This window comes from Schistocerca piceifrons, chromosome 11 (assembly GCF_021461385.2).
Source record: "Schistocerca piceifrons isolate TAMUIC-IGC-003096 chromosome 11, iqSchPice1.1, whole genome shotgun sequence".
NCBI classification, from domain to species: domain Eukaryota; kingdom Metazoa; phylum Arthropoda; class Insecta; order Orthoptera; family Acrididae; genus Schistocerca; species Schistocerca piceifrons.
The window spans coordinates 178,741,120-178,885,298 of NC_060148.1; the positions used below are offsets into that span (position 1 = coordinate 178,741,120).

The 144,179-nt window shown below is 43.9% G+C and overlaps 1 pseudogene; it reads right to left on the reverse strand.

Moving 5' to 3' along the window:
- Positions 1-8,709: 8,709 nt before the first annotated feature.
- LOC124720662 lies at positions 8,710-8,827 on the reverse strand (annotated as a pseudogene).
- Positions 8,828-144,179: the final 135,352 nt, after the last annotated feature.

The following is a 144,179-nucleotide window of genomic DNA, read 5'->3' on the forward strand; positions in this document are numbered from 1 at the left end:
CCGAATGAAAATTTGTACCGAGCCCCGATTCGAACCGGGTCTCCTACTCACTATGCAGATGGGCTGACCCTTCGCCACCCTGGTAAAGAGGCTTTGCACAACTGTGCAGACTATTCTAGCACGCCTCAATTCAAATTACCATTCACGCCAGAGCCCACGCGGTATTCCCACTAAACTCGAGCAGCACTACAGAGCATCTCCAACTGTGTGGGAATAGCACCTCGGCATCGAAGAAATCGGGGGTTCATGCCTGAAACTCGTGCATAGATGCCTTAATAAAATGAAACTATATGGTTCCAGAGAGCTTTTCGTGTCTCAAATATCTGTGATGTATATATGCTGACTGAAATGACAAATAAAAGTATGTATGAAGGCTGGGATTCGTATCCAGGTTCTGGCTCACGAGGTAGATGTGCTGACCACTGCAGCACCCTGGTACAGTGGCTTTGCACAACTGCACGGACTACCTAGCACACTTCCTTCCTCAGTCCTAATTCCCATTTGTGCCTTAGTCCACTTTTTATTCCCACTGAACTCGAATAGTATTGCAGAGGCTCTCCAACTGTTTGGGAATAGCATCTCAGCATCGATGCAGAGGTCAGTGGCCTGAATTCTCAGCAGTACGTAAGCTGCACAGGATGTGTGGTACTGTCTGCAAGCAGAATTCTTCAGCGCTGCAGTTCCTGCACTTGGAAGTAGGGGATTTTTTCTAAAAAGCTTGGTCCAAAGTACACCGACATGCCTATAGACCAGTGCTAAATAAATTATTTTACTATTAGGAATCTCTGCTCAATGAACATTATAGTGCTATATTTTAACTGACTGGCCTTCCAAAAAAATTGAGGGAAGTCATTGTTAAAGATTTTCTCCTTTCCTACTTGTGGAGGGGTATGGCAATATCTAGACACCACTCCACATGGGATGCAAATTTCTCTCATTTGCACCGTGGGAAGGCAGTTCACTAGTTGACTAAAAATATATCGGCTAGGTGGGAGTTTTGAACTACAGTTCTCTAAATTTCATGTGTGAGAATGCAGGTATCTGTTGGATGGAGTGTTGGAACACAGTGGAGAAAAAATCGTATTAGTTATTCATTGGCTTAGAGAAAGCTTTTGACAATGTTGACTGGAATATTCTCTTTCAAATTATGAAGGTGGCAAGGGTAAAATATAGGGGGCGAAAGGCTATTTACAATTTGTATAGAAACCAAATGGCAGTTATAAGAGTTGAGGGGCATGAAAGGGAAGCAGTGGTTGGGAAGGGAGTGAGACCGGGTTGCAGCCTCTTCCCGATGTTATTCAATCTGTATTTTGAGCAAGCAGTGGAGGAAACAAAAGAAAAATTCAGAGAAGGTATTAAAATCCATGGAGAAGAAATAAAAACTTTGAGGTTCGCCGATGACATTGTAATTCTGTCAGAGACAGCAAAGGACCTAGAAGAGCAGTTGAACTGAATGGACAGTGTCTTGAAAACACAACAAAAGCAAAACGAGGATAATGGAATGTAGTCCAATTAAGTCGGATGATACTGAGGGTATTAGATTAGGAAATGAGACACTTAAAGTAGTAAAGGAGTTTTGCTATTTGGGGAGCAAAATAACTGATGAAGGTCGAAGTAGAGAGGATATAAAATGTAGACTGGCAATGGCAAGGAAAGCGTTTCTGAAGAAGAGAAGTTTGTGAACACTGAGTATAGATTTAAGTGTCAGGAAGTTGTTTCTCAAAGTATTTGTATGGAGTGTAGCCATGTATGGAAGTGAAACATGGACGATAAATAGTTTGGACAAGAAGAGAATAGAAGCTTTCGAAATGTGGTGCTACAGAAGAATGCTGAACATTAGATGGGTAGATCTCATAACTAATGAGGAGGTGTTGAATAGGATTGGGGAGAAGAGAAATTTGTGGCACAACTTGACTAGAAAAAGGGATCGGTCGGTAGGACATGTTCTGAGGCGTCAAGGGATCACCAATTTAGTAATGGAGGGTAGCGTGGAGGGTAAAAATCGTAGAGGGAGACCAAGAGATGAATACACCAAGCAGATTTAGAAGGATGTAGGTTGCAGTAGGTACTGGGAGATGAAGAAGCTTGCACAGGATAGAGTAGCATGGAGCGCTGCATCAAACCAGTCTCAGGACTGAAAACCACAACAACAACATTCATTGGCTGTGCCACTCCCATTGGTGGAAACTCATTTGTGCAGATTTTGTGTGGAACAGAGAGGAAGTGTAGAATTATTAGGGCACTCTTTACAGGTACAGAGAAGATGGCACAGTACCTGGAGTCATGGAAGGACCGTGGGTGGAGATGGGCTCTCTATGTAGAGCCACAAATGAAGCTGCCACATGCTGTCCCCAGACTTGGCTCGTCACACCATCACTGAAGAACTGCTGTTGCCTGCAGCTGCAGCAGATGGAGATCTCATCTCATCTCGAGCTGCCGAGTCTGGTGAGAGCAGCCTGTCTCACAGGCTATCACAGGAGGATCATATTCCAATGCTTCCAATTCGTTTCATACTAAATGTGGTCACACATCACGATTCAACTGTTGTCTCGAACTCGAGGACTCGTCCATGACCAAGTGGGTCCCATGTAGACTCTACGCCTTGTTTCCTGGCGCAACTGGAGTCATCATTGTGATCCCAACCGCGAGTACACATTTTAGAATGCGATGAGAGTCACTTAGTGTCGTATGTACTCTTTGTGGGCCTTTTCAACCTGGTTTTGTACTGAGTTAAATTCTTTCAATGTTCGGTATCTGCATCTGTTTTGTTTATATTTTCTTTATCATTATTACCTTTTGATGTTTGTGCTCGCAAAGAGCACATGAAACTGCGATTGTTTTGAACCAAGACTTTCAATTCAGTAGATAGTTTACTCCTTATAATTATTAATCCTTAGCTATTTTGTGAGAATTGACACCAAAGACTCATTCATGAGGAGCCAATGTTTCTCACTATTTGATACACCAATGAGCCAAAACTTTATGACCACCTGATTAACTGCTTGTATGTCCGTCTTTGGAACGAAATACAACACTGATTCTGCGTATCAGGAATCCGACAGTTTGTTGGAAGGCGCTTCAGTCCGGAACAGCTCTGCTGCTACGGTCACAGGTCCGAATCCTGCCTCGGACGGATGTGTGTGATGTCCTAAGGTTAATTAGGTTTAAGCAGTTCTAAGTCTAGGGGACTGATGACCTCAGATGTTAAGTCCCATAGTGCTTAGAACCATTTGAACCATTTTGTTGGAAGGTTTGTGGAGGTATGTGGCATTGGATGTCTACGCCCAGATCATGTAATTGGCGTAAATAAAGGGCCGCTGATTTGCGTACGCGGTGATGACGACCGATAGCGACCCAGATGGGTTCCATAGGATTTGGATCAGGAGAGTTTGGTCACCGAGACGACGACGTGAATTCATTATAACTTTTCTCAAACCACTGTAGCGTGGCGCTGGCTCCGAGACACCGACAGTTAAACTGAAATATCACATCGCTGTTGGGGAGGACATCAAGCATGAATGAATGCATACGGTAGGCAGCAGTCAGAGTGTCTTCGACTTTTACCACAGGTCCCATGCAAGCGCAGGAGAATGTCTCCCATAGCATAATACAGCTGCCACCAGTCTGCGTCGGTGGCGCACTGCACGTTCCCAACCGGCTTTCACCGCGATGGTGGCGTTTGTGGAGATGACCAACGATACAGGGTAGTAAAAATGTGATTAACCCGAAGAGCAGAAACGTTTCCATTGGTCGACGGTCGAATCTGATAGTCCCATTCCCACTGCAGTCGTAATTGACGATGTCGTTGGGTCAACGTGTGGTATGGTGCTGAGTTCCATGTGCTACAATGTACGATGAACGGTGTGCCCTGAAACACTTGTGCGTTCACCAGCGGTGAGCTCTTCTGCCACAGATGCCGCAGATCGACACCTATCCTGCTTTACAGTGCAGATAAGCCTCCGAACCTCACGTTCTGTAAAGACTCGTGGACGTCCAACCATATAGCACCTAGTGGCACCTCCTACCTCGTTCCCTAAATGTTCACAATCGTAGCACGTGATCATTCCACCAGTTTCACTCTTTTCGAGACACTCGTTCACACGCCCTGCATAATAATTGTAGTGACGTAACAAGACTGTTACGCCACACGGTAGTAGCCAAAAGAAAGGCACGCTAACGCTGTGGCCGATAGTGCACGAACGGCAATAAGCAGACGGGCGTGAAGTCTGGAACATGAGAACTTATGAATGAATAAGAAGAAAAGTATGTAGATACTTTTTACTTATCTTTTATTTATTCCTTGGAATACATCTCTCTTGATTTCTCGTAAGCTATTGGCACTGATACAAATGGCTCCTTGCTAGTTCGTAGCCATTAACTTCTGATGGCTATTCTGTCTCTCGGCTAATGAGAGAGAAAGGCTTCGTACAACTGGGCGATAGCTAGGTTCGCGTACAACTGGGCGGTAGCTTGGTTCTCGTACAACTGGGCGGTAGCTTGGTTCTCGTACAACTGGGGCCGAGTCCACTCTCGTATCACGAGACCTGCCTTGGTGGTGGCGCTAGGTCTGCGATCACAGTGGCGACACGCGGGTCCGACATGTACTACATGGACCGCGGCCGATTTAAACTACCACCTAGCAAGTGTGGTGTCTGGCGGTGACACCACAATAATAATTTGCCCTTCGTCAAATTCACTTATGAGACGGGTGTTACGATTAATCAAGGTAAACCCCTAGTTGGGAAACGGGTCAAAAATTAGTTGATTACTGTCGAGTTGCAATATACAATTTTTTTATTGATTGCTTCAAACGTCAAAAGTCATTTCTGTATAACTTGACAAGGAACAACCTCAAAAAGCTAGCAGGTATGAGTGCCTTTTCAAACCAATTACTTTACAGTTAACGACCAAGCCAGTTTACTTAAAAACCGACTTCGATAAAACATTTGATAACAAATCAAAATTTTCCAAGTTATGAAATTAAAAACTTTACCTTGCCGTTAATAGCCAAGCCATTTTACTTAAAATAGACTTCGACAAAGCATTTAATAACAAAATTAAAACTTTCCAAGTAATGAAACAAAGAAACCACCAATTTGCATACAATTTCGCTACTGAACATGTACGGAGCCAACTTCTTATAACTTTGGCACAACAAGATATTAAATTACAAGGGCTCGTTAACAGGGACGCAGAACTAGCATTTTCAAAGGATGCCAAGTAGATTAAAACAATCAGAGTAAAGATACAGTCATTCACCTTTTACAATAACTAACAATTTTAAAGCCCCGTAATTTAAAAAACCCACCAATGAAAGGCAAATTTAACCTTTTTAAACAGTGGCGAAAAACAATCAGAGTAAAATACATCCATTTAACATTTTACGATAACTCACAACTTTAATACCATGTCCTGCCACCAAAATGTCCTGGGATAGAAATGATTAACCGACCGCGTGTTAGGGCGGCCACAATTGTGTCCCTGTGGATGCTCAGGCTAGAAGCGGACTAACAGACCCACAACGCCTCACGTTCAGCAATCACATCGGCCAGGGGAGGAGAAGGAATCAAATCAGGAACCATAATCCCTGCCCAAAAATACACTTCCTGCCAGGCAGTACTAATAAGAAGCCAAAAGATCACTGTCTATAATTACACCGGCGACAGGGACAGGAAACCCGAACGCAGGAGGCCACAAGGCAAAAAAGACGCTGGTTGCACAAACCAAAATTCTTGAATTAACATCTAAACCTTTAACCAACTTAACTTGCAGTTTATCAGAGAAACAGCAGGTGAACTCCGATGCAAAGGCTCCTCACACCCGACCGTGTCCACGTCGCCAGCGTACCCAACTGGGTGCAGTCACGCAGCCACGCGCTCTCTCACCGGAGCCCTCGTCTTCTCTGCACCCACGGCGGCGAAATACCGCTCCTCAGGTTAGGCGAATTACTAATCCATCATTCCCGCCTCCAGAGGGACAATTTAATGACGTGCGTTGCCGCTCCCACCAAGTAGTGACTCGGAACCACAGCCGTGGCCCCCGGGTGCTCACAGCAAGAGCTTACAGCCTTGTCCCGTCAGCTCGTCCCACTCGTCTCGCACCGCCAGGATAGACCACGCGGCTTCTCGGGACAACAGCCAGCTCTCCAGCGCCACGCCACACCGCGGTCTCCTTGTACGACATTCTGTCGTTCCCGATTTTAAAAACCGACCGACCGACTCGTCACCGCTAGGCAACCAACCGGCCATACCCCCCAAAGAACTTATTCCCTTACACAAGGCTAACAGGAAGCAACGACTCGAAGATCGATAAGACCAGACACGCCGCCGGAGGGGCATCTCAACAGAATCGTACGCAGCATAACGATAAATATGAACGAATCAATTAACGATGGGATGGAAGGTCTCAGGACAATTTTTACTGCGCGATATATGTTGAGAGCCGACACAAGGCTCAACTTATCTGAGTGGATTACACCATTTTCGTCCCACGTCTTCGCTAGCGTTATCCCCCATCCGTGTGTGCTCCTCTTACATACATTCGTTACGACATCACGTGGCCGCAAAGCCACCAGGCGGCATCCAACCTAGCGGTAGGCAGTGGTCATCATGTTTTGCGTATGTTACGCGACATCTTCATTTCCTTGTGTGAGATCGTGGGAAGAAAACGGTCTCTTGGTCCATCCAGTTGCAAAAGTTTGCTAAAACGGCCGAACGGTGGGTTATCTCGAGTCAGCAAACCCCCAGTGTTGCCAAAAGATGTTCCCCGGAGTTCTCTCATAACACTGTTGGACGTACCAAGAGAAATTACGCAATGTGAACATGCAACACAGGAAGAAAATCAAGCTTGTTAGGCGGCTCAAATGGCTCTGAGAACTATGGGACTTAACATCTATGGTCATCAGTCCCCTAGAACTTAGAACTACTTAAACCTAACTAACTTAAGGACAGCACACAACACCCAGCCATCACGAGGCAGAGAAAATCCCTGACCCCGCCGGGAATCGAACCCGGGAACCCGGGCGTGGGGAGCGAGAACGCTTGTTAGGCGGGCAAACTGTTGTCTTAATTCTCAGTTTGAGTGCTATTGTAATGGCGCTGCTGCAGTACAGCTGTAAAGGTACATTTCTAAGGTACAGTAGTTGCTTTCCCATTCCACGATCGATTACGTCAAAACGTGCCTTCCCGATTTTCGTAAGATGATTGAAAGATGAGACCGTGTTACAATCTACTGCGGTGAGACGACAGTACTTCACACCACGGTCTGTTATCTTCCGGTTCGGTGCCACTATGGTCACTGAGTGACCGAATAGATTCTTCCGAACCTCTTACTGATTCTGCGGAAGACGGAAACCATTTGGAATTTTTTGGCAGATCATTTGGCAAAATTTTACTTTCAGAGTCACTGAGCGCTTGTCTCATTGCTCTCCTCATACCCATTTTCGCTTCGCTCACCTTTTGTTTGTCTGCTAGGATTTGACTTCTCAAGCCGGCCGGGATGGGCGAGAGGTTCCAGGCGCTCCAGTCTGGAACCGCACGACCGCTACGGTCGCAGATTCGAATCCTGCCTCGGGCATGGATGTGTGTGATGTCCTTAGGTTAGTTAGGTTTAAGTAGTTCTAAGTTCTAGGGGACTGATCACCGTAGATGTTAAGTCCCATAGTGCTCAGAGCCATTTGAACCGACTTCTGTCCGCCCCGGTAGCTCAGTAGTCAGCGCGACAGACTGTCAATCATAAGGGCCCGGGTTCGATTCCCGGTTGGGTCGGAGATTTTCTCGGCTCAGGCACTGAGTGTTGTCCTAATCATCATCATTGCTTCCCCATCGCCGCGCAAGTCGCCGAAGTGGCGTCAAATCGAAAGACTTCCACCAGGCGAGGCCCTCGTCACACGCCATTGTTATCATTATTGAACCAACTTCTCTCGAATCTGTGATGTAGCTCTCCGTAGCAGATTTCTAACACGGCCACTAAATCACGGTTGGTCTTCCCCATCCCTTAAGACCTTGCTCGGAACATACCTACACTTCCCTAACGAACGAGGCTTTCCAATTTTTTACATTTGCATTTCTCATCTTCGTCCTCAGCACTAAGTATTTGATGTTGACTACTCAGATAATCTGCAACTTACATCCTCTCACTCTCGCTAAGCAAACATGTTTCCCCACCTTTCTTAACATTCCTCGTGATACTAAAATGTAGACTTTCACGGCCGGAAATATCATGTCCATTATAATTATCCGGGCTGTTATGCCGTGGTCGGTTGATGAATTCTGTGTCGATTCCCAACGTTTCGTCTCCGACTGCGGGAGACATCATCAAGGGGGTCCGTAGCTCGATGGAAGGTCCAACACACCCACTGGCTCGCATAACAGCCCGGATAATTGTAATGGACATTCCTCGTGATACCGGTTGTAGTAGCTCCAATACAGCGTTGTGGTCACAGATTCGATAATTTCGGATGTGTGTCTTGCGAGGAGGTCTAAAACGTCACCTTCACGAGTTGGTTCTCTAATTGTCTAAAATAAGCTAAACCTCGCACGAACAGGCCATGAAGGCCAAAGGTACCAATCGGCCGACGTGTCATGTTCAGCTCAAAGACGTCATTGGATGGGGATATGGAGGGGCATGTGGTCAGCACACAGCTCTCCCGGCCGTAGGAGCCGGTACTTCTCGATCAGTTTGCCTCACAAGGGCTGAGTGCGCCCCGCTCGCCAACAGCGCTCGGGAGACTGGATGATCACCTATCCAAGTGCTAGCCCAGCCCGACAGCGCTTAACTTCGGTGATCTGACGGGAACCGGTGTTACCACTGCGGCAAGGCCGCTGGCCTTCTCTAACTGTCTGCTCGAAGTAATTTGAAGTCACGGCACGGTCAGGGAGGTAATTAACGATGCCGTTACAGTTCCTGCTTCAGGTGGTCTATAAAAGCATTTCTCACCGTCCTTTGATACTTAACTTCACCCAGATTAATTCACATTCGGAATCCGCGTTAACCTTCCTAGATGCTATCGACCTCTTGAATGTAATAAATGCGCCGCCACCACTGGGACTATTCTATCCTTTCGATAAGCATTACGATCTGGACTTTGAATTCGATTGTTCCCCACTTCCGGTTTCAATCAACTTTTTAGTCGTATTAATATCTGGGCATTATAACCTTCAATAAGCGATACTAATTTTGGAAATTTCCCTTGGATGCTCCTACAGTTTACTAATATCAAATAAACCTTTTGTATTTCCGATCTACGGGGACGAGCATTCCCTGAGAATTCGTCTCACCCCAAAGGGCAGTTCCTGCAAACTAAAAAGAAAAAAAAAAAAAAACCTTCTTCTATGTCAGTCCATTAACGAGAAATATGTTATCCTGTGCTACTTCACATGCTCCTTCTCCCTCTCTCTGTCCATCTCTTCCACACCTTCTCTCTGTCCATATCTTCCTCCCCCATATCTCTGTCCACTTCTTACTCTTTCTCCTCTCTGTCCACTTCTTCTTCCCCCTCTACCTATCCTTCTCAACCTCTTCCCTTCCTGAGTTGATCTACTCCTACCCATCTCCCTGCCAATCTCCTCTTCCTGCCCCGTCTGCCTATCTTCCACATCCCCTCCCACTATCTATCTCCTCGTCTCCTCCTCTCTCTGTTCATATCTCTCCTTCCCTTCTTTCTGTCCATCTCTTCCTCTACCCCTCTCTGTCAATCTCTTACTCCTCTCTCTCTTTCTCTGTCCAGCTCTTCCTCCCCCATATCCTGTCTATCTGTTCCTCTTGCCTTTCTCTGTCCATTTCTTCTTCGCCTCTCCCTATCCACCTCATCCTCTTCCCTATCTCTCTATCCATCTCCTCTTCTCCCCTCTGTCTGTCTCCTGCATGTCCTATCACTGACCCAGTCCTCATCCCCTCCTCTCTCTGTCCCTATCTACCTCTTCCTTTTCTCTGTGTATTTATTCTACTGCCTCTCTCTTTCTCTCCATTTCCTCTTCCTCACATCCACGTCCATATCCTTCTTTCCTCTCTTTTTCTTCTCACCTCCCAGTTCTCTCTCCACACTAATGGCACCACCCCAATAGGAGGTTTTCTGTTTCTTACCACTCAGTATTCCTTTCCAGGTAGTAAGTAATATGTGCACCAAGTTTGGCTGAAATAGGTCCAGTGGTTTATGACGAAAAGTGAAACATACGTAATACATACATACGTACATACATACATACATGCATAGAAATGTACATAGTTTTCTTATAATATTTATGGATAAGAAGTAGATAATATAGGTGGTTCATTGTTTTTCTAAAATAGTCTCTTTTATAGCAAAATCTTTGTTATAATTTCCTCAGTAACAAAAAGCTCGTATACTGCATAATATGTTCTTTTTCTTCTGTGACAAGACACATCTTTACGTGTCAGTGGGAGACTGCAACCGCCTGAGCCTACGATGTCATCGAGGGACATCGAGTAATGCTGTGAAGGTCACCAACGATTTTGACTACTATTTAAACCAGAATTATAGCCAGTTTAAATTCATAATTTCACTTTGTACGATTTAATTCGCCCACGTTTCTCGATATTTCACGACGTTCTAAATTACTTTCTTTAGGTTTCGATTTATGGAAGGAATAGGAGAATCGAGCAGCTACTGTTTGTACTTCATGGCAACAGAGAAAAGGATGTATGATATTACATAGCGTTTTGCTGGGACGGGTAATTTCAAAAAAATGGTTCAAATGGCTCTGAGCACTATGGGACTCAACTGCTGAGGTCATAAGTCCCATAGAACTTAGAACTACTTAAACCTAACTAACCTAAGGACAACACACACATCCATGCCCGAAGCAGAATTCGAACCTGCGACCGTAGCGGTCGCGCGGTTCCAGACTGTAGCGCCAGAACCGCTTGGCCACCAGCGGCCGGCGGGCAATTTCATATCGTGTTAAGCAATTTTTCGTGTCAAGCCTTCTCTTCGAATTATCTATATTGCCACTGTTAATGTTAATATACAGCGAAGGAAGTTCTAACGATTCTCTGTTGTTGATTCGAATCGCGAGCACCCCTCGTTTCACTGAGTACAATTTTCAGTCCTGCTTTTAACGAACGTGGATGCTTCTGAGCACTTTGTTTATTGAAAACGCTACCAGTGTTTGGAGTAATAACACTGGGAGTTATGAATTATTTCATACGATGTGGGCGTTTGATGTGGGCGTTTGCCGTTTAGTAAACACGACACACATATCCGCCTAAAAAGCACCTGTATGTTCAATTTTATACTTTTCCTTTCTTTTACGCTGTGCACCGCTGCTGACGTCAATTCATTCTACCCGAAGCGAATAAAAATGTACTTTTCATTTTCATAAAAGCTTGTTTTCGTCCACAGAGATCAACGAAATTTCCACCCACCAGCCCGCAAGCGCGTATTGTGGTCCGGTGCAGACGGATCTCCATCCAGCCGTGCAACAACAATAAAAACGTGTGAATGTCTTTTTATCTGTGTGCACTCGCGCAGTCTGCATCTTACTGAGAAGACTTTGGCAGAAGGTTCTTTTTGACGGAACTGTACTTCCATAGGGTTTCTCAGCTTAGCGGAACTGCTCGACTGCTAAAATGATACCAACTTTCGAAACATTCAAATGTGTATGCCCTCAACACGTCGTGCATTCAATGTGTTGATCAGAACAAGAAGGATGGTGAAGAAAGTAGAGGCACTGCTGGATGACGATCAGAATGAGACAGATAATTCAGACCTGCTTGAAAATGGAAGCAACACTTTCGAGAATCAGGGAAATTTCGCAGGATTTGTCGATCGAGAGGAAGAGTTCGACAGCGTAAATGTTAAAAAATGTTTGAAATTTTCACAGAAATATAGGTGTATACTATAGGGACTGAAAGGGTGACACACCATATACGCAAGAACCAAGAGTGAACCGTAAGAATGGAAGTCAGAGAAGGAAGTGCCCGGGTTAGAAGAATATAAATACAATCTTTCTCTATGTTAATCTATACATCGTAGAACCAATGACAGAAATACATACGTACATATTACACTACTGGCCATTAAAATTGCTACACCAAGAAGAAATGCAGATGATAAACGGGTATTCATTGGACAAGTATATTATACTACAACTGAATTTCGATTACATATTCACGCAATTTGGGTGCATAGATCCACCGAAATCAGTACCCAGAACAACTATCTCTGGCCGTAATAACGGCCTTGATACGCCTAGGCATTGAGTCAAACAGAGCTTGGACGGCGTGTACAGGTACAGCTGACCAGGCAGCTTCAACACGATACCACAGTTTATCAAGAGTAGTGACTGGCGTATTGTGACGAGCCAGTTGCTCGGCCACCATTGACCGGACGTTTTCAATTGGTGAGAGATCTGGAGAATGTGCTGGCCAGGGCAGCAGTCGAACATTTTCTGTATCCAGAAAGGCCAGTACAGGACCTGCAACATGCGGTCGTTCATTATCCTGCTGAAAAGTAGGGTTTCGCAGGGATGGAATGAAAGGTAGAGCCAAGGGCCGTAAACACATCTGAAATGTAACGTTCACTGTTCAAAGTGCCGTCAATGCGAACAAGAGGTGACCGAGACGTGTAACCAATGGCGCCCCATACCATCACGCCGGGTGATACGCCAATATGGTGAGGACGAATACACGCTTCCAATGTGCGTTCACCACGATGTCGCAAAGACGGATGCGACCATCATGATGTTGTAAACAGAACATGGATTCATCCGAACAAGTGACGTTTTGCCATTCGTGAACCCCGGTTCGTCGTTGAAAACACCATCGCAGACGCTCCTGTCTGTGATGCAGCGTCAAGGGTAACCGCAGCCACGGTGTCCGAGCTGTTAGTCCATGCTGCTGCAAACGTCATCGAACTGCTCGTGTTGTGGGTTGGCAGGAGAGCCAACACCGTTTCTAGAGGAAGCCGAAAGGTACGCATTTTAGCTCACGCAGGCTGGCGTGAGGTCTGGAACAGGGCAAGGAAATTAGAATTTAGAAAAAACGGACGTAGCTGGTGGAATACTTAACTTTAATCCATAAATGGTGAACGTCGCTCTTGACGGTACATTATTCACAGTATCAACAGTGACTGGTAATGACGCCTTGCTAGGTCGTAGCAAATGTAGCTGAAGGCTATGCTAACTATCGTCTCGGCAAATGAGAGCGTATTTTGTCAGTGAACCACCCCTAGCAAAGTCGGCTGTACAACTGGGGCGAGTGCTAGGAAGTCTCTCTAGACCTGCCGTGTGGCGGCACTCGGTCTGCAATCATTGACAGTGGCGACACGCGGGTCCGACGTATACTAACGGACCGCGGCCGATTTAAAGGCTACCACCTAGCAAGTGTGGTGTCTGGCGGTGACACCACAGTTCGTGCAGATGGTTGTTGTCTTGCAAACGTACCCATATGTTGACTCAGGGATCGAGACGTGGCTGCACGATCCGTTACAGCCATGCGCATAAGATGCCTGTCATCTCGACTACTAGTGATACGAGGCCGTTGGGATCCAGCACGGCGTTCCGCATTACCCTCCTGCACCCACCGATTCCATTTTCTGCTAACAATCATTAGATCTCGACCAACTCGAGCAGCAATGTCGCGATACGATATACCGCAATCGCGATAGGTTACAATTAGAGCTTTATCGAAGTCGGAAACGTGATGGTACGCATTTTTCCTCCTTACAGGAATCATGACAAGAACGTTTCACCAGGCAACTCCGGTCAACTGCTGTTTGTGTATGAGAAATCGGTTGGAAACCTTCCTCATGTCAGCACGTTGTAGGTGTCGCCACCGGTGCCAACCATGTTAGAACGCTCTGAAAAGCTAATCATTTGCATATCACAGCATCTTCTTCCTGTCGGTTAAATTTCGCGCCTGTAGCACGTCATCTTCGTGGTGTAGCAATTTTAATGGACAGTAGTGTATAAAAGTGGATGTACGTCTGTATGTTCCGCCGGCCGGAGTGGCCGAGCGGTTTAGGCACTTCAGTCTCAAACCGCACGACCGCTACGGTCGCAGGTTCGAATCCTGACTCGGGCATGGATGTGTGTGATGTCCTTAGGTTAGTTAGGTTTAAGTAGTTCTAAGTTCTAGTGGACTGATGACCTGAAAAGTTAAGTCCCATAGTGCTCAGAGCCATTTGTCTGTGTTCCACATCTGCTCCTAAACCACCGAACCGGTTTCAACTTGCCGCAATACAAGTACCACTTACTGTCTGGAAGGAACCAGTGTGGGAGTGGAACCACTATCCTCTCAAAGGGCCGGGGTTGAGGAAGAAGCACCGAGAGGGGTGGTGCAGTGGTCAGCACACGGGACTCGCATTCGGGATGACGACGGTTCAAACCCATGTCCGCCCATCCGGATTTGGGTTTTCCGTGGTTTCCCTAAATCGCTCACGGCAAATGCCTCGATCGTTCCTCCGAAACAACACGGCAGTTTTCTTTCCTCATCCTTCCCAAATCCGAGCTTGTGCTCCCTCTCTAATGACCTCGTCGTCCACGGGACGTTAAACACTAAACTCTTCCTCCTCCTCCTCCATGAAAAAGAAGCATAGCTCACCACGCACAGATAGTCACACTATACTGGTTCTGTGTTTGAGAATGAAAGCCAAGTGACTTGCAACAAACCTTACACAAAATTTTAGACTTTTGTCCGATACTTTATCACTCGCACCAGCACAAAATAATGAAAGGAAAAAAGTTTAGCTCTACTACCTTTTCGCCGTTCATCCTGTCAAACTGCTATATCAGGAATGACTTTTCAGTTTTTTTGCTTCCTTAATTAAAACAGTACTCGCAAGATATTTCGCAGATAATTTGCACATGTACCACTGGATCTACCTGTAAAATTGTATCATGATACGATACATAATTCAGAAAATATGATGTCATTACATGCAAAAATGTATGTGAAATATGTTAAATATATGGGAAATATAATGATCCAGGACATTACGACCACTTACCTAACAGCCGATACGTCCACCTTTAGCACAGATAACAGCGGTGACCCAAGACGGCAAGTAGGAGTAATCCGCTGAATTACAGGCCTATATTACTAACGTTGATTTGCTGTACGGTTTTGGAACATATAATGTGTTCGAACTTTATGAAGAACCTCGAAAAAAACGATTTATTGACACATAGTCAGCACGGATTCAGAAAATATCGTTCTTGTGAAACACAACTAGCTCTTTATACTCATTAAGTAATAAGTGCTATCGACAGGGGATTTCAAATTGATTCCATATTTTTAGATTTCCAGAAGGCTTTCTACACAGTTCCCCACGAGCGTCTTCTAATCAAGCTGCGTGCCTACGGAGCATCGCCTCAGTTGTGCGACTGGATTCGTGATTTCCTGTCAGAAGGGTCATAGTTTGTAGTAACAGACGGAAAGTCTTCGAGTAAATCGGAAGTAATATACGGCGTTCGCCAAGGAAGTGTTATAGGCCCTCTACTGTTCCTGATCTATATTAACGACATAGGAGACAATATCAGTAGCTGTCTTAGATTGTTTCCAGATGATGCTGTCATTTACCGTCTTGTAAAGTCATCAGATGATCAAAACCACTTTCAAAATGATTTAAATAAGATATCTGTATCGTGCGAAAAGTGGCAACTGGCCATGGATAAAGAAATGTGCGAAGTTATTCACATGAGTACTAAAAGGAGTCAGCTAAATTTCGATTAAGACATAAGTCACACAAATCTGAAGACTGTAAATTCAACTAAATACTTACGGATTACAATTACAAATAACCTAAATTGGAACGATCACGTAGATAATACTGTGGGTAGAGCAAACAAAAACTGAGATTCATTGGTAGAACACTTAGAAGATGCAACAGGTCTACTATAGAGACTGCTTATACCACACTTGTCCACCCTGTTTTGGAGTATTGCTGTGCGGTGTGGGATCCGCATCAGGTGGGACTGACGGATGACATCGAAAAAGTACAGAGAAGGGCAGCTCGTTTTGTATTATCGTGAAATAGGGGAGATAGTGTCACAGACATGATACGTGAATTGGAGTGGCAATCATTAAAACAAAGGCTTCTTTCGTTGCGACGGGACCTTCTCATGAAATCTCAATCACCAGTTTTCTCCTCCCATTGCGAAAACATTCTGTTGCCACCCGTCTACATAGGGAGAAATTAACACCACGATAAAAATCAGAGAAATCAGGGCTCGCACAGAAAAATTTAAGAGCTCGTTTTCCCCGCCTGCCGTTCGAAAGTGGAACGGTAGGGAGAGAACTTGAAGGTGATTCATCGGACCTTCTGCCGGGCACTTTATTGTGAATAGCAGAGTAATCACGTAGATGAAGATGGCACCGAAGCAGTGGGGTATTCATAGATCGCTGGAGGGAAATGGCACCACGTCTACACGCAGAAGTCACTTAATTTGCGTAAATTCCGATGGGCTCTGAAGCCACGTTCTATCACATTCCAGATGTTTTCGATCCGGTTCAGATGTGGCGAGTTGGGTGGCAAGCACATCAATTGGAACTCGCCGCTGTGTCCATCGGACCACTCCACCACACTCCTGACCTTGTGACAGGGCTCATTATCTTGCTGAAAGATGCCACTACCATTGGGAAACACGACGTCATAAAGAGGTGAATGTGGTCTGCAACGAGTGTGCAATACTCCTTGCGTGTCGTGGTGCCTTGCACGAGCACCACGTGAGCCACAGATGCCCACGTGAATGTTCCACAGAGCATAATGGAGGCTCAGCTAGCTTGCATCCATCCGGCATGACCTGTGTCAAGGAGCCGTTATCCTGCAAGACGGCGGACTCGCGCACACTCGTCAGCATGATGAAGAAAGTGTCGGGATTCATCAACCGTGCAACGCTCTGCCACTGCACCAGCGTCCAGTGCCGATGGTGACGTCCCCATTTCAGTCACAGTTGCCGACGCCGTGGTGTCAACATTGGCACGTGCACGGACCCTCGACTGCTGAAGCCCATCATTAGGAGACCTCAGTGCCCTGTGTGTTCAGACACACTTGTCTTCTGCCTAGCGTTGACGTCTGATGTTGGTTCGGCCACAGCTGGCCCCCTGTCTGCCCAACCTACTACGTCTGAGGGGCGGCATCTGTGACGGGTCAAAAGTTTTTGGGTTCCGTCACGGATTTCGATTCGTTTCAACATATTAACCTAGCGGTTGGCAAGTATTAAACACGTGATATGTGGTTCCAGATCTATGGAAAGTTGTAGAGATCACAGCAAAATTCAGGGAAGGTAGTATGAGTAATGCACTTAATTTCAGGCCCATATCATTAACGTCCATATGCAGCAGGATTTTGAAACATAGAGTCAACATGGGTCTATTGACACACAGTCAACATGGGTTTAGAAAACATCGTTTTTGTGAAACGCACCTAGTTCTGTATTCCCATGAAGTGATGAGTGCTACTGACAAGGGATTTCATATCGATTGCGTACTTCTGTATTTCAGGAAGGCTTTCGACACTGTACCACGCAAGCGGCTTGTACTGAAATTGCGTTCTTATGATATATCGTCTCAGTTATGTGACTCGATTTGTCATTTCCTGTTACACAGGTGCCGGCCGGAGTGGCCAAGCGGTTCTAGGCGCTACAGTCCGGAACCGAGCGACCGCTACGGTCGCGGGTTCGAATCCTGCCTCGGGCATCGATGTGTGTGATGTCCTTACGTTAGTTAGGTTTAAGTAGTTCTGAGTTCTAGGGGACTTATGACCTCAGCAGTTGAGTCCCATAGTGCTCAGAGCCATTTGAACCATTTGTTACACAGGTCACAGTTGGTAGTAACTGCCGGAAAGTCATCGAGTAAAACAGAAGCGATTTCAGGCGTTCCCCAAGGTAGTGTTATAGGCCCTTTGCTGTTCTTTATGTACATAAACGATTTGGGAGACAATCTGAGTAGCCGTCTTAGTTTTTTTGCAGATAACGCCGTCGTTTTTCGACAAATAAAGTTATCAGAAGATCAAAACAAATTGCAAAACTATTTAGAAAAGATATCTGGATGGTGCGAAAATAGGCAGTTGACCCTAAATAACGAGAAGTGTGAGGTCTTCATTTAACTTCGGTTACACCATAAATCAGTCAAATCCCAAGGCCGTAAATTCAGCAAAATACCTAATACAATAACAAACAACTTAAATTGGAAGGAACACACAGAAAATGTTGTGGGGAAGGTTAACCAAAGACTGCGTTTTATTGGCAGGACACTTAGAAAATGTAACAGAGCAACTAAGGAGAATGCCTACACTATGCTTTTAGAATACTGCTGAGCGGTGTGGGATCCTTACCAAATGGGACTGACAGAGTACATCGAAAAAGTTCAAAGGAGGGCAGCTCGTTTTGTATTATCGCGAAATAGGTGGAGAGTGCCACTGAAAAGATACTGGATTTGGCCCGGAAATCATTAAAAGAATGGCGTTTTTCGTTGCGAAGCAATCGTCTCAAGACGTTCACCAATTTTCTCCTCCGAATGCGAAAATATTTTTTTGACACCGAGCTACATAGAGCGGAACGATCACCGCGATAAATTAAGGGAAATCAGGGGTCGTACGTAAAGATATAAGTGCTCGTTCTTTCAGCACGATATACGAGATTGGAATAATAGAGAACTGTGAAGGTGGTTCATCGATGAACCCTCTGCCAGACACTTAAATGTGATTTGCAGAGTATCCATGTAGGTGTATAGGTATGTCACTAAATTCTCTACGTGTGCAAATGTTGTAGAAAAGCGAGCTTTCGACCGCGCTTGGCAGAACGAGCAAGTTGCGGCAAAGACTCTCCTCGCGCCGGCAGCAGCGGACGTCAGCTGTCCGAGCCAGAGATATCATCACATCGAGCTGGCCGCTACTCAACGAGACGAAGGCCGCCGAAGATCTTACATTTAGTCGTTAAAAGCAATGAAATTGTGAAGTGATTGTCTAAATTGGTTCCCCCGTGGTTTTTGCGACTTAGAAGTTTAGTTCTGATTTGAGTCTGGCTAGGGAAGCCTACGCTAAAGGTGCAACCTCTAATTGTGTCTGACAGTCACTGGGAAAGGCGACAGATCGCGGGTCTGGGTGGGATCACGACTAATAAATTGTGTGAGAATGTCGTCAAGAGATTTTATTGAATCGCTGAGTTAGTATTCGGTCGCTGTTGTCGATCAGAATTTGTGTGACCGAGTTGTTAGACGTGTTTAGCAGTGGATCTGCTTCAATTTATATTGTTCCACGAAAGGGAGTCGGGTACGTTAAACTAGTGATTTGAGAACATTTTGCGTCATAGTGCTATTGAGAGAGCATTACTACGATCGAACATACAAAGGAATTGAAACTTCCTGGCAGATTAAAACTGTGTGCTGGACCGAGACTGTCTTGCGAACCTTGCAGAAGTAACACTCCTGAAAGAAAGGATATTGCAGAGACATGGCTTAGCCACAGCTTGGGGGATGTTTCCAGAATGAGATTTTCACTCTCCAGAGGAGTGTGCGCTGATATGAAACTTCCTGGCAGATTAAAACTGTGAGCCGGACCGAGACTCGAACTCGGGACCTCTGCCTTTCGCGGGCAAGTGCTCTACCAACTGAGCTACCCAAGCACGACTCACGCCCCGTCCTCACAGCTTTACTTCTGCCAGTACCTCGTCTTCTACCTTCCAGAAGCTCTCCTGCGAACCTTGCAGAACTAGCACTCCTGAAGGAAAGGATACTGCAGAGACATGGCTTAGCCACAGCTTGGAGGATGTTTCCAGAATGAGATTTTCACTCTGCAGCGGAGTGTGCGCTGATATGAAACTTCCTGGCAGATTAAAACTGTGTGCCGGACCGAGACTCGAACTCGGGACCTCTGCCTTTCGCGGGCAAGTGCTCTACCAACTGAGCTACCAAGCACTACTCACGCCCCGTCCTGACAGCTTTACTTCTGCCAATACCTCGCCTCCTACCCTCCAAACTTTACAGAAGCTCTCCTGCGAACATTTGAATCTGCCGGGAAGTTTCATATCAGCGCACACTCCGCTGCAGAGTGAAAATCTCATCCTGAATACAAAGGAATTGGCTAATTGACGCTGAAATAGCGTGGATAAAATTTATTAGTGGTCACGGGGTGTAGGAAGAAACTGTATAGCGCGCCGTTGTAAAGTTAGACTCAAATTTTGCTGAAACTGTGACCCATATTTGGACGTTGACGTTTGAAGGTGTTGGTCAGTCATTGAACTGCACTTAAGGCGCGATTTGTGGTGTTCCTGGTGCGCACAAGACTCTAGAAGTCGTTGTGCTTTAAGTGGTGGATGCTGTATCCACGCACGCTCCACGGTAATCGAGCGGTTGTGGTATTGTGTGGCTTTTGGCCGTCCACTCTAAGGCTGCCGAGTTTTGTGCGGTTTATGTTGGTGTATATATTTGAGTATGCACTACAGGGCCAGTGGCGTAATAATTGTGATTTTGTGTAGCATTGAGTTTCAGTCTGAACTGGTGTTTTATGAAGCCAGGCACCAGGATCGGTACGATCTATGTGAAAGAAGACACAGTCATTTTTAACCTTAAAACTCGTGACACTAATCTTTGAAAATAGACTTCGTGCACAAGTGGAACCAGTTAACGTTATTCGACGATATTCAATTCCATTACTCGGTAAGCTGACGAGTGGCAGATTTAACTTAAGGACTGTTAGAGGGAAAGCGATTTGTCAACACCTGAAGTGGAAGAGCCTTCAGCGTATTTAAGTTAGTACAAAAATGGTGGAAAACACTGAATCGCCATTGAAAGATACGCAAGTGGCCTAAATAATAAAGAGTTATTTTGATGCTAAGTAGCTACAAGGCAGTCTTGCAGAGATAAATAAAACTTTTAACATGGCTGCTAAGGTTCAGTGACCGTGTCAGAATTATATTGTAACAAATAAGCCCTCGGTCACAAATCGTAAGTCAAAATTGACTTGGTTTCGACGCTACTATGAGCGTCGTCTTCAGAATTAGACTTACTGTACTAGGTATATAGTACATTAATAAAATTATAGTTTGTACTGACTGGAAAAGATGCAGTACTTACGAGTCACATATTAAAAAAGATCTCAGCCGGAAAGGCGACGTTATGAACACTTGTGAGAGTTATTTCAGATCAAGGAGGTAGACTGAAAGGATCAATATAATACTGGGATTTTATTAAGATTTCAAATATCAGTAGTTACAGGGGAAAAAGAAAAGGCAGGCAAGAGTTTTAACTTCTTTATTCACTTCACGGTTATTTTAAGGATTAAAGAGAAAGAAATAAGGAAAAGAGCGAACAAGAAATAACATTCCCGAATAGTAAGGGAATTAATAGTATCGCAGAGATAGCTATCGCTATATCGCTGGTTTGCAATGAAATTACTACTTTGGTTGCTACGTTTGGAACTATCGTAGTGAGAAGGGGTTTATTACACGTAACTGAACAAGGCTGTAAGATATTGAGATTTACGATGAGTGAGTGAAACTCTGGCCACGTCACAGTAAATATTTATTACGCGTTTTTAAGTGATCCTGTTTTATAACAGTGAGTGAAAGATCTTCGTTTAGTAGACTCTACCGATCATTAGTGTGAATAACGTAAATAACCGGTGACAGTTATAGTTATTTCTGGTCGTAAAACTGATGTCGGTAAGAGGTATTAATCGTTTAGATAATAATAACGCCATAATCGGCGCAAGTTACGAATTACAAGGTACGCAATTGTACTGAGAGTTGTTGAACTGTTGTTGTCAATAGTGGCCCACGTTACGGGTCACTGAACGAGCGTGTTCAGGTTTTAGATAACGTGCAGAATGCACAAGATTTAATTACATCCTCGCTAAAAGAGTCCACAAGTGTACTGCGGTCCGTAGTGTCCAACGGGCACAATGTTTCGGCGATCAGACATGTCGCCACCGTCAGGTGCGCTGACGAACTGAGTCCCTGTGGGCGAGCCGGCGGCAGTCTTAAATCCCCTCCCTCGTGAGGCGTTCTCTCTGCGGTCGGCGGTCGCTGAGACGCTGGCGTCGGCGTCTGTGGTGGCGTCGGTGTAATTGCCTCGTCCGCCCTGGTCGCCCGTTAGTTTCCTTTGCTGAGCGTCTTTTTAATTATACTCAGTGCTGGTTCCCATGCCCTGCTGAGGTTGTAGCCGCAATCTCGATTGATGAGTGCGTCCCTGGTACGAATTTCGATAGCCTCTCTAACGACGCTGCCCCACTATTTAGATGTGTGTGCCAAGACCCTGGTACGTTGGTAGCCCATTTCGTGGTTTTCGGACAAACAGTGCTCTGCGAGTGCCGACTTGGTGCGGTACCCAAGTCTAGTGTGCCTCTGATGTTCTCGGCAACGATCTTCGATGGTGCGCACTGTCTGTTGTAATATTATTGGACTTCAGCTACTTTGCATGTGAGATATTTTCATTGAAGAAAACGACAGCTTACGATCTGTACTTCCTAAAGATGCGAAGCATCACAGCGGGAGAGTAAAGAGATGAAATATTTTTTTTAATGTGCTCCTATACAAAGACGCGCGTCCAGCGTTTAAATACTCTAAATAAACACCATGACCCGCTGGGCGCAGATATTTAAATCATTGCCGCAGCGCTTCATGGCAAGAAGCTGTGAAACAAAAGAAAGAGCAATCTATCTTTTGTTAAGAAATATTCTAGAGACTTCATTATCCCTTGTACTTGCGGTCGCCGACATGTTAAGACGTACTACATAGTATTGCTACAAGTTGTATTTTTAATTCCTGTAAAAACTATGTAAATGACGAACAAACATTTCGGTAACTCGGGTGTGGATACAATGTACTTATGCATACGCAAGGACATTTAATTTTAAGAAGGAGCAGACTGACAAAGTAGAGATTATTGGACTGCGCCATTTACAAGAGAAATATCGGATGTAAGTCATGCATTTATTGTGTATTTGTCAATGTCTAGAAGTTTAAAGCCAATTTGTTCAAATATATTAATATTTTACGATGCAGTAATTTTCTTCTTATTCTTTTCTTTCACTAACCAAAAATGATGTTCAAATTGTATGTGAGCTTTGTTACAGGTTCGCTCTTTATCGCGGTGTCTCGATTGTATTTAGGAGACCACTGATGTGTTCAACTTCCGATGTGGTAATCTTTCTCTTACGAAATTCCAATAATTTGCGTTCTTTTCCATTTTTATATTCAAATAGGTCCCTTAGGTATTTTCATCGAAGATTCTGATTGCGGGAAGGCAATCCGGGTCAGAAGGTCAATTATTCGCGTAATCAAACCGTACGTCTCCTGAACACAATCGAGAGCCGACGCATCGGTGATCAATTAATAATCTCTCTCTTTTAAAGTCGTACTAAGAAAAAAGAAAAAAAAACTGCCACACAGGATAGCAGCAAGTACACAATCTAGCGTAAGGTTGCATTATGTCAGTAAACATTAGCAACCAACAGTTATAGCATCACTATTATTAATAAGCAAGTTCCTAACGCCAGATGTGGCACCCAAACAGGGACTCGACTAAAAACTAATCTGTTCTTTTTATTGTTCTCGCAACCAACTGGGGGAGATTTGGATGCGAGTCGCATAAAAATCAGTAAAAAAAAAATCGCACAACGAAACCACAACAGCTGTAAATTGCAGCGCTCAAGACAACGAAAAGTGAGTACGACTTTTCATTACGTTTGAAATGGCTCAAATGGCTTTGAGCACTATGGGACTCAACATCTGAAGTCAGCAGTCCCCTAGACTTAGAACTATTTAAACCGACATCCATGCCCGAGGCAGGATTCGAACCTGCGACCGTAGCAGCAGCGCGATTCCGGGCTGCAGCGCCTAGAACCGCTTAGCCACCACGGCCGGCTTACGTTTGAAACTTTGCGTACCAAGTTTTCAGTCGGCTAATGAGAAATCCTTCTCTACGCTTTATTCCTTTTCCTTTCGCTGTCTAAATTCCAAATTTCCGTTTCTTTTTTCCAGTTCGAACAGTCTCTTTCACATCAATTCGCGTACAATATTTAGAAATAGTCAAAATTTCCATTGTTGTATATTTTAGTTCATCAAAATGGCCGCTATCTACATCAGTTTCAGTGGTGTATAAGTGTTTTTCATTTGTTTTATCTCTCCAGTTGCCATATTGGCGTCTTCGTGTCCTAGAGTTTCAATTGTTCATAACGCGCTGGCAACATCTGACAAATCCGGACGCGAAATCATTAGTGCGCCTGAAAAGTGAAAAGCATAATTATAAATTATCTTTTCTGGGTCGTGTGGTGTAACTACGCTAAATTTAAGATGGAAGATGAGCAACCCAGACAACTTAAACCGCGCGCAGGTGTAAACAACCTTGAATTTCGTAGTGAAGGAACAACAGACGACGAAGCGACACAGGAGATGTGGGCCTCACATTCCGCGTCGCAACCGCGTGAATGCTCGTTGTCAGATGTACTGAAATTGTTTGCTGATATGAAAACCAGTTTTGAAGCACACATGGGACACTTAACAAACAAAAGTGACTATATTGAAACGCAGATCAGTCAGTTAACAAACAAAGGCGACAATATTGAAATTCACATGGGTAATCTTAGAAGCCAAATGGCGGAAGTTGATGCCAGATTACAAAAACAGAACAGAGCTGTAGACAGCAGGTTCAACAGTTTAGAATTGAGGATAGAGGGCACTCAAGTTCGAATGACCAATATAAATTCTGTTATTACCGACATCCAAACACAAATCAAAAGTTCGAAGGAAAAAATTAAAGCCATTACCACTGCTTACGCAAGCGAGCTAAATCCAACCGTACATGCAGAAATAGACACTGTTCTTTCCATGGTGGATTCCGCCGATACCAACATTGGTAGAAAGTTTACAGATTTGCAGACCCAAATCTATGTGTGTAAATCAACAGCGAGTGACTCTTTGAAACATTAGAACGATGTTTGAAAAAGAGTAGACCACTTGACAGAAGGTGTCAGCCACATTCGCAACCGAGTAGAAAACCTTGCTCAGCGAATATCAATATTGTTCAAATGTGTGTGAAATCTTATGGGACTTAACTGCTAAGGTCAACAGTCCCTAAGCTTACACACTACTTAACCTAAACTATCCTTAGGACAAACACACACACCCATGCCCGAGGGAGGACTCGAACCTCTGCCGGGATCAGCCGCACAGTCCGCGACTGCAGCGCCTGAGACCGCTCGGCTAATCAAGGGCGGCGCGAATATCAATATTGCCAAAAGATCGAAGAAGTCACTGCAGGAATAAGCACCACACTTAATAGGGAATTTGAAAAGTGGATGCAATCTAAGGAACAATGCATTGAAAGGAAGGTACACTCTGATCTAAAAGGTGCAGTTAAATCCGCGACGGTAAAAATCTGAACCGCTCCCGGTACTTCTGGTACTTCATGCTTTAACCAGTGAATCAGGCGAAATCAGGCGACCCTTCAGCCACGGTCTTCCGGAATGGAAGCAAGGGCCGACCAATGACATAGATCAGCTGAAAAGGCAAGTTACGGAATTGCAAGGTGACAATCAAAGCGATTATTCACTACCGCCAGAACAAGATACTCGTCAATATCCCGAATATCAGGTACAATTCTCACCAACAGTAAATAATACTCGTGATAAAGCTTCAACGTCACGTAGTCATACCGATCAACCGACACTCGTTGAACTAATGCGAGATGAGAGTGTGCTGAAACACACTTTTCCAGCTTTTATACCTGAAAAACGGAATATACATCCCATGGTGTTTCTAAAATCATTCACAGGTGATTTTCCAGAATCATGGAACGACAGACAGCGAATATAGTTTATATTAGGATATGTACACAGCGAAGGATCAATTTGGGGTACTGAAATAAAAGACGAACGTTACACCTCTGCAGATCTTGAAAAGCATTTTTGGATTAAATTCTGCAGTTCTGGTATACAACAAAGACTCCGAAAGGAGGTCTACAACGACGAACCTTTCAACACCAAGGGAGGAGGTTTGAGGCGTTATTTCGAAAAATAACTACGTAAAATTCAGTATTGGGACACGCCCATTTCAAACGAAGATGTCATCACGATATTAAAGTCAAAACTTCCTATGCCAATAAGGGAGAAATTAGTTAATTTGAGTGAAGAGGATCAGTAAGCCTTTCTTTCCGTTCTTGACAATGTGGATATGATCTATTAGGATGTGCGTGCGAGTGCGCGGAATAATTACAATAATGGACAGCCCGCTTCGCAACAGCACGTAGCAAACTGTGTCAATGAAATGTCGTACCAACATAACACGGGACACCCAAACGCTCAGCCTTACAGCAATCATAATAATTTCAACGGCCGCAATGGAAAACCACATAGTAAATATCCAAACCAGAGTAGATACAACCCGATTTATCAAAACACGCAGCGACAATACGGTAACTCACCAATAAATCACAACGGTAATTACCAGCATCCGAACAACAGGAAATATAATGGAAACCGTCACAAGGGAAAGAAATGGAACATTTATAACGGGCCACAACAGTAAAGTCAGCCAAGTCACTTCTCTCCTTCACACGAAATGAATTCTTCACATCCTCAAAATGCGACATTTTCTCACCAACTCAACCAACAGTTTAGGAACAATAATCAGGACAATCCGTCGTATGCTTCTCTTAATACCGCCAGTCACAATAGCCAAGGAAACCCGAGCATTTTTTTAACACAGGCGAACCAGGCATCAAACGCGATGTCGAATGACACGCAATCAAGTGATGCGCAGTCCGTATGGGATACGAACGTAAGTTTTCAGCCTAGCGTGATACAAAATACTAATCAGGTAAAAATAACTGACATTTCAACTCCACCCAAGTCGGGCAACCGTTAGCAGCTTCTTTATGCCTCCACGGGGAAGCTGCGGAACGAAATTACAACAGCCTCAAGTAACCTTAGACGACAAGTTAAGACAAGCTCTCATATCTTCAACCACTCATACTAACCTAAGAAAAAAGGTGCATGACAAACACATTAGCAAAGTCTTATCGTATCGTATAAATGAACGAGTGCTATTAAAGACCCACTTCAAACCATCTTTGATTCAGCATAAGAATCGCAAGTGGCAACACTGTATGAAAGGCCATTTATTATACTAAGAAATCCCCACATTGGTTGCTGTCTATTAGCTGACCCTGTATCTGGGGGAATACAAGGATTGTTTCATCACGCAGACTTGAAGAAATACCGAGTCAACCATTGAAAATATCTGTTAAGTTGCTAAAATAAAATATACACACACTATAAGTTGTCATACTATGTGTGAAGTACCAACGTATGTAAGAGTAATGCACGGGACTAACACCATGTCGACCTGCCACAACAAGATAAGTAATTTATGTGGGCACCTGAAATAAAATATATTTATTGTAGGAGAGCAAGGTTTGCCTTAGATGTAAGTTAGTTTTAAGTTAATTGAGACATGAATGGCCACAGCCAAAGAGCTGACAAAGAAAATATAGTAGGGACGTGCTAAGTGCCAAGTATAGCAAAGCTCTCTCCTCTTGAATGATATAAATTAAAATGATCGTTCGGACCAGAATGACTGCTCGTAAATAAAAGTTGATTAACGTCGCTTACTCCTATGAGGTAAATGTTATGTTATGTATGAGTGTCTGACAACAATTTTTATGAAATCAGCTGTGAAAAGCAGCAGACAGAGGCAGCAGCTTAGCATGTAAGAATCAAGTGAATCAATAACGATCCAGCTAGCAGGAAAGAAGTGCGCAACTCAATTATTTTCATTACAGTACAGAGAAAACCGCACGTGTTCATAAGAATTTTACGGCACAGTGCAGCTGAAATATTTACAAAGAACATTTATAAGTAAACTAGTTTAATAGCATCTATTTCAGGTCCTCGAAATACGACGACTATTTCTGTTTTTCAGAACAGAAGATAGCTATCAGTCTCTGTTCACTGATAATGCATGGTGTAAGCAATTTTAGATATGTATAGAGAAATGTTGGATAGCTGGATCTGACGATACTGAGACTTCTATATCGATTTAATCACGCTAACTACTCGTCATGAAAAACTAGGGTGATGATGCACAATTTATGTTAGGTTCATCATTTCATACGGCATTAACATTGTATCTTCAAATCTCTTCACTCCAAAAAGTCTATTGTGTTTTCCTCTAATCAGTATCCTTACCTCCCTACCCTACCCAGTAGAGAACTGAATTTTACGGACTGATTGCATGCTTGATACGTACAGACTGTACGTCTGGATGGTCGTGACACATTGGTTGTTGACAGACTATGCTTATTTTCCGCGAACTGCGCATTCAGTTAAGATTTTTTGTGTGCAACTGCACGATAGAGAACACCAAGCTTCCCAATTCCGCTAGTGGAAACTTGAACATGAACTGTTCATCACATAAACGAAGCCGCATAGACCACGTCTTCAAATTAACGACGTAATTAACAGAGAGAAAATAAAAGAACTGAACTTGAGAAATGAGTAATTATCGTAAAAAGAAAAGAATAAAAAGATTTCGAACAAGGTGTAAGCCTAAAGTGCTTTGGAAGCACAAACTATGAATAAGAGAGACGTTTTTCGTCACAGACTAAGTTTTCTTTGTAAATTTTTTTAGACATAATATGCATACCGAATGTTAACTGTACTTTGTAGTAACAATGCAGTCATCAATTTATGGACACGTATATGCTGTTGCGTGTGAACCGACCATAGACAAGCAATAAACGGCTACGTATGAAAGTGGTGCGTGTGAACTGACGACCAAACATGACGACCAAATAATGTGGACACGAAATAATCATAAAGTGTGAACTGAAAGGGTGACAGCTTATGGACACGTGTGAAATTCCGCGTGTGAAGTAATGTTATAAGTACTAGTACCACGAAACCACGACGTAGAAAGCCGAATTGTGCAGGTGAATAAGTGTTGTACTTACCGCGACCGGTACTGTCCGCCTTTCTGCGGACACATTCTTCGACACAACTTCGGGAGTCGCCGCGTCTGGCTGCTTCCGTAATTCCGAGTCGATGAAAAACTGTAAAAAAAACTCACGACACGACTAGTAGACACCAAACGTTCTGCCTGTCGCAGAACGCTGCTGCTAGCACGGTGAAGCCGTCAAGTTACTATCACGTGACTACGACAAACGGACTCAACACAGAGTGCGCTGCGCGCTCAACAGTACAGATTCCTTTGCACAACGAGCGCGGGCGGCAAATGTTTTTGAAATACTTTCAATATAAAATCTGATAAAACCATGAGTCAAGCACGTATATACCTTATAAAATTACCAAGACACTAATCTGAAAAGTCTTAAACTCGACCATTGCTAGCAGGCCGTATTGGAAATAGGAGGAAATAAGGAAATAAAAATTGTGCTGAATGGAGAAACACTAGAACAGGTGCTAAATTTTAAGTATCTTGGAAGCAGGATAGACACCGACTGGAAGTGCACCACAGAAATTAAAACAAGGATAGCAATGGCAAAAGAGGCGTTTTATAAGAAAAGGAGAATCTTCTGCAGCGGTCTGGACAGAAAGAGACTCATAAAATGTCTTGTATGGAGTGTTCTACTATATGGCGTTGAAACATGGACTATGAGGAAAAAAGACAAAGTCTGGAGGCTTTTGAGATCTGGATATGGCGGAAGATGGAAAGAACAAGTTGGATGGACAGAGTAAGAAATGAGGAGGTACTGAGAAGAGTGGGAGAGAAAAGACAGTTACTAGATGTAATAAAGAGAAGAAAAAGAAATTGGATTGGGCATATATTAAGAAAGAATGACGGACTGACAAAAATCGTTTTAGAAGGTTATGTAGAAGGGAAAGGAAGCGAGGAAGGAAGAGATTCCAGATACTGGATGACATGATGGACGGTACAACATACAGCAGCCTTAAGAAGGAAGCAATGGACCGCAGAAAATGGAGAGGCAAGGTACCTGCTAATATAGCAGATAGCTGATGATGATGATGATGATGAGCAGGCCGGAGTGGCCGAGCGGCTCTAGGCGCTACAGTCTGGAACCGCGCGACCGCTACGGTCGCAGGTTCTAATCTTGCCTCGGGCATGGATGTGTGTGATGTCCTTAGGTTAGTTAGGTTTAAGTAGTTCTACGTTCTAGGGGACTGATGACCACAGCAGTCAAGTCCCACCGTGCTCAGAGCCATTTGAACCATTTGACAATTGCTACCAAATTTATAGTCCAGGCGAAGTAATGACGAAAACGTGTCGACCCAAATAAAACCAGAAAAATAAATAAATTCTAGAACTAAGCACTACTAAGAGAATGAGACCTTATGTACATGAACAATTGTTATCCTTACCTAATGCACTTTTCTTTTAGACTAAGTTACTAGTAACTAAGCAAATTCTAATACAGATTTTCTCTGTATTTTTCATGTACGAGAACATGAATGGAAGCTCGAACATGTGTCAAGTGAAATAGAGACCGCCACCAAACAGCTCAGCACGTTGCAGAACCAGTCTTCCAGTTCCTGGTCGCACACACATTTCCAACGCACCGTCACATCCTGACCACCACTTCAACCTCCTCAGTGACAGTGATGCCTTACTTTTCCTCCACTGTGAAAGTGCAATCAGTTTCCCTCACTCACGTGCAGTGCTACCATTTACACCCGAAGTTCTACCACTCCCAGTGCAAGTCATACCTACCCAAGTGTAGTGAAACATTTTTCTTTGCAGGTTACGAAAACCAGAGATCGGTGAAGTGGTTCGTGTTTCCTACAAGAAATCTTCGTCGAAAACACGGTAAAAAAAATATTCCTGTAATACGTCATTGTAAAACAAGAATGTCAGTTCTTTGTAATATATTTTTCCAAGAGTGCACACTGCACCCAGACTTCCCGCGAAGTCAAATAATTCATTTCTTTGTTATTTTTTAATATTTATTATGGTATGTATAATGTATCTATGTATGTGTATCTTTATCCCAATTTCATTGTCCCTTACCGAGAAATGAACATTTTTTATCTTTGTGTAATGCATTAGTAAAAAGTACTGCTCAATTGTAAAGTAATTACCCTATACAGAAGTTACCATCAGTTTCAGGCGTACGATTATATTTGCCTGTTATTCTTTATGTCAACCCCTTTGTCTAATGTCATATATGAAATCTATTGTAAAGAATTTTAGCAAGTAATACTAACCTGATTCACGAAAGCAATAATACTACGACTGCGCGTGAGTCGGGATGATCCTCGCGGAGTCGCCACTCCTCGCGCGGTAAACAATATTATTGGATTTCAGCTACTTTGCATGGGGAGGAGGAAGCTTTGGCGTCATCCAAATGGAAATCTACTTGTTTTCTACGTTATGTGGATGACACGTTCGTGATCTGGCCCCATAGAAGGGACAACCTACAATTTCTTACACACCTGAATTCCATACATCCGAAAATCAAATTCACTATGGAGACCAAAGCAGAAGGAAGGATACTATTTCTGGATGTCATGATCAAAAGAGGAGCGGATGACACCCTGGCCCACCGGGTATACAGGAAGAATAGGCACATCGACCTGTATTTGCAAGCGGATAGCTGCCACCACCCCCCGCAGAGGAATGGGGTGCTGAAAACACTGGTGCACAGGGCGCGCACCATCTCTGACGCAGAGAGTCTGCCCCAAGAACTGGAACACCTCAAAACTGTATTCCGGAAAAACGGGTACTCGGAATGGCAGATCACACGCGCTCTCCACCCCAACTCTACAGTACAGTGTGTGGAGACGGAAGAAAGAGATAGCCACTGCCTATATACCTTATACTGGCGCACTATTGGTGAAAATAGGACGAATATTGAGGAAACACCGGCTAGGAACCGTCTTTTCCCCAGCAAATAAAACGCGAACATTATTGTGAAATGTCAAAGACAATCTTGGTTTGTGCGGGGCCGGCATATACCAGATACCGTGTCAATGTGGGAAGACTTATACTGCACAGACAGTGCGCACCATCGAACTCGTTGCCGAGAACATCAGAGGCACAATCGACTTCGGTACCCCAACAAGTCTGCGGTCGCAGAGCACTGTTTGTCCGATACTCACGAAATGGACTACTAACATACCAGGGTCTCGGCACAGACATCTAAATAGTGGGACAGCGTCGTTAGAGAGGCTGTAGAAATTCGTACCAGGGACGGACTCATCAACCGAGATTGCGGCTACAACCTCAGCAGGGCATGGCAACCAGCATTGAGATTGTAAATAAAAAGACGCTAAGCAAAGAAAACGAACGGGCGACTAGGGCGGACGATGCAATTACACCGACGCCACCACAGACGCCACCGAGCGAGGTGGCGCTGTGGTTAGACACTGGACTCGTATTCGGGAGGACGACGGTTCAATCCCGAGTACGGCCATCCTGATTTAGGTTTTCCGTGATTTCCCTAAATCGCTCCAGGCAAATGCCGGGATGGTTCCTTTTAAAGGGCACGGCCGACTTCCTTCCCCTTCCTTCCCTAACCCGATGAGACCGATGACCTCGCTGTCTGGACTCCTCCCTCAAACAACCCAACCCAACCCAACCAACCACAGACGCCGACGGATTGCCGTGACTCGTATTAGGCTTCTTGCCTAGTCGATACATAGAGTAAGCAGCCTACACTGCTGTTCCTGCAGCTTCTTCCATCTCTTTCTTGAATTGTCGTCTGGATGTCACTAGGGATGTCTTCTTCTTCTTTTGCTGCTGGAGCGTGGTCGCTACTCGCGCAGCAGGTCCGGCCAACGTTTGGTCGGTCGCCAGTGGACCTGATTTCCAAGTCCCCTGTCGAGTTGGTTGTCGTCTACACTCGTTGCCGCGTAAAAACCTGCAACAGCTTGCCGGAAGCGCTGTTTTAGCGGTGGTATTCCGGCAAGTTCGTGCAATTCCCTCTTTGGGAAATCTCGTGGCAGGTGCAGTGCGAGCCTGAGGGCTTTGTTCTGCACGGTCTGGAGCATCTTCACTGAAGTGCCGGCTGCGTTTCCCCAGACAACGGCAGCGTAATCCGACACTCGCCTGATTAGTGTTAGACAGAGTGTTCTGCCGCAGTCTGGAGGTAGTGTCGACTCTGGGTTCAGGAGCGGATACAGCAGGCGCATCCTGGACAGCGCCCTCGTCCAGACGCCGACGGCAGCGTCTCACCGACTGCTGACGCGCGGGCGCGGACCGCAGAGAGAACGCCTCGCCAGGGGAGGGGATTTAAGGCTGCCGCCGGCCCGCCCACAGGGACTCAGTTCGTCAGCGCACCTGACGATGGCGACACGTCTGTTCGCCGAAATATTGTGCCCGTTGGATACTATGGATCGGCGGTAGACCCGTGGACTGTTCGAGCAAGAAATACGCAGGGAGAAACTGAAAAACCACTAACTAAATCCTGTTTACTATAACCACAAGTATGAGGTATCGAATATATTGCTTCCCCCTACTTATACCTCCCGAGGAGATCACGAATGTGAAATTAGAGAGATTTGAGCGCGCCCGGAGGCTTTCCGGCAGTCGTTCTTCCCGCGAACCATACGTACGTGTGCACGTGCGATCAAAGCTGCGGATAAGTAGTTCCTTCTAAACACCTAGATCGATTTCAACCAAACTCGGTTCACATATCACGAGAGGCTTCCAATAAGTAACGTAACACATTTTTTTCAGAATTCAGATCGGTTTTATTCACGATTGCAGCGATTCTTTTGGCTGTGTTCAATGCGATGGCCTTACGCCAGCCTGTATGCCCGCATGGTACCACTCTACTGGTCGACGTCTGACTCAACGTCTTACTACATCAGTAACCTGCCCATCATCCACGTGAATCCTTCATTGGGCCAAACAGGTGGAAATGGGAAGGAGCAAGGTCCGGCCTATAGGGTGAATGAGACATCCGACAGAATGACGTTCTTCTATTGCTCCATAGTCCAGATTTTGTGGCTTTGGCGACGCTTTCCTGTTACTGACATTGCCGGCCGCGGTGGTCTCGCGGTTCTAGGCGCGCAGTCCGGAACCGCGCGACTGCTACGGTCGCAGGTTCGAATCCTGCCTCGGGCATGGATGTGTGTGATGTCCTTAGGTTAGTTAGGTTTAACTAGTTCTAAGTTCTAGGGGACTGATGACCAAAGATGTTAAGTCCCATAGTGCTCAGAGCCATTTTGTTACTGACATTTTCATCGGCTCGTTCTGAAGTTACATGCTTCGGGAGCTCGATCCATGTCGCTTCAGTGCTGACAGCGTTCGACAGTGCGACATTCAGTTCCGCACTGACTTTTGCAGTTGTCGTCCTCTTACTTTTCGTCACAATCCTCTTTGTGTGTGACGATCACTCAACACACACTGCCGTTCTTGTTGTGACATAGTGGATGCTGTCTTTCCCCTGTCCCTGTGTGCAGTATAAATGTGCAACATGGTAACGCTTGAAACACCGGCAACGTCTGCTGCCTCGGTTACAGAAACACCCAACGTACGAACACCAACAATTTGCCAACGTTCGGAGTAACTTAGCTCCAACCTGAACAAGCTGGAGCAGCAATACTGTACTCATTTCTAGATATGTAGCGCTGTTTCAGGTGACGGTGGTGGCACAAGCGTCTGCAGAGTAGCGACGTATGGCGCCTGTAAATCGTTGTCATGGGCACAAACTGTGTAAAGCAAGGGGCAAGCGATCTTTCACACAGAGGCTACTCTCCAACGGAACCCTTAAACCTCAGCAGACTCCAGTGTGTGACACTCCCATTTTCTGTACATAACATGGAGAAATCTGACTGACTTACACGGCAGTGGGCCCAAGGAGATCAAACGTCAATGCGGCAGACCCGATACAAATAGGACTGTCCTTGCACAATGAACTGCCTGAGATGATTTACGCCCAAACAGTCAGTTCAGCTGAGACTTCACCTCAGTCTTTCCAGTCAAGACCAGTGCCAGTGTGAAGTCACACTCAGGATGAGTGTCCCAAGTGCAGTCAACTCAGTCGAGACCAGAATTTCCTCTCCAGACCAGAGTCTGAATCCGAAGCCCCCATTTCTCCATACATCACCTACCGATCGAAACTTGGTAAACTGGAAACGTGCACCAACGCAACTGCCTGCTTAAAGTGTTGTGCCTATTACATGTCTCTATGTGCACCACGTCTCCACTTCAGCTCGTCTGCTCGACTTACAGACCACACGGAACCGAAGTTAATTATATTCATTTTCTATCTGGAGAAGCAATCAATCCATGCAGGGAGGGAAGGAGTCTGCTACCAAATTGCATTCCCCAGGACCACTTTAGACAGTGTGTTTTGACGGTTTGTTTTTAGGCATACAGTTTGTAACAAAGATCATTAGCTTGATGGGCCAAATGTTACAGCATGTCTGACCAGGACCTCGGCTAAACTAAGGGAAGTGCTTTTGTGCCTCAACAGAGACCATATCTGAGTAGCCATTAATGGTACGTTTAGTCCCAAAATTCTTCCAAAGGCAAACTTGGCAGGCTGAGGGAGGACACCACGTGACAACTCTGTCTATAGTGTTCTGTCCAAGGCGAACATGAAAACTCGTGGATTTTTGTGAATGCCAGATCTGTACATAATGGGCATTTAGAGTAGTGTCGGAACGCCTTGGCCGGGCGACGTACTTTCTCTCCTGTGCTCCTGTCCCTATTGTGACCAGAAACCCCTAACAAGTACGTCCAGGTAGGGTGTCTTTCCCCTCTTGGTCGTAAGCATTGGCTGCACACCAGTGTGAGAAATTCTTGAAACTAACATTCTTTCCCTGGTAAAAGCTTTGAGATGCATCCCTTCCTAGCAGCTGCACTTGGCTTCAAAGCCACAAATGTCCACAACAAATTTTTACTGTTAAATAATCAGACCGACCTTCCCATTCCCAACTACAGAAAGTATTATTCCAAGGAGGGCTACCATAAAAAATATGGATGGTTTAACACTGTACATGATGTCTGCAGTGTAATAAAAACATTAAAGAATAGCCCCTAATATGAAAATAAATGAAAGAGTGACTTGTCTTCTCTCACTGCCCTTACCTCTGGTTGATTTCTGAATTGGGTAGTGTCTCACTTCAAAATGGTATAGTGTGACACAGAACAGAGGAAATCATCAAATAATATTGAGAACTCCTAATGATAATGTAAGTGACAGAGGTGACTTTACCAACCAAGCCTGTCATGAAAAAAGCATCCTAACTTCATTGAGCACTGTGGTCAGTCACTCACACAAAGCTGCATGCTTGAGAGAAGAACATATAAACACTGCAGTGTGTAGTAAAGATTCATGTAGACCTTAAGGTCGTTGCTACACCAGAGTCTTCAGATGAACGATCACTTAGTGGTTAAAACGTCGTGGTCAGGTGACCCATCAAACAGATCGAAATTACCCTGTAACCAAGCCCTGAAATCTCGGCACATTCCAGCGTGAAATTCCCGTTCGCTGGCCACACCATGGTCCAGTTTGACTCACATGTATGGCACTGGGCACCAGGAGAAAAAACTTCAAGGTGGCAGACTTGATACAAACAAGGTTGTCCTTGGCACAGCAAGTTGTTTGAGCTGGTTGAGGTTCAAACTGTCGGTACAGCTAGGATTTCACCACAGATTCTCCAGTCAAGATCAGTGCCAATGTGAAGTCACCCTCAGCACGACTGTCCCAAATGCAACCCGCTCATGACAACAGTCAAGATCCGAATTTCATCTCCAGACTGGAGTCTGAAATCAAAGTCCTTCCTTTCCAAGAAAACTGGCACTTTTATAGTTTACTGAGTTTTGATGAAAAGGTGTCGACTGGAGAAAAGGCGACTTAGGATTTAGGCTCTTTTCTGGAGAGAAAAATCTGGTCTTAACGACAGTATTTTTACTAACTCATACAATTTCTGAGGTCAGAGATGGCTAATATCCCTAACCAGATTACAGTCCTGTGGAGTTCGTACCATTCTCTGCCTTAGTAATTCACTCCTACTATGTCATCCACATGTTGTCAGTCATCCATAATACATAAATGGACAATAATTATAATTTAAGAAACACCCTCTTTTCAAAATCGCAACAAACAAGTAACATGTTGTATCAGCAACTACAAAGGTTGAAAGATAGGTTCTTCTGTAATTTCAAAAGTATTGTGTCAAGTATAAGTGAAGATATCTGTTGAAAATAATTATCATACTACATGTTAAACCTTATAGGAAATGTTATGCTATTGTAGTATAGGGATACAAGGTTCAAGTAATCTGCACTGTAAATCCAAAATCTACCTGTAAAATAAGAAATAAGGGATTTCAACCTTTATGACTAGCAATAATATGGTCACAGCGCACACAGTTCCCAATGGAATTAGACATCAAGTATCATGTGTCATCCACTGTGCTTATTTCCTAGGGCAATGTAAAATTGTTTCTACCACCTACAGTACACTTTTAAAATAGAATCTACATATATGCATGACAAATTATCTTTAAAAGTATAGCTGATCAAAAAATTATTGAGCTTCAGAAAAAAATATACATAATCCGCAAGAGTTTCTGGGGAGTCAATTCACGTTTATTTAGTCAAACATAAAATGCAGCACTATACACATGTACAAATTGTCTCTAGACTAGCTGGACGACTTTGTGCTAGAGTGAGTGTTGCCCTTCACTCAGCAGCTGATGTAGGAGCAACTTGTGTGGATCGTAGCCATCAGTCTCCACACACTGTTGGGGTGTGTCTACCAGAGAGATTACGCCACGAATTTTTGTAGCACCAGCTTGTCTGCACGTCTTTGAGGGTGAGGTGAGATTTCAGGGAGGAGTCTCCTGTCCGGAAGATACTATTCACAACCACTCAGTACGTGGTTGCTGTCGGCTCTCAGTCACTCAGTGCCAGGTCATCTGCAATGCTGTCAGTGGTGTTGTGTGACGTCAATACTGGGCTGCTATTGTCCAGTGGGCCACCTCCATTCATAGTCACCCATGGTGGGTTGGTTTATGGCAGCTGTGGGGTGTAGCACAGCTCCCCCAATGTTCACACTCACATTTGCTGCAAAAGTGGCTGGCTGGCCCCAAGCTGTCCTGACATTCACTTACAGCACTGCTGTTTGCCCTCTGCTCGTTGGTGTTCTGAGCCACGCTCATCATAGGCGTCCTCCTTCAAGCTGGTCATCACCACTGCAATGTCCTATAGGACACGTTGCTACTGAGTTTCACACCTCCCAAGATCTGTATAGTCCTCATAGTCTCCTTCAATGCCATATCTTTATATCGTTGTTTTGCAAATAGTTTCTTATGAATAGAACAAAAATACAAAAATGACTCTTTGAATAAATACTGTATGAATCCATATAAATTTACCTGAACGATTCTAATAAACTGAAGAAAAAGAAAGAAGTGTTACAGAAGAGATAAAATGGGCTTGTCAGCACACTTCAAGCATGCAGACCCAATTTTATGATTAATCAATTAATTTTATCTGCCACTACAAATCTATTTTACTCTTTAATTTAATCGAATTGAATCATTAAATATATCAATTAAAATTATTAATTTCAAACAAATATCAAAACATGAAAAGACCTGCACATAAAAATATTATTTTGGGGATTAAACATTAAACATGTAAACCTATTTATTTGGATCTAATAAGTTTTCATTTTTCATTGAAAAATTTTAAAAATGTTTCGCTTTAAAAAATGTAATACATTTTTAATTTTTCATTTTTCCAAAAAAACTATTAATTTTTTCATATTGAACACTCAAATAATTATTTTAATTTTTAAATTTACAAAATTCGTATTTAATATATTTCTGTTTTGCATTAAGAAATAAATTAATTATATGTTCTTTGTTTCCTAATCTATATTCCCAGCTAACATAATCTTCTAATAAACTTATAATATTATTAAAAATTTTAAAAAAATTTAATTTTCATTTTCAGTATAAAATCTGTATGCAATAATTACCATTTTTGTAGATTTATGAAATAACACTTATGATATTACCTTTCAAATACATTGTATATTAAAATTTTCTAAGCATTCTAAAACACTAATTCATATGGAATACTTGTTTTATTTATGATACATTGTAGAATACATTTTTTTTTACATTTATTTGAACAGCCATTCTTAGTTGTAGCATTTTAAAAATCAATTAAAATTTTTAATTCCTTGATAATTCATACATTTTTTGCATTCATACATTCTTAACCACATTTTGTTCTTTTGTACTGTATAAATGGTAATAACATATTCGAATGTTAATCATTAGGAATTAGTTTCAAATGTCTTTTTTAATGACTTTTAGAACCAGGTACTCTATACATAAAGAATTTGACATTTATTATGTATTTTCATGATATTCATTTAAACAAGGTCTACATGTTGCTTTATAACCATCTTTTCTATATGTCTGTGAAGTGAAATTATCGTTTGACTTCTCAACGTTACAATTCTTACAAATCTTACATTTGATACCTTCCATTTAACAAGAAAATAGTTTACTATAAACATTAAAAATTAAAATTTGGTGTTAAATTTTTTTAAAAAATGGAAGTACTAAATGTAATGGTAAATAATTGCTAATATGAAATGATGAAAAGTAAACTTTTTATTTTATTATTTTTTATAATAAATGCGCACAAGTTCATCACATTTCAGTGTTCCCATTCTTTATTATTTACAGAGTTCTACCAGTGATTTTACTTGTTTTTTACAGCTGGTCACATGTAACAGTCATATAAGTTGTCGCCCAATTCACACAGAGAATTGCTTCCATGGTTGTGGAAACTTTTGTTCTTCCATATTTTGGGGTGGTACCCATGCGCTGCTATTGAGTGCACTACGTGTCAGAGTTTTAGATTCGTGTTGGTTGAGGATCTGTTTGTCGTTGCTTCTGTTGTATAAAAGTACAGCCAAATTTCCCCTCTCTTTTTCTCTCTTCCATGTACAAGTTTATTCGAGTTGGCAGTGGATGGGAGCCTCATATGCAGTATATCTATGAAAAAGAGTTCCCTGGCGAGTTCGATTAGTAGCCTTGGCTTTGTGTGTTTTTAAACACCTATAGTGGCTTTCAACAAGTTGTGGTCTTCCGTCCTGAGACTGGTTTGATGCAGTGCTCCATACTACTCTATTCAGCGCAAGCTTCTTCATCTCCCAGTACCTATTGCAACCTACATCCTTCCGAATCTGCTTAGTGTATTCATCTCTTGGTCTCCCTCTACAATTTTTACCCTCCACGCTGCCCTCCAACGCTTTTGTGATCCCTTGATGCCTCAGAACATGTCCTACCAACCGGTCAATGGTTCTTGTATAGTTGTGCCACAATCTCCTCTTCTCCCCAATTCTATTCAATACCACCTCATTAGTAATGTGATCTCCCCATCTAATATTCAGAATTCTTCTGTAGCACCACATTTCGAAAGCTTCTATTCTCTCCTTGTCCAAATTATTTATCGTCCATGTTTCACTTCCATACATGGCTACACTCCATACAAATGCTTTCAGAAACGACTTCCTGACACTTAAATCAATACTCGATGTTAATAAATTTCTCTTCTTCAGAAACCCTTTCCTTGCCATTGCCAGTCTACATTTTATATCCTCTCTACTTCGACCATCATCAGTTACTTTGCTCTCCAAATAGCAAAACTCCTTTACTACTCTAAGTTCCTCATTTCTTAATCTAATCCCCCTGAGCATCATCCGACTTCATTCAACTACATCCCATCATCCTCATTTTGCTTTTATTGATGTTCACCTTATATCCTCCTTTCAAGATACTATCCATTCCGTTCAACTGCTCTTCCAAGTCCGTTGCTGGCTCTGACAGGATTACAATGTCATCGGCAAACCTCAAAGTTTTTATATGTTGTCCACGAATTTTAATACCTAATCCGAATTTTTCTTTTGTTTCCATTATTGCTTGCTCAATATACAGATTCAATGTCATTGAGGGTAGGATACAAACCTGTCTTACTCCCTTCCCAACCACTGCTTCCCTTTCATACAACTCGACTCTTATAACTGCCATCTGCTTTCTTTACAATTTGTAAATAGCCTTTCGCTCCCTGTGTTTCACCACTGCCACCTTTAGAATTTGAAAGAGAGTATTCAAGTCAACACTGTCAAAAGCTTTCTTAGGTCAGCAAATGCTAGAAACGTAGATTTCCCTTTCCTTAATCTATTTTCTAAGATAAGTCATAGGGTCAGTATTGCCTCACGTGTTCCACCATTTCTATAGAATCCAAATTGATCTTCCCCGAGGTCGGCTTCTACCAGTTTTTCCATTCGTCTCTAAAGAATTTGCGTTAGTATTTTGCAGCTGTGACTCATTAAACTGATAGTTCGGTATTTTTCACATCTGTCAAGACCTGCTTTCTTTGGGATTGGAATTATTATATTCAACTTGAAGTCTGAGGATATTTCGCCTGTCTCATACATCTTGCTCTCCAGATGGTAGAGTTTTGTCAGGACTGGCTCTCCCAAGGCCGTCAGTAGTTCTAATGGAATGTTGTCTACTCCCGGGGCCTTGTTTCGACACAGGTCTTTCAGTGCTCTGTCAAACTCTTCACGCAGTATTGTATCTCCCATTTCATCTTCATCTACATCCTCTTCCATTTCCATAATATTGTACTCAAGTACATCGCCCTTGTATAGACCCTCTACATACTTCTTCCACCTTTCTGCTTTCCCATCTTTGCTTAGATCTGGGATTCCATCTGAGCTGTTGATATTCAGACAAGTGGTTCTCTTTTCTCCAAAGGTCTTCTTAATTATCCTGTAGGCAGTATCTACCTCACTCCTAGTGATATAAACCTCTACATCCTTACATTTGTCCTCTAGCCATCCCTGCTTAGCCATTTTGCACTTCCTGTCGATCTCATTTTTGAGATGTTTGTATTCCTTTTTGCCTGCTTCATTTAATGTGTTTTTATATTTTCTCCTTTTATAAATTAAATTCAATATTTCTTCTGTTACACAAGAATTTCTACTAGGCATCGTCTTTTAACATACTTGATCCTTTGCTGCCTACACTACTTCATCCCTCAGAGCTACCCATTCTTCTTCTACTGTATTTCTTTCCCCCATTCTTGTCAATTGTTCCCTTTTGTTCTCCCTAAATATCTGTACAACCTCTGGTTTAGTCAGTTTATCCAGGTCCCATCTCCTTAAATTACTACCTTTTTGCAGTTTCTTCGGTTTAAATCTACAGTTCATAACCAATGGATTGTGGTCAGAGTCCACATCTGCCCCTGGAAATGTCTTACAATTTAAAATCTGGTTCCTAAACCTCTGTCTTACCATTATATAATCCATCTAATACCTTCTTGTATCTCCAGGATTCCTCCATGTTTACAACCATCTTTTATGATTCTTGAACCAAGTGTTAGCTACGATCAAGTTATGCTCTGTGCAAAATTCTACCAGATGCCTTCCTCTTTCATTTCTTACCCCCAATCCATATTCACCTACTATGCTTCCTTCTCTCCCTTTTCCTGCTCTCGAATTCCAGTCACCGATGACTATTAAATTTTCGTCTCCCCTCACTACATGAATAATTTCTTTTATCTCTTTATACATTTCATCAATTTCTTCATCATCTGCAGAGCTAGTTGGCATATAAACTTATACTACTGTATTAGGTATGGGATTCATGTCTATCTTAGCTACAATAATGTGATCCCTATGCTGTTTGTAGTAGCTTACCCACACTCCTATTTTTTTATTCATTATTAAACCGACTCCTGCATTACCCCAATTCGATTTTGTATTTATAACCCTATATTCACCTGACCAAATGTCTTGTTCCTCCTGAACTTCACTAATTCCCACTATATCTAACTTTAACCTATCCATTTCCCTTTTTACATTTTCTAACCTACCTGCCCGATTAAGGGATCTGACTTTCTATGCTTCAATCTGAAGAACACCAGTTTTCTTTCTCCTGCTAACGACGTCCTCTTGTGTAGTCCCCACACAGAGATTCGAAGGGGGGACTATTTTACATCCGGAATATTTTACCCAAGAGTACGCCATCATCATTTAACCATACAGCAAAGCTGTATGCCCTCAGGAAAACTTATGGCTGTAGTTTCCCCTTGCTTTCAGCCGATCATAGTACCAGCACAGCAAGGCTGTTTTGGGTAGTGTTACAAGGCCAGATCAGTCAATCATCCAGACTGTTGCCCCTGCAACTACTGAAAAGGCTGCTGCCCCTCTGCAGGAACCACAGGTTTGTCTGGCCTCTCAACAGATACCCCTCCATTGTGGTTGCACCTACTGTATGGCCATCTGAATTGCTGAGGCACGCAAGTCTCCCCACCAATGACTAGGTCCATGGTTAATGTGGGGTGGGGTGCAAGAAGTTATAGTACAACATAATTGTTTGATTCCCAATTACCATGATAGTTATCGACCCCAAGTCATTAAAAAACTTTATCATTTTACTTTCTTACAAGCTTGTTAACAAGATATACAACAGCAAATAGCCTTTTCTGAAAATTCCTTTACTTATTGTTATTTTATTGCCTATTTTATATTTAGTTTTACTATCTTCAACATTTGTTGAGTGAACAGTTTGCAATAAAAAAATCTATTTTCTTTATTTCATCTAATGGCTTTATTTTTATTGTTGAATATTTTTCATTATAATATTCATCAACTAAATTCGAAATTATACGATCTATCTATAACTTCCTTGTAAGTAAATTAATTCCATTTTTTATTTTATTCTTATATTAAATCTTGTATAGTGAGTAATTACATGCTTATTGTACATTCTTGGAATTCTTTACTAAAGAATTCTTTTTCATTGTCTTTTTGTAAACTTTTTCGGCATTTTCACTTTACATTGATTGAAAACAATCAGCTACATTTTCACCTGAAACTTCCTGGCAGATTCGTGGGCAAGTACTGTACCAACTGAGCCACCCAAGCACGACTCACACCCCGCCCTCTCAGCTTTACTTCTGCCAGTACCTCATCTCCTGCCTTCCAAACTTTACAGAAGCTCTCCCGTCCGCGAAAGGCAAAGGTCCCAAGTCAAAGTTTTAATCTGCCAGGAAGTTTAATATCAGCGCACACTCTGCTTTTACTTATTTTCGAATTTATCTTTAAAGTTCCTGAATACATTTCTACTAGTTTGGCTTTCCATAAATAATCTATACCAAAAGAAGTAACTTTAATTCTTCAAACATTTTTTATTATTGGTTTATGTATTAATCAATTATTTCTCCTCAAACATTATTATTATGTAGTGTTCCAGTAAATCTTTTACCAAATTTACTTTTTTTACTTTACGTACTGAACATATACCTTCAATTCTTTTTTCTCACTTTTTGTTGCTTCTCTATTTTGATGATGTGTATCAGTAAATTTTTGTCATTGTAGACTCCAAAATGATTATCTGAAAGAGGATTAATGTTATTTATATACACATTAATACATACATAATTATATGTATATGTACATATATACATACACAGATAGATAAAGTAACTTATAAATATTTACATTAAATAATTTTTTAAATTTTTAAGTTTTTAATTTCATGAAGTTTTAACTAAGCAATGCATGTACTTCTTTTCTTACAAGTCTTTTATTATGATTAAGATTTGAAGATTTTTATTGACTTCATCTGAATAAGCTTTGTGCCTTGCACTTCACACTAGATTTGTAGTTCCATATTGTTCTTTATTGTTAAATAGACCATCTATATAAGCTTATAAATGCATTTCATTTTTAACAAACCATTTTGTCACTTCTTTTGATTTTTTCTCTTCCTTATCATCAACTCTACTCTGCAGCTCTACTGTATGATTAAATGATGATGGCGTCCTCTTCGGTAAAATATTCCGGAGGTAAAATAGTCCCCCATTCGGATCTCCGGGCGGGGACTACTCAAGAGGACGTCGTTATCAGGAGAAAGAAAACTGGCGTTCTACGGATCGGAGTGTGGAATGTCAGATCCCTTAATCGGGCAGGTAGGTTAGAAAATTTAAAAAGGGAAATGGATAGGTTAAAGTTAGATATAGTGGGAATTAGTGAAGTTCGGTGGCAGGAGGAACAAGACTTTTGGTCAGGTGATTACAGGGTTACAAATACAAAATCAAATAGGGGTAATGCAGGAGTAGGTTTAATAATGAATAAAAAAATAGGAGTGCGGGTTAGCTACTACAAACAGCGTAGTGAACGCATTATTGTGGCCAAGATAGATACAAAGCCCATGCCTACTACTGTAGTACAAGTTTATATGCCAACTAGCTCTGCAGATGATGAAGAAATGGATGAAATGTATGACGAGATAAAAGAAATTATTCAGGTAGTGAAGGGAAACGAAAATTTAATAGTCATGGGTGACTGGAATTCGTCAGTAGGAAAAAGGAGAGAAGGAAGCATAGTAGGTGAATATGGATTGGGGGAAAGGAATGAAAGAGGAAGCCGCCTTGTAGAATTTTGCACAGAGCATAACTTAATCATAGCTAACACTTGGTTCAAGAATCATAAAAGAAGGTTGTATACCTGGAAGAATCATGGAGATACTAAAAGGTATCAGATAGATTATATAATGGTAAGACAGAGATTTAGGAACCAGGTTTTAAATTGTAAGACATTTCCTGGGGCAGATGTGGATTCTGCCCACAATCTATTGGTTATGAACTGCAGATTGAAACTGAAGAAACTGCAAAAAGGTGGGAAGTTAAGCAGATGGGACCTGGATAAACTGAAAGAACCAGAGGTTGTAGAGAGTTTGAGGGAGAGCATAAGGGAACAATTGACAGGAATGGGGGAAAGAAATACAGTCGAAAAAGAATGGGCAGCTCTGAGGGATGAAGTAGTGAAGGCAGCAGACGATCGAGTAGGTAAAAAGACGAGGGCTAATTGAAATCCTTGGGTAACAGAAGAAATATTGAATTTAATTGATGAAAGGAGAAAACATAAAAATGCAGTAAATGAAGCAGGCAAAAAGAAATACAAACGTCTCAAAAATGACATCGATAGGAAGTGCAAAATGGCTAAGCAGGGATGGCTAGAGGACAAATGTAAGGATGTAGAGGCTTGTCTCACTGGGGGTAAGATAGATACTGCCTACAGGAAAATTAAAGAGACCTTTGGAGAGAAGAGAACCACTTGTATGAATATCAAGAGCTCAGATGGCAACCCAGTTCTAAGCAAAGAAGGGAAGGCAGAAAGGTGGAAGGAGTATATAGGAGGTTTATACAAGGGCGATGTACTTGAGGACAATATTATGGAAATGGAAGAGGAAGTAGATGAAGACGAAATCGGAGATAAGATAATGCGTGAAGCGTTTGACAGAGCACTGAAAGACCTGAGTCGAAACAAGGCCCCGGGAGTAGACAACATTCCATTAGAACTACTGATGGCCTTGGAGAGCCAGTCCTGACAAAACTCTACCATCTGGTGAGCACGATGTATGAGACTGGCGAAATACCCTCAGACTTCAAGAAGAATATAATAATTCCAATCCCAAAGAAAGCAGGTGTTGACACATGTGAAAATTACCGAACTATCAGTTTAATAAGTCACAGCTGCAAAATACTAACACGAATTCTTTATAGACGAATGAAAAAACTGGTAGAAGCCGACCTCGGGGAAGATCAGTTTGGATTCCGTAGAAATGTTGGAACACGTGAGGCAATACTGACCTCACGACTTATCTTAGAAGAAAGATTAAGAAAAGGCAAACCTACGTTTCTAGCATTTGTAGACTTAGGGAAAGCTTTTGACAATGTTAACTGTAATACTCTCTTTCAAATCTGAAGGTGGCAGGGGTAAAATACAGGGAGCGAAAGGCTATTTACAATTTGTACAGAAACCAGATAGCAGTTATAAGAGTCAAGGGGTATGAAAGGGAAGCAGTGTTTGGGAAAGGAGTGACACAGGGTTGTAGCCGCTCCCTGATGTTATTCAATCTGTATATTGAGCAAGCAGTAAAGGAAACAAAAGAAAAAATCGGAGTAGGTATTAAAATTCATGAGAAGAAGTAAAAACTTTGAGGTTCGCCGATGACATTGTAATTCTGTCAGAGACAGCAAAGGATTTGGAAGAGCAGTTGAACGGAATGGACAGTGTCTTGAAAGGAGGATATAAGATGAACATCAACAAAAGCAAAACGAGGATAATGGAATGGAGTCAAATTAAGTTGGATGATGCTGAGGGAATTAGATTAGGAAATGAGTCACTTATAGTAATGGAGTTTTGCTATTTAGGGAGTAAAATTACTGATGATGGTCGAAGTAGAGAGGATATAAAATGTAGACTGGCAATGGCAAGGAAAGCGTTTCTGAAGAAGATAAATTTGTTAACATCGAGTATAGATTTAAGTGTCAGGAAGTCGTTTCTGAAAGTATTTGTATGGAGTGTAACCATGTATGGAAGTGAAACGTGGACGATAAATAGTTTGGACAAGAAGAGAATAGAAGCTTTCGAAATGTCGTGCTACAGAAGAATGCTGAAGATTAGATGGGTAGATCACGTAACTAATGATGAGGTATTGAATAAAATTGGGGAGAAGAGGATTTTGTGGCACAACTTGACTAGAAGAAGGGATCGGTTGTTAGGACTACTTCTGAGGCATCAAGGGATCGCCAATTTAGTACTGGAGGGCAGCGTGGAGGGTAAAAATCGTAGAGGGAGACCCGGAGATGAATACACTAAGCAGATTCAGAAGGATGTAGGTTGCAGTAGGTACTGGGAGATGAAGAAGCTTGCACAGGATAGAGTAGCATGGAGAGCTGCATCAAACCAGTCTCAGGACTGAAGACCACAACAACAACAACATCATCAACTTTATAAGAACACACTTTTTCACTTTTAAACCACAGCAGGCTCCTCCCACAGGCATAGGCATGTGTGTTCTTCTTAGCATTAGTTAGTTTAAGTAGTGCGTAAGTCTAGGGACTGATGACCTCAGGAATTTGGGCCCAGAGGAATTGACACACATCTGAACATTTTTATTAAGTAATGTTCTTTTTTAAAATTTTGTTTATCACTCTTATACCATCTGACACTAATTTTATATTTATCTCTTTCTTAAATTTTTTGTCCCTTTTCAAAATACTGAACTGCTCATTAATTTATAACACATTTTTAAATCATTTCAGATGTTAATAATTTATATATTTCAGTTTTATTCACTCCTAGAGACATCTGTTAGCCTTCTTTTCGAATTTATTCTCATATTACTCAACAGAATACTGAATGAGAATTTTTAATTTCTGGTTATTGGATGAAAAACATTTAAAAACAGTATATAAACTACAATATAATCTACTAATATTTTCACTAAGTTATACATTCTACTAATATTTCATCAAAATGAATTCAATATCTACATGGTAACTCAGAACTTTTTTAAAATCTAAAGAAAATAGTGTGATTTTTCTACTTTTTCCCCTATTTCCATCAAATTCTTATTACATCTATTGAATTCAAGTTCATATGCAGCTTCAACATAAATTCCCTTAATATAATCGATACTGTAATTATGTTTTATGCTTTTCAAATGAGGTATAATTAAATATGGTTTGAAATAATATCTGCAACTTGTTTCTCTCATGTATTACATTGTCAATAATGATAAAATGAGTCCCACAGACGCATAAAGTGTGTTGATGGCCCCATTTTCTCTTTATTTCTTACTGTTTTAGGTTCATCTGCATTGATACTCTGCGTAATGACAAGTGCCCTGAACTCACGCATCTGAAACTTGTTAATGTCATTAGTTCGCATGTTAACATGTTACAAAAATGCCTCCAGTGTTCCTCTTGGCCAGCCGGGGTGTCCGAGCGGTTCTAGGCGCTACATTCTGGAACCGCGCGACCGCTGTGGTCGCAGATTCGAATCCTGCCTCGGGCATGGATTTGTGTGATGTCCGTAGGTTAGTTAGGTTTAAAAGTTCTCAGGCACTGATGATCTTGGATGTTAAGTCCCATAGTGCTCAGAGCCATTTTGTTCCTCTTGTTGGATTGTGTAGCCCAGGGGCGGGCAAACGTTGCACGCGGCTCATGAGCACACGGCGCTGCACGTGTGCTGCTCGCGTGCAGTCGTCGAACGGGACAGTGCCGACAGCCTGCAGGTTGCGGCAGTGTAGTACCAGGCTAAGCTGCGGACGTTGAAGCGAAGCGACCACTACGTAGTGAACGTTGTATTTCAATAACCGGAAAATGCAGAGTGAATCAAGGAAGCGGAGAATTGGAGATTCGCTATCTTTTAAAATGGAATGGGAGAATCATTTGTTCTCTGTGGAAAAACGTGAAAATTGGAAATGTATAATATGTGACAGTATTGTCACTGGTGAGCGGAAGTTTAATATTGAACGCCATTATAATAAATTTCAGTATGTTGCCGTTCTTAGTGCAATAAAAGAGGAATTTCTCAAGCGATTTGGGGATATATCTTACTTATCCCAAGGTTTTGAATAGTTCTCGAGAGAATCTGGTTTCTGTAGATGATATTCATCTCAGTTTGCAAATGGAATTAATCGATCTACAGTGTAATTCTCGTCTGAGAGACAAGTTCCTTTTGGCAAGACGTGTAATAGATTTTTATCACGACTTTCCACAGCAAGAGTTTCCTCGTCTCCATCTTGAAGCCATGAAGATAGTCAATGTTGGGCTTGACATACTTTTGTGAGAGATTTTTTTCTGTTATGAAAATTAATAAGCCCCGGTTAAGAGCAAACATCAGTAATGAAAATTTACGTAAATGTTTGCGTTTGTCTGTATGTAGAAATTTTGTTCCAGACATTAAACGTATTGTAAACTCCACCTGTGATAATTAAATAAAACGTATCGTTGGTAATTGGTACTCTTTCAAACCATGATTTCTGTCAAGCACTCCTACTAACCTTATTCCTTCATTTAATAAAGCAAGCTAGGAAACAAAACGCATTACAGAGGAAGAAGCGGAGAGACGGTATGGTGGGGAGGGGTGAGAAGCGGGTGGCCAGCTTGCCCCTGTGTGCACGCAGAACACCTGTTAACTGCACACGTGCATGTGCACCGCACACGTGCAGGATTCCTGCCCGCCCCTGGCGTAGCCTGATATTCATCCTCACCAACATTCGCCTTGTTACTACTGCCTTCCTTTTCCTGAGTGTGAGGCATGCCACAAAAATATGGCCCACATGTACTCAAGCCCCATGATATACATTTCGCCTTCAGCGCTCTCATGGCGCCAGCATAATACAAAGACTTCAAGACAGAGTTCGTCACACGATTGGCGATGGATGAAATCCCTGCAGAATTGGCGTCTCCATGCACCTAATGCATGGCCAGCTAATACCACTCATAACACAGCGGAAAATGGAGACGAACATGTGCAGTTGTATGGCCACAATATCGTCACTGTGGAACAGCAGAAAGCAATGTTCCACCTGCTGGCAGTGTAAACAATACTGCAGGGAAGGGCAGAAATCATGTCACAGACCGTAGTGATATATAGAAGACACTGCTACGAGACTTATACAACTGATTTAGATGTTAATAGTGCTTTCGTTTCTTGACTGATATTCTTGCTCTCCTTCGAGCTTGATAATGGACAACTATAGTGTGGTCCAAAGACATAACGGCCACTTGTAATATAGGTAAAATGCTGGTCGGTCAAAGAGCTAGGTTCATCAATGTGAAGGCCACAAGAGTCAGTTTATACGAAGAGATGACACTTATGACGAATTTTTATTCAAACCTGACTGATTTTCAAGCAGGCAGTGAATACGTTGATATGATGATGTAACAACCGCACAGATCATTTGACCACATTCCACAAGGAGTCATACCATAACCTAGTAAATGACAATTATAAATGCCTCAATTACAGAGATCCAATAAGTGGATAATCCAGTCTCGCAACATAATATCACCTAGAATTTGACAGTCCATTGGAGTTCTATGTACAAAGTGATTCTTTATTCTGGCCTAATTGAGCTACTATGTGCACCTATTCTGCAAATGGTTTCATATTATAGATATTGTCCTGCGTTCTCAGACAGATCCGCTATAGACAGGATATAATTTGTGGCACAGCTGTGTCTTTCTGTTGGACAGACAAAAACTTTTAACCAATACCTTTTGACCTATGGGGAACTCACTCACGCGTGCTTTTTTATCCCAAATCTCTTTCTGTTTCATTCCCGTGTCGTGCAATCTTGTGAGTGTCAGGTCAACAATTGGCATGTGACGCACTCAGGTTCACAGGGGAAAGTCTAGAACTTCAGGCATGAGATCTTTGGCTTGCCTGTCCTTGAGAACAGTCACTGGTGCTATGTTTGTCATTCCATGTGGAAGTTGCATAACAAGTCGTCCCAGATGGCTTGTAGTTTCATACAGTATGCAGGGTAAAGGTTTTCCTGGCTTTGAATTACCCGTTCTGCTGAGGATGAATGGGGGTGCCATATGAATGTGTACATTGGTTTAATCCTACGGTTTGTTAGCTTTGCTTAACAGTCCGGAACTGGAGTCCACTTTTGGAGATAATTATATCTATGTGACCTGCTTGCGTCAGCAAATCTTTGCAGAAGGTTTGGCACACTCACTCTCTGTGGAGTTAGCTTTTTTAGTGAAGGTAAGGTGACACATTCAGATGTCAGTTCCACTACCGCAGGGCATAACAATATCCTCTACCTGTGCGCACAAGAGGGCTCATTTAATTAGCTGCGGGGAGGTTCTTAGTTTAGATGGAATTACGAGATACAGAGGTGCCTGCATTGTCGCTGTAACCTGCTGTGATATCTGACAGGATTTGTACGCCGCCAAAACCCTCCAAATTCTTCTGCCCATAGCTTTAAAGTGGCACAGTATGCGTAATTTCAGGTAGCATTTTCTGGGTCCCAAATGCGGCTACATGAGGTAAGTGTGTAAATGACCTTGTTGAGAAGTTCATCTGGAATGAAAACAGGCCAGGTAGCTCCTTCCTTCACTGCGAAAGAACAAGATTCCCTTTCACTATAAGTAGAATTGCCTGAGATTAGTTTCCGAGTTGTCCTTTAACCGCCTCTTGAAAGAAAGTACGCCGAGCGGTTGTAGGCGCTGCAGTCTTGAACCGGGCGACCGCTACGGTCGCAGGTTCGAATCCTGCCTCGGGCATGGATATGTGTGATGTCCTTAGGTTAGTTAGGTTTAAGTAGTTCTACGTTCTACGGGACTTATGACCTCAGAAGTTGTCCCATAGTGCTCAGAGCCATTTGAACCATTTTTTGAAAGAAAGTAGGGGTGAGTCATCGTCTTGTTCCCTACTGATGCCCTTTAGCCTTACGGTGAGATAATCCTCAAACGCCACCTTTTTAGAATAAAACACATTGTAGTGTTCTGCATCTAGTAGGTTTGCACTATTTGTTTCCAAACCCACGCGCGAACAGCATAGCACATCTCCGATGACGTTCTCCTCTGCTCATATGTGCGTGATTGTGAAGTCTTAGTCTCGTAGCATGAGTGCCGATCTCGTCATTGGTAGGTGAAGATAATTGTTGAAACCTACAATTATGGATAAAGGGATGTAAGGAGAAAGGTTGTGGCCCATGTGCCATCACATGTCATTCCCTGTTACTACATTATACACATAAATACCTCTGAAAGAGGTAGACCGTGGCAATTACAATTTCAATTAATTACAACTCAGATTGGTTAAAATATCAGATCTAAAAAGTAGGGCAATAATAACAGGAAGACCTTGCTTAATAAGAGCTTCAGCTAACATAAATTATGAAATAGCTCTTAATTTAATTAGAAAGGGAACAGTCAGGCCTTCAGCAATAAAACTACCAATTAGAAAACATGCAGGCCTTCAATAATAGCTGGTACAGTTAGGTAAAATTACTAAATAGAAAACAGGCAGGCTTTCTTTAGTAATAGCTTTAGTCAGGTAAAAACCAAATAGGAAACAGGCAGTCCTTCAGTAATAACAAAATCCAAAACGTAACTGGAGTTCACGAGTGGAAGCTGAAAGTTGCCGGTTCCAAAAGACGCCCAGAATTCAGCCCAGCGAAACAGGCTCCAGCTCTTCCACGGGCGTGCCACATCCCAGAGCTGGCTGGCCAGGCTGATCACGAACACGGCAACCACGGATTGTAATCGGCCCGCGCATAGTCCCGGCAACCAGTCGCCAACCTACGTGCCCGATACGCTTGCGCAAGTGATCCGCCCCACTTGCCGGGCAGACGTCTGGTACCGCCCCCGTCGCTCCGTTACCACTCGCCAACTCGCCACGCCACAACTCGCCCCGCCTCCACCGACAACCTCGGGCAAAGATCTTACTGGCCTCAAACTCGAGGGACATCACACGACAGTGGCGCCAGCAGTTCGAAAGGCGACGCCAGCAACTCCGCCACTACTCACTCGATTATCTCCCATGAAAGAACAATCAAAATTTTTCGAAGCCAAACGAGACCACCAAAGGTTCCAACTCGGTTACAGAGTAGTTTCTCTCACACTTACTGAGAACACGACTATATTTTGATTCGCTAAAACTGAAACTCTCCCTCTCTCCCAATGGGGTGGCGTTTGTGAGAGACAGTTTTACGAATGTTAACCCAAATATTAATTTTTTCGCAGATTCGGTTAAGTTTTGTTTGTTACGTGGTCATGAGGCCATACAACTTTTAATTATCAAACAAATCATCTGACTAGCTAACTAACTAACCAAACATCCTCCTTACTAATGAGTGAACTCATTTTTTATCTATCCATAACCATTCTCCACGCAAAAATGAGAACATGTATTTTCTTGAATTGCGGCGCTAACTACCAAGAAAGAAAACAAATGTTCAGGACAAAATGTACGTAGTTTTTTATGTAGAATCTGATTCTGCAATAAAAAATGGGGGTTCCTATTCGAAATTTTAAAGTTGCCCCCACCCCACCCCCAGGGGGCTGGCGCGGCGGGCTAATTTTAGCACCAGTAGATTTTCCTCTCGAAAGTAATAAATTTTGGAGTCTACACATTTTTTCGTGTGAAGCTTATTTTACGAGTTATTCTGGTTTCTCAACTTAAAATTTTACCCTGTATATGCTGGGTGACTCAGGAAGATATGTAAATATTTTAATATGTTATTCTACAAGTAAAACTACAGAAAAAAGTTCATATAAACGTGAGTCCGGAGGTGTTTAGTTACGGAGCTACAGCTAATAAAAGTTTCATATCAGCGCACACTCCGCTGCAGAGTGAAAATCTCATTCTGGAAACATCCCCCAGGCTGTGGCTAAGCCTTATCTCCGCAGTATCCTTTCTTTCAGGAGTGCTAGTTCTGCAAGGTTCTCAGGAGAGTTCAAATGGTTCAAATGGCTCTGAGCACTATGGGATTTAGCATCTGTGGTCATCAGTCCCCTAGAACTTAGAACTACTTAAACGTAACTAACCTAAGGACATCACAAACATCAATGCCCCTGGCAGGATTCGCACGTGCGACCGTAGCGGTCACGCGGTTCCAGACTGAAGCGCCTAGAACCGCAGGCCACACTGGCCGGCTCGCAGGAGAGCTTCTGTAAAGTTTGGACGGTAGGAGACGAGATACTGGCAGAAGTAAAGCTGTGAGGACGGGGCGTGAGTCGTGCTCGGATAGCTCAGTTGGTAGAGCACTTGCCCACGAAAGGCAAAGATCCCGAGTTCGAGTCTCGGTCCGGCACACAGTTTTAATCTGCCAGGAAGTTTCAGCAAATAAAAGAGTTTGCGTGAAATTGAGAGACTTCGCTTACATGAAGCCATCGCAAAACTGTACGAAGTGAAAGTGAAGGACGATTTCCACTTATTTTGTTGTTACTGATTTGATGAATCTAATGAAACATGTCCCACACGCGTATCTGCTGTAATTCTCGAGAACATACAGAGAAACGAAGACGTAAATTCGTAAAATTTTTAATTTATGAACTACTTGACCCAGTTTGTTTTTATTTCATTTAAAAAAAATTCCAGAGAATTGCATGAAGTTTTCAACAGAAGTAGTAGACAATTTAATAGTGGAATAATGATGGTAATAACATTAACTGAAACTGTGTGAATGTGTCAGATAATCTGCTTTTACTAATACGAGATTTCATTCTAAACTGGAAAAAAACTAAGCTGTGTTAAGGAAATTGTACAGCGTACATACAATTTCACAACACATTCGCAATAAATGCTGAAAAATGTCTTCGCCGAGTTAAATGTATTTAGCTGCTCGTGTATGAACAGATTTTGTAGCACGTTTCAGTTTCACAGGGCTGTTCTTAATTTCGTAACAGTTACTGCGCTGTTTCACTTACATACACTGTTGTTACTGTGTTTTTTCACTGATCAATGCAGTAGGCTAACTCGTTTCAAGGTTAGGCAACGAAGGAAATAACTCACTAACGCTTGCCAACGATTACATAAACGTTTCTACATTCTTGATGGGAAGTAAACAAATTTACTTGTATAATAATCTTTGCTTCTCAGGATGTCCTGGAAACTACTGCAGATACACGTCTGCGACATGATTTATTACATTCACCAGACCTATAACAACAACAGAAATGGAAATTGAGCTCTACTTCAACCTTGTACAGTTTTGCAATGGCTTCAGATTAGCGAAGTTGCCAAATTTCAGGCTAAATCTTTTATTAGCCGTAACTCGGTAACTAAACATTTCCGGGCCTATATTTTTATGAACATTTTTCTTTAGTTTTACGTGTAGAATAACAAATTAAAATTACTGCATATCTTCGTGAATCAGCCTGTATACAGGGTGTTACCAAAAGGTACGGGCAAACTTTCAGGAAACATTCCTCACACACAAATAAAGAAAAGATGTTATGTGGACATGCGTCCGGAAACGGTTAATTTCGATGTCAGAGCTCATTTTAGTTTCGTGAGTATGTACTGTACTTCCTCGATTCACAGCCAGTTCGCCCAATTGAAGGAAGGTTATGTTGAACATGTGCCTTTACATGTGCGACACAACATGTGGTTAATGCACGATGGAGCTCCTGCACATTTCAGTCGAAGTGTTCGTACGCTTTTCAGCAACAGATTCTGTGACCGATGGATAGGTAGAGGCGGACCAATTCCGTGGCCTCCACGCTCTCCTGACCTCAACCCTCTTGACTTTCATTTCTGGGAGCATTTGAAAGCTCCTGTCTACGAAACCCTGGTACCAAATGTAGAGACTCTTCGTGCTCATATTGTGGATGGCTGTGATACAATACGCCATTCTCCAGGGCTGCATCAGCGCATCAGGGATTCCGTGCGACAGAGGGTGGATGCATGTATCCTCGCTAACGGAGGACATTTTGAACATTTCCTGTAACAAAGTGTTTGAAGTCACGCTGGTACGTTCTGTTGCTGTGTGTTTCCATTCCATGATTAATGTGATTTGAAGAGAAGTAATAAAATGAGCTCTAATATGGAAAGTAAGCGTTTCCAGACACATGTCCACATAACATACATTCTTTCTTTGTGTGTGAGGAATGTTTGCTGAAAGTTTGGCTGTACCTTTTTGTAACACCCTGTACATAGGGCTTCGACTAGAAGCCAATATGGCAGGTCACAGTTCTGTACCGGAGGAAAATGGCGTGCAAGTGACGCAGTTGCCGTTCTTCTACCTCATTGGTCAACGTTGAAGCTCAAGTTCAGAATGTCTGACGTGCTGGATATTGCCCCGGACGTTCGCAAAGACGTCCGCGCCACGGCGCCAGAAACTCGGCACGCTCAGCGCCCGACGTTCGGAAGCACGGTCCGTGTTGGGCAGGACGCGGCCTTAACGCGCCCCATATGACGACGGCCGCTACGGCGCATGCGTGCTAGCAAGCTGCCCGCACTTGCGTCACGGCTGCCCGGCTGGGGCAAACGGTCGCGCGGCTGAGCACCCGTGCCGTAGGAGACCTCCGTACACACTCCGAACACGGCGAGCGCGTCGCTTTTCCTGCGTCGGTAAATCCCATCGTCAACCCGCGGCCTACTGCTCCGACTGTCACACACTAACTGACTATACTCCGTTCGTCAGCAGAATAAACCGGATGTAAACAAACACAAAGCGATGATTGGTCAGAAGTAGGGTGACCAGATGCAGTTGTTTAAAAAGGAGGACAAACAGCTTCAAAAAGGAGGACAAAGGGGAAAAAAGAGGACACATCAAACGGGTCAACTGCAGATGAGGATACCACCCGTCAGCTTTGGAAAAGTCACGTGACTGCCTGGAATTACCGGTAAAACTAGTAGTTGTTACTGGTGGTCAGGTGGTCATTCCCAGAGCAATATTTTTTTTTATTTTAAATTAATAACATTGATTGTGTTGACAGTGTGGCATCAATTGTTTTTATATTTACGCGTAGTTTTAATATTTAACAAAGATGGCTGCCTAAACGTACAGTTTGGTTTTAGAAATGGCTTAACAACTGAAAATGCTATATTCTCTTTTCTCTGTGAGGTTTTGGACGGATTAAATAAAATGTTGCGAACGTTAGGTGTTTTCTTTGATTTAACGAAGGCTTTTGACTGTGTTGACCACAAAATATTACTGGAGAAGTTGGACCATTATGGAGTAAGGGGAGTAGCTTACAATTGGTTCGCCTCTTACTTTAAGAACAGAAAGCAGAAGGTAATTCTCCGCAATATTGAGAGTGGTAGTGATGTTCAGTCCCAATGCAGCACTGTTAAGTGCGGCGTTCCCCAAGGGTCGGTGCTGGGGCCACTGCTGTTTCTTATTTATATAAATGATATGCCTTCTAGTATTACAGGTGACTGAAAAATATTTCTGTTTGCTGATGACACCAGCTTGGTAGTGAAGGATCTTGTGTGTAATATTGAAACAGTATCAAATAATGTAGTTCATGAAATAAGTTCATGGCTTGTGAAAAATAATTTGATGCTAAATCACAGTAAGACTCATCTTTCACAGTTCCTAACTCACAATTCAACAAGAACCGATATTTCGATCAGACAGAATGGGCATATTATAAGTCAGACGGAACAGTTCAAGTTCCTAGGGGTTCGGATAGATAGTAAGTTGTTGTGGAAAGCCCATGTTCAGGATCTGTTCATAAACTAAATGATGCTTTATTTACCATTTGAAATAAGTGACAGTTCAACACGAAAAGTAGTTTACTTCTCATATTTTCATACGCTTATGTCATATGGTATTATTTTTTGGGGTAATTCTTCTGATTCAAAAAGGGTATTTTTGGCTCAAAAACGGGCTGTTTGAGCTATGTGTGGTGTAAGTTCGAGAACCTCTTGTCAACCCCTATTCAATAGTCTGGAAATTCTGACATTGCCCTCAGAGTATATATATTTTCTTTAATGTCGTTTGTTGTTAGCAATATTAGCGTATTCCCAAGGGTATCGTGTTATAATTTCATGTATTGACTCGTTCCATGGATATGGAGACTTCTCCTTAATGTGCTCCCACGGAACAATAAATAAATAAAATAAACGCCACTCCTGATTGGCTTCTTTCAGGTGACTTGTCCAAAGCTGACGGGTGGTGTCCTCATCTGCAGTATTCCCCATCAAACATAAGTTCAGTTTTAATAAATGAGTTTATTATTTATAAACGTAACATACATACATTCCTTAACAGTTATTGATACTTCTCGGAGGAACCAATTTTTTGCACAAGTTTAGGCTTACTTAATTACACTCATAAATGACACGTGCACTACAGGAAGGCAAGCGAAAACAAAACGAAGATACGAAGCGAAAATTTTAAATAATCGATATTTGCATTCGCTTATAGGTCGATCAACGGTAACATCGACTATCCTGGTGTGACCTACTAACACCGCCTTCGTGCGTGTTTATATACGAAGGCTGTGCCAATAGTTAAAGTATTTAAGAAAAGAGCAATAGAACGGGACGAATTGTAAATTTAACTGTATTACGCTCAACTTTGCGAAAAGTGCTGGACACAGTAAAAATCAGCCCGGACCCCGGAAAAAGAGCTAAATAGGAGGACATGTCCGGATTAATCCGGACGTCTGGTCAGCCTAGTCAGAAGCCGAAGCACACGTACAGTGGTGCTGTTACGCTCAGGGAAGTTAGGAAGTAAAATGTCGTGCGGCTGGGGCCTCCCGTCGGGTAGACCGTTCGCCGGGTGCAGGTCTTTCGATTTGACGCCACTTCGGCGACTTGCGCGTCGATGGGGATGACACGACACCCAGTCCCTGAGTGGAGAAATTCTCCGACCCAGCCGGTAATCGAACCCGGGCCCTTAGGATTGACATTCTGTCACGCGGACCACTCAGCTATCTGGAGTGGACCTCTTGGATGTAGGTCCTACTTACGTATTAGTTATGGTATTACTAAGTTACGTTAAATGAAACGTTAAGAATTCAAATCCGTGAACATCCATCAGCTGTTTTTCAACACGCTTTAGCTAACTAGTTTTTTGTTTGAAGAATTGTGTGCACTCACAGCCTCCGCACTGTTTTGTTTCGACTGTCGCGCCGTTAATACGCGGTATGAAATTTGCTCACTGTTAAGATACAAGCTCCCAGTGACTGCATAGCGGAATCGCCAGCGCGTCGGATTGATAAGTTCTTGCAGTTCGTGGTTCGCCGGTTCAAGGCTGCCACGCAGTTTCAGACGCCATGTCACGGACTGCGCGGCTGATCCCGCCGGAGGTTAGAGTTCTCCCTCGGGCATGAGTCTGTGTGCGTGTGTTGTTGTTAGCATAACTTAGTTTACAAATAGAGGCCATTGTAGCTCAGCGTGTTCAGTAATAAAAAAAAAAAAATGACTGAAGGGATGAGCAACGAACTTTAACGGATGTCATGTTACGTCCGCTATGACCAAACACAACGAACAATAAGGAACAAAATTAAAAAAAGTCTACGCTGAGTCATTTTTTTTCGTTCAATTTGAAATACTCACATTACGTAACTATAAAATTGGTCATCATTTTTATGAATAATGCACCTCTTCTTGTTTCTCATTAGGTATTGCATGCGAAATTTCTGTTTTCATTTCAAATATAAATTCTTATTTATCGATATTGTATAAAAACTAAACTCATCCCGAACACGCCATGAAGGTCCAACGGTACCGACCGACCGCCGTGTCATCTTCAGGGCACATGTGTCACTGGATGCGTGTATGGAGGGGCATGTGGTCAGCACACCGCTCTCCTGGCTGTAGATCAGGAGCCGCTACTTCTCAGTCGAGTAGCTCCTCAGTTTGCCTCACAAGGGCTGAGTGCACCCCGCTTGCCCACAGCGCTCGGCAGACCCCATGGTCAATCATCCAAGTGCTAGCCCAGCCCGGCAGTGCTTAACTTCCGTGATCTGACGGGAACCGGTTTAACGTCGGCGGCAAGGCCGTTGGCATCGATATTCTATGAAAGACTATTATTAAAGATTGCTTAAGGTAAGAAAACACAAGAAATAAATTTTGTAAGGCAAAAATGAAAAACCAAATGCTCTTTATCTGACATATGTCCATCAAATGGCTCTGAGCACTATGGGACTTAACTTCTGATGTCATCAGTCCCCTGGAACTTAGAACTACTTAAAGCTAACTAACCTAAGGACATCGCACACATCCATGCCCGAGGCAGGATTCGAACCTGCGACCGTAGCGGCCTCGCGGTTCCAGACTGTAGCGCCTAGAACCGCTAGACCACCGCGGCCGGCGACTCCTCAGAAAAGGAGAGGAGGATATGCAGCCCCTGGTGACAGTTCCAGAACTGAAATGTATTTCTCTGATTGGGATAAGGGAGCTAAGAGATTACCAGACTACTGACTGTAATTAATACCTTCAGTGACATCAGTATTCAACAATACGGTGAAATCCTTGAAGTACCGGGTGATCAAAAAGTCAGTATAAATTTGAAAACTTAATAAACCACGGAATAATACAGATAGAGAGGTAAAAATTGACGCACATGCTTGGAATCACATGGGGTTTTATTAGAACCAAAATGCAGGAAGGCTCTCCACCCTATATTGCTAAACGCGTGAAAGATCTCTTGCGCGCGTCGTTTGGTGATGATCGTGTGCTCAGCCGCCACTTTCGTCATGCTTGGCCTCCCAGGTCCCCAGACCTCAGTCCGTGCGATTATTGGCTTTGGGGTTACCTGAAGTCGCAAGTGTATCGTGATCGACCGACATCTCTAGGGATGCTGAAAGACAACATCCGACGCCAATGCCTCACCATAACTCCGGACACGCTTTACAGTGCTGTTCACAACATTATTCCTCGATTACAGCTATTGTTGAGGAATGATGGTGGACATATTGAGCATTTCCTGTAAAGAGCATCATCATTGCTTTGTCTTACTTTGTTATGCTAATTATTGGTATTCTGATCAGATGAAGCGCCATCTATCGGACATTTTTTGAACTTTTGTATTTTTTCGGTTCCAATAAAACCCCATGTATTCCAAGTATGTGTGTCAATTTGCTCCTCTCTATCTCCATTATTCCGTGATTTATTCAGTTTTCAAATTTATACTGACTTTTTGATCACCCGGTATGCTTTAGCATAACACATAGCTTTCTGAGAAAAATTATCCTGTGTTTAAGTTAGGAATTTTCATCACGTTTCTAATTGGAATACTATGTCAAATGGGAAGGAGAGCATTTTATTCTTTGCGTCTGGTCACCTAAGAAGCGTGCGTAGTGCTGGAGTTTTGCCGAATATTATTTCACTCTCTTTAAAAATTTAATGATATTCGATGGTATATTGTTTCTTTGCTCGTTTCTTTTTACGTCTGAACTGCAACTGGTCCAAGTTTAATGCGCCGATAAAGCTGTTGTCCCGCATTGTCGCTCAGTCTATGTCTGTGTAACACAGCATAGAACATATCCTCGTGATGGTACTTGACTTGACTTCCGCCCCACGTAAAACAAAATCCTATGAAATTCAGACAAACGCAGAAGAATACGGGGCGTAATGTTTACATAGGTTTACTCTTATGATGAACAGAGTATAGAAAGTCAAAATGCACACGAGGAATACACGAGAACACTGTACACAAACGTACCGCCGTAGTACCTAGCAACCAAGCAGGTCGAATGGCACAAACAAGTGTCGGTGACAAACTTTTCAAAACACGATATGCGCTACGGTCGCAGGTTCGAATTCTGACTCGGGCATGGATGTGTGTGATGTCCTTAGGTTAGTTAGGTTTAAGTAGTTCTAAGTTCTTGGGGACTGATGACCCCAGAAGTTAAGTCTCATAGTGCCCAGAGCCATTTGAACCACTTTTTGAAAACACGATGTGGTCGCAAGTTTGCTGTAGTGGGACCCTTAAGTGATTTGCGAGTTAGGGCGCAGAATAACGATGATGTGCAGATCACACCCAACTGGGTTTAGATTGAATCTGGTAATGGCTCCGATATAAATTCTCTGTGGGGTGGCTTCCCTCTCGTATAATTGATTCTTTAAATTACCTGATCAAAGTTAGCCTCCAAAAAACGATGATGCGAAAGGATTGTGCCGAATGTGACTGTTTAATAGATGAACACCCTACTAGAAATTTTCAACTACACGTATTTTCTTTAAATAGGGCACAAAATTTAACACAGATTTGTACAAGGAACAATCACGTATGTTAATATAAAAAAGACATGTAAATCTCTGTTGGTCCATCACGGTCAGGGGACATCGGCTGGTAAGTAATTTTCAATGTCAATTAACTTCACCAACAGCCGTATTACTTTAAAATATTTTATTTTCCTGTGAGAGCAACCAGTTTCTGGATTTCATTTTTCCATCTTCAGGCCCCATACGTTTTTATCCAAATAAACGAGCTTGTCGTATAGCGCCACAAACCACTGGATATCGTGAATTACAATTTTTATACAGTTGCTTCATACCAAGACGTGACAGGAATTCATGATATTTTATGGTGCTGTACTACAAGTTCGTTTACTTGGATAAAAGCGTATGGCGTATGAAGATGGCAAAATGATATGCTGAAAGTGGTTGCTTTCAGAATAAAATAAAATATCTTAAAGTATACGCCTTTTGGCGAAGTTTATTTGCATTGGCCAAAAAACATGTAAATAGTGCTCACCTGGTAGATGTGTTGGCAAAAACCTAGCGCAAATAACAAAGCATGAAATCTAGTGCGCTTGTCTGCTACGAGAAGGGAAACGTAGAGAATTGGCGAAATGCATAGTTTCGATAAACAAGTGGGTAATCGGAAACTGTACGACGACATCGAGAGGCAAAGTGCTTCTACGATTGTGGCCTCACAACAAATCCGTCTAAGACTCCTACTACCGTCATACGTCAATCTAGGCGCCAATCCTTATTGCCAACAGTGACTGCAGACATGTGGTGACGCAACAGTCGAGCAGCCTATCACAGCCTGCGCCAGGACTCCACGTGGTATGCTTTCTGGTAGGGGTGGAGCAGCAAATCACGTATCTGTTATTTATCACAGTGATTGAAAAGTCACAGATATCACAATAACAACTTTGCAGACTCCCACTGCGATTTCAGTCACAACTACAAGTCGGAAGTAGCCTTTAACATTCAACCCCGTGTGCCATCTGCTGGCGGGATTTGGTACTTCTTCCTGTTAACCTTTCCTCTAGCTGTGATTTCAGTGACAAGCCGCAAGTAGCAACTAGAAGGCGCAGTTATGATTAGTTGCCGTATGCCGTCTACGTCCGTACTTCGTTCCAACGTTGTGCGTCACGATGTGGACGTATTGCATGGTTGTTGTTGTTGTGGTCTTCAGTCCTGAGACTGGTTTGATGCAACTCTCGATCCTACTCTATCCTGTGCACGCTTCTTCATCTCCCAGTACCTACTGCAGCCTACATCCTTCTCAATCTGCTTAGTGTATTCATCTCTTGGTCTCCCTCTACGATTTTTACCCTCCACGCTGCCCTCCAGTACTAAATTGGCTATCCCTTGATGCCTCAGAAAATGTCCTACCAACCGATCCCTTCTTCTAGTCAATTTGTGCCACAAAATCCTCTTCTCCCCAGTTTTATTCAATACCTCCTCATTAGTTATGTGATCCACCCATCTAATCTTCAGCATTCTTCTGTAGCACCACATTTCGAAAGCTTCTATTCTCTTCTTGTCCAAACTATTTATCGTCCACGTTTCACTTCCATACATGGCTACATTCGATACAAATACTTTCAGAAACGACTTCCTGACACTTAAATCTATACTCGATGTTAACAAATTTCTCTTCTTCAGAAACGCCTTCCTTGCCATTGCCAGTCTACATTTTATATCCTCGCTACTTCGACCATCATCAGTTATTTTCCTCCCCAAACAGCAAAACTCCTTACTACTTTAGGTGTCTCATTTCCTAATCTAATTCCCTCAGCATCACCCGACTTAATTCGACCGCTTTCCATTATCCTCGCTTTGCTTTTGTTGATGTTCATCTTATATCCTCCTTTCAAGACACTGTCCATTCCGTTCAACTGCTCTTCCAAGACCTTTGCTGTCTGTGACAGAATTACGATGTCATCGGCGAACGTCAAAGTTTTTATTTCTTCTCCATGGATTTTAATACCTACACCGAACTTTTCTTTTGTTTTCTTTACTGCTTGCTCAATATACAGATTGATTAACATTGTGGATAGGCTACAACCCTGTGTCACTCCCTTCCGAGCCACTACTTCCCTTTCATACCCCTCGACTCTTATAACTGCCATCTGCTTTCTGTACAAATTGTAAATAGCCTTTCGCTCCCTGTATTTTACCCCTGCCACCTTCAAGGTTTGAAAGAGAGTATCCCAATCAACACTGTCAAAAGCTTTCTCTACGTCTACAAATGCTAGAAACGTAGGTTTTGTGGTGTCACCGCCAGACACCACACTTGCTAGGTGGTAGCCTTTAAATCGGACGCGGTCCGCTAGTACACGTCGGACCCGCGTGTCGCCACTATCAGTGATTGCAGACCGAGCGCCGCCACACGGCAGGTCTAGTCTAGAGAGACTTCCTAGACTCGCCCCAGTTGTACAGCCGACTTTGCTAGCGATGGTTCACTGACAATCTACGCTCTCATTGGCCGAGACGATAGTTAGCTTACCCTTCAGCTACGTCATTTGCTACGACCTAGCAAGGTTCTATTATCATTTGCTATTAATCTTGTGATGCATGTACCGTAAGACCGATGTTCACCAATTATGGATTAAAGTTAAGTATTCCAGAAGCTACGTACTTATTTTACTAGTCTCAACTCCTTTAACTGTTACTGACCTCACACCAGCCTGCGTGAGCTTAAACGCGTGCCTTTCGGCTTCACCTCATAGTGGCTTGGCTGTCTTGCCAAGTCACAACAGGTTTCCTTAATCTTTCTTCTGAGATAAGTCGTAGGGTCAGTATTACCTCCCCTGTTCCAACATTTGTATGGAATCCAAACTGATCTTCCCCGAGGTCGGTTTCTACCACTTTTTCCATTCATCTGGAAAGAATTTGCGTTAGTATTTTGCAGCTGTGACTTATTAAACTGATGGTTCGGTAATTTTCACATCTGTCAACACCTACTTTCTTTGTGATTAGAATTATTATATTCTTCTTGATGTCTGAGGGTATTTCGCCTGTCCCATACATCTTGCTCATCAGATGGTAGAGTTTTGGCAGGACTGGCTTTCCCAAGGTTGTCAGTAGTTCTAATGGAATGTTGTCTATTCCTGGGGCCTTGTTTCTATTTGCATGGTTATGGTGGAAGAAATGAACCAGGAATCTAATTACTCTGAGAAAAATTTTATACTAGGTCGAGAATCGGAGCAGCCGAGGGATGTGAAGACCAAATAAATGGAGCGCCAATTCCCCCATCTGCTCCTATTCTGCGAACATATCCGCATACTCTGCATCTCCCGCCGCCTTGATCCCCCTCACCCCCTGGTTGCTCCTCTCCTCTCCTCTCGAACCCTCCCCCCCTCTGCCTCGCCTTCACTGTTGTGTCCCCCCACCCTCCATCTCTACACCCTTCATCTCCATTCCCAAGGCAGCTTCCGTCCACTCCCCCTCCCATTCATCTGATGCCCTCTCTCCCGCCATTTATCCCTCCTGTGAACTCTGATCCTCATCTCCCCCTCCTTTGTTCTGTCCTTTACTCGGGCTCCCTCTTCCCCCCCCCCCATTCCATCCTGTTTTTTCCCACCTGCCTCCCTCCCCCCTCCCCCTTGGAGTCCTTTTGCATTCCCCTCATCTGCCTTTAGCCACTCCCTTTCGCGTCTGCCCAGCCCCCCCCCCCCTCTTATGGTTCCTCATCCTTCATCAGCTCCTTGCTCCTTCCCCCCTTCCCCACTTCATTTTTCCTCTCCTTCCCCCTTTTTCTTTCCCATCATCTGTCCAGGTTCCCCCCGTCTGTCCTCGGCTGTGGTATGTCATATTTGTGCCAACTTTTTAGTGCAGTGTTCAAGTGAGTGTTCAGTGTTGTGCGTCTTTCCAAAGTGTTGCGAACAGAAATCATGCTGTCGCTGGGTGTGAATTTTCTATCTCTTGCGGACAGAAATCAGACTGTCACTGTGTTTTTTAATTGTCTATTATTTTACCTGTCTGATTTCTGTGTATATTATTAGCATCATCAACCCTTCGTTTTATGTTTTAAGTTCCACAATTTTCCGCCATTTTACCATTTAAGTCACCGATTTTATCATCTGCTTTTATTATTTATTATCTTCATCTTTTTAAAACAAATTCTGTAGGCTGAAGAGCGGCTTACTAAGCTGCTGCCAGCCCACCCCCTTTGGGGGGAATCGAAACTCAATAAAGTAAAAAAAAAAGAAGTGCCAATAAACAGACCTGGAGTTTTCGTGATATATTTAAAGACACTCTTCATGAAAAAAGCTAGAACTGAGGGTTATTTCGAAAACAGACAATGGATAAGGCTCCAGTGAGTATTTTTATGCATATTATACACATATATCGTACGTAAACTACGCAAAATGCTATCTGGTGGTGTCTACTACGTAACTTTTACCAAATGTGTAACAGCTGTAGTCACAAGATGGATACCTTTTCCGACAGTACGATACGCAATAACACTTTTCTCTGTATTTTCAAATATCGCATTAGTACTATTCCCAGTGCCAACTTGTAACTAACTGTAAGATCAGTGCTTTGCACTGTTTTCACTTGCACATCATCAACCTCGAAACACGCAACCAACCAACCTAACACAGACCTTGTGTTACGCTACACGTCAGGCTGCCATCACAACCATCATTCAAGGTGGGAGAGTATTGGAAATACATGGCAGAAAATTTTGGGGTATGGGATGAAAGGTGACAATGGAATTTTCATAATTCACTCACAGCGCAGTACCCATTAATTTATCATCCCTTTCAAATCACATAATGACTTCAATGACACACTGTGCAAATACTAATTCCGCACAGTTATGATATCAATTATGACGCTTTTACGCTGCGAATTCTTAAAGGGTCGTTTTGAATCTTCACGATGATCTGTTCTAGATGTGGGTGGGTACGTAGCGCAGTCAGTAATTAGAATCGGAAGTGCACCTGGAAAATCACGAGCATTATTAAACTTTTATACCGCACTGCTAGTAATTACTAGCAATATAATTCACATTATACAACTGCTAATACTTGTGGTAATGAAAGCACTTGAGTGGGGGGAGGTTTCAAACATTGCATAAACGATGACTGCCGCGCAGGATAGCCGCACACTTTGAGGGGCCTTGCCACTCTTCGCGCGGCTCTCCCCATCGGAGGATCGAGTCCACTCGCGGGCATGGGTGTGTGTGTGTGTGTGTGTGTGTGTGTGTGTTGTTCTTGACGTCAGTTAGTTTAAGTCAGATTAAGTAGTGTGTAAGCCTAGGGACCCGTGGCCTCAGCAGTTTGGACCCATAGGAACTTACCGAATGGCCCTACCTTCATTCACTAACTTAGAAAGTAACCTTACTTCTAACGAAGACGGTGTAATGACGCTGTGGCAACTTTTCTAGTTCTGCTGACATTTATGTTTTGAATTATTGCTATATCGAATTGCTGACGATGTGGTTCAGATACTTATGTACGTATGAACTTGGTTAGAATCCGTATTCTAACGTCCTATGGGTCAACTGCATTGCCGCAATGGATACACCGGTTCCCGTCACATCACCGACGTTAAGCGCTGTCGGGCGTGGCCGGCACTTGGATGGGTGACCATCCATGCCGCAATGCGCTGTTGCCATTTTTCGGGGTGCACTCAGCATCGTGATGCCAATTGAGGAGCTACTCGACCAAATAGTAGCGGCTCCGGTCAAAGAAAACCATCATAACAACCGGGAGAGCGGTGTGCTGACCCCACGCCCCTCCCATCCGCATCCTCAACTGAGGAAACAGCGAAGGGATACAAGTTGAGAATTCGTTAACTGCGATTCTTAACTGCGTCAAGTTGCAGTGAAGAATCCCAGTTACCGAAAAGTAGCATTCGCAGGAATCACTGCTATCAGAAAATCGCAGAAATAGCGAAGGGATACAAATTGTGAATTCTTTAACTGCGATTCTCAACTACGTCAAATTCCAGTGAAGAATCCCAATTACCGAAAAGTAGCATTCGCAGGAATCACTGCTATCAGAAAATCGCGGTTTAGGCCATCTGTACTTCCTGGTTGACGGCTGAAGATGGGATCGGGTAATTGGTACGCTGCCCGAGCCGCGGTTCCGTAGGCTGTCCCATGGAGCTCGGCGACAGTTCCTGCCCAGAAGGTGGGGCTTTCACCAGAAAACTCCCCCAGCCCCTGTACAAACGGCGAGCGTCCGCCGCTTTGCATCCTGGGAGCCGACATCAAACGAGAGAGCCGGCAGCCGCTTGCAGGTCGGTACCGTGTCTGCACTTCCCAGAAACGGGCTGTTCGCTCCGCCTTCTGCACACCGGTACATTGCATCCGAGTACCTGCTTTGCATGACAGTTCAGTGCGCTGGCGAAACGACATTCATTTGCACGTGTCCAAATCCACATTTCAGAAATGCGAAATTGGCTGGTTTTATGGCCCATAGGGACGAAACCACATTATGAGGCTGTTTGAAACAGATTTTTTTTTTTTTTTGGAAGAGAAGCATTAATGAGAACTTAATCAAATTTTTACATAATTTCGCTCATATTTCGAACAGTTTTTGCGAATTTTTTTGAATAACTTCAACCAAAATAACGAAGTTGCGCTGTGATGTCCCCTTAAGGCTGTGACTACGGTTCGCCAATTGCATGCAGTGTAGGCATTCCGATTTTCATCCGAAATTAAGAAGGCTTTGATTGTACAGTAATAACTTATTTTATAAGAATATCAACCTCAATGCAGGTGAAAATAATGAAAATTAAAAATTTTTCACGTTTTGGAACAATCTACTTCCATTTTTTACGATTTTTTTAATCTTATTACGCGAAGAAAAATACCCTTAAAATCATGATATCATCTCGTAAGTTGGTTCATATAATTTATCATTTTATAGGGAATCATACTATCACTTTTCATAATGATCGGTTCTATACTTTTTGAGTTAGACTGCACACAAATGTGAACAAAAAGTCATTTCCAGATAAACGCGTTTCAAAAATAAATTCTCGGAAACTAGAGAATCAAGGAAGTTAACAGTAAAGTAGAATGCTTAGCGATTAATCTGCAATTCGAGCTCCGTGCAGTAATCCTTCTTCTTTCTCACAGGCTTCGTTTTGCGCGTGCAGCAGTGCTTTCAGAGCTTTCCGACCTTCCTTGGATTCTAAGGGGACTGTTAACCTCTGATGTTAAGAGTCAATGGTTCAAATGGCTCTGACCACTATGGGACTTAACATGTCATCAGTCCCCTAGAACTTAGAACTACTTAACCCTAACTAACCTAAGGACATCACAGACATCCATGCCCGAGGCAGGATTCGAACCTGCGACCGTAGCGGTCGCGCGGTTCCAGATTGAAGCGCCTAGGACTGCTCGGCGACAACGGCCGGCTCTGATGTTAAGTCGCATAGTGCTTAGAGCCATTTCAACCATTTTTTGAACTACGCCGGCTAACGCGCTGTTTATCCATTTGTTCGGCATAATTGAAGCTTCGCGTGCCTATTACAATTCCTGCCTCGTTCGTGGCCATCAGAAAGGATGAATTTCCTTCACCGAATAAATCCGCTGCTAAATACGATGCCAATTCAACGACCTTTAGTCCGGAGTGCAAGCGTTTAGGAGGTAATCGCCAAATAGTGGAATCCAAACTTTCATTCGCCTTTTGTGTGTGCCCACCTAAACATCTCTCCAGTAATTCATCCCTTGATAAATCTTCATATATGGGAAGAATTTCCTTCTGCATGTCGGGGTGCAATGGAGTGGGGTGCGGTTCATGTTCCATTCCAAGGGCTGTTCGTTTCTCCTCCCTCTGGGCAACAGTCGTGTCGAGGATTTTCATCCGTCGAGCTGAGGCAGTGCTGCGCCCGCCTGCACTCTAGCCTGCACTCCATTCTATGCTCATAAAATCTAAACGAATGCGAATTTCGTTTTGAAATTTTGACAGCGTATTCTTGGATACTTAAGCTAACTATTTATGCAATAAAAATATGATTTTTTGAAACTCGTAATGTGGTTTCCGCCCTTAATGACTGTACGAAGACGCAGGAAGACCTGCCATCTTACGATATCTCGTAATCTACTCGCACTAGAATCCTACAACAAACACCGATGATATTTTAATTTACCCTACTTTTAGTTTGTTACAGTCAATAGGCATTGTTCCATTTAAAAAAGAAAACTGCATGTTCGGACAAAAAATACACTGTCTAAGTATTATTAAAGACTGTTTATTGGCTGACAATACGACCCCTTAATACAAATCCAGTTTGTGAAACCCGCGCATCCACGGCGCTTTCCATTTCCGCAATATGTGCAGTACAAGTTTTAGCTGATTCGCCCTGTGCAGTTGTGCCGCCACGGCTGGAAACGTAATCCGTGTCCTTGGTGTGCGTCCGACCGCCACCTCACCCCGCAACCACGCGGCTGCCGGCGCTTGTAATATTTCTTCCGGAATTGCAGCCATCATCTTCTCAGAGCAGTGGAGAAGGCAGCTGTGGCAAGATGACGTAATGCTGTGTGAGGCACCGATGACAGGTGGCTCGTTAGGTACGAGTATCGTAAGACCGCCCAAATTGTCGTCCTTCTCCGTAACTGGTTGCTGCGTTCGGTAGCTGCGCGCCGTAATCATCAGACAAACTAAACAGCGCACTTACCTGCATTTCAAACTGCAGTTCAATTGAAATTCAATTTAAATTCAAAGTTCAATTTCAAATTACAATTCAAATTAAAGCATCTCTCATTAGCCTGCTATCGTTCCGTTATTTCACGATTATTAATAACCAGCTGAGTAATAAAAATGTGCTAGAAAAGGCAGACGAGGCACTTCAGAGATCTTCGCATAGCGTCGAACCTGGAAGGCTGGCGAAGTGGTTCGGCTGTTACATCACAGCTGGTTGGGATGCCTCGGAGGACAGACATGTTGTCTGCCGCCACCGGTGTTAGTTAAGACTTTATTAGCGAAATGTATGTTTATTTGGAACATATAGTTGAGAACAGACAGTAATTACGGAAATATCGAATGTAATTGTGCAGTTTCTCGTGTTCTGCTAATAAAAAAAGCGAGTGGCATTCCTCATAAACAAACTGACTCGAAATTTTTTTATTTTTAAAATAACACTTACTCGCAAAGAGTTTCTTATTGCCTCAAGATAACGGATTCACATGCTACATGCTGTTTTCTGCGACGGGGAAAACAACTATAGACGACTACAGGTTGGTAAACATATTAGAACTTGCGCATTCGATTCAGGGCGGTGGAAGCAAATAGGCACCTCGCGTGTACTGCAGTTTCACTACAAATGAGGCCAGTGACACGTAATCTGTGGTAACACAGAGCAGATATGAAGGGGAGTTGTTGAGGGAAGGGGTCATTCATTCATTTCCGTGTCCGGTCAGCATTTCCAGAAGGTAGAAACTCCGATGGCCTTATCGTTTCCTTCGATCAGGTCGTGTGTTGTGCAGGGTTGGTCAAGTTGAGGACAAATTAGCAGGTGGGTCGGCTCTTGTGTTGTTCCACGCTCGCAGGATGTACCTCCATCAGCTGGAAGAATGCCCCGTTTTCGCATGTTGGTCTTGCAAAGAGGAACGCCCACCCTAAGGCGATTGAGCGATCTCCAAATAGGGTAGGGCAAGTCGTTTCCTGGAGCTAGCTCTCCTTTACAGGGATATCAGATGGTAACTTGCCCTTCCACCTGGTGATGCGGTTAGACTCTGGCGTTCCCTCTAGTGGTTGAGTCCGGGCGGTGAAGCTCTTTCTCGACTTCAGTCGACCTTAGCCCTCTCTACACCAGCAGCAACAGCCCTTCTAATAGTGCGGGGACCTATTCCAACAGTCGGAGAGATTTCATCGACTGGAGTTGGCTTCATAACTATCGACGTATATATACACACACATCGAAAAAACTTTTGCATCACCCCGGTTCCCAGAACTGAAGATAGACGTTGACTGTGGATACTGTATCACAGACACAGCCCCTTGACTGTTCAGAGATGTCACTGAACCCGGCCAAAGACGTAAACAACCACACATGAGCAGCGACTATTAGACGGTGGGGCTCAGTTACAGTCATTCCACCAGGAAGGAGGTACACGGCTCGTGTTATCTGTGGTTCAACCATGCCTAGACGTCAATATCGCGGTTTGATCGCGTCCGCATTGTTACTTTGTGCCATGAAGGGCTCCCAACAAGGGAAGTGTCCAGGCATCTCGGAGCGAACCAAAGCGATTTTGTTTGGACATGGAAGAGATACACAAAGACAGGAACTATGGATGACATGCCTCGCTCAGGCAACCCAAGGACTACTACTGCAGTGGATGACCGCTACCTATGGATCATGAGAGCAACACCAACATGTTAAAGAATAAGCCGGCCGGGGTGGCCGAGCGGTTCTAGGCGCTTCAGTCTGGAACCGCGTGACCGCTACGGTCGCAGGTTCGAATCATGCCTCGGGCATGGACGTGTGTGATGTCCTTAGGTTGGTTAGGTTTAAGTAGTTCTAAGTTCTAGGGGACTGATGACCACAGATGTTAAGTCCCATAGTGCTCAGAGCCATTTGATTTTGTTAAATAATGCCTTTAGTGCAGTCACACGACGTCGTTACGACTGAAACTGTGCGCAGTAGGCTGCATAATGCGCAACTTCACTCCCGACATCCATGGCGAGGTCCATCTTTGCAACCACGACATCGTGCAGCTCGATACAGATGGGCCCAACAACTTGCGATTGGCATCATGTTCTCTCCACCGATGAGTATCGCATATGCCTTCAACCGGACAATCGTTGGAGACGTGTTTGAGCGCAACCCGGTCAGGCTGAACGCCTTAGACACACTGCCGAGCGACTGCAGCAAGGTGGAGTTCCCCTGCTGTTTTGGGGTGGCACCATGTGGGGCCGACGTACGCCGCTGGCGGTCATGGAAGGCGCCGTAACGGCTGTACGATACGTGAATGCCATCCTCCGACCAATAGTGCAACCATATCGGCAGCATATTGGCGAGGCATTCGGCTTCATGGACGACAATTCGCGCCCCCACCGTGCACATCTTGTGAATGACTTCCTCCAGGACAACGACATCGCCCGACAAGAATGGCCTCCTTGTTCTCCAGATATCAACCGTATCGAACACGCCTGAGATAGATTGAAAAGGGCTGTTTATGGGCGACGTGACCCACAAACCACTCTGAGCGATCTACGCTGAATCGCTGTTGGGCAGGACAATCTGGACCAACAGTGCCTTGATGAACTTGTGGGTAGTACGCCATGGCGAATACAGGCATGCACGAGGACGTGCTACTGGGTATTAGAAGTACCGATGTGTAGAGAAATTGGCATCACCACGTCAGAAGGTCGCGCTGTATGGTGGTACAACATGCAATGTGTGGTTTTCATGGGTAATAAAAAGATGGGAATGATGTTTATGTTGATCTCTGTTACAATTTTTTTACCGGTTCAGGACGACGGTTCAATCCCGTCTCCGGCCATCCTGATTTAGGTTTTCCGTGATTTCCCTAAATCGTTTCAGGCAAATGCCGGGATGGTTCCTTTGAAAGGGCGCGGCCGATTTCCTTCCCAATCCTTCCCTAACCCGAGCTTGCGCTCCGTCTCTAATGACCTCGTTGTCGACGGGATGTTAAACACTCACCACCACCACCACCACTTTACCGGTTCAGGACTCTCGGAACCGAGGTGAGGCACAACTTTTTTTTATGTGTTTATTACCCTACTACTCCCTCTCACACTCTCGTTTTCAACCTGCCATACCCTGATAATCGTTCATCTTTTATCATCGCTCTATTTTAATTACGTAAATTTTGTTTCAAATAGTTTTTTAGCCTCGACATTTACGTGTCCTGAGCAATTTTACACACTGTCTGAATAAGTATTACTATCGCAGATCAAACTGGATCATTCAGTAATCATTACAGTAAATTATCCAATTGAAATGCTCGGATTCTCCAACCAGAAGCAATAGGCGAAGCTCCTGACGAATTTAGAAAGTTACCAAATAAAGTTTCGCGATGTGTGTTGTAAGACGTCGCGTATCCTGACCTTCATTGCTTACATACTTCGCCCTCACAATCATATTCCACACATCAAGACGCTTCATTCGAACCGAAACTCGATAAGATAAAGTCAATGTTGAATGAATTCATGTAAACGATATGCAATTAACAAGTGAGCGCACCGTGGTTGAAATACTCGAGGCTGGCATACACACATACATTCCAGACATGACGGTCACAGAAGCTTTTAGTTCAGGAGAGAAACCGCACAACGGGTCGCCAGTCCCTTCAGAGAACGACCCAGCCTATGTCAGCCGGTGACCACCCGTGTAGTGGACAGCGTGGAGCTGAGTGAAAGGGGGGAACAACCCCGTGTTCGGCTTAAAAGCAAATTCCGCTAAATTGTGTGGGAGCGGCCAGCTTACGCATTCTTTACACATAGCATGCAGTTCCAGAGATTTTCACAGAGAGACGGCAAACGCCAAACGCCAATGCTACAGGTTTCCGGATTGGTCGCCTTAAACGAAACGTCATTCTCCCGTTTTAGGAGAGCAATGCTGATTGGCAGACGATATTTCTGACGCCTTGAGCTGAAGGAGTAATGGAAGAGACTGAAAGATATACCTCTTCACATCTGGCGTGGATAGGCGCCGTTCCGTTGTCGCTCTTGGAGCGAGGAACAAGTGTCTCCTCAGTACTTCACTGGGAGAGCACCTCTGTCTAGAGCGAATCGGAGTGCCACTCTACATTGAGTCCTTGTGATTAAGCGTTGTTAACTGTGTTGGCCGCCACACTTATTGTGTGGTGTGAATGGACAGAGTTACAGTTAAATGCGTGTGAGTGGACTTTTGAGTGGCATCGCGGTGGACTGGTTATCTGACCGGTGTACCACGCCAATAGTTCGACTAGTGGAGAATAGGAGTCCTCGACTTCATCAAGGCGTAGGGAGAGTTTGACTGGCGAAGGTCAATCAAGATAGAATGAGAGTTATCTTATTTGCCGGCAGCGAGCGGCGCAGACAGCAGTCATCACAGCTTACGGTATTGTGCGCTACAGCTATTGCGAGCCCCATATTTCCTCCACAACAGTACACTACACTGCAATTCACATGCGACAGCTTCGACAGTACCTAGCAATATTGTGAAGGATAATTATTCAAGTTGAGTAGGCACGCCTCTCAGCCATTCTGCCAAGTCAACAACCATCTTAAACTTTGTATAGAAATTTCATTAGCGAACCCTATCCTTGAGAGGTAACTTCACATTCCGAAAAGAACCGGGATATAACTTGTTCAATTCATAACTAAAAGTGCCATTGTGATTTTTCAGAATTTTTGCGAAATAAATAATAAATTTCGTTAGTTTCATGTTTTTCTTACACTAACTAGCGCTACACCAGTACCCAAGTATCCCACTAGTTACGTAAGAAATTTTGTGAATTTTTGTGTCATTTCCTTACAGCGGACGACTCCAGAAGATATTTATTGCTGAAAGTTTTTCAGGCATTTCTCTGTAGAACGTTAGGAGCGTCTATCCGACTTCTGTAGTAGTGTGGGGGTGGAAATTGCATCTTGCAGGAGCCACAGGGTAAAGGGTACATCTCAGATCAATCCGTTGCGCAGAATAACAGAATAACAGATCAACCCTACACCTCATAGTGTGGCAGCTGATTTTTGAGGTCGCCTGTCACCTTCGTGGGAGTTATCTACCTTTTTATATGACATCGTGGGATGATGGATCCAGCATCGTTCTAATCTTCTTAGCCACAGAACACGTGACGAGCAAGAGGTCGTGTCTACAGCACACATGGCTTCTTGCGGCGTTACCGAAGTTCAATAGCAGAGAGACGTAATATTGGCTGGCATGGTATGAAGCGATTATTTTTTTTTAGATCAGCTGTTTCAGACCACGAGTACTATCTGTGGAACGAGTTCCCATCCTGATAGTCAGTAAATGCTTGGATGTACAGCCGGATTTGCATATGCCCATTTGCACCCATATCAGTATGATTTTTGACGGACTGACTTTAGAGTCATCATCCACTCACAAAAGGAGCGTATCTTTGTATCCTTCCAAACTGTATGATTAAGAAGAATAGTTGTAAGGAAGGAAAGGTGTGGGTAGGTTGAAATTTGTTTGAATTAGTAGCACTTTATCAAGATGGTGAACTTAGTTTCTGTTTTTTTTGTTTGTTTGTTTTTTTTCGTTTTTTTTCTGATACATATGTAATGGTATAGTCTACTAGTGTGTGAACCGCATATGGCTCCTCCCGTAGCTGTGTGTTAGTTAGTACCAATGCTCGAGTGTTAACAGTGGCAAAGATTATTGCATGTTGAAGAGCATCCAGGTTTCACTTCCTCTGCAAAACAATCGCTTGCTGGCAGAATAACTCTTAAGAGTATTTACTAGAAATTCACCCTCACCCAGCATTAAGTAACCATATCAATAAATTTGTTCTGATTTTGGTAAACGATGAGTAGATTGATAAAGGAAAGCTTACAAGGTAAATAATGTTTATCTCAAGGTATAAAGTTTTTTTTTTTCCGTGTGAACTTTCCTTCACTTCTCTGCATCCGCTGTGCGCACTGACAGAAAGACTCCCCCGCTTGAAAAGTAAATCGCAAGTATTCAGTAAGACACATTCCTGGTTGGTCGTGGTGTAGTTTCGATTACTTTACGGGATGAAACGTAAGTTAAGTCTTTTGATCAGCTCACTCGACATTGGACACGGTGGAATCGGGGCGTACAGAGGCATTGCTACTCCTAACAAGAAATGCAGCAGCTTCCCAAAGCCTACGGTATATGGCAGAAGGCGCATTTAGAAATACACTCCTGGAAATTGAAATAAGAACACCGTGAATTCATTGTCCCAGGAAGGGGAAACTTTATTGACACATTCCTGGGGTCAGATACATCACATGATCACACTGACAGAACCACAGGCACATAGACACAGGCAACAGAGCATGCACAATGTCGGCACTAGTACAGTGTATATCCACCTTTCGCAGCAATGCAGGCTGCTATTCTCCCATGGAGACGATCGTAGAGATGCTGAATGTAGTCCTGTGGAACGGCTTGCCATGCCATTTCCACCTGGCGCCTCAGTTGGACCAGCGTTCGTGCTGGACGTGCAGACCGCGTGAGACGACGCTTCATCCAGTCCCAAACATGCTCAATGGGGGACATATCCGGAGATCTTGCTGGCCAGGGTAGTTGACTTACACCTTCTAGAGCACGTTGGGTGGCACGGGATACATGCGGACGTGCATTGTCCTGTTGGAACAGCAAGTTCCCTTGCCGGTCTTGGAATGGTAGAACGATGGGTTCGATGACGGTTTGGATGTACCGTGCACTATTCAGTGTCCCCTCGACGATCACCAATGGTGTGCGGCCAGTGTAGGAGATCGCTCCCCACACCATGATGCCGGGTGTTGGCCCTGTGTGCCTCGGTCGTATGCAGTCCTGATTGTGGCGCTCACCTGCACGGCGCCAAACACGCATACGACCATCATTGGCACCAAGGCAGAAGCGACTCTCATCGCTGAAGACGACACGTCTCCATTCGTCCCTCCATTCACGCCTGTCGCGACACCACTGGAGGCGGGCTGTACGATGTTGGGGCGTGAGCGGAAGACGGCCTAACGGTGTGCGGGACCGCAGCCCAGCTTCATGGAGACGGTTGCGAATGGTCCTCGCCGATACCCCAGGAGCAACAGTGTCCCTAATTTGCTGGGAAGTGGCGGTGCGGTCCCCTACGGCACTGCGTAGGATCCTACGGTCTTGGCGTGCATCCGTGCGTCGCTGCGGTCCGGTCCCAGGTCGACGGGCACGTGCACCTTCCGCCGACCACTGGCGACAACATCGATGTACTGTGGAGACCTCACGCCCCACGTGTTGAGCAATTCGGCGGTACGTCCACCCGGCCTCCCGCATGCCCACTATACGCCCTCGCTCAAAGTCCGTCAACTGCACATACGGTTCACGTCCACGCTGTCGCGGCATGCTACCAGTGTTAAAGACTGCGATGGAGCTCCGTATGCCACGACAAACTGGCTGACACTGACGGCGGCGGTGCACAAATGCTGCGCAGCTAGCGCCATTCGACGGCCAACACCGCGGTTCCTGGTGTGTCCGCTGTGCCGTGCGTGTGATCATTGCTTGTACAGCCCTCTCGCAGTGTCCGGAGCAAGTATGGTGGGTCTGACACACCGGTGTCAATGTGTTCTTTTTTCCATTTCCAGGAGTGTAGAATATTTCAGGTACGAATGAGAGTCACAATTAACAAGAGGAGGGTAGACTTTTAACAGCTTCCTCGTCACCTTTAAGTAGGTCAAACACGCTTTTTCTTAACAACTCCTGTACCGCAGAAGTGTTGTTTAATTGAAATGACTAGTCGTTCATAGAGTATAATACGCTCTAGATAGCAATTAAGTGGACATATAAGCTTTTCCATTAAAAGAAATAGGTTTTGTGTTGGTGCTCTTGACGCGTTTGATGTTGTAGCTAACATGATCTGTGGAACACGAAATTAATTAATTAACTGTATGTAAAAGCAACTCGGAATATGACAGAGAGAAGCCCGAAATACTGATTTGGGTCTTCCGAAATTATTTCACGGCGGACGGAAGTAAACCGGTATCTCCTCTCACTCACGATACGAACTTCTAAATGGCGGTATTGAGGTAACTGGTAGCAAAAACAAAAATACTACAATCGTCTTTAGTGGAGAGGCAACAGGGCCGGATGCGATACCTGTAAGAGTCTACAGAGGTTATGCGAGAGAAATTGCTCGCTATGCAGCAACTGTTCATCGTAGTATGCTGGAGCAACAAAGCTGCACGTAAAAATCGGCCTATTTGGTTGAAATCAGTGTGTTGTACGATTATGGAACATTTAATTAAATGAAACAACAAGTTTTACCAGTCACTGCTTATTTATCTCCACGACTCGAAAAAATGGTTCAAATGGCTCTGAGCACTATGGGACTTAACATCTGAGATCATCAATCCCCTAGACTTAGAACTACTTAAACCTAACTAACCTAAGGACAGCACACACATCCATGCCCGAGGCAGGATTCGAATCTGTGACCATAGCAACAGTGCGGTTCCGGATGGAAGTCCACGATGCGTTTCAAAGGTTAAACCTCCATCATCAGCTGGATTTAGATTTGTTAGTATGACATTTGCGTGTGTGTGTGTGTGTGTGTGTGTGTGTGTGTGTGTGTGTGTGCCGTGTTACGATTGAAATCTGATTTCGCAGGACAGAGCGGATCAGGTTACAGTTGTGGAAAGGGGCCAAAATGTTACTATCAGTTGCAGAAAATATACAAACTTTATTTTCCTAAAACACTTAATCACACATGCCCTTAAAAGCATTCAAACACAATGCGGCTGAGGGCCCAAACACAAGTTATTAAAATTGCCTTAAGGAATACACACAGCTGAAAGCCTTAGTTACAAAATATTACATAAAAACTCGGCTGAAGGTCACACACTGGAAATAGAACTGACGGCATAAGGCCTGGATAAAAGAATTTCAGATAGAGAAGAAAACTTTAAATGTTTTAAACAAGTGACTTTTCCAAATTTTAATTTAAGACAAGTGAAAGCCTTATCTTAAAATATTTCACGTAACTGAACATAGAACAACTCAAGGCTTAAGGCCTGGATAACAAGAATTTCAGCTAGAGAAATGATATTTTCAAAGTTTTAAACAAGTGATTTTTCAAATTTTAATTTAAGATGGCTGAAGGCCTTGTATTAAAATATTTCACTTAAAGTTCGTCTCAAGACCACATACTGAACATAGAACAACTCAAGGCTTAAGGTCTGGATAATATTAAGGATTTCCAATGGGCAAAATCCCATTTAAAAAGAAAAACTTAGTTTAAGCAAGAATCTTCAAAGTTTTAATTAAAGATGACTGAAGGCCTTATCTTAACATTAAAACAAACTAAATTAATAGACGGCTGAATGACTCGCACAGAACTTGAGACTAAAAGAAAATCACAATCTAAAACAACAGGGCAGTGGTGCTCAGAAGTGCTCCAAGGGTCGGAATGAGGAGGTAACTAACATAAGTTGAGGTGAGAGAGGCGGCCAAGTGTAACACTAAATAATCTGATGGCAAGCCGACTCAGGGACGGCTCAAGGACCTACCAACAACCTCATCAATTCCCCACAGATCCGGCCACGCTTGCACGCCGCCAGTGTCCCCGGCCCGACCTCACGCTGCGGAGACTTCCTCGCTGCTCTGACCCAACCGTCCGACTGGCACACCATGCAAACAGCATTACAATAACTGGTCAGTCAAAACCACAAGCTACACACGGTTCCGCGGAAACACTTCCACAAACAACTCGAACGATACTAAAACCTGTCACTGAACAACAACAAGGACGAATCACAAGTCGACACACACAGAGAACCGAGAAGCGGTCGGCGACCAAATACAAGTCGTCCGCTGAGACCAACCAAGGTCGTCCCCACTCAAGTTATGTGTGTCGGCAACGGTAGGGCGAGTCACGGCTGTTCGGACCGCACTGCTGCTCCCGTCCCGACTGAACTCTCGACTGTCGACGACCTGGAAACACTAGCGGTCGCTCCAAAGATAATACGACAGTGCTCCTATCGATAAGCGCTAATTATGTAAGTGTAGAACTTATACGGCTCAAATTCGACAGCAATAAATAGATTCATACCATATAAGTTAGTAAGAGACGTGACTGATGCACCATGGTACATAAAACACGTCAGAACACTGTTGCAGAAGCAGCGAAAAAATGATGCCAAATGCAGAAGAACGCAAAATCCCCAAAACTGGCTAAGTTTCACAGAAGGACGAAGTTTGGTGCGGACGTCAATGCGAGATGCTTTTAATAGTTTCCACAATGAAATATGGTCTCAAAATATGGTAGAAAACACAAAGAGATTACAATGAAATGAACACCCTTAGCTGCTTACAGGCGTTGACATACGTCAACGGGGACAGATGAAAATGTGTGCCCCACCCAGGACTCCAACCCCGGATCTCCTGCTTACATGGTAGACGCTCTATCCATCTGAGTCACCGAGGACACAGAAGATAGCGCGACTGCAGGGATTTATCCCTCGCACGCCTCCCGTCAAATCCAAATTCTCAACGTATTGTCCCGCACTACATTCATATCCTCTGTGTCCTCGGTGGCTCAGATAGATAGAGCGTGTGCCATGTAAGCAGGAGATCCCCGGTTCGAGTCCCGGTCGAAGCACACATTTTCATCTGTCCCCGTTGACGTATGTCAACGCCTGTAAGCAGCTAAGGGTGTTCATTTCATAGTAATTTCAATCTAACGAGCTGCATGGTCACTGATGGTATCTGTTCTTTCGGACATGTCCGAAAGAACAGATACCATCTTAGTATATATAACCCAGAGATTCTGGTTGTATGTAAAGTACACCAGTGGCAAAAAACAGTTAATGTCACTGCGCGATAGCGATGGAAGTGTTACCGATGATGGTGCCACTAAAGCGGAGGTACTATGTACAGTTTTCCATAACTCCTTCACGAAAGAAGACGAAGTAAATATTCCAGAATTAGAAATCAGAACAGCTGTTAGCATCAGTGACATAAAAGTAGATATCTTAGGTGTTGCGAAACAACTCAAATCACTTAAGAAAGACAAGACTTCTGGTCCAGATGGTATATCAATCAGGTTCCTCTCAGAGTATACAGACACAATAGCGCCTTTCTTAACCATCATATACAACAACTCACTTGAGGAAAGGTCTGTTCCTAAAGACTGGAAAGTAGCACAGGTCACACCAAAATTCAAGAAATGAAATGGGAGTAACCCATTGAATTAGAGACCCATATCACTGACCTCAATTTGCAGTTGGATTTTCTAGCATATACTTTACTCGAACATTATGAATCACCTTGCAGAAAATGACTTATTGATACATAACCAACACGGATTCAGAAAATATCGTTCTTGTGCAACACAGCTAGCTCTTTATTCCCATGAAGTAATGAGTGCTGTCGACAAGGGGTCTCAGATCGATTCCATATTCCTATATTTCCGGAAGGCTTTTGATACCGTTCCTCACAAGCGACTATTAATCAAATTGCGTGCATATGGAGTATCGTCTCAGTTGTATGACTGGATTCGCGAATTCCTCTCAGAGAGGTCAGAGTTTGTATTGATAGACGATAAATCATCGAGTAGAACAGAAGTGATATCTGGCGTTCCGCAAGGTAGTGTCCTAGGCCCTCTGCTGTTCCTGATTTATATAAATGATCTAGGTGATAATCTGAGCAGCCCCCTTACATTGTTTGCAGATGACGCTGTAATTTTCCGTCTAGTAAAATCATCTTACGGTCAGTTCCAGTTACAAAATGATCTAGAGAGAATTTCTGTATGGTGCGAAAAGTGGCAATTAGCGCTAAACAAAGAAAAGTGCGAGGTCATCCACATGGGTACTATAAGAAATCTGATAAATTTTGGGTATACGATAAATCGCACAAATCTGAGAGATGTCAATTCGACTAAATACCTAGGAATTACAATTATGAGCAACTTAAATTGGAAAGACCACATAGATAATATTGTGGGGAAGGTGAAACAAAGACTGCGCTTTGTTGGTTGAACACTTAGCAGATGCGACAAACCCACTAAAGAGACAGCCTACATGTCACTTGTCCATACTCTGCTGGAATATTGCTGCTCGGTATGGGATCCTTACCAGATAAGATTGACAGAGGACATCGAAAAAGTACCAAGAAGGGCAGCTCGTTTCGTGTTATGGCGCAATACCCGGATATGATACGCGAGTTGGAGTGGCAGTCACTGAAACCGAAGCGTTTTCTTTGTTTCTTTCTTTTTTTTTCTTTTTTTTTTTTTTTGCGGCAATATCTATTTACGAAATCTTGATCACCAACTTTCTCTTCCGAATGCGAAAATATTTTGTTGATACCCTCCTACGTAGGAGAAATGATCATCGTAATGAAAAAGAGAAATCAGATCTCGAACGGAAAGATTTAGATGGTCCTTTATCCCACGCGCCATTCGAGAGTGGAATGGTAGAGAAGTAGTATGATGAACCCCCTGCCAGGCACTTAACTGTGTATTGCAGAGTAACCATGTAGATGTAGATATAGGTGTAGATGAGGGATCCCCAAACTATTTTGGACAAGTGACCCCTTTTCCAAAATGAACTGTTACCTCAGACCCCGATGGCCAAATTACCTACTTTTAAGATCAACCCCCTTATTCATAATGGTCCGCTAACTTAAAACAGCTGCTACAGAGTGTTGTTTTTCATTCTGACTTCGGTCAATACAAGAAGACAGAGCTCGTTAAATAGTAAAATATCAGGAACATGTTTGGACTTGATCATGAATTCATTCGTGTGAAATGGCATAAGCGTCAAATAGCGAGCAAGTCAAAACGCGCCTGAAGGACGTACGCTCGAACTCATTTTCTTGCACAAACTTGTCCACACAGACTTGCCGAGTTTTTCATCTTGTACGAAGAGACTTTACATTACTACAACAATGCTATTTCATACAAAAATATTAATTATTCTTAGTACACGTAACACAACGTAAAAAATACAGTAGCTTAAATAAGAATTTGTGTTAATTTAATAGGGGTCGATTTATAGACCTCGTCGACCCCCAAAATCAGTTTTCGTTTATGTCGACCCCTATGAAACCGATATCGACCCCAAGGGGTCGGTATCGACCACTTTGGGAATCCCTGGTGTAGATGCTGCCACTCACGGGCAGGCAAGCCAGCAACTTACTGACGCCAGTGAATCGACTAAGACACGAGGCGACAGTACGGTAAAGACAACAAGCAATGATCGGCATGAACACGAGCCGCGCACGCCTCAACGACTTTTTAGGGGTAGTTGTGGCACCACCCATTTATTAAGAAATATTTGGGGAACGAAAATCTCCTCTGTAAGAATGAACGTGGATTCCGCCAACAGATAGATACCTTGCCAAACTCAGCTCCGTTTGCTGCTACAGGAGATCCACAGCGATCTAGACATCGGAGATCGCGGTGGTGCCGCGTTGCTTGACGCCAGGAAATCATTGGACGCTGTCCCGCACTGCCGTTTGGTGAAATAAATACGAGCTTACCGAACATGGGACCTGACTTTCTTAACAGAGAACACAACACGTCGCTCTTAGCGGAATGAAATGGACAGCTGTAAATGTAATCTCTCGGGTGCGTCAAGTAAGTGTGACAGGTCCTTCACTGTTTACAGTAATGTATGTAAGTGATCTACGCTGAAGAGCCACAGAAACTGTGACGCCTGCCTAATATCGTGTAGGGCCCCCACGAGCACGCAGAAATGACGCAACACGACGTGGCTGGGACTCGATTATGTCTCAAGTTGTGCTGGAGGAAATTGACACCATGAATGCTGCAGAGTTGTCCATAAATCTGTAAGAGTAACAGAGGCTGGAGATCACTTCTGAACAGCTCGTTGCAAGGCATCCCAGATATGCAAATTCCTAACATTCACGGTACACTCGCGAAATCGTCGTACGGGTACATCCCCACTTCAACGCTACATCGGAGATGCTGTGTCCCATCCGTCGTGCGCCGACTATAATACCACGTCCAAACTCGTCTATATGTTGGTAACCTGCCGTAGCAGCAGCAGTAACCGATCTAACAACTGCGCCAGACACTTTTCGTCTTATATAGGCGTTGCCGACCACAGTACAGTATACTGCCTGTTTACATATCTCTGTATTTGAACATGCATGCCTGTACCAGTTTCTTTGGCGCTTCAGTGTATTATGAGAGACAGTTCATTGCATGAAAATGAGGCTCAATTAGTTGCTCTTTCTTGTAGTGCAATTCATCACTCTGAAAATAATGTTTCGCCTCAAGTTAACGTTCCCTCGGATGATACTTCACGTGAGATGAACACACGAATAGGGGGTCAACCAACTCATCTCATCGCTTCATTCTTAAGAAATTCTAGCGTATTGAGGGACGACGTAACTACGCAATTTGACAACTAATCCAAACAATTTCAGGAACACTACAAGGAATGCCTATCCAAAGAAGTACAACAACAGTCTGATGATTTCAAGAAAGAATCTAGTAACATTGAAAAATCAACTGTTAATGTTTCACAATGGCTTTCGCAAAAGGATGTAAGGGACAATGACAAATTAAATTTAGAGGTAGAGCATGTCACAGGTGAAGCAGTAGTAGTAAGTGGTCACGTTGACCGAAGTAGGGTTGTTTTATTATACTGCGTGATTATACATTAAAGAACTCAAAATAACATTTTATTCTACAAACTTAATGTTTCTAGCGACAGGCGTCAGATGGTGTGTGTGTGTGTGTGTGTGTGTGTTGCAGATATTTGTAGAGAATCCTCGGTTCGGCGAAGTCATTATGTCTGGGGTCACTGTGGTGCCACAAAACGTTTATTGAAACTGAATTGTATATTGCTGCTTTGCAAATGTACAGAGGTATAGTGAACAGCTATTAAAAGCTGGTTCAAAAAGCGAAGCCGACTGATAAGAGGAGTTACACTATATTTTACCGACACAACTATCACAAGTTGTGTCTGTTGATGCTAGTGGGCCAGTGCCCTCTGGACGAGTTGGCGTTAAGTGAACATAATTCAATATATATTATGTGATCAAAAGCACCCGGACACCCCCAACAACATACGTTTTTCATATTAGGTGCATAGTGTTGCCGCCTACTGCCAGGTACACCACATAAGCGACCTCAGTAATCATTTGACATCAAGAGAGAGCGGAGTGGAGCGCTCTGTGGAACTCACAGACTTCGAACGTGGTCAGGTGATTGCGTGTCACTTGTGTCATACATCTGTAAGCGAGATTTCGACACTCCTAAACATCTCTAGGTCCGCTGTTTCCGGTGTGATAGTAAAGTGGAAACGTGAAGGGACACGTGCAGCACAAAAGCGTACAGGCCGACCTCGTCTGCTGACTGACAGAGAGCGCCGACAGTTGAAGAGGGTCGTAATGTGTAACAGGCAGACCATCAGACAGGAATTCAAAACTGCAGCAGGATCCACAGCAAGTACTACGACAGTTAGGCAGGACGTGAGAAAACTTGGATTTCACGGCCGAGTGGCTGCTCATAAGCCACGCATCACGCCGGTAAATGCTAAACGACGCCTCGCTTGATGTAAGGAGAGTTATCATTGGACGATTGAACAGTGGAAAAACGTTGACTGGAGTGACGAATCACGGTACACAATGTGGCGATCCGATGGCAGGGTGTGCTTACGGCGAATGCACAGTGAACGTCATCTGCCAGCGTGTGTAGTGCGAACAGTAAAATTCTGAGGCGGTGGTGTTATGGTGTGGTCGTGTTTTTCATGGAGGGGGCTGCCAGGCCCTGGTGTTTTAGGCACGTTCTTGCTGTTGAGGAGTATTTTCGGGATGGCGGTTGTATCTTTCAACAGGATCGAGCACCTGTTCGTAATTGACGGCCTGTGGCGGAGTGGTTACACAATAGCATCCCTGTAATGGACTCGCCTGCGCAGAGTCCTGACCTGAATCCTACAGAACACCTTTGGGAAATTTTGGTTTGCCAACCTGGCTTAAAATTACTTACAAGTTCGTGCCGCGCCCCATCGGTAATACTAGAATTAAATATGATGTTGGACCACCCTTGGCCTTGATGACGGCTTCCACTCTCGCAGGCATACGTTCAGTGAGGTGCTGGAAGGTTTCTTAGGGAACGGCAGGCTTTCTTCACGGTGTGTTGCACCGAGGGGAGGTATCGATGTCGGTCGATGAGGCCTGGCACGATGTCGGCGTTAACGTCCTAAAGATGTTCTGTAGGGTTCAGGTCAGGACTGTGTGTAGGCCAGTCCATTACAAGGATGTCATTGTCTTGTAATCACAGGCCGTGCATTATCGACAGGTCCTCGGTAATGTTGAAAGACGCAATCGACATCCCGAATTGCTGTTCAACAGTAGGAAGCAAGAGGTGCTTAAAACATCAATGTAGGCCTGTGCTGTGATAGTGCCACGCAAATCAACAAGGGGTGCAACACCCCTCCATGAAAAACACGACCACAGCATGATACCATCGCCTCCGAATTTTATTGTTAGCACTACGCATGCTGTCAGGTGATGTTCATGGGAATTCGCCATACCCACACCCTGCCATTGGATCGCCACATTGTGTACTGTGATTCGTCACTTACACGACGTTGTCCCACTGTTCAATCGTCCGATGTTTACGCTCCTTACACCAACCGAGTCGTCTTTGCCATTTACTGGCGTCATATGTCTCTTATGAGCAGTCGCTCGACCATGAAATCTATGTTTTCTCACGTCCTCCCTAACTGTCATAATACTTGCAGTGGATCCTGATGCAGTTTGGAATTCCTGTGTGATGGTGACATTACGACCCTCTTCAACGCTCGATGGTCTCTGTCAGTTTACAGACGAGGTCGGCCTGTACGCTTTTGTGCTGTACGTGTCCCTTCACGTTTCCACTTCACTATCACATCGGAAACAGTGGACCTAGGGATGTTTAGGTGTGTGGAAATCTCGGGTACAGGTGTATGACCCAAGTGACACCCAACCACCTCACCACGCTCGAAGCCCGTGACCTCCGCGGAGCGCGATGTTCTGCACTCTCACGATGTTTAACAAATACTGAGGTCTCTGACATGGAGTACATAGCAGTGGGTGGCAGTACAGTGTACCTAATATGAAAAACGTATGTGTTTGGTGGTGTCCGGATACTTTTGATCACATAGTGTGCCTTAATAACTACGAGCCTGAGCCGTGCTGTCGTATGTATTGGTTTAAACCTTGACTCTTGCTCTGTGTTTGGTTCCCCACGGTTATTGCAGTTATGTCGTGGTTCTTCCTCTTTCTACATGTGGCAGCAGTGGTGTGTATCGATATTCGCACCTTGTACTATCTTTGGTCTGGTGCTTATAGTTTCTGGTTATCTGGTGTGTTCCAGTGGGTCAGATGGTGTGGATCAGCCAGGAAATATCCGCGTGACGCAGTGGGCCGGGTCCGCTGGCGGTCTCTACGCAGTGTCCGAGTGTGTGGGAGCTGTTCCGACTGCTATGGGGTTCGTGGCTTGCCTACCCCGGGACATCAGAGTTGAGTGGCGATTTAATTACCGAAGCCAGTCTGTTCACATAGTGCTGTTGGTTTTCATGGTTGGCTGTTGGGGGTATTCCCGTGAACAACAGCGAGTGTTCGAGATGGCGAAAATTTGGCCACCAACCGGTCGAGTTTAACCGTATTTTGGTTATTTGATGTCCAAGTGCACCATCGGTTACCAGCCCTGGCCGCTGACATAACATTCAGGCAGTGTCGTCTCCTCACCGTGTTGTCGCTGTCCAACACATGTGTGTAGTTTTGACAGCTTATGCATACTTGGTTGTGGGCGGCTACGCCTTTTACGTTTTGGCTCTGGAGTTACTTGTGTCCTGGTCGGGTGGAAAGCAAATCGTCTTGTCAGTGGGTCCATTGACTGTCTCTTGGTTGGGTTGCTGGCGGATCGGATATAGTTGGGCCGACTAACTGTCTCCCCTAAGCGAACGTTAATATTTCAAGTGCAGACCGACCCCCAGAAACTTCTGAGCGCCGCTGGCTGTACTGCCTTTTCTTATTGGTGTTTGACTGTGTATTTTAATGGCTTATAGCCGATGGTTTGAATTTGTATGCTTTTAGTTAGGTTTTAAATAACGGGCTTTCAGCTGTCTTAAAATTAAAATTCCTTTCTTTCTAAGTTTTAGATTGTTTAGGCCTTCAGCCTCATTTAAAATATTTTTTTCTGGATAAAGCTTTGGGCCTTCTGACTTTTGAAAATTTATTGCAGTTGTGTTTTTCAGTTATGGCCCTTCAGCCGTCTTAAAATTTAAAATTCCTTACTTGTTCAAGCCTAAATTTTTTGGGCCTTCAGCCTCCTTTTTTTGAAATTATTTAAGGATTAAGTTTTGGGCGTTCTACATTTGAAAATTTATTGTAGTTGTGTTTTAACTTATGGGCCTTCAGCCGTTTGAAAATTAAAATTCGTTACTCGTCAAGTTTTAAATTGTTTTGGCCTTCAGTCTCATTTGAAATATTATTTAAGGATAAAACCTTACGCTTTCTGCCTTTTGAAAATTTATTGCAGTTGTGTTTCAAATCATGGCCTCCATCCGTTTTAAAAATTGAAGAGGTTGTGCCCTTAAGCCATAAGATTGTCTGACATATTCAGTCGATAGTTAAGCTCGGAAATTTGCGCTGTAATAAAGTTATATGTGTTCGAGTGTAACTGACAGCCGCTTATTCCTGATCCCTCTCCACAGGTCCAACTACCTGTTCTGTCCTGTGGATGTAACAAGGCGTTTCAGAGCCCTTCTGCATCTTCGATACTAGGAAACTTGACACGGTAGCAGTGAGAGACTTGTTCGCAGCAAGACAGCTACGGACACGGGCAGTTTGACGGCGTGCAGAACGCCGTGGACTGTCAACGTGGCGTCTACTGGTGCTACTTTGTTTGACACGAGATTGGAGGGAGGCGTGCCGACAGCACCAGGGACAACGCTGGACACGGGAGCGGTGTCCCACCCCGACGTCTTTTCGCAGAAGTGGCAGCAGTGTGTACAGCATCGAGGTGGGCGTATCCATCTGTGGAGACTCAGAGGAGAAGAAACGTTGCCAGAGAATATCTGCAATTGTTATTCGGAACCGCCTCCTGGCACGGTGTTAGGGCGTGCCACTGGCTGCAAAACACCATCACCTCTGGTTCACGTAGCCAGTAATCTCGAGAAGAGCAGTTACATATCTGACGTGTTCGTGTCAAGGTCAGTGGTTGAGCCATGTCTACGAAGTCACCGTAAATTTGATTTTCAACAAAATAACGCAAGACCCAATTCCCTGTGCTATCCTGACCTACTCCCATACCTCAACCCCTCACTATCCTGATCTCTCACCCACTGAAAATATCTGGCCCGCCAACCACTGAGGTTAACGGGTCCTGGAACAGAGCTGAATCAGTGTGGTCATGACATAGCCACACCTACCATCCAACTTCAGCTCAGTGTCCAGCCAGGCTAGAGTCGTTGTTTCTGCCACAGCTAGCAGTCGCACGATGTTTGTGTTCGTATCACCTGCAGATTTAGTACATTCCCAGAACACTGCTCGTTAATAAGTGGAAAACGTCGCGTTTGGCTGCTGAGAGCTGTTGATACAGATTTTCTTTCGGAATGTATTCGAATTAAGTCGGGTGATGTTGAGGTTATTAGATTAGGAAATGAGACACTTAAAGTAGTAAAGGAGTTTTGCTATTTGGGGAGCAAAATAACTGATGATGGTCGAAGTAGCGAGGATATAAAATGTAGACTGGCAATGGCGAGGAAAGCATTTCTGAGCAAGAGAAATTTCTCAACATCGAGTATAGATTTAAATGTCAGGAAGTCGTCTCTGAAAGTATTTGTATGGAGTGTAGCCATGTATGGAAGTGAAACGTGCACGATAAATAGTTTAGACAAGAAGAGAATAGAAGCTTTCGAAATGTGGTGCTACAGAAGAATGCTGAAGATTAGATGGGTAGATCACATAACTAATGAGGAGGTATTGAATAGGATTGGGGAGAAGAGGAGTTTGTGGCACAACTTGACTAGAAGAAGGGATCGGTTGGTAGGACATGGTCTGAGGCATCAAGGCATCACCAGTTTATACTGGAGGGCAGCGTGGAGGGTAAAAATCGTAGAGGGAGACCAAGAGATGAATACACTAAGCAGATTCAGAAGGATGTAGGTTGTAGTAGGTACTGGGAGATGAAGAAGCTTGCACAGGATAGAGTAGCATGGTGAGCTGCATCAAACCAGTCTCAGGACTGAAGACCACAACAACAACAACAACAACAGAACCAGTTTCAGTCCACAGACCATCATTATGTATCATAAAACATATTCATCAGTACACAACGTGATATAAAACCAGTGACATCATGGATTTCATAGCACTTGACGCCATTGATCTTATGTCGCCTTATTGTTATGTTCGTTTCTCCTTTATCCACCATCACACTCCGTTGGGTTTTTCATGACACTTCCTCATTTTCTCCAGCCTCTCCGCCATTATTGTCGTGAACTACATTGAAACGCCAAAGAAACTGGTATTGGCATGCGTATTCAAATACAGAGATATGTAAACAGGCAGAATACGGCGTTGCGGTCGGCAATGCCTATGTAAGACAAGTGTCTGGCGCAATACTTAGATCGGTTACTGCTGCTACAATGGCTGATCATCAAGATATAAGTGAATTTGGGTGTGGTGTTATAGATGGCGCGCGAGCGACGGGACACAGCCTCCGATGTAGCGATGAATTGGGAATTTTCCCATACGACCATTTCACCAGTCTACCGTGAATATTAGGAATCCGTCAAAACATCAAAACTCCGACAACACTGCAGCCGAAAAAAGATCTTGCAACGACGACTGAAGAGAACCGTTCACCGTGACAGAGCCACAACCCTTGTGCAAAGTGCTGCAGATTACAATGATGGGTCATCAATAAGTGTCAGCGTGCGAACCACTCAACGAAACATCATTTGGTCGGACGAGTTTCGTTTCCAATTGTATCGAGCGGATGGATGTGTACGGGTATGGAGACCACCGCATGAGTCGATGGACCCTGCATGTCAGCAGGGGACTGTTCAAGCTGATGGAGGCTCCATAATGGTGTGGGGCGGGTGCAGTTGGAGTGATTTGGGATCCCTGACACGACTCTGATAGGTGACACGAATCCTATCTGATCATCTTCATCCATTCATGTCCATTATGAATTCCGACGGACTCGGAATTGCAGGACAATGCGACACTCCACACGTCCAGATTTGCTACGGATTGGCTCCAGGAACACTCTTCTGAGGGTAAACACTTCCACTGGCCACCAGACTCTCCATACACGAACATCATTGAGCATATCTGGGATGCTTTGCAACGTGCTGTGTAGAAAAGAGATCTTCGCCCCCTCGCACTCTTACGGCTTTATGGACAGCCCTGTAGGACTCACAGTGTTAGTTCTCTCCAGCACTACTTCAGACATTAGCCGAGCCCTGACACGTCGTGTTGCGTCACTTCTATGTGCTTGCAGGAGCCCTGTACGATATTAGGTAGGTGTACCAGTTTCTTTGGCTCTTCCGTGTATTTTGTTTCAACCCAGATTCCTTCTGCTTGAATTGGTCTCAATCGAGTCGCTCCATCGCGCATTAGCTTTCCCTTTGGCCCTCAAATGTGGTCACCACCATTGGTGTTCAATCTCTGTTGATTCATCATGGACAGGGGACACCTGCTGGTTAAGTAATTGTGAATGTCAATGACACAGCCATGTAACCTTAGGAGTTATTTTATTTTATTTTGAAGATTGCTAGTTTCAACATTTTACTATACCATCTTCAGGCCCCATATGCATCTCTCCAAATAGAGGAAAATGTTTTAATATCAAGTCTTCTGGTGTAACGTTTGAGTCCACGACATCCAGAGATTTATGGCTCCATATGTCATTTTCGTGCATATGAGAGAGATGCATATGAGGCCTGAAGATGACATAGTGAAATGCTGAAACTGGTAGCGATCAAAATAAAGTACGTAGAGTAACATCTTAAGCTACATGGCTGTTGATGAAGTACATTAACATTGACAACCATTGCTTTTGATGTTCACTAATCATTCGTTGTCATTACATGTCCAGATCATTTGATCCTACTGATCTATATTCTGTCATTCAACTTTCTACTCCTGTCCCCTTAATAAGATTTTGATTTGTTACTGAGCCACGCCCTCATATTGCTTGTACGCTGTTGTGACTATTATATGGTACCTGATGATGGTCTGTTGGCCGAAACTTATATTTTTATCAGCAGTGCGTGGCGTATTTCTATATATACATACATACTCCGCAATCCACCATACGGTGCGTGGCGGAGGGTACCTTGTACCAGAACTAGCATCTTTTCTCCCCGTTCCACTCCAAAACAGAACGAGGGAAAAATGACTGCCTATATGCCTCTGTACGAGCCCTAATCTCTCTTATCTTATCTTTGTCATCTTTCTGCGAAATGTAAGTTGGCGGCAGTAAAATTGTACTGCAGTCAGCCTCAAATGCTGGTTCTCTAAATTTCCTCAGTAGCGATTCGCGAAAAGAACGCCTCCTTTCCTATAGAGACTGCCACCCGAATGCCTGAAGCATTTCCGTAAGACTCGCGTGATGATCAAACCTACCAGTAACAAATCTAGCAGCCTGCCTCTGAATTGCTTCTGTCCTCCTTCAATTCGACCTGATAGGGATCCCAAACGCTCAAGCAGTACTCAAGAATAGGTCGTATTAGTGTTTTATAAGCGGTCTCCTTTACAGATGAATCACATCTTCCCAAAATTCTAACAATGAACTGAAGACGACTATCCGCCTTCCCCACAACTGCCAATACATGCTTGTCCCACTTCATATCGCTCTGCAATGTTACGCCCAAATATTTAATCGACGTGACTGTGTCAAGCGCTACACTACTAATGGAGTATTGAAACATTACGGGATTCGGTTTCCTATTCGTCTGCATTAAGTAGCATTTATCTATATTTAGAGTTAGCTGTCATTCTTTACACCAATCAAAAATCCTGTCCAAGTGATCTTGTATCCTCTTAAAGTCACTCAACGACAACACCATCCCGTACACCACAGCATCATCAGCAAAGAGACGGACATTGCTATCGACCCTATTCAAAAGATCATTTATGTAGATAGAAAACAACAGCGGATACCCACACCTCCTATGAAGACTCACCATCGAGGACAACGTACTGAGAACTATTAGTTAAGAAGTCTTCGAGCCACTCACATATTTGGGAAACAGTCCCTTACTTAGGAGTCTGTAGTAGGGCACCGAGTCAAACGCTTTCCGGAAGTCAATGAATATGGCATCCGTCTGATACCCTTGATCCACGGTTCGCAAGATATCATGTGGAAAAAGGGCGAGTTGCGTTTTGCAGGAGCGATGCTTTCTAAAGCCGTGCTAATGCATGGACAGCAACTTCTCTGTCTCAAGGAAATTCATTACAGGAATGGCCAAAGGTATGGCCAAACTTTCAGGAAACATTCCTCACACACAAAGAAGGAAAATATGTTATGTGGACATGTGTCCGGAAACGCTTACTTTCCATGTTAGAGCTCATTTTATTACTTCTCTCCAAATCACATTAATCATGGAATGGAAACACAAAGCAACAGAACGTACTAGCGTGACTTCAAACACTTTGTTACAGGAAATGTTCAAAATGTCCTCCGTTAGCGAGGATACATGCATCCACCCTCCATCGCATGGAATCCCTGATGCGCTGATGCAGCCCTGGAGAATTGCGTATTTTATCACAGCCGTCCACAATACGAGCACGAAGAGACTCTACATTTGGTACCTGGGTTGTGTAGACAAGAGCTTTCAAATGCCGCCATAAATGAAAGTCAAGAGGGTTGAGGTCAGGAGAGCGTGGAGGCCACGGAATTGGTCAGCCTCTACGAATCCATCGGTCACCGAATCTGTTGTTGAGAAGCGTACGAACACTTCGACTGAAATGTGCAGGAGCTCCATCGTGCATGAACCAAATTTGTGTCCTACTTGTAAAGGCACATGTTCTAGCAGCACAGGTAGAGTATCCCGTATGAAATCATGATAACGTGCTCCATTGAGCGTAAGTGGAAGAACATGGGGCCCAATCAAGACATCACCAACAATGCCTGTCCAAACGTTCATAGAAAATCTGTGTTTATGACGTGATTGCACAATTGCGTGCGGATTCTCGTCAGCCCACACATGTCGATTGTGAAAATTTACAATTTGATGACGTTGGAATGAAGCCTCATACGTAAACAGAACATTTGCACTGAAATGAGGATTTACACATTGTCGGATGAACCATTCGCTGAAGTGTACCCGTGGAGGCCAAGCTGCTGATAGTGCCTGCACACGCTGTACATAGTACGGAAACAACTGGTTCTCCCGTAGCACTCTCCATACAGTGACGTGGTGAACGTTACCTTGTACAGCAGCAACTTTTCTGACGTTGACATTAGGGTTATCGTCAACTGCACGAAGAATTGCCTCGTCCAATGCAGGTGTCCTCGTCGTTCTAGGTCTTCCCCAGTCGCGAGTCACAGGCTGGAATGTTCCGTGCTCCCTAAGATGCCGATCAATTGCTTCGAACGTCTTCCTGTCGGGACACCTTCGCTCTGGAAATCTGTCACGATACAAACGTACCGCGCCACGGCTATTGCCTCGTGCTAATCCATACATCAAATGGGCATCTGCCAGCTAAGCATTTGTAAACATTGCACTGACTGCAAAACCACGTTCGTGATGAACACTAACCTGTTGATGCTACGTACTGATGTACTTGATGCTAGTACTGTAGAGCAATGAGTCGCATGTCAACACAAGCACCGAAGCCAACATTACCTTCCTTCAATTGGGCCAACTGGCGGTGAATCGAGGAAGTACAGTACATACTGATGAAACTAAAATGAGCTCTAAATGTAAATTAAACGTTTCCGGACACATGTCCATATAACATCTTTTCTTTATTTGTGTGTGAGGACTGTTTCCTGAAAGTTTGGCCGTACCTTTTTGTAACACCCTGTATATTCGATGTACAGATGTAGTCGTGTACCTCCCCTGTTTTACGGAATACACGGGATACGCAGAATTGCCGTCGCCAGCGTGGTGTGAGGGAATGGGTGTGCCGTGCACAGTGGTGCTCCCCTGGTGGGAGGCGCCGCCCCGTGCCGCGCCGGTCACCTGTCCCGGCGCCCCCACAGCCACCTGTCTCCTGCTGCCTGCCCCCCCCCCCCCTCCCACGCCACCGGCGCTCGCCGCTCTCCCGGGAAAAGACAGGGGGGAGGGAGCAGGAGGTCCGCCGAATCAATACTCAACAGGCTGGGCCCGGCTGGAGCCTCCAGTCCAGTGTGCTCGCGGACGCGCTGCTGGAGGCCTCGCGCTGCCGCCGCTGGAACGCCCACGCACGCCCGCTGTCTGCAGCTCAGCTCCCGGCGGACTGCGGCGAGGTGAGTGCCGAGCACCCTCCGCCACGCACCGTGGCCCCGCCTCGTTCACCTCCCCCTGCACGTCTTGCTACGTCCGTGCAGCACCAAGGAACGGTGCATTTCGCGGGACGCTACCGAGCTGGCGATGGTAATTACGAAATACTCCGTTCTGTCCTTTCAATACCTAAAGCAGTTCTTATACAACGTAGCTTGAGTCTTACCGGTATAAATACGAGTATTATGGATATTTTATCGCGCCGCTGCACTAAGTTATCAACAGTTTCACTCATTATTGCATGTGGCAACGTTTCGTGATGAGAATCCCTCAAGGATCAGTAGTAAGACCATTGTTATTTTTCACATGTCTCATAGCTACCTGTTCTCTCATTGCAATAGCCGTAGCACTACCAATACGTGCCCTATAACACCTTCACTTCCTCACCAAGTGCACCCTAACGCATAAGCTCTTCTATTTACTGTGAGCGATGCAAATACAAAACGAGTATTAGGTGTGTGTTGCCAGCTCAGTAGCTCCAAACTATCGGCAATTTCCTTCACTATTGCAAGGGGCAAACTTTAGTGATAAAAGAGTCCCCGGAGAATCGGTACTAGGACCATTATCATTTTTCACACGTCGAGACCTGTATATTCTCTAAATGCAACACTGGTCACTTGCCCACACATGCGTTGGAAAAAATCTCTAAATTTCGAGAGATTTTACGAAGATTGTCATCAGTCGGATGTTTCGTAATCTCTCATTGCAGTAACTATCCCCAACTGGCGGCGTACATAACAGCTGTGATGGGTGTATTATACTTCGACTACTGGCGTGTAAGTCACCTGTTATTGCTCATTTCGAAACAAATTTCATGAGCCATTGCTCGCGTCATTGTGCGACATTCCCAAACGTTTCTGCCATGACTGATATAATGTACGTTCTACGCCTCCACTTTTGCCGTGTAAAGCACCTGTTGTCGCTCACGTCGAAACATATTTGATGCGCCCGTATTTAAGCCACAGTGCAACACTTCTGGCATGACTGAAGTGTGGTAGAGTCAGTACGAGGACCGTTATTACTCTCCGCACGTCTGAAACTGCACCTTCTGTATTCGCTCAGTGCAGTGCACGTCTCTCTCCCCTGACGTGCCTCTTTCACATCTGCACGGCGACAGATAATTATAACTGGACACAATAATTTGGGTTGACACTGCGGAGATTGCAGTGGTAATCACGAAAATTTATTACATTTTACTGCAAACGTCTAGTCACAATCGCGGTTTTTGTGAAAAAGTCCTGGAGTACCATCTTCAAATGGTCAACATGATTATTTTATCGTTTACAAGCAGGAGGCATACTTGCTTTGGAAACCGAAGCGACCGACTTGCTAACAATTCTTTATACTGTGTGTTTCTTCTCCCAGTTACACATATGGTTTGATATACAGAATAAGGGATCGTTATTTTCTCATGTGCTGCCCGTCGCATCTCACACTGGAGCGATTGAACAAATGCGTCCTTGATGGCGCAAGTGTTGTGACTAAAATAAACTTCTGTCAAACATTACTCACCGCAGTTGCACAAACTTTAATTACCGATAATAGTTTATGCCATAAAACACAGAATTTTCACAATATACTGCATATTCCATCTCATCTCAATATTTAGCATACCTGTGTACTAAAAGATGGACACGACGAAGAATAACTGCTTACATAGAAATAGTATTGTTTTCCTAACACACATCCGCAGATAAGATGACGGGTCGTTGCTGATTTCAGAGTTGACTCGCGTGGTGTACATATTTAAAGGTGTCAAATTTTGGATTTGGTGTTTACTGTATGTTGGTTCTAGTACCTATGGTTAGCAAACGCTGATTTTTCTTAGCTGTTGTGCGTAAAAGCGTCAGCGTGCTCTTTATTGTGTATTTGTTTTTCCCGTTTTCCTATCTAGAAAGCAGGGTAACTGTTGGATCGTAAGTTTTATGGGTCAAGACGTTTGGTAAGAGGTTGAAATGCCGACTTTTAGCTTGTATACAAAAAAGTACAAGTCTGGTAGGTGTGTGACAACACCATTGTGCAACTTCTTACACTGCCTTGACTTTCAGCACATAAGGTACTTGTTATTTACAGTTTTGTGAATATGCAAGAGCCAAAACTGTTTTTAAAAGTGTGTGACACAAATGTTTGAACTGTTCTTAACTACTGTGGTACCACCACGTAGGGAACAGTACTAGGACCACTGCAATTTTCCACATGGTTACAAGCATATTTTCTGTGTTCTTCCATTTCAGTATTCACGTCTGCAGACGTCATCATCTAAGTGCCTTCATGTAAGTACTCCACATGTATTAGAGCATTGTGGGGCAACAAAAGGGTAAAACACTGTGTTGGAGGTACGTCATGGCTAGGTCATGCAATATACATTCTTTGTTACTCATTATGTGTATCCGTGTATCTTAATGATAATTGGAGTGTGTGACCATGTTATGGAGTAAATTGATAGATTATTTTGGCACACATTACAGACAGCTGTCACCTTGGTGGTCGCGTATACATCTGTAGGGTCCGGAGCATTAGTGTTTCAAACATTTTATTATTCAAAGTGAATAAGCGACATCTCTACCTTAGTCCCTTGCTTAAGCTACTTCCAGACTCTTACCTCGGTTCGTCACCACGTAAAGATGTATAATATCCCAAACTTAAACATCTGGGCGTTAAAACTGCTACACCAAGAAGAAATGCAGATGATACACGAGTATTCATTGGACAAATATATTATACTAGAACTGACATGTGAAAACATTTTTACGCAATTTGGGTGTACAGATCCAGAGAAATCAGTACCCAGAACAACCACCTGTGGCCGTAATAACGCCCTTGATACGCCTGGGCTTTGAGTCAAACAGAGCTTGGATGGCGTGTACAGGTACAGCTGCCCAGGCAGCTTCAACACGATACCACAGTTCATCAAGAGTAGTGACTGGCGTATTGAGACGAGCCAGTTGTTCGGCCACCATTGACCAAACGTTTTCAATTGGTGAGAGATCTGGAGAATGTGCTGTATCCAGAACGGCCCGTACAGGACCTGCAATGTGCAATCGTCCATTATCCTGCTGAAATGTAGGGTTTCACAGGGATCGAATGAAGGATAGAGCCACGGGTCGTAACACATCTGAAATGTAACGTCCACTGTTCAAAGTGCCATCAATGCGAACAAGAGGTGACCGAAACCTGTAACCAATGGCACCCCATACCATCACGCCGGGTGATGCGCCAGTATGGCGATGACGAATACACGTTTCCAATGTGCGTTCACCGCGATATCATCAAACACGGACGGGACCATCATGATGCTGTAAACAGAATCTGGATTCATCCGAAAAATTGTTGTTTTGCCATTAGTGCACCCAGGTTCGTCGTCGAGTACACCATCGCAGGCACTCCTGTCTCTGATGCAGCGTCAAGGGTAACCGCAGCCATGGTCTCCGAGCTGATAGTCCATGCTGCTGCAAACGTCGTCGATCTGTTTGTGTAGATGGTTGTTGTCTTGCAAACATTCCCATCTGTTGACTCAGGGATCGAGACGTGGCTGCACGATCCGTTACAGCCATGCGGATAAGATGCGTGTCACCTCGACTGCTAGTGATACGAGGCCGTTGGGATCCAGCACGGCGTTCCGTATTACCCTCCTGAACCAATCGATTCCATATTCTGCTAACAGTCATCGGATCTCGACCAACGCGAGCACCTATGTGGCGATACGATAAACCGCAATCGCGATAGGCTACAATCCGACCTTTATCAAAGTCGGAAACGTGATGGTACGCATTTCTCCTCCTTACACGAGGCATCAAAACAACGTCTCACCAGGCAACGCTGGTCAACTGCTGTTTGTATATGAGAAATCGGTTGGAAACTTTCCTCATGTCAGCACGTTGTAGGTGTCGCCACCGGCGCCAACCTTGTGTGAATGGTCTGAAAAGCTAATCATTTGCATATCACAGCATCCTCTTCCTGTGGGTTAAATTTCGCGTCTGTAGCACGTCATCTTCGTGGTCTTGCAATTTTAATGGCCAGTAATGTAATAACAGCTATTATTATTCACGTATGGGCCCAGTACGACCACGAGATGTACAATTCATCAATGTCAAGTTTGATGGTTGTCCTTTATTTGTGCCCAAATTTGTGTCATCCTTTCAGAATGAAGTCTCTTTCTTTCATCAGGCCACAGTGTTCCAGTCCGTTTTCTAATCTCCTTCTGACAAGTTTTCCAGTCAAACGTCTTTTGTATGGATGTTTTCCTATTTGAAAGGTCTGCCTGAGCTATACCGCCTGCTTGTCCTTAATTGCAGCAATCCATTTCACTGTCTCAGTATTGGCCTTACTTCTGTTTTCGTCGAATTCTACTATTTCTTTTGTCAACCTAGTGGATTCCATTCTTTTAATGTGCCAATAAAATTTAAGTATTCGTTTTCATATGTCACCATGTATGTCTGTGTTTTCTTCTATTTGCTTGTTAATCCTCAGCCTATAAGTTTCTCCATATGCAATTTTGGGTCCTAATATTTTCCTAGTAATCGTTCTTTCTTTCTTTTGAATTTCATTTATATCCCTCTTCCTATTTAAAATTAAAGTGTCTGCTCAAGTTTGATTACAGTGCTGCAATGTCCAAGTTTACTGAAATTAAAAAGTGAATTTTTTTATATTATAAATGTTATGTGTTAATCTAAATGCAGTTGTCATCTTTTGACAGCGAACTTCAGTTGCAGATTTTTCCAGACCGTTTTCTTGTATGATTTCCCCCTAGTATTTAAACTTAGATACCCTTCTTATTTTTCCATATTTCTTGTTCAAATACTTTGGTGCTTGTTGGTGCATGTCATTTATTCCGTTTTTTCGAATGATATTTGTAGTCCTACCTCTTCCGAGATTTCTTTAAGAATTTCAGTTTGTTTTTGAGTTGTGGTAACGTCCCTACTTAAAACTGTCAAATCATCTGCAAGGACGCGGGCATGGATGTGTGTGATGTCCTTAGGTTAAGTAGTTCTAAGTTCTAGGGGCTGATGACCTCAGATGTTGAGTCCCATAGTGCTCAGAGCCATTTCAACCAAATCTAGGTGCCTGCATTAGCTTCACGTATATAACCATGCCATTACCTGCGTTGCTATGACGTAACACTTTTCAACATTTCCCTTACACTGAGTAACACGACACAGAGGTGCGTCAAATCCCTTCCCATCCATCAAGAGGTAGGAGAGTCAGGGTTTCCCTAAGTCGTTTAAACAAGTGTTGGGGTGGTTCCCGTGAAATGTGGATGGCAAATTTCTTTCGCCCTCCAGAGCCAGTGCTCCATCTTTAATGCATTCACAGTCATCAGGACGATTTAAAGATAATCTACCTTCCCGCCGCAGACTTTTTCTAAGTAACAGTTTTTACATAAGGTGCTCCTTAAGGATCAATACTGTTGCGGTATTCCGTCCGGAGACTGGCCGGACGCCGCTCTTTGTCCTGTTACTCTACCCTGTGCAAGCCTCTTTCTCTGTGCATAACTGCTGCAGCGCACATCCATTAGAAACTGCTAACTGTATTCGTGGGTTTGGAGCCACCCATCTAATCTCCAGCGTACTCATGTAGCCCCGCATTTCACAACATTCTATTCTCTTCTTGCATGAACTTCCTATCGTCGACATTTCACTTCCATACAAGTCTCGACTCCAATCAGTGAACTACAGGGAAGACTTCTCAAAACTGTAGTGTATGTTAGATGTTAACAAATAAGTGTCTTTCAAGAACGCTTTCGTTACTCTAACCGGGATGCATTTTGTGTCCTCCAAACTTTGACCGTCATTAGTTATTCTGCTGTCCGAATAATAGAACTGATCTGCTTTAGCATTTCCTAATCTGTTTTCCTCAGTATCACATGATTTAGTTAGACTACATTCCACTACTCTTGTTTCACTTCTGTTGATGTACATCTTACAATCTTTCCTCAAGGCATTGTGCCGGTCGAAAGCTCTTCCAAGTCCTTTGAGTCAATGACAGGATTAAAGTGTCTTCGGCGAACCTAATTTTTTTGTTTTCAAAAAAATGGTTCAAATGGCTCTGAGCACTATGGGACTTTACTGCTGAGGTCATCAGTGCCCTAGAACTTAGAACTACTTGAACCTAACTAACCTAAGGACATCACAGACATCCATACATCCATACCCGAGGCAGGATTCGAACCTGCGACCGTAGCGGTCGTGCAGTTCCAGACTGTAGCGCCTAGAACCGCTCGGCCACACCAGCCGGCTTTTGTTTTCATTTCTTCTCGCTGAACTTTAATTCCATTTCAAAATGTCTCCTTCGTTTCCTTTACTGCGTACTCCCGATGAGCAGGCTGAAAGAAACTGGGCCGGCCGGGATGGCCGAGCGGTTCTAGGCGCTACAATCTGGAACCGCGCGACCGCTACGGTCGCAGGTTCGAAACCTGCCTCGGACATGGATGTGTGTGATGTCCTTAGGTTAGTTAGGTTCAAGTAGTTCTAAGTTCTAGGGGACTGATGACCTGAGAAGTTAAGTCCCATAGTGTTCAGAGCCATTTGAACCATTTTTTTGAAAGAAACTGGACTACACGTCCGTATATTTCCATTCTCAAACTACGGCTTTCTGTTCAAATCTATCGATTCCCATAAGAGCATTCTGTTTAGTGTACAAGGTGTAAATACATCTCTCTCTCTGTCTCTCTTTCTGTGTTTTACACCCACTAGTTTTAAATTTCAAACACTATAGGCAATTCTACATTACCAAAAAGCTTCCATAAATCTACGAATGTATAAACAGTTCGAGAAACAATAGGCAGTCTCGGTTGCAAAATGCTTTTTTGTTTATTTAATTTGTCATCCCCTTCATTGTCACACTAGTTTCAGCACACATCTGGGGATAAAAAAAGTTTCCTCGGTACAAATTTATTTGCCAGGAATCAGCTATAAAACTATATTATCATTTAAAGAAAGCAAAGGGAAACGACCACCCGAGTTACGAAAAGAGCACACCCAAAGACAAACTCGGCAGGTAAAAACACCCAACGACCACTGGAAAGAGTACACGAAGTCCCACAGTCACAAAAAATGGCACGTCACCCAGTAAAATGCACAACAGACATTCGCCTATGGACACAAAGGGGAAGAGCGGTGAGCGGAACAAACATAAGATACCACGGTGTCATATTGAAATGATAGTTAAACCCTGCAGAAGCGGTCTACATGTCATGAATGGAATGAAGTGCAGTACTGCAGCTATCCTTTTGGGTCTCCAGCGCGTGTGTCTATATTCAGAGCACCGCCACAAACGTCAAATCCAGCCTATGTCCTAATTACAGACCGCATTAGTAAATACCACCGACCACAGACGGCACACCAGCCTCACTTGATTTCGCTGACTCGACACAGAGCATCAAGTGGCGGCACTCTGTGGATCGGGAAATTCCAGACTCGATTCCTGTCTCTGTCTCTTTCTACAGAGGCCATTTCCCGCTTGTCTGTGTGTACCAACGTCCCGAAACATGCAGACAGAATACAGCGTTCCTGCTGGATAATGCTTGGGACAAAGGGAGACCCGACGCGATTTCGATATAAAAAATAGTGCGAAATAAGCCATTTTTACAACCATATCAAAATATTTATTTAACAGTTTAGACGAGGGAAATAGATACCTTAAAGGACTCACCTCCAACTAACGATGAACCTTCTTTGCAATAAAACATACACTACTGGCTATTAAAATTGCTACACCAAGAAGAAATGCAGATGATAAACAGGTATTTATTGGACAAATATATTATACTAGAACTGACATGTGGTTAGAATTTCACGCAATCTGGGTGCATAGATACTGAGAAATGAGTACCCAGAACCACCACCTCTGGCCGTAATAACGGCCTTCATACGTCTGGGCATTGAGTCAAACAGAGGCATGCAGCTTTAACACGATACCACAGTTCATCCACAGTAGTGACTCGCGTATGGTGAAGAGCCAGTTACTCGGCCACCATTAACCAGACGTTTTTAATTGGTGAGAGATCTGGAGAATTTGCTGGCCAGGGCAGCAATCCTACATTTTCTGTATCCAGAAAGGGCCGTACAGGACCTGCAACGTGCGGTCGTGCATTATCCTGCTGAAATGTAGGGTTTCGCAAGGATCGAATGAAGGGTAAAGCCACATGTCGTAACACATCTGAAATGTAACGTCCACTGTCCAAAGTGCCGTCAATACGGACAAGAGGTGACAGAGACGTGTAACCAATTGCACCCCATACCATCACGCCTGGTGATACGCCAGTATGGCGACGACGAATACACGTTTCCAATATGCGTTCACCGCGATGTCGCCAAACACGGATGCGACCATCATGATGCTGTAAATAGAACCTGAATTCATCCGAAAAATTGTCGTTTTGCCATTCGTGCATCCAGATTCGTCGTTGAGTACACCATCGCAGGCGCTCCTGTCTCTTATGCAGCGTAAAGGATAACCGCAGCCACGGTGTCCGAGCTGATAGTCCACGCTACTGCAGACGTCGACGAACTGTTCGTGCAGATGGTTGTTGTCTTGCAAACGTCCCCATCTGTTGACTCAGGGATCGAGACGTGGCTGCACGATCCGTTACAGCCATGCGGATGCCTGTCATCTCGACTGCTAGTGATACGAGGCTGTTGGGATCCAACACGGCGTTCCGTATTACCCTCCTGAATCCACCGATTCCATATTCTGCTAACATTCATTGGATCTCGACCAACGCGAGCAGCAATGTCGCGATATGATAAACCGCAATCGCGATAGGCAACAATTCGACCTTTATCAAAGTCGGAAACGTGGTGGTACGCATTTCTCCTCCTTACACGAGGCATCACAACAACGTTTCACCAGGCAACCCCGGTCAACTGCTGTTTGTGTATGAAAAATCGGTTGGAAACTTTCCTCATGTCAGCACGTTGTAGGTGTCGCCACCGGCGCCAACCTTGTGTGAATGCTCTGAAAAGCTAATCATTTGCATATCACAGCATCTTTTTCCTGTCTGTTAAATTTCTCGTCTGTAGCACGTCCTCTTCGTGGTTTAGTAATTTTAATGCCCGGTAGTGTATTTTCAGCCTTTGGGTATCACACACAAACATTATAAAAATCAAGTAAATAAATTTCCACCACGAATAGACCGTAGCGTTAAATATATCCGAGGCGTTGCATGCACCAAAATCTGAGGGCACAAACGCCACATTCCACTAGACATGTCGGATGAAAAAAAGTCCAATCGATCACAGAAACTAGCGATCGTGAGGTGCGCTTCGTTCGACATCAACAGGGCAGGCCCCATCCTCACCGGCTGGGATTGAGACCCACACCTCTGCGCAGGCGGTGCTTGCCTGTACCGAATGCATCCGTGCAAGCAGTACAATTTTCGGAAACAATAAATTGCCTCAGCGATACAGATAGCCGTACCTTAGGTGCAACCACAACGGAGGGGTATCTGTAAAGAGGCCAGACAAACGTGTGGTTCCTGAAGAGGGGCAGCAGCCTTTTCAGTAGTTGCAGGGGCAACAGTCTGGATGATTGACTGATCTGGCCTTGTAACACTAACCGAAACGGCCTTGCTGTTGTGGTACTGTGAACGGTTGAAAGCAGGGGGAAACTACAGCCGTAATTTTTCCCGAGGGCATGCAGCTTTACTGAATGGTTAAATGATGATGGTGTTCTCTTGGGTAAATTATTTCGGAGGTAAAATAGTTCCCCATTCGGATCTCCGGGCGGGGACTACCCAAGATGACGTCGTTATAAGGAGAAAGAAAACTGGCGTTCTACGGATCAGAGCGTGGAATGTCAGATCCCTTAATTGGGCAGGTAGGTTAGAAAATTTAAAAATGGAAATGGATAGGTTAGATATAGTGGGAATTAGTGAAGTTCGGTGGCAGGAGGAACCAGACTTTTGGTCAGGCGAATAAAGGGTTACAAATACAAAGTCAAATAGGGGTAATGCGGGAGTAGTTTTAATAATGATTAAAAAAATAGGAATGCGGGTAAGCTACTACAAACAGCATAGTGAACGCATTATTGCGGCCAAAATAGACACGAAACCCTCGCCTACTACAGTAGTACAAGTTTATATGCCAACTAGTTCTGCGCATGACGAAGAAATTGAAGAAATGTATGACGAAATAAAACAATTTAATAGTCATGGGTGACTGGAATTCGGCAGTAGGAAAAGGGAGAGAAGGAAACGTAGTAGGTGAATATGGATTGGGGCTAAGAAATGAAAGAGAAAGCCGCCTGGTAGAATTTTGCACAGAGCACAACTTAATCATAGGTAACACTTGGTTCAAGAATCATGAAAGAAGGCTGTATACATGGAAGAAGCCTGGAGATACTGACAGATTTCAGATAGATTATATAATGGTAAGACAGAGATTTAGGAACGAGGTTTTAAATTGTAAGACATTTCCAGGGGCAGATGTGGACTCTGACCACAGTCTATTACTTATGAACTGTAGATTAAAACTGAAGAAACTGCAAAACCGTGAGAATTTAAGGAGATGGGATCTGGATAAACTGAAAGAACCAGAGGTTGTACAGAGTTTCAGGGAGAGCGTAAGCAGGAATGGGGGAAAGAAATACAGTAGTAGAAGAATGGGTAGTTTTGAGGGATGAAGTGGTGAAGGCAGCAGAGGATCAAGTAGGTAAAAAGACGAGGGCTAGTAGAAATCCTTGGGTAACAGAAGAAATATTGAATTTAATTGATGAAAGGAGAAAATATAAAAATGCAGTAAATGAAGCAGGCAAAAAGGAATACAAACGTCTCAAAAATGAGATCGACAGGAAGTGCAAAATGGCTAAGCAGGGATGGATATAGGATAAATGTAAGGATGTAGAGGCTTATCTCACTAGGGGTAAGATAGATACTGCCTACAGGTAAGTTAAAGAGACATTTGGAGAAAAGAGAACCACTTGTATCAATATTAAGAGCTCAGATGGAAATCTAGTTCTAAGGAAAGAAGGGAAAGCAGAAAGGTGGAAGGAGTATATAGAGGGTCAATAAAGGGCGATGTACTTAAGGACAATATTATGGAAATGGAAGAGGATGTAGATGAAGATGAAATGGGAGATATGATACTGCGTGAAGAGTTTGACAGAGCACTGAAAGACCTGAGTCGAAACAAGGCCCCAGGAGTAGACAACATTCCATTAGAACTACTGGCGGCCTTGGGAGAATCAGTCCTGACAAAACTCTACCATCTGGTGAGCAAGATGTATGAGACAGGCGAATTCCCTCACGCTTCAAGAAAAATATAATAATTCCAATCCCAAAGAAAGCAGGTGTTGACAGATGTGAAAATTGCAAAACTATCATTTTAATAAGTCACGGCTGCAAAATACTAACGCGAATTCTTTACAGACGAAGGGAATTACTAGTAGAAGCCGACCACGGGGAAGATCGGTTTGGATTCCGTAGAAATATTGGAACACGTGAGGCAATATTGACCCTACGACTTATCTTAGAAGCTAGATTAAGGAAAGGCAAACCTACGTTTCTAGCATTTGAAGACTTACAGAAAGCTTTCGACAATGTGACTGGAATACTCTATTTCAAATTCTGAAGGTGGCAGAGGTAAAATATAGGGAGCGAAAGGCTATTTACAATTTGTATAGAAACCAAATGGCAGTTATAAGAGTTGAGGGGCATGAAAGGGAAGCAGTGGTTGGGAAGGGAGTGAGACAGGGTTGTAGTCTCTCTCCGATGTTATTCAATCTGTATATTCAGCAAGCAGTGAAGGAAACAAAAGAAAAATTCGGAGTAGGTATTAAAATCCATGCAGAAGAAATAAAAACTTTGAGGTTCGCCGATGACATTGTAATTCTGTCAGAGACAGCAAAGGACTTGGAAGAGCATTTGAATGGAATGGACAGTGTCTTGACAGGAGGATATAAGATGAACATCAACAAAAGCAAAACGAGGATAATGGAATGTAGTCGAATTAAGTCTGGCGATGCTGAGGGTATTAGATTTGGAAATGAGACACTTAAAGTAGTAAAGGAGTTTTGCTATTTGGGGAGCAAAACAACTGATGATGGTCGAAGTAGAGAGGATATAAAATGTAGACTGGCAATGGCAAGGAAAGCGTTTCTGAAGAAGAGAAATTTTTTAACATCGAGTATAGATTTAAGTGTCAGGAAGTCGTTTATGAAAGTACGGAGTGTAACCATGTATGTAAGGGAAACGTGGACGATAAATAGTTTGGACAAGAAGAGAATAGAAGCTTTCGAAATGTGGTGCTACAGAAGAATGTTGAAGATTAGATGGGTAGATCATATAACTAATGAGCAGGTGTTGGAGAGGATAGGGGAGAAGAGACGTTTGTGGCACAACTTGGCTAGAAGAAGGGTTTGGTTGTTAGGACATGTTCTGAGACATCAAGGGATCACCAATTTAGTATTGGAGGGCAGCGTGGAGCGTAAAAATCGTAGAGGAAGACCAAGAAATGAATACACTAAGCAGATTCAGAAGGATGTTGGTTGTAGTAGGTACTGGGATATGAAGAACCTTGCACAGGATAGAGTAGTTTGGAGAGCTGCATCAAACCAGTCTCAGGACTGAAGAGCACAACAACAAATTGGTCCACTGGGAATTTGGTTTGACGATTGGGTTCTTGTAAGTGATATAGAATTCCTAAACTGATTCTCACCACTACATTCGGAAGTAGGGAGGAAGATTCTACTTCGTGATAGAATTGAGACTACAGCAAATATCACTGCAAGACAGAGTCCACTGTGATGTATTGAGAAGCAATAAACACGACACACTTCAGCCACAATTCAGTCCCTAGTAGTAGTTGTCGTGGCTAGACAGACGTACACAATGTGATCAAAAGTATCCGGACACCTCTAAAACCATACCTTTTTCATATTAGGTGCATTGCGCTACCACATACTGTCAGGCACTCCATATCAGCGACCTCAGTAGTCGCTAGACATCGTGAGAGAGCAGAATTGGGCGCTCCGCACAACTCATGTACTTCGAACGTGGTCGGGTGATTCTGCGTCCCTTGTGCCATACATCTGTACGCGAGGTTTCCAAACTTCTAAACATCCCTAGCTCCACTGTTTCCGATGTGATAGTGAAGTGGAAATGTAAAGGGACACGTACAGCTCAAAAGCGTACAGGCCGACCTCGTCTGCTGACTGACAGAGACCGCCGACAGTTGAAGAGGGACGTAATGTGTAACAGGCAGACATCTGTCCAGACCATCACACAGGAATTCCAAAATGCGTCAGGATCCACTGCAAGTACTGTGACAGTCAGGCGGGAGGTGAGTCGAGCCGATGCTCATACGCCACACATCACGAAGGTTAATGGCAGGGTGTGCGTATGGCGAATGCCCGGTGAACGTCATCTACAAGCGTGTGTAGTGCCAACAGTAATATTCGGAGGCGGTGGTGTTATGGTCTGGACGTGTTTTCCATTGAGGGAGCACCCCTTTTTTGTTTTGCGTGGCACTATCACAGCACAGGCCTACATTGATGTTTTAAGGGGGGACGTTGATGAAATTGACCAAAAATGTCAACTTTCGATTTATTTTTTATTTGTTAGGTCAACTCATAGACAATAAGTTCCCAAAGTTTCGATTCTTAAATCGCATCCGAAGGGCCTGAACATTAATTAAAAGTGTGACTCGGCCTCCCTGCCACGCACACGTTTTGAAGCAGCACTTCAATACCAACTCAGTGAACAACGATTCTGTGTATTACTTTCAACCAAACGTGTGCAGCATACATCTAGAAGGCCGTGATACCTACTCTCTGGTTTTATGGATCATCTTTGGCCGATCCTGCACTTCTCAGAAAGTGTGCTCATGGCGAAACCCAAAATCCATATGAGTCTGTAAATTCACTCATATGGAAACGATGCCTTAAAAACACCTTTGCATCTTCCACAGTTGCCGGAATTGCAACTTATGATGCAGCTATTGTATTTAATGATGGTAACGTCGGGAGGATGAAGGTTTAGAAAGAATGGGGTTCAAGATAGCAAATTTTACTCAAGACATCCTGAAGAAAATAGATTTACAGCTGAAAAGTCAGTTGAAGACCTGGTAAAGGAAAGACAACAAGAAAGCAGAAGAGAAGCCTTGAAGGGAAAGACGACCCGGAATAGAAGTGTGGTTCCTTCTGAAGAAGTGACATAAGGAAAAAAGTTAGGCTGAACTTTAAATTGCGTTTCCTGAAAAGTTTGATTTTTTAAAGTTTATGTACCTTTTCCTCAGATTCAATGAACGCTAGAATAATGAAATTTTGTACACATATTTCTGTAAACCTAATAAACGTTGTCTCAAGAGCAAATTTTAAAATTCTGATTGCAAGCTGAGATATGGGACAAAGTGCTTGGAATTTTGCATGAATTTTAAATTTTACTTGTCGAATTATAATTAAAAAGTTATGAAAATTCTCCTATTTGACCTGTTCCAAAAACCTCGTGAGAGAAGCTTACAACATACGAGAGTAATTCCAAAAGTAAGGTCTCCTATTTTCTTATAAGTACATAGACCTGTTTATTTCTACAATTGTTTAGAATCAGTTTACAGATTGAACATTTAGTTATTTTTCGACATGATCACCATTTCTGTCGATGCATTTTTGTAGCCGCTGTGGCAGTTTTTGTATGCCCATGTCATACCAGCTCGCCACCAAGCTGTTCAGAAAGTTATGAACCACCTCTTCCATCTCGTCGTTGGAGCTGAATCGCTTTCCGGCCCCATATTCTTTTAACCTAGGGAACAGGTGATAGTCACTGGGCGCGAAGTCAGGACTACAGGGTGGGTGGGTGATTATGTTCCACTGAAACTGTTGCAGGAGAGCAGCGGTTTGCCGAGCGATGTGTGGGCGAGCGTTGTCATGGAGAATGTGGACGCCCCTGCTCAACACTCCGCTTCTCCGGTTCTGGATTGCCCGTTTGTGTGTTTTCAAAGTATCACAGTACCTGTCAGCGTTAATTGTGGTCCCAGCTATTCAGCTGCGACGACGAGGTGAAAGAAGAGGTTCATAACTTTCTGAACAGCATAGCGGACAGCTGGTTTGACATGGGCATACAAAAACTGCCACAGCTGCTACAAAAACGCATCGACAGAAATGGTGATTATGTCGAAGATTAGCTAAATGTTCAAGCTGTAAACTTATGTAAACCATTGAAGACATAAACAAGTCTATGTACCTATAAAAAATAGGAGACCTTACTTTTGGGCTTACCCTCGTATAAATAGATGAAACAGAGTAATTTTTGCAGAATTTTTTTGAATACTTTCTGAGAAAAAGGAACACACATTATTTTTTTGAAAATAAAACTTCAAATTTCATTGAAAAAAAGTTGAATATATATAACCAAAGGATTTTATATGTAAATGTGTTACTTTCTTGTAAAGCGTGGTACAAAATTTCATTGCTATATCTCCAAAACGTGGATTTGTTGAATTTTTTGAAATAGTGTGTGTTTTTCATCAACGTTCCCCCTTAAGCACCTTCTTGCTTCCCACAGTTGAAGAGCAATTCGGGATGGTGACTGCATCTTTCAACACACGTGTTCATAATGCACGCCCTGTTGCGGAGTGGTTACACGACAATAACATCCCAACTAATGCACTGGCCTGCTCAGAGTCCTGACCTGAATCCTACAGAACACCTTTGGGATGATTTGGAACGCCTCACCAACCGTTACCTCTCCTCAGGGCAGCACTCCGTGAGGAATGGGCCGCCATTCCCCAAGAAACCTTCCTGCAGCTGATCGAACGTATGCCTGCGAGTGTGAGTTGAAGCTGTCATCAAGACTAAGGATGGGCCAACGCCATATTGAATTCCAGCATTAGCGATGAAGGGTGCCCCTAACTTGTAAGTCATTTTCAGCCAGGTGTCCGGATACTTTTGATCACATAGAGTAGCCGAAGGCAGTAGCACATCCCGCGCGCTCGTTTCCCCAGGCCTACACGCGTCGTACTCGGAGAAGGCACCACATTTGTACTGTGGGTCGTCTTTTCCTTCAAGGCTTCTCTTTTGGTTTCTTGTTGTCTGTCTTCTTTCCTTTACCAGGTCTTCAAATGACTTTTCAGCTGCAGAAACGCGCTGTAAATCTAACGTGGAGAACGTGTGGGGACGACTGGAGAATTAGGAACTGGGACGTTGCCAATACGTCCAGCGCGACAGTTGGCTGCGACTGCAACGCTGCCCCCTCCTCTTTTCGCACCCTGGCAGACGGCGACACGGCCGCAACACGACTGAAGTCGTCGCTGTTTCCCAAGCTCCGGTCGGCGGCGGCGGCTTCAAATACATAAGAAAAATAAGAATTCCGATTTTCTTGCTGTAAAAAATACTGTATGTTAATGCAACAAAGTTACATCGGCTCCCAGAGTTAGTTTTTCGATACAGATTCTCCTTTTACTTTAAAAACTTGAAAAGTATCTCTTCCGGTTTTGCGTGTTTTTTTTTCGCTGTATATTACTTCTCTATTAATTGTGAGGAAAGTAAAAGGCACAAAAAATTGATGTTTGCGTATCTTACAGCTTCACATCACAGCTTGATAATGAGGTGTCTATTTTTCGGATATTCGTCACAGTTATTCCGGTACTTAATTTACAAGTAACCTACTGCATAAAATTTGAATTGTGTACAGTGAAAAATGTGGTCGCTGGCTACTTTACGTATGGTTCACGTTAGGTCATACATCGTTGCCGATGAAAAGAAGCTAACATATCGAAATTATTTTTAAAGTTGAGATCAGAAAGATATCGATCTCCGTTTCCGAGATTTGGGCTCATATATCTCCGGGAGCGTCGCGACTAGCCGCCAGTTCTGTCGACGCGCAACAAGAATCGTGTGGTCTTCAGACGATAGAGAATGCATTTGTTTTGTTTCCCTGACACATTTGGACCTAATGAAACCATTTTATGTCATATTTCTCCGGTATGAGTTACTAATATTTCTCCATATGCTCTTGACAATTTCATTTAAAATGCCACGAAATGTAGGTTTCTTGAAGCCAAGTGATCAAGCAGAATCCATTTTCTTGGTTTTGCTGAGGCATCTGAACCTGTTCCAAGCTTTCTTTCTCGTTTATTTCTCTGATACGAGTCCCGAATATTCCTCCATCTGTTTTTTTGTTCATTTCACCTAAAATTCCAATGAAAGATAAGTTTATTAACAATAAGCGCACGATAGCGTCATTGCATTGTTTCAAGTTCTTGACAACAAGATAGGGTTACACCTTAAATATCTCTAGAATTTTCATTCTGAACGTCTGCAGTATACACTGGTAGAAATGTGGAAGAAATAATGTCCGTGCTTGTTCACAAAATTTCCCCAAATTATAGTTGTCAGTTTCTCCCATGCAGAAACTTTTGGAACAAGCTAAGGCAACTTTCATAGCCGACTGACTCTTTATTCCCTTCCAAATGAACTTCCATATTCTTATATTCTGACAGCATACATCGTTACGGATGACATGAACATTTAATCTTGCCAAGCTGCACTCAAAAGATGACTCCAGGATTTACAAGAGACGAATTTCAATTGTGAACTGTGTCAGACCAGAAGGGCCTTGTAAAACAGTAGTGCACTTTTTGCACAAGTTTTTTGAGCACCATCTTCTACCAATGAATTGAAGTGAATGTGACAAATTACTTATTGCAGCATACTGTTTGCGCAATCTGTTGAGAAATGCCTTCCTCAAAAATGAACATCTATTGATTACAGAAAGCTGTACAACAATCTGGTGGTGGTTTTCCACAACTAGAAGGTATGATCAAGACACCAATCTACCGTTTACTTTCAAAGTGAAGGTATTGTAAAATGTAACTTTCTCGTTGTACTTTACATTGTTCATTTTATAATGTACTTGCCGTTTCCAATTTTTATCGTCACAAAAAAGAGTAATGCGAAAATTGACCTTCAAGATCTTTTTCATCATTCTAATTCTACATGTGCATGGATTATACTAATTTTCATAACAGGCCTGAAAAATTTGCATTAATGGGAAAATAATATATATTTCACTCACCTGCCAGTTTCAACTGTGCACCAATTTCTTCCCAAATTCTGTCTCTGACCATAGTGTCTCTATATTTAGGGTTCTTCAAATCGTAAAGGCAAGGATGTTGCGAGAGCAGCTCACAGAGCATCACATCCTGTGAGTGGCTCATTTCAGTTTTCAATGACTGGCTCGACATCATTCTGGCAGCCGTACGTCTTTGTGTCGTCCGACTTCCGTCGCAACACTGCTCACTGGTGCAGTGCTGCGACAGCTGCCGCAACAGTCGCGCGTCACATCCCAAACTCGAACTGCGCATGCGGAAGCAGCCAACTTCTGACGTCACGTAGCGACCCGTCGCAGTCGCTAGTGTGCGTCGCGTCTTGGACAACCTACCTTTAATCTGTTGTTACTTCTGACCGTGGAATGCTCGTGACCGCGCTGCAGGCAGCTGCAGGCAGCTGCGGGGCGCTGCCAGACTAGCAGCTGCTGCTTGGGCGTATACACTATAGTTCCGTTCTTTTATCTCGGCGGTTCGCGCATGCCCGCCCAGACGCGGGAGATTGCTGCGTTGCCAGTTGTACGCGCCAAGAGAAGCAGCGCCATAGTATAGTTCGCAAACTTACGTTTAGAGGGGAGCGCGTAGTTTATGAAGTAAAGCCACCACAGCCGCATTAACCCTTTCGCTGCTACAGAGACGTGCTCCCCGCATTCCGCGATGTGCGCGATTTTGTCATCACTGCACTGCTCGCCTGTGCAGGCACGTGGTGTTTCGACTGCTTTGAAACACTTATCATTCGATTTCACATAAACTGTTTGGCCCAAAAATTTGATTTTTACTCATCTTCTTGACTGATGCCTTCCCCCCCCATAAATGACTTAATTTTGTTGCGATGTTTAACGCAGCTATTGTGCAGCATTACATGTAGTAAACCATTGCACGAAATTTTGAAGAGTTTGCAGAGGTAAAAGTCCATAGCGTATACTTTCCGTATGGTCGATTTTAGTTGCCACTAGAAATTTCAAAAATTACATTCATACGAATAAAATTCGCAAAGTAAGACACTTAGATATTGTTTTTAAATAAACATAATAAAATTAAAGTTTGTACTGCAACTTTTCGAGTCAGTACAAAGTTTAATTTTATTAATGTACTATATACCTAATGTTTTAGTACAGTTAGTCTAATTCTGAAGACGACGCTCATAGTAGCGTCGAAACCAGGTCAATTTTGAATTAATATTTGTGACCGAGGGCTTATTTGTTACAATATAATTGTGACACGGTCACTGAACCTTAGCAGCTATGTTCAAAGTTTTATGTTTAAGTAAACATATTCCACACATTTTATAAACTGTTGACCAATATTCTATGCAGTGCAATCGATTTCCTGAGAAATGCTTTAACTAAATAAATAATCTATATTCTATACACCGCCCTTTATCCCATATATTGTTTTAATATACAGTATTCTACACATCGACTAAATTTTTTAAACAGTATTTCATACTCGATTTAATTAATTAATTGGTCAGTGAAATCGGTACAGTGGTAGGGGACGGAGGGAGGCAGTGGAGGCTATTAAAAAACCTGGTTCAGCTCGTCAGTACCGAAAGTGACACAACTGATCCACTTCCCGCCAATTTCTGTATTAAATTTAATTGATTAGTCAATTAATTTTATATCTGAAGTGCTGCCCGCTTTCTGAGAGGGTGGGAGGGGTGCGGCTGACATGGAGAACCACTTAACCAAACAATAGCCTAAGGACTTGTCTATCAAAGGAAAATAACAGGTTTACCCCTGAGTGTATACTTGCCCCTGATGAAGGCAACCTGGTTCCTCCCTGTGGACTCAAATCAGAATGTGTGGAGAATAGGCGATGTTTCTTTCGCGAGGGACGACTCAGGGAATTTTCATAAGCGGTTTTAGAAACCTCCTGCTGAACAATTTCCCGTTGTCGACGTACATTTCGCGTAAAAACCACGGAGATGAGGTCCGAGAAATTAGGGATCCTACGAAGGCAGATAGACTGTTGCTTTTTCCCTCGCTCTATTTGCAGGCGGATCAAGAGAGGAAGTACGTAGTAGTGGTATAAAGTACCCCCCGCCATGCACTGTTCTGTGACTTGTGGAGTCTGTAGTTTTAGATTTGAATAACCTCATCTGAAGATCTATGCATGAATTGACCTTCAGGTATTAGCACCACTGTAATTTTGGTGCATTTGAAACGTCCCCTTTGAACAATTATACATGACTGTGCTTAAACTGACACACAATATTTTTAGCGCAACGCAATCTGACTTTCAATAATCCCCACAAAAGAATGGCCCTGACTAACATTAACCTATACCTTTCACAAATCACTTACCTCACAAAAATCTTCGTTACACGAACTACTGGAATACAGCGAGCGCCACTACTGCCAGCTAAGTAAAAGATTCAAACTACGGAAGGCACTAACCACTGATGGGCATAGTTAGCAGATGAAAGATTTTGATAGAGAACAAACAATGTATTTACCTTAATAGTGTTGAAAAATCATAATATACATAGCAGTTCATGACATCCAGTCTGACAAATTTCAAAACTCCGCCATTTCTCTCCCCACATCCACCACTGCTGGCGGCTCACCTCCAACTGCGCAACGCTACGCGCTGTTAACATCCAGCTGCCCAACACTACAATGGCAGACAACAATGCAAACTAGCCACAGACTGCACACAGCAGAGCCAGTGATTTTCATACAGAGCGCTACATAACGTTGCCAATAAGAAAACATAAACAGTCTATTTACACATTGAAACGACGTATTTCCTGTACTCCCCAACGTTACCTAAATCCAGGCCCCTTCATTCCGATCCATGGACGTCACTGCCTCCAAAAGTACGGACAGCCCTTGAGTGAAGCAGTATACACTGAGCCTGCTGCTAGCATTAGTACTACGAACAGAGCTACTTTCTCATGTATATGTGTTCTATTTCGTCAATAGAGCCACTCCCCTGCGTAAGCTGCACCCAACTGTATTCAGGCAGATTTGTGGGAATGCAAAGTGAGTTGGACAGTAGTAATTAAATGATAGCCATTGTGTTCACCAAGCCGCAGTATATAGAGGTGGAAGCAGTACATTAAGTGTAACTCTCATACATGTAAGCGGTCAACTTCAAATTGCATCTGATCGTCTTAGTTATAATGACAAATATGTGTGTCTCCATCATGTGTGGTCCCCATACACAAAACATCCACCATTCTGTTTCCATTAAAAAGAAAAAAAAAGACCTAGCGCCACATTGGAAGAATACACACGTATATCGTCTGCTAGAATGTTTGCTATGAAGACTGAAGACTGCCACCACAATCGGTAGTATATCTATACTAACACAGCTAATTCCAGTCACTGAATTTATTTCGAATTAATTTCGGATGGCTGTCAATTGTCATCAGTGTCAGCTGTGCAAGTAAATATTACATAGCGAGGCAGCCATAAGACGATAACATCATGGGTTCCAATTCCTCACAGTCTCGTTTGCGCTGGTATGGGAACACAGGGCAAAGCTGCGAGCATTAAGGGATCAGTGTAGGGGAATATGCTACAGGGACAGGCAATGTGGTAAGTGGAAGCTTAGGTCGGTCCAGTACATGAGCACAGATAGCGGAAGTGGTTAAGGCGAGCACAGATAGCTGAGGTGGCTAAGGCAAGGATGTATAACTGAAGTGGTTAAGGTGAGCACAGACAACCAAAGTGGTTAAGGCGAGCACAGGTAGCCAAAGTGGTCAAAGCGAGCACAGATACCTGGAGTGATTAAGGCGAGCACATACAGCTGAAGTGGTTAAGATGAGCATGTATAGCTGAAGTGGTTAAGGCGAGCACATATAGTTGAAGTGGTTAAGGTGAGCACAGTTAGCGAAAGTCCATAAGGCGAGCACAGATGGTCAAAGTGATTAAGGCAAGCACAGGTAGTCGAAGTGGTTAAGGCGACCACAGATAGTCAAAGTGGTTAAGGGAAGCTCAGATAGTCGAAGAAATTAAGGAGATCACAGGTAGCTGAAGTGGTTAAGGCAAGCATAGATAGCTGAAGTGGTTAAGGCGAGCACAGGTAGCTGAAGTGGTTAAGGCGAGCAAGGATAGCTGAAGTGGTTAAGGTGAGCACATATTACTGAAGTGGTTAAGGTGAACAGAGGAAGCCAATGTGGTCAAGGTGAGCACAGATAATCGAAGTGGTTAAGGGGAGCACAGATAGCAGATGTGGTTAAGGTGAGCACAGATAGCTAAAATGGTTAAGGCGAACACATACAGCCGAAGTGGCTAAGGCGAGCGTTCGCGATAAGTGGGAAATCCGTATTAGAGTCCCTATCTGGCACAAATTATCATACGTAACTCACAGATAGGATATCTACAGTAGCAACAGGCGATGCAGAGCATTCACAGGCAGCAAATTCATTTCGATATAATATCTGATTTCTGTCAATCATCAATGTCTCTTTATCAAGACATGCAAGTAAATAGGAATACCACTACTGAAAGAGTCGCCCCCCTCCTCCCCATTTCTGCTGAGGCTGGAGATGTTTACTCTAGTGGCTACTGACGTCATTCACATGATGCCAGACACGCCCTCCATCAGGATTACGACGTGTCTGATGGTTCAAAATAATTTTAATGTAATTGTGAACTACGTTTATGGCTAATTATAGACACAATTTAGTTCATCCGAAATGACACTGAGAGTCCCTCACGAGCCGGCGGTCATGATTGCATGCATATGGGGTATGCAATATACTTATTGCACCGAATGAAAGGTGATGAAAAACAAGAATCACTCTAAAAAGAGTGAAATTAACATCAAACAGGATGTTATCACGACATACATCAATTTTTTTTTTTTGATCGGATGGTTGTTGTTGTGGTCTTCAGTCTAAAGTCTGGTTTGATGCAGCTCTCCATGCTACTCTATCCTGTGCTAGCCTCCTCATCTCCGAGTACCTACTGTAACCCATATCCTTCTGAACTGAATGTATTTCTCTCTCGGTCTCCCTTTACGATTTTCACCTCGCACTCGTCCCTCCAGTACAAAATTGGTGATCCCTTGATGCCTCAGAACGTGTCGTACCAACTGATCCCTTCTTCTAGTCAAGTTGTGCCACAAACTCCTCTTCTCCCCAACTGTATTCAGTAGCTCCTCATCAGTTTACGTGATATACATATCCAATCTTCAGCATCCTTCTCTAGCACCACATTTCGAAAACTTCTATTATCTTCTTGTCTTCATCGTCCATGTTTCGCATCCATGCAAGGCTACACTCCATACAAATACTTTCAAAACAAACTTCCTGACACTTAGATGTATACTCTGTTAACAAATTTCTCTTCTTCAGAAAGGCTTTCCTTGCCATTGCTAGTCTACAATTTATACCCTCTCTAAAATCGACCATCCTCAGTTATTTTGCTGCCCAAATAGCAAAACTCATCTACCTTTTCTAATTTAATTCACTCACAAGTACTGAAACTGAAATTAGGTTTTCCTTTGAAGAGTATTTGAGGTATTTTTATCAGCATTCGTATTTAATTAACAGTTATTCAAACATCGTATTTCGAGTATAATTAATGTTCACACTCGAGGTATTTTGTCCTTTTGGCGACTCGTAAGAAAGCTTAAAAATAATTTCAAAACCAATAAAGTAAACAAAATCCGATTTTTTTTTTGTACTGGGGAGTTGGATTCTTTAAGGAATCGGGGGGAACGGCAATTCGGTTTTACAAAGAGTGCTGGATGGAATTCACCCCTTATTTAGCTTGCATATATAGCCAGCGTCTTGCACAGCACAAAGTCGCGAACTACTCTCAAAAAGCACAGGCTATTCCTTTATATATGAAGGGTAAAAGATCCACAAAATTACACACCAGTATCCCCAGCATCGGTTTGATTTCTGCAGAGTTCTTGATCGTGTTCTCAGTTAGAATATAATAAATTTGCTTGAGAATGAAGAACTTTATACTTGAAATCTGCACGTTTTTAAAGAATCATCGCTCGTGCAAAACTAATCTTGCTCTTTTCTGACAGGATATTCATCGTAACCTAAATTAAGAACGGCGTGAATATTCCATATTCCTAGATTTTCGAAAAGCGTTTGACACGGTGCGCCACTGCAAACTCTTGAAGGATACGGAGTAGGCTCGCAGGTACACTACGTGATCAAAAGTATCCGGACACCTGGCTGAAAATGACGTCTGACGTCGTGGCGCCCTCCATCGGTAATGCTGGAATTCAGCATGGTGTTGGCCCACTCTTTGGCTTTGGGGGATGGCAACCCAATCTTCACGGAGTGCTGCACTGAGGAGAGGAATCGACGCCGGTAGGTTAGGCCTGGCACGGAGTCGGCGTTCCGAAATATCCCAAAGGTGTCTATAGGATTCAGGTCAGGACTCTGTGCAGGCGAGTCCATTACAGGGGAGATATTGTCGTGAAACCACTCCGCCACAGGCCGTGGATTACGAACAGCTGCTCGATTGTGTTGAAAGATCCAGTCGCCATCCCCGAATTGCTCTTCAGCTGTTGCTTAAAATGTCAATGTTGGCCTGTGCTATGATAGTGCCACGCAAAACAACAAGGGTGCAAGCCCCCTCCACCAAAAAGACGACCACACCATAATACAACCGCCTCGGAACTTTACTGTTGGCACTACACACGGTGGCAGATGAAGTTCACCGGGCATTTGCCGTACCAACACCATGCCACATGATGTGTGGCTTATCAGCAGCCGCTCGACCATGAAATCCTAGTTTTCTCGCCTTACACCTGTCATAGTATTTGCAGTGGATCCTGATACAGTTTGGAATTCCTGCATACTACACATCACAACCCTCTTCAACTGTCGGCGATCTCTGTCAGTCAACAGACGAGATCGGCCTGTACGCATTTATGCTGGCGTCTCCCTTCACGTTTCAACTTCACTATCATATCGGAAATATCGGACGTAGGGATGTTTAGAAGTGTGGACATCTCACGTACAGACGTATGACACAATTAACACCCAATCACCTGACCACCTTCGAAGTCCGTTAGTTCCTCGGAGCGCCCCATTCTTCTCTCTCTCACGATGTCTACTGACTTCTGAGGTTGCTGATATGGAGTACCTGTCAGTAGGTGTCAGCTGTTGTTGTTGTTGTCGTCTTCAGTCCTGAGACTGGTTTGATATACTTTCAGAAACGACTTCCTGACACGTAAAAATCAATACTCGATGTTAACAAATTTCTCTTCGTCAGAAACGCTTTCCTTGCCATTGCCAGTCTACATTTTATATCCTCTCTACTTCGACCATCATCAGTTAATTTGCTCCCCAAAGAGCAAAACTCCTTTACTACTGTAAGTACTTCATTTCCTAATCTAATTCCTCAGCATCACCGGACGTACTTCGACTACATTCCATTATGCTAGTTTTGCTTTTGTTGATGTTCATCTTATACCCTCCTTTCAAGACACTGTCCATTCCGTTCAACTGTTCTTCCAAGTCCTTTGCTGTCTCTGACAGAATTACAATGTCATCGGCGAAACTCAAAGTTTTTATTTCTTCTCCATGGATTTTAATACCTACTCCGAATTTTTCTTTTGTTTCCTTTACTGCTTGCTCAATATACAGATTGAATAACATCGGGGATAGGCTACAACCCTGTCTCAATCCCTTCCCGACCACTGCTTCCCTTTCATACCCCTCGGCTCTTATAACTGCCATCTGGTTTCTGTACAAATTGTAAATAGCCTTTCGCTCCCTGTATTTTACCCCTGCCACCTTCAGAATTTGAAAGAGAGTATTCTAATCAACATTGCCAAAACCTTCTCTAAGTCTACAAATGCTAGAAATGTAGGTTAGATAAGTCGTAGTGTCAGTATTGCCTCACGTGTTCCAACATTTCTACGGAATCCAAACTGATCTTCCCCAAGGTCGGCTTCTATCAGTTTTTCCATTCGTCTGTAAAGAATTCGCGTTAGTATTTTGCAGCTGTGACTTATTAAACTGATAGTTCGGTAATTTTCACATCTGTCGACACCTGCTTTCTTTTGGATTGGAATTATTATATTCTACTTGAAGTCTGAGGGTATTTCGCCTGTCTCATACATCTTGCTCACCAGATGGTAGAGTTTTGTCAGGACTGGCTCTCCCAAGGCCGTCAGTAGTTCTAATGGAATGTTGTCTACTCCCGGGGCCTTGTTTCGACACAGGTCTTTCAGTGCTCTGTCAAACTCTTCACGCAGTATTGTATCTCCCATTTCATCTTCATCTACATCCTCTTCCATTTCCATAATATTGTCCTCAAGTACATCGCCCTTGTATAGACCCTCTATGTACTCCTTCCACCTTTCTGCTTTCCCTTCTTTGCTTAGAACTGGGTTTCCATCTGAGCTCTTTGATATTCATACAAGTGGCTCTCTTTTCTCCAAAGGTGTCTTTAATTTTCCTGTAGGCAGTATTTATCTTACCCCAAGTGAGATAAGCCTCTACATCCTTACATTTGTCCTCTAGCCATCCCTGCTTAGCCATTTTGCACTTCCTGTCGATCTCATTTTTGAGACGTTTGTATTCCTCTTTGCCTTCTTCATTTACTACATTTTTACATTTTCTCCTTTCATCAATTAAATTCAATATTTCTTCTGTTACCCAATGATTTCTACTAGCCCTCGTCTTTTTACCTACTTGATCCTCTGCTGCCTTCACTACTTCATCCCTCAGAGCTACCCATTCTTCTTCTATTGTACTTCTTTCCCCCATTCCTGTCAATTGTTCCCTTATGCTCTCCCTGAAACTCTGTACAACGTCTGGTTCTCTCAGTTTATCCAGGTCCCATCTCCTTAAATTCCCACCTTTTTTTCAGTTTCTTCAGTTTTAATCTACAGATCATAACCAATAGAATGTTTTCAGAGTCCACATCTGCCTCTGGAAATGTCTTACAATTTAAAACCTGGTTCCTAAATCTCTGTCTTACCATTATATAATATATCTGATACCTTCTAGTATCTCCAGGATTCTTCCATGTATACAACCTTCTTTCATGATTCTTGAACCAAGTGTTAGCTATGATTAAGTTATGCTCTGTGCAAACTCTATCAGGCGACTTCCTCTTTCATTTCGTAGCCCCAATCCATATTCACCTACTATGTTTCCTTGTCTCCCTTTTCCTACTCTCGAATTCCAGTCGCCCATTACTATTAAATTTTCGTCTCCCTTCACTACCTGAATAATTTCTTTTATCTCATCATATATTTCTTCGATTTCTTCATCATCTGCAGAGCTAGTTGGCATATAAACTTGTATTACTGTAGTAGGCGTGGACTGCGTGTCTATCTTGGCCACAATAACGCGTTCAGTATGCTGTTTGTAGTAGGTTAGCGGCACTTCTATTTTTTAATTAATTATTAAACCTACTCCTGCATTACCGCTATTTGATTTTGTGTTTATAACCTTCTATTCACCTGACCAAAAGTCTTGTTCCTCCTGCAACCGAACTTCACTTATTCCCACTACATCTAACTTTAACCTATCCATTTCCCTTTTTAAATTTTCTAATCCACCTGCCCGGTTAAGGGATCTGACATTCCACGCTCCGATCCATAGAACGCCACTTTTCTTTCTCCTTATAACGACGTCCTCTTGAGTAGTCCCCGCCCGGGGATCCGATTGGGAACTATTTTACCTCCGGAATATTTTTCCCAAGAGGATGCCATCATCAGTTAATCATAGAGTAAAGCTGCATGCCCTTGGGAAAAATTACTGCTGTAGTTTCCCCTTGCTTTCAGCCGTTCGCAGTACCAGCACCGCAAGGCCGTTTTGGTTAATGTTACAAGGCCAGATCAGTCGTCATCCAGACTGTTGCCCCTGCAACTACTGAAGAGGCTGCTGCCCCTCTTCAGGAACCACACGTTTGTCTGGCCTCTCAACAGATACCCCTCCGTTGTGGTTGCACCCTACGGTACGGCCATCTGTATCGTTGAGGCACGCAAGCCTCCTCACCAACGGCAAGGTTCATGGTTCATGGGGAAGGTGTCAGCACAATGCACTTAACATGAAAAACGTATGTTTTTGGGGATGTCCGGATACTTTTAATCACATAGTGTATGTGAATGGTTCGAAGACTGTTTAAGTAATAGAACCCAACACGCGGTCCCCGACGGTGGTTGTTAGTCAGAGACAAGGTGTGTGTCCCGGAATTGTGATAGGAGCGCTACACGTAAATGATCTGGCAGTCAGCGTAAACAACCAGTCATCTGAGGCTGTTCGCTGAGGACGCTCTGTCGTCATCGAGGATATCCAATGAGTTAACATTTCCATTTGGTGTGATGAATTGGATCTTGCTCTGACTGAAGGCCTCGCGGAGCGGCCACGTGGTTAGAGGCGCCATGTCACGGATTGCGCGGCCCCTCCCGCCGGAGGTTCGAATCCTCCCTCGGGCATGGGTGTGTGTGTTGTCCTTAGCATAAGGTAGTTTAAGTTAGTTTCAGTAGTGTGTAAGTGTTCGGGCCGATGGCCTCAGCAATTTGGCCTTTTAGGCGTTCACACACATTTCAACATTTCTAAATGAAGTAAAATGTAAGTCAATGCACATGAGTACGAAAAACAATGCCGAAATGTTCGAATACAGCGTCAGTAGTGTGTTGCTTGACAGAGTCACGTCTGTTAAATAGGCAGACGTAAAGCTGAAAAGCGTGTGACGTGAGATGACCGTTTAAAGACGACATTAGGCAAGGGGAACGGTCGACTTCGTATGTCTGGAGAATTTTAGTAAAACGAGACTCATCTTCACTGAAGAGCCGAAGAAACTGGTACACCTGCCTAATATCGTGTAGGGCCCCCGCAAGCACGCAGAAGTGCCGCAACACGACGTGAAACGGACTCGCCTAATGTCTGAAATAGTGCTGGAGGCCGCGGCACCGTGAGTCCCGCAGAGCTGCCCATAAACGGGGACGGGATGATCTCTTCTGAACAGGAATGCCAGATACGCTCAACTATGTTTATGTCTGGGGAGTTTGGTGGCCAGCGCAAGTGTTTAAGCCGAGGAGAGTGTTCCTGGAGCCACTATGTACCAATTCTGAACTTCTGCAGTGTCGCATTGTTCTGCTGTAATTGCCCAAGTCCGTCGGAATGCAGAATGCACACGAACGGATGCAGATGATCAGACAGGATGCTTACGTACGTGTCATCTGTCAGAGACGTGTCTAGACGTGTCAGGGGTCCCGTATCACTCCATCTGCACACGCCCCACATCATTAGAGAGTGTGCACCAGCTTGAACAGTCTCCTGCTGACATGGAGGTTCAATGGATTCATGAGGTTGTTTCCATACCCTTACACGTCCATCCGCTCGATACAATTTGAAACGAGACTCGTATGACAAGGCAACACGTTTCCAATCATCAACAGTCCAATGTCGGTGTTGACAGTCCCAGGTAGGACGTAAAAGCTTTATATCGTGAAGTCATCAAGAGTACACGAATGGGCCTTTGGCTCCGAAAGTTCATATCGATTATGTTTCGTTGAATGGGTCACACAATAATGCTTGTCTGGAGCAATTTCCGGAAGGGTTGCTCTTCTGTCACGTTCAGTCGTCGTAGGTCCCGTTCTTGCAGGAACTTTTTCCTTCTGCAGCGACGTCGGAGATTTGATGTTTTACCAGATTGCTGATATTCACGGTACACTCGTTGTTGTGCACACAGTTCCGCGTACTCAGCGCGTACACAACTTTCCCACTAGAGCGCGCCCCGCTAAGCACAACAGCGCAGGCGCAGCGCTCGTCCGTCTCCCCACTACGAGATGGCGCTGCCGTAGAGACGGACCATATTCTGCTTCCGCCGATCCGCGTATTAATGTGTAACGCAGCCAATGAGATTGCTGCTAACGTAGAACCTTTTCTCCTCACGGATCACACTCGCGCAGTGATACCTGAACGCACGAGTTGTTATAACGAGTGTACAGACCTCCAATTAGTCAGTCTGCCTCAGTCTGCATTAGTCTGCATCAGTCTGTAGTCAAGTTTCAGTCTGCACCTAATAAGATTACCATATTCCCGTACATAGCCATGAAGATAAATGTATAGACACTTTGTCAAGTATCAGAGATATGTGAGAATAAGATTAACTTACCAAGACCAAAGGAACTGCAGATTGTCAATTGTAAATAGCATCCAGAACCAAGTTAAGTTATTTTTATGCTTTTTATTATTTTAATAAATGTGTGCGAAAATTAATAAAGTTCTGTTTAAAGTTGGTCACCGTGGATCTGCTACTCTAAGCGTGCAAGTGGCATTTCTATCGCCTGACCTAACGGCAGAAGATGAACACGCCACGATAAGGCAACGAGACATATTGCTGACACTCGCCTACTTCGTTAGAGCGACAAGTCAAATAATCTTACGGTACGCACACAAGACTGAAATGCTCGTACGGACAAATCCCCACTTCATCGCTGCCTCGAAAATACTGTGTCCAATCGCTCGCGCGTCTGCTATATCACCATGTTCAAACTGACTTAAATCCTGACAACGTGCTATTGTAGCAGCAGTAACCGATCTTACAATTTCGCCAGGCACTTGCTTTCTAATCTAGACGTTGCCGACTGCAGCACCATATTTTGCCTGTTTACATATCTCTGTATTTGAATGCTGATGCATATACCAGTTTCATTGGCGCTTAAGTGTGTTATGTTTTTTTTTTTTTTTTTTTTTATTGTGGGCTGCCTCGAAAGCCACTCCATTATTCCAGAAGACTCCAAGACTCCAAATGAAACTTGCAGAGGTGACGCAGCGGTCAGCATAAAAGCCCAGCAGACTGGCGACACCTCCCTCACACGTCATGCACACACACACACACACACACACACACACACACACACACACACACGATCGCGCCTGCTCGCTCTCGCTTTTAGCACAGACTAATTCACTTGTTGCCGTTTTAGCATGCTGACGTCAGAGGACCACTCGTCGCTTAAAAGCCCTCGCGAATCGGAATTTCATTTTCCGATGCCGTCAAAAGCGGGCCAATAGAGGAAGATCAGATTTCGGGCTTCTGTTTGTAACGTCAAATATGCGGCAGCCAGCCCATCACAACATTTCGGCATATGGAGAGGGTAGGTCAGAATTTTTACAATTTTCACCATCACTGCTGCACAGCCAGTACAAAATCATTTAGCGGCCTCACTTTTCGTTCAAAAAGGCAAACCGGAATCTTTTTATTAACACCACCTCCACAGCTTGGCCCACCGAGTGATTCGATGGCGTTTACTGCGTGAAATTCTATGCTGAAATATGGTCAAAGATGAATATCTATTTATCACGATAAATAATTCAAATGTGTTATTGGTTCCGCTCGGCCCACCGGTGACGTGATAACAGGTTCTCGTGCTAGTTTTCAATTCTTCGGGTCTCCCTGTGTCCCGTTGTTGTGCTGCTCTCTTTTAGCAACAAACGCTACAGAAAGCAGGTCACTTATTTTTGTACATTAATGTATAAACACCGCAATTTGTTACTGGTTGCAACCAAGACTAGCTGCTTTAAGGTAAGTAGTGAAATATTGCTTAGAGTTATGATTCTTTATGTTCTGTAATGTGATGATGTTTCGTCCTACATTTAGCTAGAAATGGATCCATCCGCTTCTGGGCTGGCAGTAATCGAAGATGTAGGACACCGTTAGACGGGATGGGAGTAAAGTACTGTCTGTACTACTAGCTAAACAAAAGTGACTCCGGTGGTTATGATGTCTCTCCTGCATCTGACGATGATCCAGCTTACAACTCCTAAGATTCGAGATTCTCTTCGGATTTAAATGCGAGTTATGATGACCTTTGTTCCCATGAGGTTGGGGATACCGTATGTAACTCTGACAATGGTAAACAAATTGAGATTCCACTTCGGGAACCAAGAGGACAAAGTAAAATAAGAATAATTTATAATCAGGATTCAGAAGTTAATATTTCCAACAATTTTGAAGTCCCTTCTGATGTTTACAAAACGCTGCTATCACAAGACTTATCTGACAGTACTGTATTGGAAAATTACAGAGAAGCAGCGCAGAAACTGCTCAAGATTCCAGGCAAAAAAGATTTCGACTAGCCAATCGTGTTGACGTTTCTGAGAAAGAAACAGGTAAGTTGATTTGCGTAGTGCTAATTATGGAGTTTCAATTATGTCCGAGAGATTTCGCTTTATTGGTCAAAGAATTCACTGCACGAAAATTAAGTTATTAAAGCCACTATTGCCACGTGATCGATTTCTGGCGTTATTATGTTGCTAGCATTTTGTTGATAATAACGTCCTGGAATCATAAACGACAGTACGTCCAAAGTACAGTTGTTAGTTGAACATTTGCAGAGTAACTTCCAAAATGTTCTATAGCTGGAAGAGATGAGATGATTAATTAATCTACTATTTCTTGGAGAGGGAGATTGTTTTTTGGCAGTATATCCTCCACAAGTCCGACAAGTGTGGTGTAAAAGTGAACGAAACTTGTACAGAGGAAGGGTACACTCTTGCCTAGGGTATCCATCAAGGGAAATGTGCGATGCGTCTCTTTTTGGAAAAGGTCGCTTTCTTTATACTGACAATTTCTATACAAGCATTTTCCTAGCGCATAAGTTGTAGATAAAAATATGCTGCTCTGTGGGACATTTCTCCAAAATAGAGGATGACTTCCCAAGGATACTGTGCAGAAGGAGGTTAGAAAGGCGGAAGTATGTGGAATTTAAAAAGGGGGAAATATGTGGAGCGGAGAACAATAATGGAATCACAAATTTTAAGTGGGTGGATAAAACGAGAGTTCTACTGATTTCAACGGTTCCTCAACTTACTGATGTTTTAGAGAAAGCCGGGAAAAAGAAGAGAAAAGTAAGAAACTTCCAGTCAGATTAAAACTGTGTGCCGGATCGAGACTCGAAGTCGGGACCTTTGCCTTTCGCGGGCAAGTGCTCTACCATCTGAGCTGCCCAAGCACGACTCACGACCCGTACTCACAGCTTCAATTCCACCAGTACCTCGTCTCCTACTTTCCAAACTTGCATTTACTGCATTGTATTTCGTGTGGTTTTTTGTTGTTGTTTTTTTCTTTTTTTTGTGATTACGTCTGCTTCCACTACATTGACTGTCTATTCGTTTTCGGTCAAAGTGATGCCTCCAAGTCTCGTCACCCGTGACTGAAAAGCCTCTACATTCATCCCAAATTGCTCCAACCGCTCTCGCGCACACCTTCGAGTATGGAAACATTTGAGTCGGGGCTCGCGCGCCTCCAGTGCTGCAGCAGGTCGTCGAGGTGTGCAGGAGAGGCGGCAGCCAAGCGGCTCGCACTCGCCGTGACCGGGGTACTGCCTCTGCTCATGGCTCCATCTCTACCCGTGTGCCGACAGCGCTTTTATCAGCCACATCATTACCACAGACGGCACGGAAACACCGATTTTCGGCAACCAAGAAAGCAGCTACAAAGCGTTCTTTGTGACGAGTGACTGGCGTAGATAGCGCTTAGATGGTTCAGTGCGGCTCTGCCGTCTGTCAGAATCGTTCGAACGTTCGCACAGGTGCAGAAAAAACAACAAATTTGAAGCACCTAAAAGGACTTATTCCTTTTTACGAGGGGCATTTAGAGAGCAAAGAAACACTTTTTTTCTGAAAGCAGTTCGGTTTTATTCAGGATACTTAAGGAAAGGCAAACCTACTTTTCTAGCATTTGTAGACTTACAGAAAGCTTTTGACAATGTTGACTGGAATACACTCTTCCAAATTCTGAAGTTGTCAATGGTCAAATACACGGATCGAAATGCTATTTACAGTTTGTACAGAAACCAGATGGCAGTTATAAGAGCCGAGGGGCACGAAAGGAAAGCAATGGCAGAGAAGCGAGTGAGACAGCGTTGTATCCTATTTCCAATGTTGTTCAATCTGTATATTGAGCAAGCAGTAAAGGACACAAAAGAAAAATTTGGAGTAGTAATTAAAATCCGTAGAGACAAATAAAAATTTTGAGGTTAGCCGACGACGTTGTAATTCTGTAAGAGACAGCAAAGGACCTGGAAGAGCAGTTCAGCGGAAAGGACAGTGTCTTGGAAGGAGGATATAAGATGAACATCAACAAAAGCAAAACGAGGACAGTGGACTGTAACCGAACTAAATGAGGTGAAGCTGAGGGAATTAGATTAGGAAATGAGACTGTTAAGGTGGTAGATGTGTTTTGCTATTTGGGGAGCAAAATAACTGATGGTGGTCGAAGTACAGAGGATATGAAATGTAGACTGGCAATGGCAAGGAAAGCGTTTCTGAATAAGACAAATTTGTTAACATGAAGTAGACATTTAAGAGTCAGGAAGTCGTGTCTGAAAGTATTTGTATACAGTGTATGGAAGTGAAACATGAATGTGAAACATGGGCGATAAATAGATGAGACTTGAAGAGAATAGAAGCTTTCGAAATTTGGTACTACAGAAGAATGTTCAAGATTAGGTGGGTAGATGACGTAACTAATGAGGAGGTACTGAATAGAATTGGGGAGAAGAGGAATTTGTAGCACAACTTGACTAGAAGAAAGGATCGCTTGGCAGGACACTTTCTGAGCCATGAAAGGATCCACAATTTAGTATTGGAGGGAAGCGCGGAGGGTAAAAATCGTAGACGCAGACCAAGGCACGAATAAAGTCATCAGATTCAGAAGGATGTAGGTTGCAGAAGTTACTCGGAGATGAAGAAGCTTGCCCAGGATGGAGTAGCGTGGAGAGCTGCATCAAACCAGTCTCAGGACTGAGGACCATGACAACAACAACAACCACTACACCTTGTTATTCCTCACTCCTCTGGCTGCAGAATCCTGTTTTTCAACATAATCTCCGTTCATTGCGACTTCTCGACGCCGCATTACTGGGAGCACCTGTATGCTCGCACTGTACCACCCTACAGGTCGACGTCGGAAGCAACGTCTGGTTTCATGAGTAATCCCTCGCCGTTCACGAACTGCTTCCCGCGTAGTGCGTCCTTCATTGGGCAAACAGATGGAAGGTCTGTGAGCAGAGTTGACTGTTGCAGTATGAGGGAGCCCACCAAACGGAATAAAGCCTTGAGATACCGTGAAGACCGTCGCCTCGATTTTAGCGGCTGGAGGTGAAGCTGTGAACATTTTTTTTGGAGAAGATTGGAGTGGCGGCACTCCACGTATTGCCGTTTCAGGTCATGAACCCGTGTTTCATCGTTTTTGACGATGTTCGACAAAAAGGTGTCACGATCAGCCTCGCAAGCAGTTCCACAGATGCTGCTTCGTTGCTTTTTGTCGTTTTCTGTCAGACGACGAGGAACCCCGAGCGCGCAGTCTTTTGAGTAGCCCGCTTGGTGGACAGGCGTGTCGGCGCTACTGACAGGGGCGTCCAGTAGTGCACCTCGAATGAGAGTGTCCGCACGTTCCGACACTACGGGAGTCACGGCCGTGTGCGGCCTGGCGGCACACACGAGGCATCGGACTCGTTTCCGCAGACCAGTTACTATGATTACAGACGCCTCGCCCAACGGCTCGCCGTGCTATTGTCCGTAGCCATTCTGAAAGCACTCGCAAATATCTGCTGTGCTCTGGTTATACTCTAAAATAAACTCAATGACAGTTCACTGCTTGGAGCACACCTCTGCTACAAAGGCCATTTTGAAGGCTCCGTACAGCGCCGCCTGTTATCGAAATATCGTGAAATTACAGCGGCTGAAGCCGGAATATTCCAAGATGTACCACAATAAATTCCCAATTTTTTCAACCGCAGTCCTCTGAGAAAAAAATGTGTTACTTATTGTACGACGGTATTGCACTAATAGGTGAAAAAAAAACCCTTGAGCGGTTACTTGTTGAATGTATATGCGTCGTCTTGTTAACTTAATCGTTAACGTACTTTCCTAGATTCAGTAATCTTGACGCATTTAGTTTGTAATGTTTATTCGTATACAAAGTATCACGACTGGACGCATCTCCCGTAACTAACATTCTTTCTTTTTATCCCTGACCACGGTCTGTCGCCTGACTAGAAGCGGTCGTTCAAATAGAGCGACGTGCACTGCACGTGCCAGCCAGGTGCAGACGCTGGTGGGTAGTTACTGCAGAGCAGTCTGCCTCCTGCAAGCAGCAGCAGCGAGGTGGCACTTCTGGACCCCGTGTTAGGACGGAAGCTCGGTCCAGCTTAACTGGCTTTGGACACAGCTGAGTCTGCCGCGTAACGGTGTCTCGCCCCGACTAGAGTCGAATGCCATCTGAAACCAACGTCCGCCGTGGGTAGCGCGGCGTGCAATCTTTCTTTGCCCGAAATTAAAACGCGACACACACTCTGCGGCAGAAAGGGCGCGAAAAAAAAAAAAATGGAAATTTCTGGAACGTTTCTGTGGGACCAAACTGCTGAGGTCATCGGCCCCTAGGCTTGCACACTACTTAATCTGGCTTAAACTAACTTACGCTAAGGACAACACACACCAAAGCCGAAGGGAGGACTCGGACTTCAGACGGGGGCAGCCGCACGAACCCTGGCAAGGCGCCCCACACCTCACGGCTACCTCGCGCGGCCGATTCGACGCTGTTCCCCCACTCCGCCGACATCGTCAGCAGCGCTATCTAAATCTACAGATACATGAATACTCTGAAAATCACATTGAAGTTCCTGGCAGACGGTCTATAGAACCATCTTCACAATTCTCTGCTATTCCAATCTCGTACAGCGTGCGGAAAGAACGAACACCTATATCATTCCCATATTTTATCGTGGTGATCGTTTCTCCCGACACTCTCTCCCCTTTAAATGCGAACATTAACCAATGTATTACCCCAACCTTTAGGCAGCTAATATATGCATCATGCAATCTTAAGACTCCTTGTCATATAAATGTTTCCTCTCATATAATCACTCTTTTCTCTCTCCCTCTCTCTCTCTCCCTCTCTCTCTTTCTCTCTCTCTCTCTCCCCTCTCCCTCCCCCTTTCACTCACACACACACACACACACACACACACACACACACACACACACTTTTTCTCTCTCTCTACCTCTCCTTCTGCCTCCAGCCCCTCACTTCACATCTGTTTATTAACCCCAATCAAAGAGTGTAATGTATGTATGATTTTACTGTTGTAGCCAATATGATCATTGTAATTATAGTCTGTAACATTTCACCTAATTGTTATCAATAAGTATGAAGTTTAAGCCATTTTAACATTTCACCTGATTGTATAAACGAGTACGAATGTTTGCTGTTTTAACTTGTCAGAATTGGATTTGTATACCACCTGAAGTACACACACATATATTTGACACCTCAAAACAAACACCGCCAAATGCTTAAAGCAATTATTCTGTAATGATATTGTTATGATGTATATTCTTTGCACTTTGCGATTATGTCTTCACTTCTGCTATACGAACCTTGCACCCAGCTGATTCCAGGCGCCATATTTGTTTACAAATGTGGCAGTATACATGTGATGTGTTACGACAGCAAGAGGAACCTGTGATCACTGAAGGTACTGTAGTTTACTTATTTAATGTTTACCATAAGATATCAGTTTAATTTTTCGTCAAAAGTAATCCTAAAACATATTCTGAAATAGCGTCTCGTTTCTCCACTAGGCAGTGCCACAAGTTCCTCCAAAAATCGTAACACAACACACACACAAATGTAATACTTACTAATGTAAATCCACCCGATGATGGAGGTTCAAACCTTCGAAACGCGTCGTGGAAATAAATAAAACGGTGACTGGTAACAGTGAACTTGTTGTTTCATTTAATTACTCTCTCCCCTGTTTCGTGATAATACAAAATGGTTCAAATGGCTCTAAGCACTAAGGGACTTTTCATCTGAGGTCATCAGTCCCCTAGACTTAGAAGTACTTGTACCTAAGTAACCTAAGGACAACACACACATCCATGCCCGAGGCAGGATTCGAACCTGCGACCGTCGCAGCAGCGTAGTTCCGGACAGAAGCGCCTAGAACCGCACGGCCACAACGGTCGGCCGTGATAATACAAAACGTGGTGCACTTCCTTGAACTCTTTCGAGGTACTCCGTCTCTCCTGTGTGGTAAGGATCCCAAACCGCGCAGCAGTATTCTAAAACAGGACGGACAAGTGTAGTGTAGGCAGTCTCCTTAGTAGATCTGTTACGTTTTCTAAGTGTCCTACCAATAAAACGCAGCCTTCCCCACAACATTTTCTCTGTGTTCCTTCCAGTTTACTTAGCTGTCGCGAAAACTGGTTCCTCAGGGTCATCTCACCGTCTCACTCCATCGCCAGTTAGTGAAAATTTCAAATGGCACTAAAAATTCCGGAAAAAAGTATTAGACATATCCAATTTCAGTCTGCAATATGATGGGTTACTTTCCAAAAGGACATTCCTGTCAGCTGCTACGAAAATAATAATAACTAACGCTAAAAGAAACTTTGAGGAAAAAGACGTTTTTAAAGAGCCACTGACTTTTTCGGACTGAATAAAGTACTCTCAAAGTTTATACAAGCATGTCATACTTATTTTATTGTGGAAAGATAAAACTATTCCGAGGTTCAAAATAAAATACCAGTAAGAGGTGTCAAACTGTTCCGCCTATATAGCGAAAGACGTAGTCGCCGATGAACTTGCTTTGTGTTCGACCTTTAAGACACTTCCAGTGGGAAGCTTGTTAAGAAAACTGTAATATTAATTTTGGTATCACGTGAGACATTCAATCGTTCTTACGTACCCTAAAGCAGCTTCATGCGCTGTTGAGCGGTGGGGCTGGGCCAGAAGACAGGAAAGCAGCGTTCACAGTTCAAAACATGGATAACCTTTTGTTTAAATAAAACTCAACAACTTATGACGGCACCAAAATAGTCTCTAAAAACAAGAAATAAATCAAACAAGTTGCGGAATATTAACGAGCAAATGAAACCTGCAATTGATGTCAGCAAAAGAGCTTTTAAGCAATTAAGAAACCAAACAATTTGTGAACATTAACGGGTATCAGAAGTCAGCCAAGGTGCATACTAACAATAAAAACCTTAACATTTACAAAAAAATTTCAATTATCTTTCAAGTATAATATCTAAAATGGTTGCAGATGATTTGGCAACAAGAGTTTAACATAACCAATGCGTCAAGTCCGTTGGGAACGTAAGCTCTGAAACAGGTGAAGTTCTCTGCCCCTCGACAGGCGGGGTAATGCGACGGACAGGGTGGGCGGTGTAAACGAAGCACGGCTGTGCTGGTGGATGGGGCGCAAACTACGACAGACTCACGACTAACCTTATAAAACTGGTAACAGTGCACTACTTTACAAAGGGCGGCACATATTTCACTGCACACAAAAGAGCCAATGAAACTGGTACGTCTGCCTAATATCGTGTAGGACCCCGCGAGCACGCACAAGTGCCGCAACACGAGGTGGCATGGACTCGACTAATGTCTGAAGTAGTGCTCGAGGAAACTGACACCGTGAACCCCGCAGGGCTCTCCATAAATCCGTTAGAGTACGAGGGGAGCGAGATCTGATCTGAACAGCACGTTAAAAGGCATTCCGGATATCCTCAATGATGTTCATGTCTGGGGAGATTGATGGCGAGCGGATGTGTCTAAACTTGGAAGAGTGTTCCTGGAGCCACTCTGCAGCAATTCTGCACGTGTGGGTTGTCGAATTGTCCTGCTGCAATTGCCCAAGTCCGTCGGAATGCTCAATGGACACGAATGGCTGCAGGTGATCAGACAGGATGCTTACGTACGTGTTACCTGTCGGAGTCGTATCTAGAGGTATCAGGGGTCCCACATCACTCCAACTGCACACGCCCGACACCACTGGAGAGCCTCCACCATCTAGAGGGGTCCCCTGCTGACATGCACGTTCGATGCATTCATGAGGTCGTCTCCATACCCGTACACGTGCATCTATACAGCGAAACACATTGATTATTTGCATCTCGCTCATAGCTTGCGACACGAGATTGTAAAGGAAGGTTAAGTACTGTCAGCCCAGTTCATTGCAACAAAAACCATTAATGTGGTTTGTTTTGTTGTACAGCTATCCGAGAAAGCAGCATCCCTTAGGCACTCTATAACAGAGCAGTGGTCACAACTCCACACAAGCTGTTATGCACAGATGGTCTTCCGTTGCACCTTAGGGTCTTCTATTAGGCGGCCAGGTACTCAGCGGGCACACAACACTGAAGACCCCAAATGGTGGGAGAAAGTGCCAGCACTACCAACAGAGACGCGTCCGTCTGTGCAGCGAGGTGCTTGACAGTGGTCCGCTGATCACCTCCAATGAGAGTGCCTGCCTTTCCCAACATTGCAGGAGCCATGGCTGTGGGTAGCCTGTTGGCATGCGGAAGATCTGACAGGTTTGCGACGACGGAAGAAGACTCCTTTTGTTCACTGCCACTTCAGTGTAGGCGTTGTGCAAAAGCCTAAAAATACCTGTCATTTTCCGCCAAGTGAAACAGTGTGTTTGGCAGGCACCTCCTTTACAGATGCCATTTTGAAGGCTACATGTAGTAGCACCACCTATCAGAACTTCAAGAATCTATACGACGTGATCAAAAGGACCCAGACTTCCCCAAAAATGTACGCTTTTCATATCAGTGCCTTGTGCTGCCACCTACTGCCAGGAACTCCATATCAGCGAACTCACTAGCCATTGGACGGAGCTCACGGACTTCGACCATCGTCGGGTGATTGGGTATCACTTGTGTCGTACGTCTGTATGCGATATTTCAACACTCCTAAACATCACTAGAGCCACTGTTTCCGATATGATAGTGAAGTGGAAACGTGAAGCGACACGTACAGCACAAAAGCCTACGGACCGACCTCGTCTGTTGACTCACAGAGACCGCCGACGTTTGAAGAGGGTCCTAATGTGTGATAGGCAGACATCTATCCAGACCATCACACAGGAATTCCAAACTGCATCAGGATCTACTGCAACTACTATGACAGTGGATCCTGATGCAGTTTGTTCGTCTTTAGGAACGAGTAGAAGCACGGGACTACGTTTGACGAGAAGGGACGGTGCGGGACCGCTCCATGTTGTTTTTATTCAGGAGGAGGAAGTCGAGGAGGAGGAGATATTTTCTGAACAGCATGTTGCAAGGCATCCGAGATATACTCAACAGTGTTCACATCTGCGTAGTATGGTGCCCAGCGGAAGCGTTTAAACTCAGAAGAGAGTTCCTGAATCCACTCTGTAGCAATTCTGGACGTGTGAGGTGTTCCATTTTCCTGCTGCAAATGCCCTAGTCTGTCGGAATGTACAGTAGACGTGAATGGATGCAGGTGATCAGACAGGATACTTACATACGTGTCACCTGTCAGAGTCATGTCTAGACGCATGAGAGGTCCCATATCAACCCTGCTGCACCCGTCCCACACCATTACACAGCCTCCACCAGCTTGTACAGTACCCTGCTGACATGCAGTGTCCATGGATTTACGAAGTTTTCTCCATACGCGTACACGTCCATCCGATCAATACAATTTGAAACGAGACTCGTCCGACCAGGTAACATGTTTACAGTCATCAACAGTCCAATGTCGGTGTTGACGGGCCCAAGCGACATATAAAGCTTTGTGTCGTGTAGTCACCAAGCATACACGAGTGGGCCCTAGGCTTCCGAAGCCCATATCGGTGATGTTTCGTTGAATGTTTCTCACGCTGACACTTGTTGATGGCCCAGCTTTGAAATCTGCACCAATCTGCTGAAGGGTTGCACTTCTGTCACACTGAACGATTCTCTTCAGTCGTCGTCGATCCCGTACTTGCAGGATCTCTTTCCTGCCGCAGTGATATCGGAGATTTGATGTTTTACCGGAATCCTGATATTCAAAGTACACTCGTGAAAAGATCGTGTGGGAAAATCCCACTTCGTAGCCACCACGGTGTAGTTCAGTGTAGTTCCCAGAGCTCTTCTTAATCCGAACGAGAATATTCCCTCATTCCAGAGAATTTTGTTATTTGCGGCTCTTACGACCCTTCGTCACTGCACCCATTATCCAAATCGTAGATATATTCTGTACAAACATAACTGTAGATATTTCAGGTAAATACGAATATATTCGTTCAAGTCTACCAAAATATGTTTGTGCTTATGGTTTTGTCAAACCCAAGTTATATCGAAGTACGAGGCGTACTCGGAAAGTACGTTCCGATCGGCTGCGAAATGTTAACCACTATGAAATTACGAACAGCCCTCGTATATTACAAGAGTATTGTCCTCAGCATGCAGTTAGTGGATTGCACACAAAACCTCGTTCTTGCTGTTCTAATGTCTCTCCATTCCATTACAAATTTTCGCCCATCATTGCACTTTCTGACTCGAAACAGAAGAACGGTTATTAATTTTCTCAGGAAGATCACTGTATTTTTCTAGCGATCGGGTACTCCCCTCTGTCGCAATACCGAAGTACAGTTCTGAGTACCAACTTTCTGTCAAAATTATCAAATTTCGTAGATTTCCGTTTTCATTTACTGTTACTTCCGTTTCTTACAGAATCAAAAGATGGGCTCGCATACCGAGATTTTGCCAATGTTTCGGCAATTTTAGACTGTAGCGAAAAGGAAAATGTTATAGGGACGGTTATTCAAATACAGACATATGTAAACATGCATAATACCGAACTGCGTTCGGCAACGTCTATGTATATAAGACAACAAGTATCTGGTGCAGTTGTTAGATCTGTTACTCCTGCTACAATGGCAGGTTATTTAAGTGAGTTTGATCGTGCTGTTACGGTCGGCGCACGACTAGTGGGACACCACATCGCCGTGGTAGCGATTTTCCGTATGACTACTTCACGAGTGTACCGTGAATATCAGGATGCCGTGGAAGAATCTTAGGTTTGAAGCGCACTATTTGCTTGTTGTTCACACACGTTCTTGACTGTTTCTTTGTACTCCCAAGCTCTTCTGACAAAAAATCTGCCTATTCCTGATTAAATTGTTAAACATGCCAGCTTCAAAGAGATAAAATAACGACACGTGTCACGAACGAGACAAAGAAACAAGCTGAAGGGAGTGTGTACGACCTGCCACTGTGGCATTGCGACAGTAGAGAGCTCCAGTGCACAGCAGCAGAAGATAGAGACCTTGGAGGTACATGCACAAAGGAGATGAGTGTAAGGAACCGAGCACTCGCTTAGCGCGTGATACATCGTTACACTGAACAACCAAAACGATATTTTCTATCATTTTACCACAAGTTTTCCTTTTGAAAACACCAGTCTCGCAACACCCTCGCCGCGCGGGATTAGCCGAGCGGTCTAGGGCGCTGCAGTCATGGACTCTGCGGCTGGTCCTGGCGGAGGTCTCCTCCCTCGGGCATGGGTGTGTGTGTGTTTGCCCTTAGCATATTTTAGGTTAAGTAGTGTGTAAGATTAGGGATTGATGACCTTAGCAGTTACATCCCATAAGATTTCACACACATTTGAACATTTTTTGCAACATCCTCCATGCTCTCGACGCCCTAGGTTGTTGTGACACCCAGTCTGAAAGGCTCTTCAGCAGAGCAACAGGTCAGTTTTTATCGGGGTGACAGTGCGCCCTGTGGCAGAGCAGCATCTGTGAGCCAATGTTTTCCGGAAAGTAGCATTCGTGTAGCAGTCCAGAAATGAACCCAGTGGAACACCTGTGCTCTTCACAAGAACGCCTTCTTCGCTCCAGCGTCTGCCGTCCGACATGGCTGCATTGTACGGTTTCAGCTTACAGCCGGCGTACAGCGAACTTGCGAATACCAGCAGTGTGTAGTACACGTTGACCAGCCAGAACATTACAACCACTGACCTACCATCGATATAAACCCGTCCAGGCGATAGCAGCGGGGAATGACTGCTGGTCAGACACACGCGCGATGCATGCAGTGTCACTGAGCTCGCTGTCCGTTGGCAGAATGGGGAAGGCGCGCCTCCTATCTGAGTCTGCCCCAGTGCAGATTGTAATGGCCCAGAGGCTCTGCACGGGCATTTCTGAAAGTGCGCGACTTGTCCGGTGTTCGAGGAGCGCTGTGGAGAGTGTCTTCAACGTGTAGCGAAGCTGAGGTGGAACCACGCCCAGACACAGCGGCCGCGTGGGATTAGCCTAGCGGTCTGAGGCGCTGCAGTCACGGACCGTGCCGCTGGTCCCGGCGGAGGTTCGAGTCCTCCCTCGAGCATGGGTGTGTGTGTTTGTCTTTAGGATAATTTAGGTTGAGTAGTGTGTAAGCTTAGGGACTGATGACCTTAGCAGTTACGTCCTATGAGATTTCACACACATCTGGACATTAGTGAACCAGACACAGCGGAGTTGGACCACCACACCTCGTTACAGGTGGCTGACTCCGTAGGAGGCGGAGACAGATAGAACTAGACAGGTGGCGAACTGCAGTGGAACTAACATCAGAATTTATTGCTGGGCAGTGTGCAAGTGTGTTCAGACACACTGGACACCCAGGGCAGCGAACGTTCCTAACAACGGGCCTCCACAGCCGACAACATATGACATGTGCCAATGTTAACAACACGAAATCAGCAACTATGGCTGAAATGGGCACATTACCTTTGGCACTGGACGTTGTTGCAGTAGCAGAGCGTTGTATGGTCTGCAGAATCCACGTACCTTCTTCATCATCCGATGGGGCGGACGAAACCGTCGTCTTCCAGTGGAACAACTCTTCGACACCTCTACTGTGGGGAGCAGACGAGCTGGTGGTGGCTCCATTGCTCTCTGGTGGACATTCACTTGGGCCTCCGTAAGTCGCGCCGAGCTCGTGCGAGGCACTGTGGCGGCCGGGGAGTACTGTAAGCCAGTTACAGACCACTTACACCCCTTCGTGACCATCATGTTTCCGGATCGCAGTGGCACTATTCAGCAAAATAATGCACGATGTCACAAGGCGAGGAGTGTGATGGAGTAGTTTGAAGAATACAGTGCAAGCTCCAATTGATGAGCTGACCCCTTATTTGGCAGATCTGAACATGAGAGAACACATCTGTGACATGATTTAATGTGGCGTCAGAACTCGCTCACCCCCCCTCCCCCCCTCACTAGAATTTGCGAACATCAGATAACTTGTGTATACAGATGCCAGTGCCCTCCAGCAGCCTACCAACGATTCATGGCTTCCATGCCACAATGCGTTACTGTTGTTATCCGTGCCAAAGGTGGACACACCGTCTATTGGGCAGGTTGTCACAATGTTCTGGCTGATCAATGTATAACCCTCTACCGGCTACAGGGACAAACATTGCCATATATGCTGCACTGCATGACAGGCGCATTGTATGGGGAAAGTATCAGCCTGCCATACAGACCTGATTTCAAATAGTTCCCTAAGCACTTAACATCTGAGGTCATCAGTCCCCTAGACTTAGAACTACTTAACTAACATAAGGACATCACACATATCCATGCCTGAGGCAGGATTCAAACCTGCGACCATAGCAGCAGCGCGGATCCGGACTGAAGCACCTAGGACCGTTCGACCACAGCTGCCGGATACACCTGATTTGCAGGGCAACCTGCACATTAGGGGTAACAATCTGTTTTCGAGACCCCAAACTTTTAGCTGCTCTGCTCGGAAATTGTTTTCTGGTTGAATAGTATAGCTACGTTTGTCAACATTCTTCGTACAGGAGACTACATACCAAGGACAAAAGTGGTGCTCAAGTCCCGTGATACACGCTGCCATGCATGACAGGAGTGTAGTGGGAGTAGTATCGGCATGCTCTACCGACCTGCCTTTGCTGGCATTACAGTTGTCGAGGGGCATGCCTGGGTGACCATTCAGTGGATAGATGAGGACATGGCCAGACAGAGAGGAAGGAGAAAATGAGTAGAGAGAGAGCGTGATGGACAAGTAGAGGGTGAGGAGGAGATACCTAAGGATAGGAGTTCAGTAAATAGGTAGGGAGGAGTGGAGGAAGAGATGGATAGAGAGGTATGGGGAGCAGGAGGTGGATAAGGATTAGTAACACAGGGAGACTGATAGGGTGAGAGGTGCAGGAGGAGAAGGAAGAGATGAGCAGTGAGAGAAGGGAGATGGGGGTGATGAAGAGAAAGGGGGAGAAGGACATATACAGCGATGAAGAGGAGGAGATGGACAGGGGGAAGGAGAATGGGAGGTCGGGTGGGTGCAAGGGGCAGGTGGGAGGTGTCATGGGATACGAGCAGGTGAAAAGCGAGAGGAGAGAATGACGAGTTTATGAGTGGGAGGAGGATATGTGCATAGGCAGGAGGAGGAAAACATCGACAAAGGGATACAGGAGATTGACGAAGAGGGATGGTCGAGGAGAGCGAGAGACAGAGGACGAGGTAGGCAGGTAGAAGTGGGAGGATGGCATAGATGTGGAGGGTGAGGGCGGGGTTGTTCATGTGGACACAGAGAGGTTCAGGAGGAGATATCGAACATGTACACGACCGAAGTCGTGGGGAACTGTTTGTATTTTAATATTCTTTGATTCAAGATATATGAGGAACTAGCTTCAAAATCAGGATGAGACCAGTAAGGTATAGGACTATTAGAAGACATTGCAGACATGAGAGGCTTGCACGTGTGGTCACAGGTATGTTTGACTCAGGGGGAAAACCCATAAAGGATTGCTTAAGAAGTGTGGAGAGTATTAACATCCTTACATATAGCTCCTGTAGAGGCGATAAACACAAGGTGAGACCAGTGACAGCACGCACCAAACAGTTCAAACCAGCGGCAGTCGACGTTTTTTACCTACAGCCCACTTTTGTGTCTTTGTCAGTAGTAAATTTTTCTAACCATCCACCAACTGGACAGTAATGGTGATTTATAAGGTAGGGAAGTAAGCCAGATAATAATAATTACTTACCAGCACGTTCCGTCATAATTTTATGAGAAGGTAATGAAAATATTTTTCAAGCTCCTACCAGCCATTGGCCACAGTGAAAGCCGAAACGCCCATCAGTGGGCGGTAGGGACCTGGATGATTAGCAATGGCTTCAGCCGTTATTCTTTCCACTCTCCATTCGTGATTGGGAAGAGAACGGAGAACGAGTCCTATCGTGGTTTAGTGTGCTGAGTGTCCTCTGCCATGCGCTTCACAGTGCTGGGCGTATGCACATGTCTGGAGTTTTCGACGGCAAACTGCGAATGTGAGAGAGAAGAAGAAATAACGTAGTGTGATGCGTTAGTTCCGTCACGTCAGGTACTCGGAGCATCTGTGCTGTTCGTATGCTGATACGGCCGCGCATGTTCTAACAGCCGCGTTTGCCGAGCGTCCGGTGGAGAGAATTTGCGACCAGCGTGTATTTATGAGGCTGGCAAGCGAGTGGAATTCAGTAATGTGGCATGCTCGGATGTGTGTGTGTGTGTGTGTGTGTGTGTGTGTGTGTGTGTGTGTGTGTGTGTGTCGGTGTGGGTGTGGGTGTGTGTGTGTGTCCGTGAAAGAAACATCCAGACGCAGAGAGGGCAGATATATGTTGCTTTTATTGGCTACCAGTTGCTTCGGGACCTTGCGTTGTGCTGTTACCAGAACTAGCTGCAAGTCTTTCCTTTGTGAACACTTTTCCTAAAGAAAAAGCTCTACGCCTCGCCTTGGCCCGTCAACACCGACATTGGAGTGTTGATGACTGAAAACATGTTGTCTGAACGGACGAGTCTCGTTTCAAATTGTATCATGGGAATCGACCTGTATGGGTATGAAGAGAACCTCACAAATGCATGGACCCTGCATGTCAACAAGGGGCTGTTCAAGCTGGCGGAGGCTCTGTAATGGTATGGGGCGTG